This window comes from Ambystoma mexicanum, chromosome 4q (genome assembly GCF_040938575.1).
Source record: "Ambystoma mexicanum isolate Mex_15411 chromosome 4q, UKY_AmexF1_1, whole genome shotgun sequence".
Lineage (NCBI taxonomy): Eukaryota > Metazoa > Chordata > Amphibia > Caudata > Ambystomatidae > Ambystoma > Ambystoma mexicanum.
In genome coordinates this window covers 886679092-886823270 of record NC_090928.1, presented here as the reverse complement: position 1 = coordinate 886823270, position 144179 = coordinate 886679092, and the positions used below count along the sequence as shown (strand labels likewise).

Sequence of the window (144179 nt, the reverse complement as noted above, 5' to 3'; positions counted from 1 at the left end):
ATGGTGGCCTGGCTCCCAAAATGGCCAGACCACGAGGCTCCTTTGTCCTGTCCGCTGACTGTCTTGCTCCCTTCACCTTCCTCAGGTCGTGCCGACCCGGGGCCTTCCTTATTTGGGCATGTACTTTCCCGCGAAACACGGATGCTTTCGCGGGCTTCTACATGTCTTGTGTGTGCCTCCAGGATGTGGGCTGGGGTGTCTGGTCCCAATACACATCCTGGGTGCCAGAGAGTCTAGGGTGGTGTGAATGCCTGGGACCACCGTGGTCCGTGATTGGTCCACGTATGGTGTGAGTGTTGATGAGCGGATCTCCCATTGGGTCCCCTCCGTTTTGGCGCAAAGGGAACCGTGGATAAGAGGGGGCTGGAAACACCACTACCATGTCGATCTCCTGAGTTCTCACGAACGAAGGAATACAGGAGCCAAGTATCTTGCAACCAAGAGGCTGGACCGAGGAATCGCTGGTGACCCGCTGAAGGACTTCTCCTCTGCACTGCTGTCGCCTTGTGAAACCCTTTTCACCTTTGATCGAACCAGAAGGCCTGTACTGGTACTTCGACCCTTGGAATAGCGGGAACAGCTATTCTCGGCATCTTCACCATCTCCTGCCAGTAAGCCTTCGGAAGCGTCTCTGGGCCATCCAGCTGACTGACCAGCTTACACGGGAGTCTTGCTCTGTAACCGCCGCCAGGTTGTGTAGTATTTCGAGTCCTTGTCACTCTCACACGCTTCGTACACTTGGCGTTCCCAGGTCGGAAGTGAGTAGTGTACATTTGGATCAGATACACACGGCCGCTCCGTTGCCCTGCTGTGGTGACAAAACTGTGCGGGTTTCTTCGATTGGGATGTCTTTTTACTCAACACGACGACGAGGCGTTCCCTGCTCTTCTGAACCTGCCAGCTGCTGAAACTGACGCGGAGAAGCCTGGGTCTGCTTGCATCGGGGACCGGTGAGTAGTTTAGCTAGCATCTGGTCGCCCTCCTGCAGGAGCCCATTGCTTTTCCCCGCTGTGTAAAACAGCACCCTTTTGCCGTACTCGCGCTCTGCTTCTGCCCACTGTGGAGGCTGCGCTTGAGTCACGGAACTTGTTCTTCTTCTGTAAGCACTAAACTGAACTGCCCGACTTCCTTCGAAGAGCTTCTCCTTTTGCCCGTTGGCACCAGCGCGTGCAGGTACTTTGAGCACAAGGCTCCACTCTTCGCAGGGCTCGGACTTCCATCTAGTTAGGTGCCTCTGAAGGCGAACTGAGTCTAAAGCATTGTATCGCACTGCCTGTTTTCCTTCCCTTGCAGGTGGACTACACATTTCGTGCATATAACGCTTGCGACTGTCGTATTTGTATATATATTGTGTTGATATGGTATGTGTTGGTTTAATATTGTGATATTGTGATTTTCTCGCTACGGTCATTGTTTTAAAGGCCTTAAAATAAATGTGTATATATTTTTTATATAACACCTGTTTGGAGTAGTTTGTAAGTGATCTTGCTTTGGGTGCTCATTGCGGGCTTTCAGTCACCCTCACCCCTCTTGAGACCTAGTCTTGACCGCCGCGATCGCTACCTTGATTGGTCTGGCTCGTCCAGAATATTGTGCGGTACCCCGGGCCCATTGCGTCTCTGCTCCCGGTCTCCGGATCGTCCTCCTTGGCCCGTCTCCAGGTTTTCTTTCTCCTAGGACGACAAAGGAAGAGCGGCAATACCTACTCATAGACGTTTTTCCACCACTGTTGAGATAGTGGGGCAGCATATGCATTTCATCATAACGAAACATTACATTCTTATTTTGAAAAAGAACAGTATAACTAAGAGACAGTTTCATGCAAATCACAATATTTTAGAGACTAGATGTGGTATGTTTTATGGTTGGAACTGAATTAGTCTGAGACAGTACCCGCTAGGATTCCAGAGGATTCCTCCAGTTGTTGCAGAGTGTGCCTGGGATGGCAACATTTCAACTGGTTTATGTGGACCCACTTGTCTTCCCCCGCTGCCAAAGGACCTTTGGGGATGTGGATTTTGTAGGCCACAGGGGAGATCTTGTCGATGATCTCAAAGGGTCCCTTCCATGTAGGCAAAAATTTCCGCTGTTTTGCCTAGTGTCTTTGGAAATTGTATAGATAGACCCGGTCCCCCACCTGATATTCCTTCCTGGAAGTCTTCAGGTCATAGTGGGTCTTCATGCTATCAGCCGATCTTTCTAGATTCCGCTGAGCGTAAGCAAAAGCATGTTGGAGGTGTTTCCTTAAATTCTCCACATACTCATGAGTAGTGGAGGCATTTATCAGTGTCTGCTCTTGGGTCCTATAGAGCAAATGCTGCGGAAGCACCATCTTGCGCCCAGTCATCAACTCAAATGGTGACATTTTGGTTGCAGATGAAGGGGTAGATCTGATGGCCATTAGGACCAGAGGTAATCGGATATCCCAACTTGGCCCAGAATCTGCCACAAACTTCTTTAATATGCTCACAATGGTTTGGTTATATCTCTCTACTGCCCCAGAAGAAGCTGGCCTGTAAGCAATATGCAACTTCCTTTTGACCCCCAGTATCTCCCACATCTTTGTCATTACTTCACTGGTGAAGTGGCTACCTCTGTCTGACTCAATCCTTTGAGGTAGACCAAAACGGGAAAAGATGTGGTTAATCATCAAGGCAGCTGCCGTTTCTGCCTTGCAATTTGGGGCTGGGAGACATTCCACCCACTTGGTAAACAAGCATGTCACAGTCAACATGTACTTATTCCCCCTAGCAGAGCGAATCACAGGGCCTACAAAGTCGATTTGTAAATCTGACCACGGCAGTGTCATCCCCCGCTTTTGGAGAGGCGCGCGGTGCGTGAGGGATGATGGCTGAAATTGTGCACACACAAGACACCCCTTCAAGTATTGGTCGAGGTCCTGCCCCATGTGTGGCCAGTATGCAACCTCTCTTAAGATTTCCAGTGTTGTGTGAAACCCCCTATGACCGGCGGTGGCCGCATCATGGGCGTGACTTAACATCAGGCTTCGGAATGAGGTAGGAACCACCCACTGATCGTGGGCAGCTTTGGATTTCCTTACCAACAAACCGTCTTGGATCCGGAACATTTTTGGACATTTCATCAACACTCTTAGGTCCTCTTTCCCAATGTAATCGGTATCCGTCAGGGGAAAGTTCTCAGGGTCCTCAAGGTGCTGGTAAAACTTACCAATAATTGGATCCCCCTTCTGAGCGGTAATCAAATCAGCATCAGGGGTCTCCTTACTCCATTGTGCAATTGAAAGGTCGTTGTGAGCATTTGTCTGGGACCTAGTGATAGCAGTGACCTGGATTTCCCCCAACAGGGACTCAATCTCAATTAGATCCCCTTGGATGGCCCCGGTTTTGGCCAGCTGATCAGCTAAGTCATTTCCAGTTTTGTCTGGTCCCTCTACTTTGGAATGACCCTTGATCTTTTTCCAATAGATGGTCATCTCATTCGAGGTGACCAGATCATCAATGTTTTGGATCAACTTCCCATGTTTCAAGGGTTTGTTGTTAGCACATAACATGCCTCTGGTTTTCCAATTAACCAGGTGCTCCACGAACCCGTTCCGTACATAATCCGAATCTGTGATTATGACCAGTTCGTGGAGTTGATGCTGGACAGCAGTGAGGATGGCCTGATGCACAGCCATCAATTCTGCCACCTGACTACTTCGGGGACCAATTTTGTATCCAGCGGAGGGTTCTGGGGACTCATTCACCCATGCATTCCCTACGCCGGCCACCAGTTCTTTCTCCCCGTTGTTGTCAACATGGTAAGAGCATCCATCCACATACACAGTGGGCATTCCCTCACACTTTTCCTCTTCAAAGGCTTTGTGTGGGTAATTAAGGTATGCCTTCGTGTTGTCCTTGATTTTTAGACTTTCGTCCTCGAGACAGTTTTCTCTGGCACAATCATGCAAGTCAGCCAGACCTTGCGCGAGGGGACTCTTCTTGTTTTGGCCATATCTGACCTCCACAGGAAAGCCTTGCATTGACAGAATCCAGGAAGTAATTTGGGAATTACTCACATTTCCGGCCCGGATTCTGTCACTTTGGAGATATTGCAGAGGCTGGTGTGGAGTCTCCACTATGATGTGTTCCCCCTGGATAAACGGGCGGTAATTCTTCAATGCCCACACCGTTGCCAGGAGTGCCTTCTCACAATCGTTGAATTTTTCCTCCACAGAGGATAAAGTTTTGCTCGCATAGGAGATTACTTTATTGACCTTGTCATGCTTTTGGTATAATACTGCCGTCAAGCACGTATTAGAGAACCCCGTCTCCAGGAAAAACTCCTTGTTTCTGGCAGGGTAAGCTAGGCAAGGCGCTTGTGAGAGGCTTCTCTTGAGTTGTTTTACCGCCTCGGCTTGTTCTGGACCCCATTGCCACTTGACCCCCCCCTTCAGGAGATGAATCAGGGGTCTGGTGATCTCTGCGTAGCCCTCAATGAACTTTCTGCTGTAATTAGTCAGTCCAAGGAGGCTCCTTAGTTCCCGCAGAGTTGTGGGGTCTTTCAGTTTCTGAAGTGCTTCCACTTTCTTTTCCTGGGGACAGAGACCCTGAGGAGTAATCTCATGCCCCAAGAAATTAACACGGGTTCTACACCACTGTGCTTTCTGAAAGGAAAGTTTTGCTCCGGCGGCCCTCAACTGGGTCAGAACATAACGGATCTCCGCTATGTGTTCCTCCACAGATGAACTTTTGATGAGGACATCATCTACATAAGCCAGGTTACCCCTCGCACCCAGGTCGGGCATGGCCTTATGTAGGAAAATGTTAAATTCATTGCCGGGGTTGAGGTATCCGAAAGGAGTCCGGGTCCATGTGTACTGCTGGCCCCCAAAGGTAAAAGCCAGTTTGTATTGGTCCTCCCCACTGACAGGCACGGTCCAGTACCCATTGGTCAGGTCTATTGCAGTGAATACCTGTGACCCCTGGATCTGGGCCAGCCCTTGGTCAATGTAGGGAAGAGGCCATCGGGAAGTATGGACCCGTTTGTTGAGCTCCCTGAGGTCGGCGCAGAGTCTCCACTGGCCGTTTGGCTTCAATATTCCCAGCACCGGATTATTGAAGGTGCTGTGGACTGGACGGATTATTCCCCTGGACTCAAGGTTCTTAAATATTTCAGTAAGGGACTCAATTGATGCGAGAGGCAAGCGATATTGCTTCACAAACACAGGAGTCATGCCAGGGTCCGTGGGGATTGTTGTTGTGTGGATGTCAGTGCGACCACAGTCATATGAGTCTACCGCAAAGAGATCTTGGAAATCCAAGAAAACTTGTTTCAACTTTTGCTTTTGTTCCAGAGTCACACAGGCATCAGCTAGGTTGACTCTCTCTTCCACCATCTGCCTGAAGCCTGGAAAGACTTCTGGTTTGGCTAATTCAGCGGCCTCCTCCAGCTGGGTGGAGAAGTCCCTGGTCAGAGTGCTGATTTGGACTGGAGGCTTCAGGTGGGAAAGGCAGCCCTCATGGACCTGGAAAATCACCTCATCCCTCCCGAAGTCACAAGTCACATCTTCCTTACCATAGGGGCAGGAAGTGTACACCAGGAAGTTCCCCCCATGCCGGGTAAAAATCCTGTCTGGTGTTGTATTGTCATCACTGTCACTGTCAAAGCAGTCCTTGGGGATTGGCCCTAACAGTTCATTACCTAAATCTATGGAAAAATGTCGGTCATCAACCGCCATTCCAATAATGGTGCCTGCGGCTAGAGTAATACTCTTTAAGTCGCTGTTATCCACCTCTATTGGAATGGTGTCATGTTCTATGTTGACTAATGGAGTTGGGTTTACCCCCAACCCTTGCTGTTGGAGAGAAGCGTTTAGATGTATGTAAGCATCAGGGTTTTTCAACTCTTGTCCCCTTTTAACTTTCACTTCCAGGGAGAATTGTCGGGTCCTTTCTGGGATGGTGACTTCCTCTTTAACCTGAATTTCAACTGCATAAGGTAGCAATTGAGCTGACCTAAATGCTTTTTCTGGATCATCAAAGCCCATGGGATTATCCGCTAATCGGGACCAAGCTTTGAAGTTTATTAGGTCCAAACTAATGGCAAAGCGATTGAGAATGTCACTGCCTAAGTAAAAGGCGGCAGGGACGTCTCGCACGACCCAACAATTGTGGACTATGCTCTTGTTGCCAATGGAGATTTTGAGCATACACCTGCTTGGCAGGAGATGTTTGGAATTGGGTGCTTCCAGGTCCATTTCCCATTTGTCTATCAGTTTGAATGTGGGAATGGCTGGATCTTTTGGGAGTTGGCGGAACATGGCTTCGCTGATGAAGCTCTTACCGTTGTTCACACACACTCAAGCGAGAACAGAGTCCTTCCCATCATTTAACTGAACAGGGATGAACAACTGCTCTCCAATTTGCTGAATATCAGCCAGGCTCTGATTTCACATCTTTCTGGACTATAGGAGTGGGAGTTTCTGATTGTGGATTAGTATAGAATTTCAGAGTGTTTCCTTCCAGCGTGGAGTACCACTTTAGACTGGAAGGAAGGTTGATTTTCAGAAATAGAGAGGACCCTCCACCACCAGTCTCTTGTCCTACTGCTATTACTGTCACGTCTGGAATCTGGTTATTCTGGAAGTGGAATTCTACTTGGTCAGATTTTTGTTCAACCATGTGGCAGGTGCCGTTTAAACTAACATGGTTGACACTCTGTTTTAATTTTATTGGTCGGCTAGTCTGGGTCCAGAGGACCTTGTTTACGCAATCTATTAGGGGTGACAACCTTCTCAGGAGGTCATTCCCTAGTAAACAAGGGGTGCCCTCTGGAGTGACAACTATGACCGGGTGTTTCAACTTGTGTCGCCCAATTTTAATGTCCAAATCTGCCGTCCCCTCGAGGGGAATTTCCTTCCCGTCAAAGTTCTGGAGTTGCCCAGGAAGAGAGGTGAGAGGAATTTGGTAATTCCCTCCCCTTCCTGCATTCAGTTCGTCAAAGGCCCTTCTGGACAGAAGGGTAGCTTGAGATCCAGTGTCCACCAGTGCCAGAATTGTACCCTGCCCCTGTACTTGTACCGGGGCATAATATCTTCCCTCCTTCTCCTCAAGGGGGCACAGATAATGCACATTTTTGGACAACTGGTGGGCTAGCTTTCTGGTTTTGGACATCGCTAGCGAAGAGATTTGGGCGGAATTCTGTGGAGAGCCTTGGGAATCTGAAAGAAAAATTTGGCAACTGGAGATCAGAGCCATTGTGGGTTCCCCTGGCTCTGGTTCCGGGCCGCCCCCCCCTTTTTGGAGGCAGTCACCAGGATGGGTTTGAACCAGGGGATTTTCTTGCTGTTGGTTCTGGGATGAGATGGTGGGCGGCGGTAGCTCAGTCTCCACATCTCCCCAGTCTGGATTTGCATCCCTAGGGACCCATTTTTCTTTGGGAGGAGTTCCCCCCTCTCTGAAGGAGAAGATCCTTTTCCCAGGATCCTCTGAGGATCCCTCTCCCTCAAATTGGAATATCTGTACCTCCTCCTCAAACTGAGTCTGTTTGGGTCTTTTGTTTCTCCTACCACCCCTCTGCTCCTTAGGAGGCAGACTTTCAGGGGCAAGAGATTTTGTTTCCGGTTCCTGGGTTTCCAGGGGCTGTTTACAAGTGAGGAAGGAAGCTTCCTCCAAGGCTTTACACCCCCCTTCCCTTTGTGCCTCCTCCCTGGGAACCGGTGAGTTATCGGGGTGCTGCCCCGTCATTGTTCTGGGGCACCAGGTCCAGAGTTGGGTGCGTTCTGCACCGGCACACCCATCTGAGGGTTCTGCTGAGCCCTCAGTATGTGACCCAGATCCCGCGCCATGTTTTGAACCTGGCGCTCTAACTGGGAAACCCGCTCAGGCTGATACGGGGCCCTGTTTTCTCCCCTGGGCTGATCCCGGGAAGGGTAGCTGTCCCTTCTCTGGTAATACCCCGGATTGGGAAGATTTGGGTACCCCTCCACACTTGGCCTCCCCTCTCCCGGATTAGGTTGTCTGGGCTCAGGGAATTGGGGAAAGAAGGATGGATGATTTTGGGGTTGGACATTGGGTGGATACCTGGGGAAAAAGTTCTGCCCAGGATTTGGAGAATTTCTGCCCTCCTGTGGGAAGTTGGGAGGGAAGTTCCCTGGGTTAGGTGCTTGGCTGGATCCCCCCCTTTGGGCTGGAGGAGTCCACACATAACCCAGGATGGGTCGATTTCCCTTGTAAAGGGGACTTACATAATCAGGAGAGCGAGGGACCCCATTTGTGGGGCTGCCTCCCTGGCTCCCTGTCTGTGACTGGCCCGAGGACCTTCTGGGCCTAGCATTATTAGGTGCAGGTAGGGTTTTAGGCCCCCCCATCTCCAACTCTAAAACGGGGGTGACCCTTACCTCTGCCACCTTGGCAGCAGCAGGGGTGCTGTTAGTTTTGGGGTTTTTGGGCTGGTTTTTGTTTTCCACCGGTTTCTGCACCTCATAGATCCAGGTAGCCTGTTCAATGACCCAGTCTAAAGATCTTTTCTCGTGAAAATCCCTCACGAGCTGGGTCATTATGTATTTGGGCAAGGCATGAAAAAATGTAATAATGAATTCTCTACTGTCTGTGCGCACCCTTCTGGTGGTCTGCGCAAAAGCACGTTTCAGTTCTTGCACAAATTCTTGTGGGGCCTGATCCTCCCCACATTGCAAATTGTAGGCTGCCTTGCGAGCCTCTTGAGGATTTCTATGAATGGAAAAATGTTTCAAGATGGCCGCCTTATAGGTGGACCATCTTAAATGATTTTGGTCCTCCAGCCCCGCAAAGAAACTGGAGTATTCCGGGGAGAAGGTCCACTTTACATATTGAATACAGCTTTGGCTGTCCTTCAAATGGAAAGTCTCCATCATTTGCTCAAACAACTCTAAGTGCTCCCAAACAGAATACTTAGCGTTCTTATGGTAAGGCGTGATGACGCTCCTGATCGCCTTAATCTGCTTTAAGGGGTCCTTAAGCAAGGCCCTTTTTGCCTTATTGGCCTTTTTGGTTCGGGTAACCCTTGTCCATTCATCCTCTGACTCAGAGGCACTGCTCCCAGAGGTTCCTGTCTGTTCTTCCAGGTTTTCCCGGATTCTGCGAGCCTGGGAATGGCTGGCAGAATGTGGGGACCTGGTCTCCTGTGTCCTGTACCGCTCAGAGGAGTCTTCAGATCCCTCCTTGCTGCCAGGATTTGCTGGGTACCCCCTCCACTGACCTAACTGGGCAGAGGTTTTCAGGATGCCCTTAATGGGCCTACTCTCCTGGGGTTCCCCATTAAACTGTACTGTACTTGGGTGCCCATACCCGGATGCCCACCCCTCCATTCCTGAGTGGTACTGGCCTATGAGCCCCATACTTTTAGCTGGATAGTAATCTGCCATCCCTGTGGCCCTGTGCTCATGTGCGCCAGGGGACATGGGGTTGGTAGAGTCCAGGGACTGGGAGAGAGGAAGGCCCCTGGTGTTAGGGCTCCTGAGGTTATGGTCAGGAGTCTCTCTTTCCCAGCGGACCTCATCTCTATCCGCCCCTGCTCCCTGTTGCAATGCAAGAGCCTGCATTTGTGCTTTCAGTTCCTCAGTCAAGGCCTTACTAGACTCTATCAGTATCTCCTGCATCGCTACCTGTTGTTGGAGCCTATCATTGTGTTGACAGAGGGCCTCATTTTCCCTCTGTGCTTCCTGGTTGGTCCTGGAGAACTGGGCCAGTCTTTGCTGCAGGAGGTTTACCTCCTGAGTCCCATCCCTACTGGCCTGCTCCTTTCTTGCCAGAGCATCTTCCATCTTTCTGGTGTGCTCTACCAAGTTCTGGTTTTCTTTTTGGAGGTCACCCAGCCCCTGGAGGGCCAGGTGATTTTCTTCAATTTCCTTTTTTAAGTGGCAGACTTCCTGGCCTAAAGTGTCTCTTTCCTGACTGAGAGCCTGCATCTGTGCTGCCAGGTCGTCCCTCTGTCGTTGAAAGGCACCAGCTTTTTGGCGCTCCTCATCAAACTCTGCCTGGGTATCCAGGTCTTTCAGAATCAGTTTATTGCTCTCCTCTTTCTCTCTATCTAGCTGGCCTTGCAGGGTGACTACCTGCTCCGCGCATGCCCTGTTGAAATTGATCTGTTGCTCCAACTTTTTCTGGTTCTGCAGTAAGGAGTCCAAACTGTCTTGGTGCTCCTTCTGCAGGGCCAGAAATCTGGTATCCTGGTCTGTCTTTTCCTGTTGTAGGATGCCCATATCCTCTTTTATTTTAATGATATATTGCCTACTATCATTTTCTGACTCCTGGCTCCTCTGCAGCCTCTGCTCAGAAGAGGCCAGATCAGATCGGGCCTTCTCTACTGCCATCTGTTGCCTATTTGCCAGATCTCGGCTTTCAGTGCATTTATCCTGCATGTCTCCCATATATAGGTACAGGTATGCTGCTATCCTGGCAATCTTATTGTGTTCATCTTTGGCTTTAGGAGCCATATATAGTTCACTCAGGGCCACATGTAATGGACCCTGATCTCTCCATAGGTCTGACCCTGTTTCAGTGACCTGTCGTGTGATGGCCTGCAACCAGGCATCCTGGCCCTGTTCAGTCCATTCACCTCTCACAAATAGTTTATGTAAGAGGTGCTCTCTGGCTATTTTCATGTCTACTAAGGTTGTCATTCTAGAGATTGGTCTCTGTCCTGACTTACAGAAGTTTGTATTTTATTTTTGCAAAACAGACCTTTTCCTAAGAGCGTTCCTTTGAGGAGTGCTTTACAGCGTAACACAGCGTGGTGATCCAACCGGATATGTGTATCTGGTCAGCTGGCACGCTGTATTAATCTGCACAAATGGTAGATCTAACCCAAACGTCCGGCACGAGCCCCCACTTTGTAAGAGGATTCAATTCAGCACTACAGCCAAGTCAACGCCTAGCCTAGAATACTGAATGAAAACCCTTATTGATATATCTTTATGTCCAGTTCATGCGTTCTGGATATTTGATAGATTTGAAGTCTCTATGTCTGCTCTCTGAAGGTTGATGGAGGTAAAGTATGGATTTTCCCGCAGAGCGTCCCGCAGCAAATGGATTTGAAGGTCCCTATCTGTCCTGTCTCTCTGCTTTTATGTGTTTTTTTTATGGGTGTGTGTGAGCAGCATCACTAGCCAGCCCCTCTCCACTTATCATTGGCCAAGCTTTCATTTCTCCCCTGATTGGGGGAGCTAAGTTGTGTCAGAGTGATGTCATTTTACAGCCTGCAGAAAGTCCACTCCTCCTGTCAACTTACACATAAATCTAGATTTGAACCAAATACATATTTGCAGAGGTACATATTGTTTTAAAATCATATGCACCCCTGACATATCACAGGAGGTATCCCCTGTTCAAACTCTGCTCTTCCTGGGAGCTTGCATTCAGAAATGGCAATATTTTGCACTTTTTAACTGGTTTGCAATACCGGACATTACCCCAAATTTACACACATGTGCGCAAGGAGTATGGACATTAGTTGATGAAGTGTCAGATTTTTCATATGCACACATTTTGAGTAATATCCTCTTTTCTGCTAAAACTCCCCTGAACATACCACCGGTTCTAAAAACCTCTTAAAATGTGGGCAGAAAAATCACAAGAATTATGGTATCATTTATAAAAATGTTCACATGTCCGCTCTGAGTTATTCATCTTTTTAGAGTTATGTTCTGGCCCCAAAGGGGTGTGGTTTTCCCCCAGCACAAGGTTGAATTTCTGGTTTTTCCAGTTCTGCCAAGCCAGCTTGCTCTCACAGGCAGTGCTCCTCCCCTTTGCTTCAGGAGGAAGCTACTTTTACAGCCCCCGTAATAAAACCTTTGCCTGAGTCAGGACAGGGCTTTGTTCAGAGCTCCTGTATTCTGTGGGGGCTCCCCTTAATTCAATTATCAGAGAGATGGCATATCCTTAGTGTTGCCAGCAAAAGGCAGATAGGCCTGGGAACACAGCTGGGACTCAAGTTTCACTCCTGATGGGGGGTAGTTGCCAGGCAAAATTGGAATCTCTTTAAGCCAGTTTTTAGCTACATGTCATTTCTGTTCCCCAGTTTAAGTCAAGACATTTTTTTACATATGCAGCTAGGATGCTGATTCGAAGTTTAAAACTATGACATTTAAACAATTGCAACCTATGTGACACTCAAAGTAGGTCACTCATTTCTTTTAAACATTTAGATTTGTAGTGTCTTTCAGTCCAAATTTACTTAAACTGCTGAAATCCACAGCTCAGCCAGTCTTGTTATAAACCTTCAAGTCACTTCAGAATATAACTTTACATTGGATCCACCTCTCAGTAAGTCTTTCTTTGGCCTGTTTTGGGTCCATTTATTCAGTTTTACAAAAAAGTAAAATCTGGTGTTGTTTTAAAACGCCGGCTTTTGGATAGTGGTGAGTACTGGTACTGCACCCCTTTTTGGGATTTAAGAAAATGAATTCCCAACAGTTCTAGGTGGCTTTTGGCAATCAGCATTTCCATTCCCAATGGTTTCAGGCTACTGTGTGGGTAGTCCAATGGGGTTTTTAGGCAGTGCCCTTCTGTGCCCATAACATCGGCTAAGCCCTGTGGAGAAAAGGGCTGAGGATTTTTCTCTCTGCTGTTTAGCTGTGGCGAGTGATAGTGGCAATACCGAGCTACTCTACTTTCTCTTCCGCCGACAAAGAGGACAAAGAGGTGCGTGTGCAGGTACCTGTACCTTTAATTACAACAACCAGTAAGGTCACAGGGTACAAAAGGCCGCCTCTTGCGCCCTTGTGGCGCTAAGCCCTGAGGAGAAAAGGGCTGAGGATTTTTCTCTCTGCTGTTTAGCTGTTTGGCGAGTTGGGAGTTGAGGGACAAAGGCACGCAAATCTTCATTAGAGTACTTTTGACAAAGATGTCCTCGCCCAAAACTCGTGCTCAGAAGAAACATGGGGACTCAGCAGCAATTCATCGAAGACAACAAAGCAGTCGGCAAATCCAAGTAAGTAACTATCATTCATGTGTATTAACAAGCGAAGATCCGGAAGACATGGAAACACACACGCATACAAACATGCTTGCAAATTCTGCCGTATTATCAAACTCTGGCATTTTAAATGATGATGTATTTTGCGAAGGAAGCACTTGTAATACACAGACTCAGCGGGGGGGGACAAAAACTCCCTATTCGATTGACTCACCGGAGGAACAAGTGCAAGCTCCGCCCCAATATTCTGCACCTGAACTATACAGCGCTGTGGCAGATCAAGTAGCTCAACCCCCATATGATGTACTGGAGACACGGACAGTAAACAAAGCCAAGAGAGACACAGGAACTCACACTAACTTACCTATGGTGTGTTGTTCCCTGGCGGAGGCCGAATGGGGGGCCGTGTTGTCGATGGCACCGGAGGTGATGATGGGTGCCTCGGCTGATTTGGCCGCGAGTGCAGCGCGGAGCGAGGGGTTGTTGTGCGGAGAGTGGGAGGCTGGAGTGGGGGACCGGCGAACAGTCGATGCGGGCGCCCGTGTCTCGCTGCCTCCGGCAGGTTGCCTGTCTGTCGGCGCCCGGCAGCCTGGCCCGCCCTCGTCTTGGACGGAGGACGGGCCGGCTCTTGGCGGGAGGGGTTGTTCTGGCGGCTCTGGCATGGACGCACTCGCACTCGCGGATGAGGAGAGGATCGGCCCGCCCACTGACTTCTGCGTGGGCTCGCGGGCTTGCGCAACGACGACGGACATGCAAACCACTCAGAAAGCACGGCGAAAACCGTCAGATCCCGTAACAAACGTGCTACAAAAATTAATTACATTAAATAATGCACAAGAAAACGATAGTGTAGCTGACACAGTAACAACCGTAGTCACCCCTAACAATGAAGGGGTTAAATATTCATTAAAACGCGACATTTCGAGATTAGCTTGTGGGGGCGGCTCAAAAGATGAAGGAGCCGTAAACGTTCCATACAAGCGAGCAAAAATGTCGACAACAAGAGAGCGGGTGGATTTCAGCCCGGATTCGCACGGTTTACCACCTCTGTCACAAAAAAGATCAAATAATACAATAAAACGTCAATTGACCATGATTTCTGTACACAAAAAAAAGACTCTGTCGCTGAGTAGTAAAAACTCTGACCGCGACTCAGACAGTGATGAGACCACTGAGTCTTCCTTTATTGAACGACCATTCCCGAAAATTAGAAGAAACAGAACTAATATTGCCAGAAGCCTCAACCATTCGAAAGCACCCACTCACAGCTCCTTAGATAACACCGCTATGACGACCACATGCCTGCAAGAACTAGTTTTATCCTCATTAACCATCTCTCTTGCTCCGTTCATAAAATTGTACGAACATTTACACGAGGCCACCCGAGATTTGACCACGGTAGTGGCACTACTTAATTCAAAAGTAGTGAACATAGAACAAATATGTGGATTAACTAATAAAACACAGCTGGTGGGCGTAGGAAAACTAGACGACCTACATAAGCTTGTGACTAAACAAAGGAATAATGACGCAACTGACAAAAGACTACTCGCTGAAGTAGCCAAGGAAGCATTAGCCATATTCAAAGGGGAAGGAAAACGACCACATTCAGTATTAGGACAAAAGGGACCCCATGATCTATCACAACTGGCAACTGAAGATTCTACGCAAGGAACAGATCACTGTGGTGTCACCGCAAATTCACTGGCCCTTCGTCCAATTATCAAATCTAGCCTAACACAGGCGAACCCTGGAGTATTATCTGAGAAGACACTTGATCAGACTCCACCTGTGAATTCCTCCATGGCTTCTACTACTATATCAAAAAAACTCGGACTACAGCCTATAAGACTCTGTGCCTCAGCAAGTATAGCAACTCCAAGTCCTGAAGTTATTCCAATTATTGAAATTACTGACGTATCCTTCCATACTGCATTCGAACAAGCTAAAAACTCTGCAAATTTAGCTCTGAGAGATTCACAAGTTGAATCAACTTCTACCACACAGCCGCAGCGTGTGGAACCAAACTGGACCGAGCAGGGCCCCATTGAAGACTCAATTCGACCATTATTCTCCATTTTCAACAAAGAAGACGAGACATCATCACAAAAAAGTGTGGGTAAACATCTGACCGGACAACAATTAAAAAAAAAATCCAAAAATCTACCCGTCAAGAGAGGCAACAAACAAAATGGAGCACGCAAATTTTTACGTAACATCAAGGTGGTCCATACGTTAGCCCCGGGAATAATAAAGCAGTCTGTCAAGCAAACTCAAAAACAGGCTCCTGCCAGTCTATCTGACACAGAGTGTCCCTAAGGAATCCAATACAGTAAGCATAGAGAAACAACCCTCAATTGACTTATTAAATATGTCAATTTATGATGACAGTGTATATGAAAACTTGGAATCCAGTGCTGTACTTTGTGAAAAACCATATACTGGTAACGAGCCGAAAACGGAGTGCTTAAAGATAGAAGCATCCGCGATGGGTAGAGCGATTTCCATTGGGAACGACGCCAAAGCGAGTGCTCCTACCATGTCATCCAAGGCTAACGTTGAGTGTCCACCTGGGCGAAACTTCCAAACAAACGACAAGGGAGTCGCCCCACCGAATAAGAGCAAAAATTTTCTGACCATGCAAGACAAACGGCAAGAGCAAAACAGAATTTACCAATTAGAAAAGTGTATTGATCAAGTTAATCTATCCTCGGACCAGAGAAAGAGTCAAGTCGGAGCTCGTAATGAGAGTCGAGTTCCAACGCTCACTACTACCAGAGAGGAACAATAATGATTACATAACAAGATCCATAAACACAACTAAAACAACGAAAGAGATCCTAACATCCAGGGGATCCCATCATCATTCCTCAGTTAGAATACTTGTCGAGCGATTGCAGCCTCATGATAACTTGATTTTAAATCGCAGGAACATCGTAACATTATTACATCACGTCCCGAGATTACGTGCCATCAACTCAGACGACCTGCTCTTAGTCGAATTCCCAGAAGAGTCCCGGAACGACAAAGTGGTGCTTCATATAACCTCTCCCTTGATCGCTTCCTCCATCTTGGAGGAAAACGTGTCTCTTCTTTCTATGGGCTTTGATGTCTATAGGTTGCAAGATGAATCATCTACTGTAGTAACACGTAACCATAGCCCCCAACTCAAGTTTTTAGGACATGTCTGGGACACTCAAAAAGCAACAGAGAGCCTGTCCGAGGCAGCGTCAAACGACTTTGCGGGACGGTTAAAGCCCCCGCATCAGAACTCAAATGATAGTTCAAAAGCAAAAATAACTGATAAAAAGTTTCTGCCTATTGGTAAGAAACACGTCTCATTTGATAACGGTTGCTGTCAAGATGAAAGTGGACCCATAAAACAGTTTTCCATAACAATTCAAGGGTACGGGAAAACAAACGACGAAGCGACAAATCCTCACATTACCTCTCTTCCTTTAGGGGTGGAACAAAACTGGAACTGGGTAGCAGCAACATTGAACATCAATCAACCACAATAATGCCATGCTGAGCCCCCACCCCAGACATGTTCACTTGGATCGTGGAACACACGGGGTTTTAACCATTTGTTCTACAGTGAGTGGTTGGGTGATTTGACAATTGCATGTTTACAAGAAACATGGTTAACTGAAGCTCCTGTAGCGACGGGCTTTCAGATCGCCGTAAACCCTGCTATACAACCTGGCAAGGGGCGCCCAATGGCTGGTCTGCTAACGATGGTAAGGAGTATATCTGGGTTCAGGATTACAAACTCTGTGAATCATTCTCCTTTTATTCAAGAATCAACCTTGACCAGACCAAACTGCGACAAATTAGCACCTGAACAAATGACGATTATTAACGTTTATTGGAACCATGCCAGTGCGGGGAATGACGATTTCATCGACGCAATCTCGACCATCATAGATCGTCTACTTGTGAACCAAAGGAGCTCCAACATAATACTTTGCGGCGACTTGAACATTGATTTCTTTCATGCAAGAAAATCTTCAACAAAAAACCTGGGGTTAAAAATGAAGAAAGAACTAGGCGCTCGAAATTTGCAAATGCTAAATGGTCACACTCAAGGCGACATACCACCAGCGTATACATGGAAAAGTGGTCACGGCTCAATAATCGACTATATATTTGTCTCAGCAGATCTTCACAAACGAGTAACCACTCTAAAAGTGACCTCAAAGGAAATGAGTGACCATGACATGTTAATAATGAAATTTACTACTCAGACGCAACATGTCAAGTCGAAATGGTCACAGAGGATCAAAGTTGGACCAAACAGAGTGAGGTTAAGGCTTGACGCCGAAGAAGTCGTTCATATATTAGACCAATACTGTACAGGAGACCCAACACCTGACTATGCAGGTCTATTAGTAAAATTTCAAACAAACAAAGGTGGGCTAAAACGACCTAGCATAAAACGCCTTCATTGCTTTGATCTTAATGTATTGCAACAAAAACGTTTGATGAGGCGCACTATCCGACTAGCCCGGAACCGCGATAATGCCACACGCGTAACTTTGACCAAAGATGCCAGACAGCGGTACAAAAACTGGATTAAATCTCACAAAAGGTCAATGTTACAAGGTGACTCGGAACGAATGTTAATAAGTCTCGGAAATAAAAACACCAGAGACTTCTGGAACATCATTAACGATTCAGAAGCCTCCCAGTGTGGCATGCAAGCCGCGATGGTGCCTGAGTCAGTATGGATTGCCCACTTCAGCGACTTATACAAAAAGAACTTTGAAATACCTGATCCGTGTGTCACAATCTCAAACAAATGGGATTTGGTATTCAATAAAGATGACATCATAAACATAATTAAGAAAGCCAATAACTCGCGAGCTCCCGGCCCGGACGGCCTTACAAACTTCACAATCAAGCAACAACCAGAGTTGTGGGCCGACTTTTGCATGATATTATTTCAGAGAATAAACGATCAAAAGCAGACACCAAGTTCATGGAAATCAGCAGTAATTGTACCCATTTACAAAAAAGGTGACAGAACCTGCCCAAAAAACTACCGACCAATTGCGTTACTCGACGTATTAGGAAAAATGTATGCAACCGTGTTACAAACAAAGTTAGTGACGTGGGCAAACCAATCTAACCATGCTGATACGCGTCAAACTGGCTTTGTCAAACGTGTGGGATGTTCTTTGAATTTATTGCTATTGAATCTACTGAAGATGGAGGCCATTAGATCCAAAACAGCTGTATACCTCGCATTTATTGATTTTTCCAATGCTTTCGACATGGTAGATCGAGAATTGCTATGGGAAAAACTGAACAAATGGGGGTGCCCAATTGACCTTTTAGACACAATAAAAGACTTACATACCGGCACCACTGTGAGAGTAAGACTGGACCAAACTGGAACATTGTCTGCACCGATCGAAACATTTAAGGGGGTTAAACAGGGTTGCCCCCTGGCGGCAGCTATATTTTCCCTGTTTATTTCTGACATTGGAATTCCAATTGAGGCAGTAAGATCTTTTCCACCGAAGATTCATGGGTCTCCCCTGAATTGGCTTCTGTACGCGGATGACCTCATATTATTGGATCGGACACTGATTGGTCTGCAAAGGAAAATCAACGAAGTACAGCGGTACGTGCTTGAAAATCATCTTCTCATTAACACAAAAAAATGTGAAATTCTAATGTTAAACAATTTGCAGAGTGGTCAGAAAAAAACGCGAAAAAAACCAATCTTGGTTCATAGGAACGGAAAAACTTCAGATATCACTGAGTGTAAAATACCTTGGAATGATCGTCAGTTCCTGTCTTAATGACAATCCTTGGGTAATAGAGACAAAACGTAAATGTAAACAACTAGCAAATCAAGCTCTAGTCCTAAAGAAAAGATTTGGCAGGTTTTCACTCAAAGTGGTACTAAAATTCTATCAACAAAAAGTAATTCCATCCTTAACATATGGAGCAGAAAACGCCTTGGGGTGCTCTTGGAAAATCTGGTCCACGCTCGAGAATATTTTTTGGGTAAAAGTCCTGGGATTACCCAAAGGGACTGCGACAGCATCAATTAGGTACGAACTATCACTGATCTCCATGCACGCACGTGTCTGTTGGAGTTTGTTGTCTCTATATCGGAAAACAAAGGTCGGAGAAGGAATTCCGCAATTTGCCATTTTCAACAATGAAAGCACATCAACTTCAGGAGTATTAGAAATGTGCCTAAAGCGCTGTGAAAGCATAATGTCGGAATACGACATCAAACCAGCCCTGTTAGAAGGAAATCCTGATGCAGCAAAATTAAAACTATGGCGCCTAGACTGGGAGCTGACTTGCTCTGAAAGAGGAGCCTTGAAACTATTGAGCGAAGTGCCACCTGAGGCTTGTGCCTTTAATAACTTGCAAAAATACATTGAATTATTTCCTGATCCGAACGCAAGAAGACTGTACATGTATTTTCGGGCTTAATATGTTCAAAACAAAAGAACGCCTGAGAACATGGATAGTTAACAGGAACATGAATCCAATGTGCCGACTCTGCGATCAAGACCAAGAAACTTTAAAACACTTAGTGCTATTTTGTACAAATCTACGTACAGAAAGAACCCGACTTCTGGGTAATTGGAGCGAGAGTCATCCATCGCTAAATGCTGAGGAGTGGTGGTCTCACATGTTTAGAGGAACGGATCAAAAACTGATACTACCACTGACAACTTTGCTAGCATTAATTGAGAATTGTTTACTGGATTAATGTGGTGGCCCAAAAACCAATGTAGATAACGTGAATGTAATGAAGAGCGATGTATGGTCTCATCCTTTTGTTTTCCTTTTTAAAGGTTTGTAAATAAACCAATAAAAAAAAAAATAAATAACATCGGCAAAAATGGGTGGCAGCCTATTCTTCATGCACTTCCCTGGGCATTTTCTGGGAAGCTCTGGCCATCATGATGTTTTCCATGTCAGTACTGCACAGTTTTGAGGTAGGGCTCGGATGCATGGGTAAATACATCCCACATACCCTGTTCCAAGTAATTAGGTTGGCCTTCTGAACTTCTGCGCCACCAGGACAGAGTTCAGAAATCCGTCTTAACAAAAGCCAGGAAGGTGACATTTCCCTAATAAACCAGCATAACTGAATATATGAAGAAATCATAAGGAACGTAATGAAAAAGGCTGGTTGGGAAACGGCTTGGGGAGTGGAACAGAGAACCCTGGGAAAGAGGGAGAAGACCATCAGAACTTGAAGTCTTAGAGTGGAGAGACCACTCCCTGATGCAGTGTCCCATGTGTTGTGAATTAAGATGTCAAGTGAACCTGATAAAGGGAGACGTAACCCAATAGGAAGAACTCACAAAGCGAACTACGAATATAAGTAAAAGGAAAACGAAAATCGAAGAAAGGTCATATCTCAAGAAAGTAATAGACATAAACTTACCGACAGGAGTATGAGATAATATATTAAGGAGAAATGTTTTAAATAAGCCCTTACAGATAATATAAGACCCATGGACAATCAAAAGGAGCTACAAGAGCTTCTGAAGGAAACGCAAGAGTGTCTCAGAGAAGAGATACATGAGAAACATATTTCTAACCAGCGACCGTTGTCGATTTGATTATTCAAAGAAACCAGAGAGGAGTACCAGACACGTATTTGTACCCACAGACAGTTGTACATTAAGCATACTAGGAAACACGATAAAAAACCCTGTGTAAAAGCCACAAGCAACAAAGAAGGCATAAAGGGAGAAGACCAGGAGATAAAACATTCTTTTGGCCTTCTTTAGTTCTTACTATTAGTGAAAGGGTCAGATATTTAGGTACGGACTGAGGACATTTACTTTGGACTTCCTGACAACAAACCAGCACCTAGAGTTTCTTTAGTCAGGCAGGGAAAACCCCATAGGGATAGGGACAGATAGGCCTTTTCTTTATCATTTTATTAAAAAGAAAGTTAAAACGTCCAAAATGTGTCCAGCCCCTCTTTCCGACCAACCACTGTCTCTATATGGGGTAACAAATGTGCATCGCTTCACAGAGCTTATTGAAAAAGATTCAATAATGTCATTGTATCAGATTTTAATGGGCTGTATCCGTGTCACAGATTGATAGTTCTTGATGCATAATTTCGATGGACCTTCTGTTAGATGGATATGGCTAACATTTCACACAGGAGGATATTTGTTTTGGGTTTTTTTTGTCAATGAAATGTACTAGTTACTGGGATACAAATGTGATCTGTTTGCATTATTATGGAATCTTTATTTCTGAAATAAAGATTTGATAATTATGTATTTATCAAATATACAAGACTTTTCCTGTGCTGTTGTCTTTAACTTAAGTGATAAATGCTATATTTGTTTTAATTTTTGTCATTTTTTTTTAACTGTTTTACAATCCCACAATGAGTGGACCTGGCGTTTTACAACACAAAAGATACATATGAATTTGTATTTTATTTTTCTCTATTGGCATTAAAACATTGTGTTGTGAATGTATTGATTCTATCATCACTAAAATCCTACACTGAATACATTGTTAGCGGTTGCAGATCACACATTTCTAAATTAATCAAAATGTGCCTTTTTGTTACCCGTGAATTCCATCTATATAAGTGCACTTTCGTGTTGTATAATTTGCACAATAGTGTTTTTAGAGTTTTTAGACTTGAACGTGGCAGGTGCATACCATCTTTTCTTCATAGATGGTCATTATGTTTTCATGCGATCACTACTACTGTGGTACATCACGTCCGGTTTATTTGCGGTGCTAGGCAGGCAAGCTATGAACTGTAGGGGACTGTCAGTTCAGCCAGCGTCCCTTTAAATGCATCCGAGTTGGCAGCATGTTCACTCAGTTGCAGTCAAAAGCTAATACTTCTTGACAAATGCCCACGAAAATGCATGGGATGGGAAAAGCCTGCAATAAATTGCATCACAAATGCAAGTGGAAATCTTATGTTAACAATTTTAGCACATGATGTACACTGGTGTCTGCCTGATACTCAGACAGTTGGAACTTGATGCACTTTACTGTTGTCTCCTCTTTCCTACCCCACTGTTAAACTCCATTGTTCTCCTTGTCTCCTGCTGATAGATGCTTGCACACTCCTTAATGTTATCTCCAGTATCTCTTGTCAGGACACTAATCCCTATTCACAGCCTCTTTTCCCTCTCTGCTTAATGCGCATTGCAACCGTTATGCAAATGTCTGAATTCGTTTGTGAAGTGTGCCTGAGACCTCATGTTCCTAACCCACAACATTGTTTAACATGAAGATGGACAGATGAGGAAAGACTGCAATCCTACCGCTGTTTTCGTTACTTCATGCTGCCCACTGAAAATATTTAAATAGGTTTGTGTGTATTCTGTAACTCAGATGGTCAGGCTTCCCTTCGAATGATCCTTCCTGGTCTTTTGTGGCGATTCTCATTCTTTGCATTCCTTATTGTGAATGCATTCCTCCCATGCCCTAAGCACCAATCCCATTTCTGCTAGAAAAGAGGAACTGAAGGCCAGACCAGGCTTACCCGATTGCTACTGTATTTTTCGACGTGTTTTACATGACTGCATCGCTGCGACACATTTTAAAGAACAATCTTTGTTGAATTAATATAATTCTATCAAATAAAACGCATTAAGTTATGGAATTCTGATATAAACCAGTTTTTATCGAGCAATACCTGATGCCCATAACATTACAAATTGTTTCTATTTATTTGATATACCATCGAATGTGATTCGGCTTGTTCACAATGCAGTCTAGCAGTTTAGAAAACATATTATTTTGGTGTGAGAAGCATCCAGGTTTTCAGGAGGGTAGAACTCAGGAAGCAGTGTCAATCAACTTCTCGTTTCTGCACAGACCCCTGAGAAAGGGAGGGAGCTGAGGAACTGGGAGTGGGACCGAACATCTGCAAAAGGAAAATGTAAAACAGAAAAAAGTAACACTGTGTGCGTGATGTTTGAATGTGAGCATGTGTCTGTGTCTGTGTCTGTGTTTGAGATGTGGATGTGTGAACCACCTGAGCACATGTTTGTATCTGTGAGCGCATGTGTGACAGAATGCTATATGGTGAGGGCGAAATAGCCAGGCCTTTTGTTATTTAAAAACATATTTTTTATATTATTCTGCTTCTAAATGAGAGGTCTTCTAATCAGACCCCCTTTCATAAATGCTTCATGCCAACATTACAGTGCAAACATGTGCCCTTGCTGAGAGGTCTACTGACCACCTTTTCCCCAGCCAGTGGTGCAGGGCATGTTCAAATGTCACGTGGGATACAGTGACAGAAGTGTATTTTAACTTAAACCAAAGTCACAATTACACCAGGGTGCTGACCACTGGTGTCCCTTTGAAGTCAGACATAGAATAGCTGGAGGGATCTATGTGGTTTATTCAAAGTAGAGAACCTTGTGGTAATTTACTTCACTGAAATTACATCATGGATTTCTTTTCTTTTTTCAGTGGGGTGGTGTAAGAGTGCGGATGGGAAAAGACCACTCTTGACGCAGGTTATATTGAACAAGTAACTTTTATTAAACTTAGAGTTCAACCTTACTCTTAAAGGGGTTCGAGCCGCTGTATTCGCCTCTCTTCTCTTCTCGTTTTTTAACAGTCTTTGAATTGGGGAGGTTAGGATTTTGGAATGTCCTTCTGTGGTAATTGACTCTGTTTGCAGTGCATGGGCTTTACTCCTCGGAGGTTACTTCTTCCTCTGACAGTTGGAATTCATCCCTTTCGATCAGAGTGTAAACGTGGCTCTTTTAACTAACTAGGGTCAGCTTCAGATAATAAGAAAGAATAATTGCTCCCCTCAGAGTCTACTGAGGGGAGCAATTATTACTCATCTACTCATTGTCTACTCATTGACATCATGAGCCCTTTTCAAAGTTCCCTTATAAATGTTTTTGCCTTTCTGTATAACAGTCTCTTTTCACAGTTCAGATTGACCCTTTAAACGGTTTGACAACAGCCCTTTACCTCTCTTTGACAACTCGTGGTATCGTCACTCCTCACCTCCTTTAGGCCCTCCGGCTCCTCAGCACGGCCGATGAAATCAGGTCTCGCCTCTCCCTTCTCTCCTTATGTCGTTGGGAGATCGACTATCTCCGGAGTTCCTCGTTTGACCAACGTCTTTGTTGTACTGTCAGCTGCTCGCTGCCAACGCGGATCTCCCCAGTTGGTAAAGCCGTGTCGCTTCAGTCCGCTCCGTGAGAGCCTCCGACGGTGAGGGCCGGAGCACAGGAATGAACGGCGCTCAGCTGGTGTACTGAGCGGCTGGGAGACACAGCTGACTGTCGGGCCGACTTCGTTTCAGGTTCCGACAAAGGCCTCCCGGCGTCGGTTACTTAGCGAACTTAACTTGTAAACTCTAACTCTTTTAAACGTGTTCAATGGAGCTTTCAGCTTAGTACACAGTCTCGTAATTAGTAGGCCCATTCATACGCGGCCACTTCTTCATGCGAGTCTCCTTCGTCCTTGCCGCTTCCAGCTGCCTGCAGAGCCCACCAACCAAAACAAAAAAAACATCAATACAAAAACCAGTATTGTTGTAAGAAAAGCACCCTTTCTTTTCCTTTCTTTTCTCAATGGAGCAGAGTCCTGACTTTCCCTGGAAGACCCTCCCATCACGACATCTTCTCCTTCTGACATCACAATCCCCTCAGCTTTCCTGCCTTTCTGGATGACTTGCACCATCATTTAGTTGGCTCTGATAAATGCTCTGATCCGCACCTTTCCCTCTAAAACTGTCACAGGTGGTCCCCCTAATCCCTCAACCACCCTCTACCCACTCCCTCTCCTACACCCTATAACCCAACATCCCTTTTCTTACCAGCACAAGGTAACTTCAATGAAGTAAAGCACAATTACATTATTTACGTCAATGACACAACAGTCTCATAGAGGAGAAAGGAGGGCTGAGAGAGGGGCTCCATCATCTTGGTTTCTGCTGGCCTCTCTACAACTTCCTACCGCCAATTTATTTCAGTACAAGCTACTCTAGGTATGATGTTGTCGAGAGACAGATGAATAATACATCATTTATAACGTCAGTCCCTCCCCCCCAGCCTCTATACCATAGAAACAAGAGGAGTACATCATTTATGGCCCTTTCCCTGCCTAAATACCAGAAGCATGAGAGACGCTATTCACTCGGACAACCCTACCGACCTTATCCTGGAACTATCGAAGAAGAGATGAATCTGCACACTCAAGATTAACTGAACATGGTGTAACTAAAGATGACGAGAACAAGTGACCTCACTACCAAGCTGATACCTGTAGACACGCAACAGATATGCACTTAGCATGAAGGCACACAGACACTAGGTCAAAACTTGAATTTAGACATGAAGGATTTTATCCGCATTCAATAGACACCAGAAACATGTCATAATGTATAGGTTGAAACACAAGATGAATGATACACATAAATAGCTTAGTTAACATAGAAATGCAATGGTAACGAGTGGCCATATTCGATAAAATGGATGGCAAAACCATGTTGGAGTGAATGGAAAACTCAGATGCCTCAAAGCTGTAGGGAGATTCAATGTGCTGAATTAGCTGACATACAAACCCTTGCAGCCCAGACAGTGACTAGGCGGCATCCTTCTAAGGTTACTTGAGAAAAGGGAGGTCTGGATCACTCTAAAGAAGAGCAGAAGATAAATAATTCCATGCACAAGACATATTTCTCTTAAATTAAGTAAAGAACAAACAACCTTTGAGTGCCAGGTGCCAGCTAAATGAAAGCTTATTAGCACGCTGGTGGAGGGAGCCAGCCAATCAGGTTTTTAGGAACGCGGGCTAAAACCAGCAATCTCAACCCGCATTCCATGCCGCCTGATGGCCGGTCACCCCGCCGTCCATCTTTGTTTGTTTTTCCCCACCTTCCCACCCCCCACTTACCTTATTTCTGTGGCAGCAATTGCCATTAAACGAAGGGACACACTTTTCTTTTTAGCACCCTGTGTTACCTCTTTGGCAACCTGGGGAGCTAATAGCCTTAATCTCCCGTTCTAAGTGCTGGAATGGGGGTAACGACCCAGAGCACTCGTTATCCACCCTCGCTTTGCTCTGGCCGATAACCTGGGCTTCAGGGCCATTACCGCCCTGTTCCAGCCCTTGGAACAGGGAATGATGCCATAATATTGCTTGAGGAGTAGCTCAACTGAGTCTCTAGAGGCTATAGAAGACAATGACACTTGTGCTAATATGAGCTAAAATCCTGATAAAAGTTGAGCAGAATAATTCAAAATGTGGTCTCCTCACACGTGACTCATAATTAGAGAACAGTGTCCATTCATTAGCGCCAGAAACAGATATGCATCTCTTTTAAATCCCCAAATGTTCTCAGGACAAGGGGTGCCAAGCAAGGCTAAGTTCACAGCTAGTAGTCCTAGCTTGAGGCCTAGGAAATCTGGCATGGTGTCTTATTCAGTGAAAAAGCAGCTCCTTGATGTCGCTCCCCCTACCACTATTTTGGCTCATGTGCTGATGACCTTCCAAGTGTTCACGGTTGGTGAGGCCAATGCCAACCAACCAGCGCCCTCAAGTGATGGCGTCTTGCAACTGTTGCAGTAGCCAATAGTTTGTCATTACAATGTCTTTTTTACCTGTATCATTTTAGGGGTGGTCTGAGGTGGGGCCATTAGATAAAGCCGACCAATGAAGAAACTAACACCTACACATACTATATGTAGACAAATTCCCTAACACATCCCAAAGCCCTGAAGGTTTTTGTAACCAAGATTGCAGTGTGACATCAATTGTGAGGTTTTTTTCTACTTTTAACCTGTTGTCATGCTTGAGAAAGATGAGCGTGGAGACAGCTGGTGTTTATTGATGTCCCTGTATTATACTGATTATTAATAGAACAGTCCTCTGTCAATTACCTTCACTTTTCTGTTATTGGCTGCAGGATTTCCCAGCCTCTCTGTTCCGCTTAGGACTGGGGATTTCCACCCATGCATAGTGAGAAGCAAATGGCACTTATTAAAATAGCCTGTATTGGACCCCTTGCAGGAGGCTTGTTTGGGTCAATCCCCTGTGACACTTTGCCTTTATAAGGAAGGAGTTGGAACCCCTCCTTCTTTGATTCTTCTTTGGATCCTCAAGATAAGAAGAATTCGCTGGACCTCTGTTGGGAATACAGTCTAAGTCCTCTGCCAGAAAGATGAAGACAGAAGGCTTAAAAGACAGAGACAAACTCTGCCCCTTAACTACCTCTGAGGAACATTGGGAGAGACATTGACCAGGGCCTCTTTCTTGGTTCTTTCTTGGCTGTTGCATTGGTAACAGGATCATGTTCACTGGAAGTGAAGGGACCCCCTGTAGGTGCCAGACAAATTCCAGGACTGAAAGTACAGAACTGGTAATTTGTCCTGTCCCTGGAAACCCTGGATTGGGCCTCCCTGGAACCCATATGTCCAGAAGCAGCTTGGGCCCTGTTTCATCACTTTGAGATGTCTGAGTGCTTGATTGAACGTGCTTGAAGCACTGTGTGTTGCCAGAGGGCGTATAATAATGTTTTGGGAACTCGAACTGCTTGCTTTAGTTCGTACCATTCAGATGTCGGCTTGACCCATTGCTAGGGACCGCATCGATCCACCCAATCACCAGCGTGACTCCGTGGGGGGAACTGATTAGAGCGCCGACTCAACCTACTGGAAGCCATCAAACTCTCCCCGTCTTGCATGACGACTCGACAAAGAAGAAGCATTGTTTTGCCCCCGACTCAACTGCTGTCCCAAACCATTAGAAGGCATCAACTCAACTGTTTCTAATGCCGACTCAACTCAATGGGTCCCTGTATATCAAACTGACTTGAAGCTGTCTCCCCAGTGGGATAACACAACTCTAAATGTCTCGACATTGGCTCGCCTGCAGCAAGAGCCTCAATATGCCCAGCTTAAACACTCGTAGATGAGATATAAGGTATTTTGAAGATGCCCTGTCTCCAGAGTCCATTTTAAAGGACCATAGTGAATTTTAAATCCCGCCTCTTGACCTTTCAAAGACATACCCTTGAACAATTGACATTTATACTAAGTCTCCTGTTTGAAAACCCCTTCTTATCAATCTAAAGTGCCCTTTCACGTCAAACTTCTTCATTCTCAGCTTGTTAAGATTTATTTTTAATTAAAGTCCCTATTTTTAAAGAACCTTCTTTGGACATGTTTCTATTTTGGACCCATCGTAGTAATGGTGTTTGGGTTGCTAAGATTATCAGCTCATACCCCATCTGAAGATATAGCCTGCCCTTGACACAGGTTACCCAAAGAGGTGAAGGAGTTATACTGTCGGGCTGTACCCATTTCACCTTTCTGACTGGGATCACTCCTGGTTTAGTGGTAGTGTGGGGCTGAGTAGGTGGTTCTGCCATTTCCCATCCTTGCACTCCTGCAGAGCAGTATTTATTTTGTCAGTTTTTTTATTTACATTTTACAAATGTATATTGTTACAAAGACACACAAATCATTGATAAATAATAAGCATTGGCCTTGTCAGCTGAGTCCCCTCCCCTTTAAAGAAAATAAAGTAAATAAACGAGCGATGGAAACCTGAATTAACATCTTACACATTTAAGTCCAAAAACCTGCCCCATATCTCATCAAACATTAGTTAGTTCTGACTACGCAAGATCACTTTTTCTATTATGGACATCCTATACATTACCTTAATACATTCTGACCCCATTCTTTTAAAATCAACTTCTTGGTAGCCATAGCTGCTCTAAAAAGAATCTGCGTTTTCTTCATAAGTCATTTCAGCAATAAAGCTATCTTCCCCCAGGATCATAGTTTCAAAGTCAAAAAGTCTAAACCCAAGACTTTATTTATCACTTTTGTCACCTCACTCCATAAAAGCCTGTACCTTATTGCATTCCTAGATCATGTGTTTCAAGCTACCTATCCCATGTGTGCAATCCCAACATGCCCTCAATTTGATCAACCCTCTCAAACATTTTCTCAGGGATCCAAAAAACCCTGCTTAGTAATTTGATCTATCTTTCAGAACAGTTTAGGGACATTAGTGGTATATTCCAACATAGTTCCTTCCATCTTTCTTCATCCATACCAGATACCAGGGATCGAGACCATGTTTCAATAAGAGTATTATTTCATTTTTTCAATATAATATTGTAATACTGTTGTAGGACCTCATTTTTGCCCTCAATTCTTTTACATACAGTAACACAAAACCATCAAAGCTCAACTGACATATTGGAGAAAAATCTATAACCTAAAACAGTGTCTTGGTTGTTACATATATACAGTCATAGGAAACCATTTGGAGCCGAGTGAGGCTCCTACTATATACAGTGCACACAAAGCAGAGTGTGTAAAGTTAGACATTTCATCTGTGTATACAAAATAAATCAATCAGTGAAGCGTCATAAAAAGTGTTGGTGAATGATGTACTCCCTTTTGTCCAGGCCGGAAGTCTGTCTGAACCGGTCTTCCTAATATTAGTCTGGAGCGGGGATAAGTAATGGATCAGGGTGGCCAGATCTATATACTGCACAATTGGTCTAAGGTCACACACTGACCATTTAAATGAGTAGGCAGCCTATACTTTTGAATTACGTCCCTGCATCCAGAGAGTCATACCTTTAGATTTGATGTGACTGATAGTGAAGCCAGAATCTTTGTCTGCGCAAGAGAGGACTCAGTCTGTTAAAGAACTCGAATATTGTTGGCGTATACCGCTATTTTATGTACAACGTCTTTGCATCACATCCATTCAATTGATGCATTCTCACAAGCTGCTTCTGGGGCAAAGGTTCCATTGATATTGTGAAGATCAGAGGTGAAACAGGGCCGCTCTGACAGGTTCTTGTAGAGATCTTTTTTGTTTTAGTAAAGGTGGTGTTCATGGTATTTAGCTTTATTTCAGTATTGGGAATTTGCACGTTTGCCAATATGTTTATTCTAAACATAGAAAAATCCATAGTTCTCTAATAGATTCTTAATAAATGCCCAATTAATGGTATCAAATGTCTTGTTGCCATTCAAGGCTTGCAAGGTAAACCTATGGCTTGATTGAGTTATCCAGTTCACCAAGATTATAAGCAGTAAGATATGGTCCTGGTGCTCCGATTGACCATAAAAAACTAGTTTGCTAGGGTTAGACTTGCGACGGATAGACCCATGGCGAAAACGTTGACAAAAATCTTGCCATTAGTGTTAGTTTTGAGGAGAGCTATTGGTTTACATGAGATGCAGTTGGAAGGTTTCAAAATGAGTCTACGTTAACACATGAGTTGAATCATTTGGTTAGTTGAGGGACCAAGGTGTTCTGAAATTCTTTATATAACTGATTTGTCAACCTATGTGTCCTTAGGACTTTTTACTTTATGACTTGTCCAACTTCTGCAGGTGAAATGAGGGACTGTAGATCCTCCTATTCAGGCTGGGTAACTTTTCAGAAAGTCACTGAACTTAGAAACGTCTGTTGGACATCTGGGTTTTGTGGGAGCATATTCATGAAGCATTGTTAGATTCTGCTATGATTTTGATTTTCTTTTCTTCATCCTAACATCTGCATCCCTTCCCATCTGAAAGACAGGCCATTTAACTGCATGTTTTAAGTTGTGGTAATTTCACTGCTAGGCGATCACTGGCTTTATTAACCTTGGCGTACCCTTGTTTTGGATGTAATAACGATTGGCTGTTTCATCTGCTAAGTGTGCTTCTAGCTAGGTCTTAGCACATTTGAGCACTTTTACGTGCTCCTACAACTACATAATCTAGTTGACATGTTTCCACCTCCTCTTCCATTTGCCGTCTTGCTACTTTCCTAGTTCTAAGAAATGCGGTCGGAAAACATCCCTCTTTCGCCACACCTAATCCAGCCACACCATCTCCCCTGCCAGTGCCTGCCTATCCTTTTCTCATATCCTGCCCTTCTGTTTCACCGCCCATTTTCTGAACCTTTGAACCTTGGACAGTGCTCCGAGACACCTTGGGTAGGTCCAGCGGTGGACAAAAGTGCATATAAAATAAATGTAGCTGTCCTACTCATTCTTCTCCCCCTTAGCCACCGCCTTTACTGCATGTCATATCGTTTTCATGTCTATGTCCCCAGTGTAGTTTTTTAAAAAAAATAGTTAGCCAAAGAGTCGTGTATATATGGACCCTGATAAAACGGTCACGTAATATTCAGTAATTTATTCTCTGTGATCTGTGGGGCCCAGAAGCTGGAGTTCATTTTGGGAATTGAAGAGTAACTGTAAATGATCCGAAAAATACCCCTGGCCTATCTCTAAAGAGATTACTTTGGGGATTGAAGAAGTAGAGCTCAACAACATATCCAGCATGGCATATACTCTGACAATATTAATAAAATGTGTAGTCTCTTTGTAGTGTCTTTCCTCTTGGTGGAAAAATGTCCACACCTTGACAATTAAGAACTCTCTAGCCACCTCATGTAGGTTTCTGGAAGGTTGGAAGTGTTTTTATCAAGCTTAGAGGTTATAATATAGATAGTAACCTCCCACCTCTAAATTGTCTTTATAAATAAGCCCATTGAAGTGGAAAGTGTTTAAAGACATAATGTTGTACCGCATTCAGACAATACATTGATAATAGTGTAAGCCATTGTCCGTGCAGCTCACCCTTCAACATTTGATATTCACCTCCTGGGTCATTTATTATGCCCATCTTTATAAAAGGATATCCCTTTTGTAATAAGATTGCTATTCCCTCCCTTACTCATAGAGCCAGCAGAGGCAAAGTACTTTAATGGGAGGTTTCTGTTTGCAAACCTACGCTCATACTTTGGGAGAACATGGGTATATTGTATTTATTCTATTTTGGACTCTATTCCACATAACCTGCACATTATAAATGTACATGTGGCAGGGGAAGGCCCTGCAAATTCAGTGTTGAGATTTGGGATACAGTCAGCTAGTTACTCATAAGAGAGTATCCTGAGGTCTGAACCCTAGCTTTGCCCATTGCCCTGGGATCCCCCAACCAGCCCTCCTCCTTGTCCATCAGAAATTAGGCACAAATCACAAAATCTTTACAATGGGAAATTAGCATAATATTTAACATTTTCGAAAATTAAATCATGAGTGGAATTATAATGACTATGTTGATACCGTGTCTGCCTGGGGTGACCTAAGCCTTTGTAACCCAGGAGCCTCCAACTCTCTCCTCAGCCCTAACAGCCCTGTCTTTTGTCTGCGTGCTCCCAAGAGATTCAGACTGATCCAAACCAATTTTGAAACTGCATGGGCAACCTGAACCTGATAAACATAAGACCCTAGTCACTTTAAATGGTGTATCTAAGTGATTTCATTATTAAAAGAGCATTAGAGCTGGAAGCTCCTGAGACAATTAAGAAGGAACACCCACTGTTCATGAAACTTTGGAATCCTTTCAAAGGTTTCTCTCACAGTTTTAATTAGGGGGCCACTTCTGCATTTTATTTTCAGCACCACGGCCTGATCCGTGTCTAGGCATTTTGCAACCTCTTGGCTTCTGGGTAGAAGAACTTTGACCTTCTTCTGGAGATTTTCCAGACTTGTCGTTCACAATTTCAGTAGCATCCTCTTCCCTTGTTATGACATGTGATTGACAGTTGTATGTGAAAAGGAGCTTTCTCAGGTGGCCTCATCTATATTTGAATTTGTGTGCCAGTAACTCACTCTCCATAAGCTTTTCTTTTTTTGCAAGTGTAGATTGTGTAAGATCTTTGAGGAAAGAAAAGGGTACCAACCCTGAATTGGATAACTACCAATTTCTTTGCCACTGCTTACTACTTTTGTTGGTAGATGTGCACTCAATGATTCATAGACCCAGTGTGTATCATTTAAAACTATCTGGCTCTGAAAAAGGCCTGTCAAAAACCTTTCGAGAGCTTCATCTCAAATGGGTTATTGGGGCGTCCCTTATTTGGATGTTTCTGTGGGGAGACCAGATCTCTGAGTCTGCTTGCTTTGTTGAGACAGCTTCCAGTTGGGCCTCTAGAGAGTTTGTTCTCTCTGAAAATACTGCCTGTTCATGTGTCCGGTCACATATGGTGAATTCCACCGCATCCAAACGCTTTCCTAGGTCAGCAGTGTAATTGCAGAGTTTGTTAGCACCACTTTTAATCTCTGGTTTTAGTGCTAAGAGCATTTACTGCAGATCATTTTTCGTGGCCAGTGCGTCCATCCGTACTGGAGCTTCAGGCATTGTGTGCACCTGTGCCACTGTCTGCAGCAGATGTTTCTTTGCTTGCTCTTGTGCTTGCATTAGACCTTTAATACCAATTGAGGCTGGTCATGTAGTGTATAAGGGGAATTCTCCCACAGAGCCCCATTTAACAATAGAGTTTAGGATGGTGAGATTGCAGTACCTGATGTATTTTAGTCCTTTACAGTGTCATAAGCACCTTTTAAAATGTGCTGTTCTACGTAAGGACTCTTACTGTAAATACTCATCCCTCATGACCTTCTGATAATGACCAAGCTGATTTGTGCAACTATAAAACTGGTGTAGAATTAGTTATTTTTTTTACATGCCTCGAAAAATCTTTAGAATCTGGTCAGCCCTGCAGGTGGAGTAACTGTTTTCCTTCTCAACCCATGAGCTGGATGGCATAACATTCTTATCATGAAAAAAACGTAGTGACACATGAAGAAACATTACCTGCACCATGTTCCCATATGTGCCTGTAAGAATGAATTTGGTCCTACTAGATGGGGAGTGTGTTCTGGCTGGACTGGCCCGAGAGGGTGAGCACACTGTAAAACGACGAATAAGGGTCACTGTGAATGCTCCCATCACAGTATGGTTGAGACTGAGAAGGAAGGACTGAGAAGGAAGATATCTACGAAGAGAGAGTTGAAGGTATTGCGGCCCCATGCCCCAGAAGGCCTTGTGGACAATGCAGCAGGTTTTGATCTTAATCCTTGCAGCCACTGGGAGCCAGTGCAGAGATTTCAGTCCTGGAGAGATACGACCCCTGGGCTTGAGGCGAAGGACAATTCTCACAGTCCTGTTTTGGATGAGTTGCAGAGGGCGGAGAGTAGAGGCAGGCAGATTTAGAAAGAGGCGGTTGCAATAGTCCACCTAGAGAGAACCAGAGCTCTGGAGACAGTGAGCTTTCTGGGAGGAAGGAGAGGAAAGGAAGAATATCTCTAAGGAGGTGCAGCTGGTAGTGTGACTTCTTAGAGACGTCTGAGATGTGAGGAGAGAAGGAGAGTGTGGAGTCGAAGATCACCCTGTGGTTTTTAGCCTCACAAGTGGGAGCAGTAAGAGAGGCCGGACAGAGAGTGACAGGAAAGGAGGGAGCAGGTGTGCCGATGAGGAGAATCTCTGCCTTACTGGCATTAAGGCAGAGATCATTGGCGGCACATCACTCCTGGATAATAGACGGACAGTTGGAAATGAGAGAAGGAGAAGAGGTGGCAGAAGGGAGCCTGAAAGTGAGCGGAGTGTCATCCGCATAGCACTGAAAGTTGGGGAAGAGAGCAGCAATGCAGTGGGCAATAAGTGCCAGGTATTGAGGTTAGACCCCTGGTTAACACCACAGGTAGAGAGAGAGATAGAGGAGAGGAAGGACACAAGTTGGACCTGGGAGGGTACATCGGAGAGGAAGAGGAATCGGATCGGAGACGAACGGGGTCAGCCAAGCCAGGTTATCACAGAGACGGTTGAGCAGGATGGCATGGTTGACTGTGTCAAAGGCAGAATAGAGATCAAATAAGATGAGGACACAGGGGGTATTGGAATCAAGGTACGAGAGCAGGTCTTCATGGATGTTCAGGAGAGCAGTTTCCGTGCTTCTGGCAGCTCTGAAGCCGGACTGATGGTCATGGAGACAACCAACAGATTCAGTGTGAAGATTAAGCTGGGAGATGACCAGCTTTTCCAGGAGTGATATAGATTGGTGTGATGCTGGAAATGCATCGGAGGGACAGGGCCTCCGTATCCTTGTCCGTTACTGCTTTTTATCGTGTGTTCTGTCGTGTTTTCCGCACAGGAGTTCATGTGGGACTCCTGGCAGTGCAGCTCTCTACTTTGGTTTTTGTGAACAGACCCATGGGATACCCTTATGGCACCCATGGGTAGGGTTGCAACTCTGTGCCCCTAGTGTATGTTTTTGGGCACCTGTGTGTGACCCACAGAGCAGGGTATGGGCTGGTGGCAGCTCTGTGCTGGATTGACTGGTGCCCTGAGCGTCCTCCATTTTGGGATGCCCAGGCCCTGTCATTGGAATCGGTAGATACCTGATGGAAACAGAATGGCCCCCATGGCCTCTTGTCTTCCATTGCCGTTACCTTGATCTTCCCCAAGTCCCGGGAAGCCCTGACTCTGTCCCTTCCCCCTGACTGGCTGTTGGGTGGAAGTTCCTTATATGGTAGTGTGGAGAAGTGCTGACCAGACTGGCGGGAGCCTTCTAAATGACCGTATGTTGTGGGTACACCTATGGGTGGGACCTGGGTGAATGCAGTGTGTGCCGAATACGCATTCTATGTTGTGGGTGTCTAGTATCTGTTGGTTGACACAATGACTGAGACAGCCCTGCCCGAAACCGGTATGAATGCAGTGTGGAGTGTTAAATGGCTTGGTACTTGTCCCAAAACACATAACTTGTTGCAAGTGTCTGGAGAGAAGTGAATGGCCTGAATGCACCGTGTGCCTGATTGGCTGCCTGCCTGCCTGAATGCCATTACTCGTGATTGGATGCTTGAGTATGACCCAGCGGAATGAATGGGAGATCAACAGTATATCTGGGGACCTTTCACTGCTAGGAGTCGTGTTCAGAAGCTGAAGTCCACTACGACGAGTAACTGGAGTAACTGAAGCTTGACCTTGAAGCCCTGCTGGACGAGAAGAATTGCTGTTGCTCTCCTTCACAAACTGAAAGCTGTTGTGCCTCCAAGGACTGACCCAGAGAGGACCTGGTAAGGTGCCCTCTTCCCGAGCTACGAGGGACCATGGTGCAACAGCTGATCTTTGCCAAAGCTCCCTGGTAGATAGGCCTTCGACAGGCTGTCGACCCGATACAGGGACTGCTGCGGAATCACAAAGTGAAGCGCCCGGACTGTTGTCCGCCACTGTCGACGACCGTCGTCGCCGACTGGAGCCGCCGTGCTCCTATTTGCTTACTTCATTGATCCAAGGACGCTCTCGTCCACATCGTCGCCGCTGTATCCTGCTGGAGAAGGCCTGACCGTCGGCACGCCGAGGAGCCTCCGCTGGTGGGTTTCCCGCCACCCAAAGACCACAGAGACGCCGACGACTCGACGCCCTTGCTGGCCACAGTTCTTCAAACTCTTTGCAGTCCAGAATTACCGACACCGAGGTGCCCCGCACGCCTCTTCTTGCAGGACGTTTACGCTTCCCCGTCAACGAGCACCACTAGGAACGATGTGGCCACTTTAACGTCGTAACTCGACCTGTTCTCTGTAGGACGTTCGACAACCCGTGACTCCTGCCTTTAAGTGAGGGCACAAGGAGGGCTGTCGATTTCCCGACGAGGAACGCTACAACGCCAAGGTACTTTGGGGTTGTAGAACTATTGGAAAGTCTAGTGGGAACTACATCTTTGCTTTATAGGTTGCCCAGGTGGGGGGATCTCCACACAGAACTGTGTCTAGTGGTACAGGGCCAGTATTCTGCCAATGGTTCAACCACCTTGCTTTCCTTCATCTCTCTACTGCTGGTTTCTCTTTATTTTGATCTGGGTGTCATTCTGACCGTATGCACTTTAATGAGATCTGATAATGTTTGTGGTACCACTTTAGAACTGTACATATTTACCATTGTTTTTTTTTATAAAGTATTTTATTGTTTTTTAACATAATAAAGTAATCACAATAAAGCAACAAGCAAACAAATCAACTTAAAGACTGTCATGGTCATTCTGAATCAATGGAGGTAGCATCAGAAGTCGAACGGCTTCCTCAAAACGTGCAGTAGTATGTAATACAGTTACATATGCTAATAGAAAACAAACAAAACAAAACACCCAGTGCACATCCCACAGGCTGTGGGAGGGGTTCTCAGGTCGCTCCTTCTTCCCATCTGTCCCATATTTTCAAGGCTTTGTTGGGACAGCCTCGTGCTGAATAAATCCTATGCTCCATCATAGCGCATCTGTCCATATCTAATTTCCATTGGTCCAATGTTGGGGAGTCAGGGGCTCCCCATTTCTGCGCTATGTTGCGCTTGATCAGTCCCATCGCTGTATGTAGGAGTAATATCTCCCACTTATTAGCTTCCATCTCGCCAGGCACACCCAGGAGCAGAGTCCTTGGGTCCAGTGGCAGGGTTCGGTTCAGAACTCGAGAGAGTTCCCTACAACATGCGTTCCAAAAAGTCTGTATCCGGGGACATGTCCACAAGATATGAATGAAGGTTCCCTCCTCCTCCCCACATCGCAAACAGTTCGGGTTTGGGGCCCGGTTCCAGCCATATGGGCGCGTTCTAGGATAATAAACCCGGTGCAGTATTTTCAACTGCACAAGTCGAAGCCTAGAGGAAATAGCGATTTCTCGGGGGTGCATGAGGACTTGTATCCAGTCCTCTGGATCTATCTCTCCCACATCCGCTTCCCATTTCGCCTTCAGCTCGTTCAGTTCAGGGGTGGCAAAGGAGGACATGGCATTATAGAGGATGGAAGTGCATTTGGTGGGAATGTACGCAGGGAGAATGTTATGCTCTATAGGGGTATAGTCTGGCAGTTGTGTAGCATCTGTTAGGTAGGGACTTAGGGCATGGGCCAGGCGTATGTAATGGTATCGTTCCGTATGTGGAATCTGGAATTGCAATTGTAGGTCGTCAAATGAGGTCAGTCTTCCCTGCGTGAGTACATTCCCAACCCTAATAATCCCCGCCCTAACCCATTTGGGCCACGGCTCAAACTTCTGAGTCGCAGCGAGATTATAGTTTTGCCAGAGGGGTTGTGCAGTAGTAACTTTGTTTCCCCACCCAATGAATCTGTGTGCTTGTCTCCACACCGTAATCATGTGTGTTTTAGTTGTGGGTGGGGGGTTTCTCGGGAGGGGTTGATAAAGGAGGGCCAGCGGGTCGGTGTTCTGCATGGTGGCTATCTCAGCACGTATGTGGGGCAAGTCTCGGTTTCCGTGGAGAAGATCATTAACCACTACCAGCTGTGTTGCCCAGTAGTACGTTTGTAGACGGGGAACTCCTATTCCTCCCTCCCAGATCGATCTCTGAAGTGTGGATAACGCAATTCGTGGTTGGCCTCCCCCCCATATGAGATCTCTAAGAAGTGTCTCCACCTGGTGAAACTCCAAATCAGGGATTCTAAGTGGGGCATTCTGGAGAACGTAAAGGAATCTGGGAAGGGATATCATTTTAAAGAGTGCCGCTCTTCCCATAAGTGTCAGGGGGAGGAGTTTCCAGTGTCGGACATCAATAATAAAGCGGTCCGTGATCGGTCGGAGATTGTGTTCTATATAACTTGTTAAGTCCCCAGATATCCATATTCCCAGGTATCGAAAGCCCTGTCGTTCCACCCGATACGGGCACTCCTGGGGAATTGCTTGGTCTCCACCCTTTACCGGAAAGAAGACTGATTTCTCCCAGTTGATTCTAAGTCCGCTAAGTTCCCCAAAGCGGATAAGCAGTTGTGTTACAATGGGGGAAGACCTTGGTGGGTCACCCAGATATACGAGGAGGTCGTCTGCGTACAGGGACGTACGATCCTCGTGTCCCTCCGGCCATCCGAATCCTTTCCAGGCGGTGTTTTGGCGAAGCCAAAGAGCCAGTGGCTCGATAGCAAGGGCGAATAGAAGAGGGGACAGTGGGCATCCCTGTCGTGTACCCCGACCCATGGGGAAAGACCTGGAGGACCAGCCGTTTACTTTCACTTCAGCTTTGATATTAGTATAAAGTAACTGCACCCATCCCAGAAAGGCCTCTCCGAATCCCATACGGCGCATGACCTCCCAGAGGCAGTCCCAACGAATGGAATCAAACGCCTTTTCAAAATCGACTGCCAACAGGGCCAAGGGTTCGTCTATGATCGGGGATCTTTCCAGCGCTAGATGGAGGCGGCGTAGATTCATCCGAGTCGATTTGCACGGCATAAATCCACATTGATCCGGGTGGATCAGGGTGGATGCAACTAACTGTAAGCGATTCGCTAGTAACTTAGCGAGGATCTTGGCCTCACCGTTGATCAGTGATATAGGCCTATAGGAGGCACATTCATGTGGAGGTTTGCCAGGCTTGGGAATGACTACAATAGTCGCCTTGCAAAGATCTGGTGGAAGAGTCCCCTGATCCCGGGCAGCAAGGAACAATCTGTGTAGAGGAGCCGCCATTTTATCTGCTCCTAGCTTTTGCCAAGTTTCGATAGGGAATCCATTTGGGCCCGGGGCCTTCCCTGATTGGAGCTGAGACAGCGCCTCCGAAATCTCAGCCTCCGATAAGGCAGAGTCCAGTTGGTCTCTCTGTTGTCCCGAGAGAGTCGGTAACGTTACCGCATCTAGGAGGGAGGGGTCTAGTGCTGAGGTCGGGGCTCGGTACAGGTCCGCGTAAAACTCTGCGAAGGCCTCGGCGATCCCAGAGTCTGAATGGTAGCTGTCGCCCTGTGGCGTAACTATTTCCCGGACATGGCGTTGTCCTTCGTCCCTCCTCTGTAGCCAGGCGAGCAGTTTACCTGCCTTGTCACCTAGTTCGTACACCCTCGCTCTAGCCTGCCAATGGGCCTGCTTAGCGTCATCCATCGCTCTGTTCCGAAGGCACTCTTGGGCACGCTGGAGGGATCGATGGGTCTCGGGCGTAGGGTCAGAGACATGCTTAGTCTCCCAGTTACCCACTTCCTCTTCGGCTTTTAGTATTTCCCGAAGCCGGGTGTTTCTTTTATGTGTCGTCCAGGAGAGAATCTCACCCCTGAGCACTGTTTTATATGCCTCCCATAGTATCACGGGGTTATCCACCGACTCTTCGTTAATTTCAAAGTATTCGGCAGACACCTCTTCTAGGCGAGCTATCAGCTCCGGAGACCCCAGGTAGTAGTAGTTAAGTCTCCACGTTCTAGGGGGGAGGGGGCCCTGCATACACAGTTCAACTGAGAGAGGTGAGTGGTCCGAGATACCCCGGGGGAGTAGAGCTGCGGACATTGCCCTGTGAAGGTCGGTATGCGGCAAAAAAAGGTAATCCAGTCTGGACATGGAGCCGTGAGCGCCGGAGTGGAAGGAATACTCCCTGGCATTCGGGTGTAACTCCCTCCATACATCTCGGAGCCCAAGAGCAGATGTAAAATTAGCCAATCTAGTGGGAGTGTTTGGGTTGCGATTTCGGAGATGGGAACGGTCAACGCCATCATTCATGGTGTCATTGAAGTCTCCCCCCAGAATGAGCATATCAGGGTGGTGTTTCCCTATAAGGGTAGTGAGGTCGTCCAGTAACTCCTGTCCCAGCCCAGGTGGAGAGTAGATTGAGGCGATAGCCACCGTCTGACCCCAGATCGTTCCCATGACGAACACATATCGGCCCCTCCGATCCCTTTCAACCATTTGCTGGACAAATGGGATGCGTTTGTGTATCAGAACGAGGGTGCCCCTGGAGCCCATTGTATACCCCGCCTGAAAGGCAAGTTGGTAGTTAGTCCTCTGAAAAAAGGCACAGTTTGATCCCGCCAGGTGGGTTTCTGTCAGAAGGGCCACATCAGGGGAGTGTCTGTTTAGAAATCGCCTGAGAAGACGCCTTTTGATTCCCGACCCCATCCCATTCACGTTCCAAATAAGGAATTTCAGAGATTTAGTGTGTCGTATGGGTGTCCAGTTAGTCTGTGCGGAGGATACTTAGTGCACATGGTAGAACTATCAAGGGTGTAGCAATCAGTGAAAGAAGGCGACATGGTGTCTGCCTGTGTCAAAAGAGCGGGGGTGTTCCGTAAAATAGTACAGAGCACCTTCTGCCAGAGATAATGGTTCGCATGACCTACGAACACATGACAGTCTTGAAATAACAAACAAAACTTTGAACATTCCCAACTCCCCCCCACCCTATACTCCACCCCAACACGAAGTACCTGTCGCCCCAACATAGCTGAGCCTTCAATTAAGGTATCAGCTCAAAAGCCAGACCCTTGGACAGGGTCTAGATAAACAAGAAAGAGAAAAAGAAAAAAGGGGGAGGGGGGGGGAAATGGAAGGGAGAGGAAAAGAACTTAGCTAGGGGGGGGGTGAGAGCCTCCTCCAGAGTTCCCTCCCTTGCGCCAATGTCAACATCTTCCATGGTGGACTGTTTATGCGTGGGGCTCAGGAGTGCGAAAAGTGCACGCTCCCATGTCAGAGCATATCTCCTAGGCCCCGGGAGTAAGGGGCAATGCTCCGTTTAATGTTCTTCTTGATCCGCCATTGGCTCCAGGATTTCCTGTCCTTCCCGTACTGGGTTTCTCCTCGGGGAGGCTCGCCTAGGCCCCGGCCGGGGTCTCCCTCTCGGTCTCCTTGGCCTTGCTGTCCAGTCGCCTTCTACGTGGGCCTCCGCCCATTTCCATGCCTCTTGCGGGTCACTGAAGTAAACAGTGGTTCCTTTATGATAAATCTTTAGTTGGGCCGGGAAGAGCAGGCCGTATTTCACATTCAGTTGAGCCAGTTGTCTCTTGAGTGGTTCGAATGATTGTCGTGCCCGCTGCACTTCTCGGGTATAGTCCGGGAAAAAGGCGATTCGGGAGCCGTTATGGGTAATCGACCCTTGTGATCGTGACAGTTGCAGGAGGGCATCCCTATCTCGATAGTTGAGTAGGCGGGCGATAATGGTACGTGGCGGAGCACCCGGGGGTGGTTTGCCCGGCGGCACCCTATGAGCCCTCTCCACTGAGAAAAACTTTGAAAAGGATGTAGCCTCGAAGATATCCACGAGCCACTGCTCCCGGAATAGTTCCATGCACTGTCCCTCTTTCCCCTCCGGCAGGCCCAGGATGCGAACGTTGTTACGGCGGGATCTCCCTTCTCCATCTTCCACCCTCGATTCAAGGGTTTTAAGGCGGTTTAAGGCCTGGGACAGTTGATTATTGATCCCGCCAATGTTGTCCTCCACTTCAGAGATGCGGTGTTCCGCCTCTCCTGTTCTGGAAGTTAGTTTCTGCAGGTCGTGGCGCAGGAAGGAAACATCTGCCGCCATACTGTCTATTTTGGTCTCCATAGAGGATCGGGAATTAGCAATGGCCGCCATTACATCCTGTAGGGAAAGAGGGCCGTCTCCCGTGGGGGAGTTCAGTCGTGTTGCTGGGCCCGCCGGGGCCGGGGTAGTAGTAGCGACAGCAAATTGGTCCATACTGCTCTGTGTGGATGGTTTTTTCTGCCTGTCTTTCCCCATGGCTCCGAAGACCGTGGAGCGACGGGCACAGTGGATCAAGTGATATTATTTATACCCAGTTGAACCCACTCCGATGTGTGGTGTTGCAGGCCCGCAGCGGATCAGATGGAGAGCCGCGGGTCCCCCAGAGCGTCCTCCAACAGGCTAATAAATATTCTGGGTGGTGGGGACTCGGCGTCCCATATTGGGGTTTCACGGGGCCTCCGTCGTATCTCACAGTCCCTCACTAGGTGGTGGTCCCCTTATGCCCCCTACGCCCGGTTCCGTTTTCTGTGTGGAGCGGGGGGGGGACCCACCTACCTCCAGCGCGGTCCAGCCAAGCCGCTGCTGTCCTCCACCTCTCGGGTCTGTCCAGGCGTCCTCCGGGTGCCAGCCGTTCAAATGGTGTCCGCCTCGTATGCCGTTTCCCACCACAGTCATGCAAAGGAGCTCTGCCCTCAGGCCCCGGCGGCCATCTTGATCTCGCAGTTCGGACGGCGCCACCGGCGTTCAGCAAATTGTAGATTTAGCCCGTTGGGTGGACCGTTAGGTGCCCAGATTTCAGTCGATCCTAGCCCACAGCTTCACGGGCACAATCGCGGCGTTGATATCGCCCGAAATCCCCAGGAATCAGGATAAAAGTACAGGATTGTATCGGCGCTCACGGGAGCTCACTCGGCTCACGTCCGCATCGTTTGCGCGCTAGCCACGCCCCCCTCCATATTTACCATTGTTGATTTTCGGAGTACAAAGTTAGTTATTGTGATATTGTATATAACATTGAATATTAATTATATAAAGACTGTGTTTTAACCGATACAGTGTGCGGACATTCCTTTGTGGGTGTTTGGGGACTACACTGTACTTAAGAACCAGCCCGCATCACCTCCTGAGAAGCTAGGCCTTGATTGCTCGGCCATAGCTCCCAAATAGAGAATCTTGGCTGGGTCCTCTGTGCCTCTCCTCTACCATATAGAGAGCAGAAGTACCAACACCCCCCACCGGCGTCTTTACAATTGGGCAATAGTTAGCCCGGCAGGAGGTGTCGGCTGAGGGTTTCATAAGAAGAGGGTGCCCAAGGGAGTACTTCGGGGGGGGGGAAGGGATGACTCCAGTGGCGAAGGAGTGGTTGCTGAAGACAGCCAGAGCAGGAGCCAGGGTGTTCTTGATGGTTTTGCAGACTTTAAAGAGTTCGGCCGAGTTGTTGGGTGCTGCAGAGAGTGAGCCTGTATTGCCTTTGGAGCAGGCGGCAGGCCAGTTTGTCAGAGGATGTACTGGAAGCACGCCATTTCTTCTCAGCCACCCTGCACTTGTGTTTAAGGTTGACGAGGTCTGAGTCGTACCAGGAATTGCCATTGGCTTTGGACTTTGACGAGCAAGAACATCAAGAGTATCGGATATTTTTTTTATTATTAAATGTATTTTATTACAATCTTTTCCATTATACCTTATGTCAGATTAGTCATTTACATCATTAAAATATATGAAACATAATACATCTCTGATCTCTATTAATCATGTCTGTTATTATTCCTTTGACACGTGTGGCGATTATGGCTTTCCAGAATTGAATAATTCTGAAGGTAAGTACTTTATCATCACCACTTAGAATTAGTGCCCATCGCTGTCAGCGTCAATTTAAACTCTTGCCTGTGAGAGCATGTCTCTGAACAGATGTCTTTTCCCTTCAAGGGCTGTGCATACCATAAAATGTGATGGATTGACTCTATTCGGCCCTTTTGTAGGCAGAATCTACAGAAAATCATCACCTCCGGTAACTGTTTTGTTCTGCCCAAAAGTTCACGGGTTGAGAGCAGATTGTGCTGGAAGTCGTAGAAAGATATCCCTCATTGATCTTTCCGGATATGTTTGTAAATATTGAGGTAATTGATTATGTGATTATTACTAGATATTAGTTCCTATTTTCTTTACAAATCCAGTTTGGCTTGGATCCAATCTTCCAGCTGCTTTTGCCCAATCAGTTAGTTTTCGTAATAGAAGGGATGCAAACACCTTGCCTAATGGATCCAAAAGCGCAATGGCCCGATAGTTCAAGGGCAGCTTTCTATCACCTCGTTTGAAAATTGGTATTAGAATAGATGTTTTCCATGTAGTCGGTATGATCTTGTTTTTATCAATGATTGCAAATATTTGTATGCACAAATCTGCCCATAATTCAAGATTCTGTCTGAGCATTTCGTTACTTGGCCCATCAGGGCCAGAGGCACAAGAAGGATTTAGATGTTTGATGTGCATGAGACTATCTTCAGGATCCCAATAGATATTCCAATTCTGGATCTTGCTCGATGGTTGATATTTCCAGTGGTCCCTTATTTTCTTATATAGAGTCGAGAAATAAGTCAACCATTCTACCTCAGGGACATAGTAGAGTATTAATCTCTCATTTTGTTGGTAGTTTTCGTTCCGCAGGTTCCATACATTTCCACTATTTTGGTTTTGAAGTGCTATGAGCATGTTTTCAGCGTCCTTCTGTATTATAGTAGCCTTTATCATTTTGTGCCAGTTTTTGTATTGTTGTTTTAGTTGTTTCACAATTTTTACATAATTTTCCTGGCCAGACTTTATGGTTTTCCTTATATTCTTTTGTAGCTCTGTTTTTTTCGTTGCTATTTGACCATTATATGTATGAAGGTGTTTCTTATCCTCAGTTTGCTTCTTCTTAGTTGTTATCATAAACGGTCTCAACAACCATCCATATTCCAATTTCTCAGTATCGAGTTGTGATGAAAGCTGAAATGAATTTGTTAAACTGGCTACTTGCGCTTCGGGAATTCTTAGTCGGTTTGTACCAGTATTCAATTCCAATATAGGTATAGGGGATTTGTTCATTGCGGGAATAGGGACCATCCATTCAATTATGAGTATCGGATATAGCAGTGTGGAGCATGGAAAGGTCTGTGTCGGTGTGTGAGTCAGCCGAAGGGTGATGGGGGGGGGGGGAAAGTGGCGGCGAAAGAAAGCCTCAACTGACACATTTGCTGTAACAAGAGCAGTTACAACAGTGGGGCTCTTCTGCAGGACCCAGTCTTCATTATTCATGTAGGATTTGCTGCTCCAAAGTCTTGTCAGGTGTGGTACTCACTGCATAAGCATGATGCTGTGGGGTGCCATCTCTTGCATGCAGCCTGGAGACAAGTCCACATACATTGTTATCAACCCAAACACCCCTTTTCAGACCATTTTTAGTAATGTAGTACTTTCTGGAAAATGTAGTCTTGGTTCAGTTCATGTCAACTATTTGGACCAACACACTTGATTATAATTTTTCAACAATAGCATAGACATGCAAACGTGGTATCTTGTTTAAAGCGGGTTGTCTAGCTACCCTAATATCAGAAGAATTCTGCTTCAGGGTGCTATTTGAAGCAGTGCAGACTGGACCGCAGAGAAAGCTTCGTTGATGCATTTTATCCCGCAGCACAGCAGGTCACGCTTTTACAGGAACCTGTCTGGCACGATGCTGCCCGAACTCTCGTGGATTATTTTGCACTCTATAAGTAACGCATTCAGTCCTATTTGTCATCAACATTCTGGGACTTGCAGTCTTAATTATCCCATTGTAAATACAACACTAAGTCCCACAATGCATGATAAAAAACAGCACAGTATGAGTTAATGAAGCGAAGGCTTGGAACAACGTGTAAGCTCTTTGCAGCCAGGAAGAGACATGCTTCTGTGAAACCTGTTCTGTGGTGGAGAACAGGCTGCATGCAAATGATGCTGTAGGGCCCTGTCTGGTAAATTGCATCAAGAACTGCAGGTACATGCTGCTGCCAGGACCCATGGTGTGCTGCTGAAAGGTCTTCCAGCTATACACATCTGTTTTGCTTTTGCTTGGCCACGTGAGGGAAACACTAGTTTCCCTGCCCCCCTAGCAAAACAAGTTATTGGACTCAGTCAAGAAATCACACATAAACAAATCGTTATAATAAAACAAATGGCTTGTTACAGACCCTGTATTCACACAATATATGTATATATGAACTTTGCATACATAAACAAACATACACTTTGATATATAGAAATATAGGACTTCACCGTTAGTAAAGAAGCAGAAGACACCTTCATCTTGGCCACTACAACACTGCTTAGTCCCTCAGCAGGTAGGTGAAGGGATCACTTGTGCTAACAGAGTCTGTGGCGGAGCGTCCTCCCTCTCAGCGGGACTGCATCACCTGGGGGTCCAAATTCAAACTAACTTCACCACGCAATGCCCTCTCCTTCATGGGGTCATATCCCGCCCTTCTCAGTTGTTTCTGCCCTAGGCCGAAGAGCAGATCACAAGTTGAAGGGTCAGAGGGTGGAAAAAAACAGTCACAAGTGGAAAAACCCAGTGCCCCCTCCTCGCATTCATTCCCAGAACCGCTCATCATGCACCTGCAGGACGCTCCGACTCCCTCCCCGTATTCGTCCTTCAGTGGACAATACAATAACTACTCTCCACAGTAACTCCACTCAGCAATAATATTTATGTAGCTATGTGACCTTGCTCTGCTTTCACTACTGAAATGCTTGTTTATTTTCTGAGGCCCGCAGAGATGCAGCCTTTAATACTGTATTGCGAGATGAGCGTCCAAAATGGCTGTGCACAGAAGCCATGTTGTTCTAGCTCGCATTTCGCACAAGCATTACACCGTCCTAGTAAACCAGCATAGCACCCTCCCCTCATCACACACCAGATGGCAGGTAGCCCAGGGACAAACTTGCCGTCACTATTGTTATTCTTCGTGCTCCTGCTCTTCACAGCCCACCTCCTGCTGGACTCCCACTTTGCACTAATTTTGTTTTCTGATGCAGCAAGTATTTTCTAAATGGCAGGCACCAATCAGAGGGCCTACAAATCCTCACCAGACATCTTAGCAGGAGTACATTAGCACTACCAGAACTACTCACTGCCCTTCAATTTCCATCAGTTGCATAGCAAACAAGCATCCCAGAAGGGGCACTTGCCCTCAAGGTCGAGTTATATGAAAATGGCATTAGACTCTCCTTAAAAGTACTCGACTATGCTAATTGTCGAGTAGATTTTGTGAGGCTTGATTTATAGATAGATATGAGCTCATACTCCATTCTTCCTCTCCACCTTTTGGTATCAAAGCCTTTTACTGTATGATAGATGGATGGTATGGTGCAAGAAGTGGATTCATCAGTCTAGGCAGGAGTAATTGAATCTTGAGAAAGCTGAGGGTGGTGCAGGGCTCAATTTCAGTAGTGTTTTTTTTTTTTTAATTTGGGGATTGGAGTGTTTTCAGTTGTGCTGCCCAAACATCTGCCAGCACCTTAATCCGTACTGTGAATTGGAAGCTCACAGGCTGCACCGGAATGTTGCAGAAGAAGAGGAGGCTCTCCGTTTGCCTCCACAAAGCTCATGCAGTACCCAGTGACAAGTCCCCAGAATATTTAACGGGAAGCTGAAGATGGAGCTACATGCTGCTTCCCTTTTTATGGGCTGTCTCACCTTCCTCCAAGGACTGCTCCGTCGACTGTTGATTCCCCAAACTCGGGTGTGATCATATGGCTGGAGTGCAGAAAGGCCGAAGGAGCTTAATTGGGTAATTGATTTCGTAGAGCCCAGAGCTTTGAGTTAAGAGGGGTGCCAGAGCATCACTTCCAACCTGCTGGAGTACTCTCAGCCAGAGAGGTCAATGATATGGAAAGCTGAAGATGGTGCCATTTTGTGGATGAGCAATGGGTTCGATCTCTGTTAATGTGGACCTGTGGTGGCAACGCTTTGGGCGCTCTGAATTTCACTTTGGCTCAAGCATTGCGGGAACTGTGGGATTTTATTTACTGGCGGTGTATTGATGCAGATTGGTGCCGTTTGGACAGCGGTGGGAGGTTACCAGGCCCATAGAACTCACTGGAGACCGATATCTATGCCTCTCCGCTCGGCCACGCCCCCAGTAGCTTTTTCTTTTTTTTTTTTAAGTGAAATAGTATTCGTTTTTCTAGTAAGTCTACTTCTGGTTCTTGGTTGATATTGATAGACCAGAATGCTGGGTAAAGCCACTCATCATGAAGAAGATGCTTAGGTGGTATTAGCATACTTGATCGTGGCCCAATTGACCTTTTCCGAACTGACCAAATTTCTTTGTTTGAATTCTTTAGGAATTTCGGTCTATTTCAATTAAATATATATGTCTCGCAGGGTAAGGGAATAGGTTAAGGTGGGTGGAGGAAGGGGTGCAGAAGGTCTCCTTCCTTGTATTTTTCGAAACAAAAAAACCTAACCGGTTTAGGTATGTGAACATTGTAACTCTGTGTCCCCTCTCAAGCAATACTATTTTTGGTTCATAAACATTTGCCTTGTGATACTTGCTAACCTCCGTAGACATTAGGAACTGACAAAAAAAATAACTTGACACAACAATGCAGACAATACTCCTGTTTAACAAAATGTGTAATTCGATATGTCTCAAATAATTACTTAAACATAATTATGTTTTTGCATTTTGATTTCCGGGCAAGCTTTGAACTATAACCGTATTTTCTATTGAAGGTTTTGCACCGCACTAATGTCTTTGAAAATGCAATTAACTATAAAGAATCATAAAAAAATAAATGAGCTTGTCCTAGAATTCATTAGGCATGTTTACACGACACAGCACACTCTCCTTGAAACGATTCCCGCATGCCCTCAGATTGATGATCTCACACTGTGTAAAAACGGTGCAGCTGCAGGTTTGATGTGTCCTTTTGTAGTTGTTCATAATATCCTCTGCTAAATTATATGGTCAATTATTAAAGCAGATTGTGTATTTGCGAAAGATATGCATAATTGATTTGCTTTGCTTCAATATCAGCGTAAACATGTTTCAGGCATGAATTCTTCTGGTAAACATAAATCAGCGCACTGTAAAATAAAAATGGGCAATCTTCTCTTCCAAGGAAAGAAGCATTTCTAGCTGTAATGTTTGTATAATCATTTTTTGCAGGCCGCTAAATTGGGCTCAATAAAAGGCCATGGTTATCATACGAAACCCTTTTTTCACAGAATTTGCTCTGCTAGGGTATTGCTGCAGACTCTCCTCTGTACTTTGGTTCTTAACATGGCATCATTGTGAATTCCATCCACCTTGTCATGGACTTTGGACGCCTCACACTTTCAGAGTTGCTGATGTTTGCAGCATCTCCCCTGATTTGTTTGTTTTCCTAATAACAAACTCACAAACATACTTTTTGTTTTGAGTCCACGTATCACCCTTAGAGATTGAAATATCTTGTGCATTAAAGTATGTGTCTCTCCTCTGATACAAGCGAGTAGTTGAACCTTTCATTGCCATCAAGCTTAAAACCCCAGAGAGGGTGATTGATGTATGCCATAATGGTCTGCTTGTAGCTTTGCCGAGTCAGTGTTCCTTTAGATCGTCTGTCTTGGTAACAGTCACCACTAAAGACTGAGATTAAGTTAGACATTTGAAAAGGAGATAAGACTAGGGGCCACCTACCAGCTAGTGTTGCCCTCCGATACATAATGGGGAATAGTGGAACTGCTGCGCTTCTATTTACTCTTTACCTCTGAGTGTATTGGATGAATAAACCTAGATCAGGTAGAGAGGGCAACTAGGGTGTTCAAGACTTTATGTATACTATAAGAGCCTTTGTTTCCCAACTTCTAGCACTCCACTAGTTTTGATCACGATCTTCACTCTCTAGCCCAGAACAGCATGTCATGCATTTCTCATATCATGTAGATTTTACAGAGTCACCACCAATTAGGTGTTTGAGTGAATGTACACTATAAATGTCAACTCACTTAAGCTCCAATTCCTCTATCCCTGCATTTCACGCAGCCCCATTAATCTTTATTTTCTTCAGCCAATGAAAGATAAAATTAGGAAGGCAGAAATAAGGAAGTATGGGCTAGTTCTAAAGTGGAAGAACACTGATTTTGATTTACTTCTAATTAAACCATCTAATTTAAAATTGGCTTGGGGGTCTTGTAAGGCCAGTAATCTAAAGATAATAATGCACATTGCCCAATTGCTTTTGTGTATGATATAGTTTCCGCGCTGCAGTGATTTGACGGCCCATTACTAAATGTAATGAACAGCTACTTTTAAACAGAAGAAATGCAAGTTGACAGGTTGGCAACGAAATTTCAGCTAGTGGCATAATTTTTGTCGTATTTAATGTTCAGGGTAGATTTCAATTCATTTTGAAGAGTGCGTAGCCTGGACGTTAGATCTAACGTTTCTTGGCTAGTCTCCCTTTGATATTGCTGAACTGTATACAGTTTTAAAAGATTGGCTCCAGCATCCAATCTATTATAAAAAGTAATCTGTCTCTGCACCTTGCAACACACCTGATGCAGGCCTAAACGCATGTGTGTTGATTTGCGCACATGTTTGAGCGGTTCTATGTAATTTTGCTGAGTGTTTTTCATCGAATTTCTTGTTTTTTAACGGTTTATTTTCCCACAAATATATGTGTTGGAGACCCTCCACATACACCCACCCTTAGTCCCCCTACATTAGTTATTAACCCAAACCCACCCACCACATATATGTTCGGCAAAATGTGTTAAAAAGAACTCGATGAAATATGCCGCAATTAAATCTGCTCCCATTCCAGTTCGAGCTTTTGCTGGTAATGATGAGCCTGGTAGAGTTAAATTGCGTAGAAAAGGAGTATTAACAGTTGCATTCGAAAACCTTTAGGCTGTATGACAATACTACTTATATGCTTGTCACCTTGCTGTGAGCTGGTTATCTGATTGCATTATGACAATTGAAGATTACTAGGCTGTTTTGAATCTCAGAATACTAATGATAAAGGGGAGCATTCTGATGCCATTATCAGCTCGAAGACTGGAGGTATGGGTAGGAAATTGGGGAACATCTGGCTACAATGAAATGGATAATTCAGCACTACTCCTGTGGGATAACATGCTATTCTTTTCTTTTGTTCTCTCTCCTTGGTTGGTATGAGATGGCTCGTTTTGGTAATTTGTTAAATATATTTTTTTAAACCATCTTCAAAGTTCTGCCTCAAAACCGATTGAATTAGAATGAAGAATGCCAATGTTCAACTAAATTCACTCCCCAGAGAAAAGACATGGTAAACATCATGGACAAACCGTGACAATGCATGACTATGTATGGATAAACTTCAGATAACCATAGTTTGCCAATGACAGTTAAAACATGAACCCTCAGGCCGCAGAACAGAATTACTGCTAGACATGTGTAATGGTTAATGGAAAGCCTGAAAATGAACCTGGATCCTGTACTTCCTCTCCTCTTCTTATGCCACTTCTTGTTTCAGAGATTGAAGGTAGTTCCCAAAATGAAAGTCACCCCAAGTATGAACAATGCTTACTAAAATATGGAGTTAGTATTTGGTTGGCACATCGGTGGAAGATAAAATATTAATAGTAAGGGGCAAAATAATATTTATTTATGAGAATTATTTTTCCCCTCTGATTTCTAAAGAAGCATAAGGAGCGCAAAACATTTCTAGGTTTTAAACTGATTGTAACTCATACCTATTGTAATGCATGTTATGATTGTGCCATAAATTAACCAGGATTAACCAGATTAAGTGCTTCCATGCAAAGAACACAATTCTTATCTGTGGTTGCGTACCTAGGGTGGGTTTTTCCGGGGGTGGTCCTACATCCCCTGATGTAGTCCTTCTCTATTAAGTATTGGTCTGTAGGGTCAGTACCAGATTCCAGGTTAGGTTCCAGTTGCCAAATACAAGACTTTCTTTTGATGATGGGAGTGGATCGAAACCTTTGAAGGTGAGCTTCTTCGGGAGCAAGGTTTCTGGTCCAGCAGAGACGAGAGAGTATCAACTATAAAGGTCCTACTTTTCTCACTGCCACACCTTACTCTGATACCTCCTACCTAGGGATCCACCCCTGCAAATGGGACCACCCGGGCTGCTTGAGGTCCCTCCTTAACCTCAAGCACTTCCCATCTCTTCTCATCCCTCATCCTTAACCACACACCTCTCATTATCCTTTCCGATTCTTTCATCCTTCATTCTTACCCTTTTATTTGCTTTCATCATCTTTCTGAACTCCTCTCACCTTCTCCTTGCCCCCCTTCTTACTCTGTTGTTGCTCACTCTGATGTTCAGTTCTTTCTTAATTCCCTTCAAACCTGTTTCCTCCCCGCCTCTAATAATCTTTCAACCTCCTCCTTTCTAAACTGAGGTTTCCCAGCCTCCTCCCTTAATACCTCTTCTGACTTCTAACTTTTTACCCTTTCCTCCAAGTTCTCAACCATCAGTTCTAACAATCCCCCGTCAAACACTGCCTTGAATTTTGTATCCCATTATTGTCGGCTGTGACTTCATCCCCATTATTTCCCTAGTGGTCCATTACTGCATAAAAGTCACCTCCACTCTTAATTTCTCTTGCTTCCATATCCTGATATTCTTCTACCTCCTTCAATATACTTTTATATTGGGACCTAGAGATGCTTGTCAGATTGGGCTTTACACACTGTCGCATAGTACAGCCTTCTTTCAGAATATCCATACAGATGGCTATCTTTCGAGTGCCTTACCATCTCAGTTGCTTCTGCATGAAAACATATTAATAGTGAGTTATCTGAATTTACTATTTTCCAGTAGTGCATAAGTCACTGGAGTAGTTTAATAGATGTCACCTAGCAAATAATCAGTTTTCTAAAGAGAAATTCTACAGGGAGGCAAGCCGAGAAAAATTCATTATAGACTTGATGCAAAAGAGCTCCAATTTACGCACCTCTTTCTCTCTCTTCCACCACATACTTCAACCCCATACATGTGTTTTGGTTATTATTTTAGACGTTTAAATGGTGATTAAAGCAGACAGAAAAGCCAGCATGCTGTGTTGAAAATAGTTGTAGTGTTCCTTTCTGTTGACGTGTCTCCATTTCTGTTTTTTCCAAATGTGAGTCCCACTTAAGGGGTTGATTATAGGTGACTTTGATATCGTTATATTTATTAACTCGCTCAACAGTCCATTCGAGTCCATAAGTGTTTAAGTATAGCCCTCCTCCTTCCTGGAATGAGCGCCATCCACTTTGTTTTTGCTGTACTAATAATGAGATGATATGCTTTGGCATAATTTGATAACTGATTTGACAGTACTTGCAGTCACCTGGGAGTAATGTTTAGCAGCAATACATTATCAGTGAAGCCGAGCCATGTGATCTGTGTAGTGCCAAGTCTGGGCAGGTGAGATTGTTCAGAGGCAAGGTGGAGGGACAAATCGGCCATATACAGTTTAAAAAAGAGAAGGGCCCAGATGTACTCCAGTTTCAACCCGCTGAACGTTGGTAGAGCGTCAATCAAGGTGTCCTTAGCATCAAGCCTAACCTTTATTTCACAGGTCTAGAAGTTTATCAATCGCTGAAAATGTGTGAGACCATGCTTGTAAACCCAGATATAATTTGCCCCTGTGGAAAAGTGAACCATTATGGTCCTTTTAAATGAAGTAACACATCATACGATAGAGGGGATGTAGAATAACTCTTACACCAAATAATAAGCCCGACTCAGGAAGTTGACAAAATGTCTCTATCGACTGTTTTATTTTCATGGAGTTACAATGGACATCAATGGATGTCACACAGCATGATCTCAATGCATTTCATAAAAAAACATTACTTTTGTAGAAAAAACATATCATAAATTATGTCACACTATGGGAACATGACGTCACATTAAGGGGAACATCTAATTATACTTTCTATACTGGGCGGGATTGTGATTGGGTCTCTACACTCAGATGGACAACTTATGCCCACCCCTAGTGCAAGTCATCTTCAAAAGTTATTAGATACACGATACATCATTGGCTCTCAAACTATAAGGCCCTTTGTTATATGGACTTCTACAATTGGTTGGCATGCGTGTACTCTTCCAGAATCTTTGATTCACTAGCAGCACGTAAGGTGGTGCTCCAGGCGTTAGTGGGTGGACTTGACCGTGTCTCCCCACCCACTTAGCCCCATATCTTTCAACACCCATGCCTTCTGCCATTCAGATTGTCTTTGAACTCAGCCTTGTATTGGCTTTTCTTCTCTGGGAATATAAGGGAGTGTGAGCATGTTCTCATCAAAGTTCAGGTCTGATTGCCCACTTCTATTTCCATCCTGGACTCACGTGACAGGAGACCCTGAATCACCCCATATTATAGCATTTAATTGTCTTGAATAAAGAAACTTGCCACTCATGGTGTTCTTTCTTTGCAACTTCACAAGGGATGCCTCGGCGTCTCACATTCACTGTTCTTCAAGGACTGAAAAGCAGTTTTGGCTGCTTCAGCCTTTGACACCAGGCCAACAGTCTTCTTTGGTCCACCTTCAAACTTTCGGCTTATTTCTTTGCTGGGACACACGCATATCTATCCATCCTCCTGTCTCCATGGGTTTGAGCTTACTAAATACGTTACACCGATGTCCAGATTCTATAAAATGGCGGCACCGCCTGCAGTCTATTTACTACGTATAGCCAGCGTTCCGATTACTTAGTCTACTTGCGTTGTTGCATCTGTACAGTTATAAAACGACTTGCATTTTCTGCAGTGCTTCTTCACACGTGCAATCTTCAATCCGCATATGGAAGTCCTCTAGATTCTTTACTTTGCCATCAGATTCTATAAGGTCTATACATTATTTTCTTCGACCACTCTTCTCAATGTGTCACGCTCCCTTCCTGTGACATCACCAGCCTTTTTTCCTCTTATTTTCATACTCCTTCGGCAATCTCTTCCAGGAGATTGTCAGTTCGCCAAGGCTACATCAGATAGGGTTTTCACAGTGGATACCTGACCTCGAAGACTCTCCTCAGAATAGTCGCAGTCACTGGTGTTGTTCATGTCACAATTTCTGGTTCCCAACACATAGGTAGCATGGGGGTATGATTTTCTGTCGAGGCATTCCGCTCTTCCTCTACAAAGCCCAGGGAATTAACAAATATTTGACATAGCTTGTAAATCTAGGCTCTTCTAAAACCAGGCTCATCTAAAATATGTTAATTACCCTCTGGGATATAATACATCTTGGGAGATGTATCTACATTCTAAGGGAGTAATTGTACACTGTTTTTGTTTGCCTTTGAAAGGCCCAGGACAGGTAGGGAAATCAACATCTCAATGCAAGTTCACTGGGTAAGCTTTTTCTTTCAGTCTGTCCTCTGCTCCCAAATACCTCTCAGGGTTCTGTCCTGGGAAAGGCTGCTGTGTTCAGCTTCCTCTAGAAAAGGCCTTAAGGAGATCATCATCAGCTAGACCCAGGTGGAACCCCAATTACCTTTTCTCCTGTCGGATAAGCTCTCTTCCTTTGCTTCTATCTCCAGAAAAAAACCTCCTCCTATGGGTTTGTCTTTGACTACCCAACAAACACCGCACACGCAGCATCAACCTTTAATGGGTTCCTTTCTGTTCACTCATTCACACCTTCTAGAGTCCTCCTCTTTGCTTTGATTGGCACAATGTAGTTTACCATGTCATAAGAAGATTGTTTAGCCCTCCCTGGTGAGTTAGCCCTTCCCTTAGGAATTTTTTATCAAATTGGATTGAAATATGTATTTTCCTTATAGTTTCTTGTATGGGCCTTTGCAATTAATAAGACCTATATGTTCAGAATCCAAGCAAATTCTTAATCCTGAGACCTCCTCTGTGTTTGATGCTGCATGCATAAGTTATTAAAATATGTGAATATATTACTAATTCTTACATTTTAATGTATCCCTCCTATATGGATGTGATTGGGGCTGCTGTGCTGAATTGAAATTGAACGAAGGGTTCCAAACTTGGAGACAATAATATAGGATTTATTTTTCACTTTAAATACATTTCCTTGGTGCATACGTTACTGTATAACTCAGTTTGAATTAGGTTGCTAGGGTATAAGTAGCAACAAAGACATCTGGTTTCTTCAACAACAAAACCCCCTTTTTAATGGACTTCTTAATAGACAGATATACATTTTACAAGAGGACTTAATGCTCAGCCAGGTCAAAGGTTGGGTATTTTGTAGACATCTGTCCCTTTTGAAGTTTCTATTACTGGCTCAATGGACCTCTGAACATTTTAACCTTGCTCTCCTCTTAAAAGTCCACAAAATTGAGTTCAATCCAATATGAGGCTACATTTAGCTCTTTTTTTCTTTGTTCTTCAAGACAAGACAATTATCCTTGGTACATATAGTGTGTCTATTAATCTCTTTTAATGGCTAAGTCAATGAATAATAATGTGGCCTGTTTTACAGAAAGTGGACACATACTATTTAAGTTTAACCACAGTTAAAACTAAGGTGACAATTTTGATGGAACCATGTTAAAAGGAAAAATGATATTTGTGTACATTTTAATGGCAATGTATTAAAGTTTGGGACATCACCAAATTTAACTCAATCTATCAGATACATTGTATATCATCAGGTTTCTACATTTGTGTAGTCTTCGTGCAACATGGCTGCTTAAATACAGAACTCTTTTTGCATTAGCTTATTTTATTGTTTTGAAAGTTAACACAAATTCTTGTCTTGTTGAAGATTGGTAAAGTCATTCAAGATGTAAATTGTTTCATGAAGTTTTATATTTGGTCAAATAATGTCTACATTGCTGATGGCAACCCTCCCCCAATATAGCTGTCTCCATATGACACACCTGCTCCTAAACTAGGTAATTATCCTTCTAACATGCAACTAGCACCTCTAGCCTCCTTCCCCTTCAATTGACCTCGCATTTGCCAATCTCCGCCACACACCTACCTTCAGCTACTTCTTGAACACCCTCACACGTTTAGATGGAGTAGGCTGGCTTTAATAGTCTGGTCTTTCCCCCCATGTGTGGTGTTTAAGGACATGGATATGACATGTATAGTGGAGGCTAGGCCGGCCTATTATTGGGCCTAATGGGCTCAGGGGTTTGGCCTGAGGTTATATTAAGTCCTACCACCATCTTGGATTTAAAAATGGTCCTGGACATGTGAGTGATCTCCTTCTCTCCCCTTTGGAGACTTAATGACATGGGCTGCTTTGAAGTGTCCCCTTTATGCATTCCCATTATGTAAACTACAGCTCATGGAACCAGTTGGTAAGCAAGTGAAATGGTTTGTAAATATTAGCCTGTGTCACATCCAGACAGAATTCTGAATATTAGCTTATGTCACATCTAGACAGAATCATGCATATTAGCTTACATCTAGACAGAATTGTGAATATCAGCCATTTGTCACTTCTAGGTGAACTGTGTTAGTTAGCCATTTGTCATCTCGGGGCGAACTGTGTTGCTTAGCCATCGCTCACATCTGGGTGAACTATTACTAACAAAACCTTTGCATGCATCTCTCACATACTGCACTAAAGATGACCAGATCTCGTCAGCACAGCACACCGCACATACTGTACAACACCGCAACAAGACATAGCACACATAACCTTGCACAGCACCACACGACGACTACCTCTGAATCGTGCACCCAGTCTCGGTGAACGGTGCATCCAAGCTGAATCTGCCAACAGCACATCACAGCTCCCTTGCTCTTTTTCCCCACTCCTCCCGCTAACCGTACCCTCTCCCCTCCTTATATTTTTTTCTCACATATCCGCCAGAGTGCTGAGAGACCACGAAAGTGCCACTTGTGCGCGGTATATAAACCTTTAACAATAACATTAACATTTATTTTCATAGAAAACATTTGTCGCAGGAAAGTGGCAACAATGTATTTCCTCATGGGAGATGAATGTAACACACGCATGTTTCTTTTCAATCAATTTCTGATGTGCAATTTGTATAAGTGGGTTCCCACAGCATGCGCTGGTCCTGCTCACTCATTCAAATGATTCTTTCGGCTGCAGTACCAAAAAAAGAAATGTATTCAAAACTTGCTGGTAAATTCAGCTGCAGCTCCATTTCCTTTTTTGAGTGTGGCTACTGAGCTGCTCTCCCAAGAGTACCAATACTATAGTTCTTACAGGGTTTTTAGCTGACTCCAGGTGTCATTGGGGTGTGGGAGTACACTTTTGACTGCCTCTTGCCTTAGTCTGTGGACTCAGTAGTGTCCGTCTACAAGGGTCAGCAGGGGACATTGTCGCAACATGCACTCTTGGACCATATTTACATTCATCATAAAAATGACAGTCACATGGTAGCAGTCGGCCCGGACAGAGAAAAGGATTTTGACTAGGTAAACTGGCTTTTAGTCTATAGATCCTTGTAGGCCTTCAAACACCAAGAGTCATCCCGAATGAGATTAGGTCCCTCTCCTGTGGAGCCAAACCTAGGGTTTTGATGAATGCTACAATTTCTGAAGTATTTCAGCTGTAGAGGAACCAGCTAGTCTGTCACCTATTCCCTACCTCATATCACAGGTATCGCTGTGAGAGAGCAGGAGCATAGGGTCCTAGTTTACTTGAATGTTCTTCGGCTCTATGACCCCCCTATCGAATCTCTTGAACATATCCTCTACCTGATGCAGAACAACAGTGGGATCTCTGTATACAAACTCAATCTCACAAAGACAGAAGCTATGCATATTCCCAGAGTTGTAGTTAAGGAGGTGTTAGTGATTGGATTGCCAAGTGGAAAAGCAAAGGTATCAAATACCTGGGTATACAAATACTGTCAGACGTTGAGAAGCTAATGCACACCAACCTCAGAACAATCTCTGACAAGGATATGGAGGCTGCAATTTGCTCGTCTACCCACAACTTCAACTCTAAATTTCACCATTTGAGACCTCAGGCTTTAAGCTCTTAAACAGGTCTCTTCCTAGGCTCTTCCACAGGCTTTCAAACAAACCAGGCCTCATCCTAGAACTTGTGTGTCCAAGGTTTTCATACAGGTCTCTTCCAGACCTCTTGCTCCTCTCCTTTCACCCTTCGGGTTGCTAGTGGTGGGTTAGTGTAGCCGCCCGTCAGCACTTCCTTATGCTCTTTCAGTTTTTCTTTGAACTCCAAGTGGAGATCTGACTAGTCTGAACTTCAACTACAGCTTCCCCTTTCATAAAGGGTCCTTGGGCATGCCTTTGTCCACGTGAATATGTACGTTCTTTCCCTATTCTCCTATCTTGTCTACGCTTCCTTTGCTTCAGGGAAATGGCATTGACCCTCTCTGTGTCCCTTGGGATTGCTTCATCGAATGCTCTTCTCTTTCTCATTTTATAGTTCTGGCTGCTGGACTCCCTTTCTGTAATCTCATATGCTATTCCCTTCAGTCGCTGTGCCTGTTTATTTTGATTGGCCATTGAAAGTGTTCCATTTTATTGCCAGTTTATTGCCTTTTCTCTGAGATTGGTTACCTGGGCTTTACCACTGGATTGCTCTACATCAGCTCCTGCAAATAATTAAATGCTGATACTGCATTCTATGCCATCTTAGAATATCTTGGGGCTCTATGTGTGTGGCTGCATGGTTTTTCTCTCTGACTGCTCCAAAGAGTGCTCGTCAGAGACCTTATCTCCCTGCTCTCTCTCCAGGTAACATTCAACGCTTACCCAGGAATGTTCTGTGCATGCCACAGATTCACGGTTTCTTCTCTTGTTTCTCCCCTGCTCTTGCTGCATGACTGACTATTACAGTGGGGTCACATTATGGAGGGTATAATATGGTGTTTCATTTTTTCAGATTTCTTTTCCTCCTGTTGACCATTATAAGATATAGATGCTTGCCCAATTACTAGGTTCACACAGAGATAAATGTTTTCTGAGACTCACTCTTTCCTGTTGGGGACTGGGTGCTATCGCATCTCATGGAAGGTAGTGGACTTATCGGAACACGCCTTGCTGCGTTCACTGTCGGGGTGGCACAGAGAGTAACGGCTGGACCAACTCTGTCGCTAGGGGACTGCTACTCGCACATGCCAGTTTAGGGAGTTCCAGGACCACCTACAGCATGTATTCCCAATGGCAGAGAGCCAGAAAACACAGTTAAAAGCCTGGCTCACAAAGTATGGTGGACTTCCGATCTACTCACCAGCACTCTACTATCCAGATGTTTAAACTATCTGGCATTTTATTTTCCAGAATGCTCCTAATAAGGGCTTTGACAGGTATCAGTTAATAGAGCATTCAGAATAATAAAGTGCAGTATAGCAAAGCTTATACTGTTTTGGGACTGATCGGACTGATTGGACCACTTGTAGAATTAACCTCAAAACAATGAAGATTGCCCATGCTGACAGCGCTAGGTAGTCTTAATTCTATTGAAGACAAAGGAGGCGAGCATTATGCTTTTCCATCCTCATTACTGCTTAACAGCTTTTCAAATGTAAACATTTCTTTCTTTTTTAATTTGTTTTTTTTTAAACTTAACACTTTTTGAGTTTCCCAGATTTCTGGGCTTAAAACACAAAAGGGGTAAAGTTTCAATCCATGTCCTAAAAAGTGTTTCTTGAAAAAACTACAAATCCCCACAATCCTTGGGTCTCAGGTAGTCCTGGTGTTCCCTTTCACCCCATCCGACTCTGGCACCATCTATAAAAGCCCCTCCTTGACAGTACAATTCCTCTTCTTTGGCAGTGCACACCATTTTAACTAAAACGCCAACAGTCAACATAACCAACTGGAGAACTTGAACCTCTGCTGAAACGTCGCATTGAGTCGCTGACGACAGAACATTTTTACTCTAGATTTTCATTCTGAAGCCTCTCCTTTACTGCACTCAGGCTGCTTTCTGCTCATCTCCTGAAACAAATGGAGAGGTCATCAAAAGGGAGGGTCAAACCATAGTAGGTCTTCCATACAGGTTAGATATCCTGACTCATACAAGTACTTATGGTGCGATATAATTCTCGCCTCCTTTGTCTTAAATAGAATTAAGATTACCTAGCGCTCTAAGCATGGGCAATCTTCATTCTATGACAAGACAGAAGGTGAGCATTATGCTTGTTCAAAACTGTCAATCACAGCAGTCGCTGTCTGCGAAATGTGGTTTAAAATAAAACGTCTTAAAAGTCAACTCATTAGACCAATCCGCAGATCTCATAATATCTTGTAAAGGTACCCCGCGGAAAACGCTCTGGATGCCATCGCGCCCCTCACTGAATGCGCACCAAATTGCAACAAATCAATACCGGCCCAATGCATTACTTCCCTGACCCACCTTACAGTAGTGGCTGTTGCTACTGTGTGAAATGAATTCCTGCACGCAATCAGAAGCTGAGTAACTTCTATAGGTCTTATCGCTGCTTTAGCTACCTCATATGCTTTAATACATTGCGCAATGCGCAGCTTGGCATTATTCTGCATTATTCGGGAAGTATGGATAGGAAATAATCGTCCTATGTACCACGTTAAAGGCTGCTCTTTCCAGATAGAAAACGTTCCTATCTATTTCTAGCGATTTTACATCCGAGACTCTCCTACAAGCCACTAGACATAAAAGCATTGCTAGCTTCCCTGATAATTGCGACCTCGAAAGGGCCTCATTGTCCGGCCAGGACAAGAACAGTTGAAAGATCATGCGCACTTCCTAGAGCACCGAGTACTTCGGATCCGGGGGCTTCCGCATTTTCACTCCTCTTAACAGGTGCAGCACTGCTGGGTGTTCCCCCACTGGCCAACCCTCAATTCTGTTGTGTCCTACCGAGATAGCTGATCTATAGACTCCAATCGTTCTATACGCACATCCTTCCCCAAACCTCTCTGCCAGGAAGTTCAATACGTGCACTAAAGAGGCTGAAACGGGATGAACGATGACTCCTGTGCAGCAGCTGGCCCAATGCCTCCACGCGGCACCATAGCTCCTGCCGGTGGAAGGCACCCAGGAATCTCTAATACAGTCAGCAACGAGCTGCGAAATGCTTAGCAGCTGCCATCGTTGCCTGAAACCCTGCAAGCCATCAGGCGCAGAGTGCCCTGCACTACCAGAGGGTGACTCTGACTGCTCAGGTCCTGAAGCATGTCGTTCCTGAGGGGAAACCCTCTGGGGTAATCCGTAGAAAGTTCAATTGCTACTGGAAACCACGGCTGGACTTCCATATTGGGATTACGAGCACTAACTCCGCCTTCTCTCTGCGCACCTTCACCAATACTCTTGTCAGCATGACGAACGGGGGGGGGGAACGCGTAGTGGATTGCTTCTGTCCACTGTCGCAGAAACTTGCCTGTCCCCGCTGATTCCGGATCTATCCTCCAGCTGAAGAACTTGGGGATTTGTGCGTTGCATCTGGACGCGAATAGATCAATATCAATGGGCCCCCATAAGTGTTGAATCTGAGTGAAGATGCTTGGGTGTAGCTTCCAGTCGCTGGAATCTACTAAATATTGCGAGTTCCAGTCCGCTACTGAGTTAAGCGCTTCTGGTAAGTATTCCACTGATACTGATATCTGTTGTTGCAGACAGTGATGCCAAAACCCTTTCGCTAACTCTGCTAACATTTTGGAGGAAGTCCCCCCTAGTTTGTTTATGTAGCGAACGGCCGAGATGTTGTCCATCTTGAGGAGGACACAACAGTTGGCTCGGCCTCTAGTGAAAGCTCGTACCGTGAACGACCCCGCCAAAAGCTCTAGACAGTTTATGTGGAGCCAGAGCTCTTCTTCGGACCATTTTCCACCGGTCTCTAAATCCCTGCATCAAGCTCTCCAGCCTGCTCTGCTCACGACTGACTCTATCACAAGGTCCGGGTTATCGCCAAACATCGCTCGGCCATTCCAGGATTGTATGTTCTGGAGCCACCAAGGCAGTTAGGTTATCTGATGATAACCTAAGCCCCCCTGAGGTGCCTGATCTTTAGTCTCTGAAGAGCCCTGTAGTGTAGTGGACCTGGGAAAATCACTTGGATTGAGGCTGCGAGGAGACCCATTATCCGTGCCAGATTGCGAAGCGAGATAACCCTTTTTGCTATCACTGTCCTCGGTTCCTTTTTTATGGCTTTATCTTTCGTGCTGGCAGCTCCAGAGAGGCTTTCCTGGTGTCTATAACGAAACCTAAGAACTCTATCCTCTGTGTGGGTCGCAGATCCGACTTCTCCGCATTTACTATGAAGCCGAGGGAAGATATCAGGGTGCATAGCCATGTGGCCTGATCCCGCAAGACGCTGGCACTGTGCCCGAGTATGAGGATATCATCTAGATAAACTATTAACCTGATGACTCTCTCTCGGATGGCTGCTGCCACTGGGCACATAATCTTCGTAAAAGCCCACGGGGCGGACGTGAGGCCGAAAGGGAGATAAGTGAACCTCCAGATCTCTGTACCCCATAGAAATCCCCCCCCCCATAGAAATCTGAGATATTTCCGATGCTATATCGCTATCGGAAAGGTAAGAGAGGCATCTTTCAAGTCTAAGCAGACTAGATAGTCCCCTCCATCTTGAAGTGTCTGTACATAATTAATTCATTCAGACTTTTCAAGTTTATCACTTGCCTGACCTTCTATCCCCTGTGCGCCAGGAACATGTTGCTGATGAAACCTGGGTCCCTTGCTGTTCCCGCTCTATTGCCCCTTTTATTACTAGCTTGCATAATTTGCAGAAGAGCAGCTGCTGCTTGTCGTGGGGCATGAACATGGGCGTCGGCTGCCTCGCTTGCGACGGGTAGCCTACAAACTATAGTCGCATGCCTGATATTGCTTGCAGAACCCATGCATCGTTGGATGATTCGCGCCATGCATACAAATACAACATCGTCCTTCCTCCCACTCTAGGGGCTGTGTGCGGAAGGGTACTCACTATCTGGTGCACTTTGCTGTCTGTATGCGCCCCTCCCTCTGCGATTTCTGGGGATCGGGCTCTGGCCGGGAAAAAGGTGTCTTGCTGGCGGCTTTCTCAGTATTGCGCCCTGTGTCCCTGGGGCCTCCTCTGTGAGCTAAAGGGACGGACGCCCTGCACCTTTGCCATCCGATCCCGGTGCAAACCCACCCGGGAAATATCCTCCTAATGGAACTTTGTACCTTTTCCAAGGCGGAGTATGTCCCGACGAACTGCGCCATTTCCTTGGCGAAGGCGTCTCCAAATGACAGGCCCTTAGCATCTCCGTCTGCCTCATATGAGGCTAGATCGCTCAGTTTATCATTTTCAAGAGAACTCCTCTTCTCCTTTCCTCTGACAATGCGCCATTAGCGTTTCCTAACAGGCAGACGGCCCGTTGCGCCCAGCTTCCTAGGACTAGAGGGTCCACTGGTGTACCTGTATCCACGGCCCTTTCGGCCAGGTCCATTATTTTCGCAAGCAGACCTGCAATGTCCAAGAGTTTGTCTTGACATCCCCGCCATGCCTGGTCCACCCCTTTTCTTACGTCTTTTGACGATTTGGTGATAAACGTCACCATCTTGGGATTTACATCAGAGGTGTCCGAGACCTTGCCCGGCAATTCCGATCTAGGGACCTCCGCCCCCATCCTGGACCTTACTTCCCTGTCCAACGGCTTTCTCATGTGTTGAGTCATATATTGTGCCACCATTGGCAGCGGCACCCAATCTGTGGACCTGGGGTGCCTTATAGAATCCGGATCAAACATGTCCGTCACACCCTCTTCCTCTTCTGGAGGTTGCTCGAGGATCCTTAGCTTCTGAGGAGTTTCCTCTTATTCCCCTGTATTGTACACCTCTTGGGCTGGTCGAGAGCCTGGCACTGTCTACCTTTTCAGAAAAGCGTCTTTCAACCTGGAGACTGGGTCGACCGGGCTCTTGGGGTCTATTATCTTCCCCTTCAATGTGGCTCGGGGCGTCAAAGAGTCAGTTCTCTTCCGAGCCTTTTTACTGCCCTAATTCCCAACCCCTGACTTGTGGTGTCCAGCTGAGGTACCTTCACCTGGGCTGAGTGCCCTCTTCCTGGACATCTCTTGCTCTGCTTTCTGTTTGTTGAGCATTGCTACCAGGTGGTCTAACCTTTGTGCCAGAGGTAACACTCCTTCAGCCACAGCCTGTGACGAGGAGTCACCCAGGATGTTTTTAAAACTATGTGAGAGGTCCTGTTCCACTTCAGCGGCCTCCTCCACCCACTCCTCTGAGCTCCACTCAGGGGATCCTGGACTCTCTGGGCTCTCCACAGTGTGCCGTAATACAACACTCGCCCTCACGAGCTATCAGTTTCCCTCAACTTATTAAAATTAGCCCACGAGGTGTCTGCACGTTTAAACTTTCGTTTTCTATTTATTTTTTATAATTTTTTCTAAATGTGCCCGTATTGTGCTTTGTACTCTCCTGAATGCGCTGCGCTGACTGGGATAACAAACACCTCCTCGAAGTGAATTTGTATCCCTTGGCGCGGTGCTTGCTCAGAATTTTCTCTCAGAAGCGCTCCCGCGGGGCCCTAGTGCCCGGCGGGAGCATTGTGATTTTTCTGAGCCTCTGAGGAGACTCCGGTGTAATACCTGGCAGCAGGGCTGGCTGCCTAGCACTGTTGCGATCGCCCGTGGCTTCGGCCCGACCTCTTGCTTTCTCGCAGTCGTAGGCGAAATGAAATGCGAAAACGCCATCCGACCCAGGGCACGGATTACACAGGCTTGGACCAACTACAACTATGCGTCCTCTCTGCTCAATGCGCGCATGAACTGATGCAGAAATATATGCGCTTACAGTCTTACAATCTTAATTACGTGGCTATAACCATATACATAGTTATCAGCGCGCTTACTTATCTTAGAGAAGCAGCAACAAAGAAAGCGGAATTGGACTGTCAAGGAGGGGATTTTATAGATGGGGTGATTGGGCACACCAGGACTACCTGAGACCCAAGAATTGTGGGGATTGGTCGTTTTTTCAAGAAACAGTTTTTAGGACATGGATTGAAACTTTACCCCTTTTGTGTTTTAAGCCCAGAAGTCTGGCAAACTCAAAAAGTGTTGTTAAGTTTAAACACCATTTTCTTTTTAAATGTTTAAATTTGAAAAACTGTTAATCAGTAATAAAGAAGGAAAAGCATAATGCTCGCCTCCTGTCTTGTCATAGAATTACTTAAAAAAAGTCACATTTTGCAATATGACCTGAATGTCCTTACACGTTAACTTATTGTTGGATGAAACTAAAACATCTGGCTTAATTATTTAGCTGTAAGAATATAATTTGCAGTTATGGTATAATCAGTTAGTAATAGCTTTGTCCAACTATCCTTACAGTAAAAGAAACCATTGATCAGTTCATTGGTTGATGGGTTCTACAGACCTGCTTGAATTGCAAGGATGGAATCAAATTATCCCAGCCGCATCGTTTTGATTTTTGTGTTTTGGTTAACAGAATGTTTTATACGATTGTTATACGTTAGAGAATCTTATACTTATAACGGCTCTAATTTAGAGACTGTAAAACTGTTCTCCTTGCTAGCCAGGATGGCCTGAAATGTTGCACACTGCTTCAACATCAAAGATCCATTCAGATTGTTACTGTTTGGGCTTACTGTACCTGCTGTAGAACGTTAATTGACTACATCTATTTGCAACCCAAGTAAAAGATGGCCTCCTTTAGGATTTGAAATACCAGGGGCCCTCCTGATTGTTCTGTTACTTAAGAGCAATCATTGGCACTCTGTAGGTGGACTAGAATCTGGCCAACTCATGAGTCCACAACTTCACCTTTCTGACAAATACCAGGGCTTTTCTCAGTATCGTCTCACTGTTTCAGTTCCAATTCTCCTCTTAGTAAGTGTGGAGGCTCAGTCCCTGGGTTCCCTACTACTGGTCAGGGCGTTTTTCTTTCTGGCTTTTTTGTCATTGTGTCCTCTTTCTTGCTACCCCGATCTTTCACTCTACATTTTTGCCAGATTCCATACATTCCTCTATTTCCTGCTGGCTAGATACAAAGACTCAATTAGTTAAATTACAGGACCATTGAGTAACATTAATGCGGAATCTGATTGGCTCCAAATTTCGCTGACCTGTGCCATCGGTCTCTGACTGCTAGATTGTTGTCTCGCAAATAATTGCAGCATTACTCCCTACAAGCTTGTGTGTCCCCATTAAATTATTAGCTCAAGTTTGTCAAGGCAGAACCCCTACCCTCCCAATCATGTACAGAAAGGCAGTTAATTACCCCTGTATTACACCCTTCATCGGCAGGTGGGTTGGCTCTGCTTCAACTTCTGAAGTGTTTGGCCCCAATTTCTGACAGCAGCTACAAGCTATGTGAGGTGCCACGATTGCAGTTCATTACCCAGGCTACCTCCATATAGATGCCCATCTGTAGAAACCCGCAGACACCACATGCTCAAATTATGTACCTGTATTTCATCTTAATCCTTGCCTCAAGTTATTTCAACAGAAATTGGATAATGACAATAATCACAATTTGATCTTTGTGACAATATGATTTAAACATTCCTACAAACTTTACTTTATTTTCCCGCAGGAACATGCTGTAATGATCAAAATAAAAACAAACATTCTGACCATATATTTTTGCTTGCAATAGAGAAGTATTCTGAGAGCAGGAATATCTTATGTGACAAATCATCAAAACAGGTGACTCAAAAGATGCATTTTCGTCTTCTGTTCATGTTAAGAAGGTTTTTGGAATAATCACTTATAGGGAGTATGGGTTTATCTACAACTAAAAAGGGTGTTCATGTAACAATTTAAGCAATGGGTGTTGGGATGGGAAAAACTATAAAGGTCTGAGTTCTATCTATAATATGAATACTGGTGTACCTCATTCACTCTGTTGAACACGGTCTCAGTAATGTAGTGCCCAACACTTCTTTTCCACAGTCCCATGGATGTATTGCCCAACCGCTTCTTGTTGCTAAAACATTTCATAAATACAGAGTACCGAACACTAGTTCCATGGTCTACCTGATACTCAGAACATTTATGAGCCAGGAGTATCTGATGTCTAAAGCTTTAGCGATGGGATGGTCTGATTTTCAGCAGTGGTGAAGGGTGCCTGAGTAGCTGTTGAAAGAGGCTTCACATACTTCTGTGGGCTGTGCAGGGAGACCTGGGATAGGGAGATGACACGGTGGCACATGTCTTAACCAGGACTCAAGCTTACCTTTTGAGGTGCCCCCTTTTTCTGTATTTTGACCAGATTGGAACCTGGGAGTATACAATATTAGTTCTGCCAGCAGCTTTCTCTCTGCTAATGTGAACACAATTTAAAGGGGCTCTGCTGCCATTGACTGGGGAGATTATCATTTCGCTGAAGCTTTTGTGATTTCAGCACGAATATCAGATGTGCTGTCTGTGGTTCTCGTAAATCTACTTTGTATGCTATTGCTATGATAATAGCAGGTAGAAGATGGAGCAATGGAAAGGAATCCTAGGAGCACTTCTGCCAACTAGAATCAAAGAATAAGGGTGGACCGTCCTAGGTGATATTTCTGGAGAGTTGGATTTTACTATGAGGGAATCAAGCCTTTCTTAAAATCCTCAAATATTATTTACAACATGACGGTTGAGATGAATAGTATTAAAAAGCATTGCATTATGTTTCAATCACACTAGACATGTTAATGGGGCGGAGGTTTGCACCTGAGCCAGAGATAACTTCTATGGATCAGAGAGTCACTACAGTGTAACACAGAGGGGTGTTGATTTGGATAAGGAACTCCATGCCTTTTACAGTTGACAACAAAATTTACATTGGAGGGGGAAGATATGTTGGAGTATCGGGTAGATTAGCTGGTAGGAGGACCCTGCTTCTGTGTAACTATGCCCCTAACATTGATGAGTCTGGATAGTTTGAAAAAGAGATACTTGCTAAACATGGGGATGCTTGAGAGATTTGGTTGGGAGAGTTTAATTGTGTGTGGGACAAAGGTTTTGACACTTATAGCCACACTTCACAGGCAATGGGTTTAGCATCGAAGACAACGCTGAAGGGTATCACTGAGCGCTGACTGACTGAAGTTTGGAGATCCCATCATGGGTTAGATAGCTATTTCTCTTTTATTCTGGAGCTCGTAGAACATTCCATAAGAATGATTGTGTTTACTGGTGAGGAAGAATTAAATACATTTGTTGTTCAGAATAACTTGATAAAAGCACTCTAGGATCATTCTGTTGGCATCAGAGTGACAAGACAGGACTCTCCGCTCGTAGCCAGATGAAATTGTCTTCTGGATTTTCAGAAAGGATGAATTCTCATTTTCTTCACTTAAACCCCCCAAAGATGAAGTACTTTACTTTCCTGCTCTCTTTCTGATACTACTTTCATCAGCTCTCCTTTCCTTCCTGCCCTCCTATATACCTATCTCATCCTCTGCCAGAAATCCAAGTGTCTTGTTTGACTGTACTCTTTTTTTCTCAACCCACATCTCACATATGACACGTAACAGTCTTTTTCAACTGAACAATATTCCCAGTGCTTTCTCTTTTCTGTCCTTCTGCCATCACATTTTGGCATATCTTTGCTGTGCTGCCAGTGAGACGTGGGTCTTTCCCGCACTGCATTTGCAGCACTGCAAAGTGTATGTGCATGAGACGGGGGCGGGGAAGGATTTTGTAGGGGGCGGGTTGAAACCGTGTAGGTGATGGGTCAGGGTTGTGTAGTGGTGGGGGTGCACAGAGTGTGTGGCGGAAAATGAAAAAGCGGAGCAGTGCTCAAGATGAAGGCAAGTGCCGGGTGTGGCCGTAGGTGTGGGAGCTTGAGGTGGAAATGTTGTGCTTAGTGACGCAAACGCAGATTAGGTGACAACCATGAGTAAGGGTATGTGTAGAACTCTAGTGTTGGCTGGATGTTCAGCACTTGTAGGGTTGATTTGAACTGCCTCACAACTCCGATGGGGGCAGCTATACAGCTCTGGTGGCAAGAAACAATTCAATTCTACAATGAATTTCTTCCTGAGCTATTGATTTGGAGTTGTCTGCTCTCTATGGGCACTAAAAAGCAGCCTGAACATACCCAAAGGATCATAGTACAGGGTAATGTGGGTAAATGATATGTGGTGTATGGATTCACAACATACCCAGCGTTTTGGTGTTTTAATCCTACAAGTGCGCCTGACCATTTCAGATATTGCCTGATTAGCTGCGGGAGTGAGGAGACCATGGTCTGATTTTCTGCAAATGTCCATGAAACATAATATAAATGCAGTACTTAAAGCACTGAAGGATGTGGGTAAATGCACAACAGAAATAAATACAGCTGGGTTATTGGGCAGAGTGCTCACCTTCGGCAGGATCGCGTATAAATGGAAAAATGACCTCAGGGAATTGACAGATGATGAATGGGCCAGAGCAATGACCCAGACCAGACGAGTGTCAGAGAACGTCCAGTTTAAATGGGTGAACTTTGGGGTGTGTGGCTGACTGCAGAGGCATGAAGACGCTTCTTCCGTGAGCTACAGCCCCCAGACTAGTATTCACTGTGGTGGCCCGAGAGATGGTGTGAATTTGAGACCCCTGCACACGAACAAAAGCTTTACCACCCAGGGCATGCTGTAGTGTGCTTACCGTGGCTCCTCCTGTAATTCGGCAACTCGATGGATCACTTCCCGACCTGGTGACCCCAAGATGGCGGCCGGCAGCGTGTTCGTATGGGGCAGCCCACCTGAGCCACTCACTGTAGCGTGAGAGGCCTCCCATGTGGGGCAGGAAGATCAGAGCCGCATGACAGCTGGAGCGAGATTGTGCACCGGTGAGCGGAGAGCTCCTCCGCGGGCTGGACAACATCCGAGAGGCCCGCATGGGCCACAGCTGCCTTTGCCAGTAAGGGAAGAGGCCGTAGAGGTTACCTGCACACTGGCATAAGGCAAGGAGGATCGCGTCGAAGTGAGGAGGTCAGAGCGAGCCCCCTGAAGACCAAAACTCCGCTCCTGCAGTGGGAGGTGGGTGTGCATGGCTGAAGGGCTGTATGAGCACTTAGTGGCAGTGCAGGCTGGGCGTGGGTCGCGTGGGTCTGAACCCCCTGGAAGGGCTGGATAGTTAGCCCTGACGCCGCACACAGGCTGCATTTATCAGCAAGTGAGGAGCTGAGGCAGCTGTGGGGAGAAGTAGGTTGGAGAGCAGAACTGTTGCAGTGATACCACTCACGCCTGGATCTACCACAAGTGGGGGGTCCAGGCTCTGGCTTTTGCGAGAGTAAGACTCAGGAGCCTGGAGGCAGCAGGTATTGGAGTGAGTGCAATTGCAGTATTCGAAGGAAGAAGCAAGAGGTGGGCCTTTTTCTCCTTTTACCGAGCTCTGAGCCTGAGGCGGTTAGAGCAGAGGAGCGGTTGGAACTATGGCTAAAATCCCAGCAAAGCAAAGGGGTCCTCTGTAGGTGAGATCAATGCTATCATGCAGATCCAGGAGTGGACTAGACAGAATCAGGTGCAGGCTCAAATCCATGCCCCGCATAGCCAACATTCATAAGGGGAGGATGTCCCAATGATGAGATCAGACCTGCAAGTGTTGGCAGAAATAAAAAGAGAGAGTAAGGACAGCGCAGCTTCCTTGAACAATTCGATTGTATAGCTGATAAACATGTCAGGTTGGCAGAGAAACAATTTTGGGAAGGTGGAGACAACCCTCTATGACTATGGACATGAGCAGGCGGAACTGGCAGTGAGTTTGTCCTGACGAGACAGGAGGATGCTAAAAACTGGTCCAGGCGTACTAATATCTGCCTTCTGGGCCTCCCGAAGCATGTGGCAGATGGTGATTTGGAGGAAATTGATGTAGTGTTATTTCGTAGCATTTTGGGGTGCCCGGAAGAACAACAATTGGTGTTGGACCGCACTTACCGTTTTCACTCAACTTTCTAACTGTCAAGAAATGTGCAGCGAGATGTGGTTACACGCGTCCACCTCTTCCAAACCAAAGAAACCTCTTCCCTCTGTTCTCCCCTCCCTTGCCTCGTCGCGCCTTAAAACACTTGTGTATAGGCGCGTTATAAATGCCATATCATATCAAGGAAAGATCATCAAAGGCAGCAAGATCACTGGGCAAGGTCCTGTTCAGAGATGCCTCTGTTCAACTGTTCCAGGATTTAGCCCTGGCCACCCTACAGAAGAGGAAGAGCCTGGCTACATGAAAAAAAGGTGCGCTATAGATGGGCCTTCCGATGGAGAGTGCAGTTTGAATTTCAGGGGAAAGCATACAGCATCATAGAGGAAGAAGTAGCAAACTTGCCAGAGTTGGGAGATGCAGGTCACAGAAGGGACCTTTCCCCGCAGACGGAGCAGGACCTAAGGTCTGGAAGAGGAGTTGGAAGGGAGGGATGGCATCAGGGACGGCCTTGCCCTAAAGGCAGAGGCCAAGTGGAAAGAGAGAGCCCCAAAAAATTACCGGACTGGCCGGGCCACACAGTGGTCAACCTGGGGACATTCTCAGAGGGATGGGGGTTGAGCGGTGGAGGTGGCTGGCCTTACAGTGGTTTGGGGTAGGTATTATTAAGGGATATTTGGAAATTGTGAAGTATGTAGGGGCCTGTATTTTGCTGGGGATGTGGGTCATGTGGGGGGCGGGGAGGAGGGGAGTCCAATCAGGGTTGTGGAGTGGCCTCATTTTCTTTTTGTTTCCTTTTTTTCCTTCCATGGAGCCGGGAGGAGGATACCGGCAGGGTACTCGAAAGTAACCCCTTGGTGGTTGGTCAATGACCATACTTGGTGGATGGCGAGGGTGGCAATGGGTGGTTGGGTTCCGTTTGTTGGGGCTTGTTTGGGGGTGCGTCTGACCATGTTGATTGTTGGGGTTTGGCAGTGCTGGGAGGAGGTTCAAGGAGGAGTGAGTTCACAGTTCTCGTGTATTGGCTTTATGTTGGGTTACAGGGACTATGTAATGATGGTGGATGATCTGGGTTTGGTGTCCCTGAATGTGTGGGGCCTCCATTCTCCCAGAAGAGGCACTCTATAATTAGGAGACTGGTTGACCTAAAGGCCTCAGTTGCGTTTCTTCAGGAAAGGTGAGGCATTGGATATCCAACAGAGCAGTCAAGGCCGCTGGATCCAGAGATCCGGGCGGTTCCAAACTCACAATGTTAGACAGGGAGTGGGGGAATATAAAGGGATTTCCAGACTATATGGCCTGCTGGATGGGGCCTCCTCAGAAGAAAGGTTACCGTATATGGAGAGGTGGGGCAGGGAGCTGGAGATCACCCCCTCGGAGGCAGAGTGGGAGCAGATTTGGGAAAGGTTGCATACCTCCTTGAGATGTACCTCACACAAGGAGTTTGCTTGTAAGTTTTGCTTTCAGTGGTACTTGGCACCCCAACAGATACATAGAATAACTGGAGTTTCAATGACTCTTTGCTGGAGGTGCTGTGGGGGACTGGGGGACTTAGGCCATATGTGGTGGACATGCCCAAGGGCACAAGGGTTCTGGAAGGAAATATATAGGTTCATATTAGGCAAACCACAGGGGTCACACTGCCGATGGATCCAGTGGTGGTGGTGTTGGGAGCCATAGCGAAAGACTGTTATGCAGCAAGAGCGATCCAATGCAGTCTTCCTGACCCATCACCTAACGGCAGCGAGAATGGTTCTGGCTCACTGCTGGAAGTCTTCGGAGGGTCCTATAGAAGCATTGTGGTGGGTCAAGATGTGGGTTATTTTAGCTATGGAGAAAATGTGGGCCTTGGCAAATGGCTGCTATCAGGAATTATTGGGGATATGGATGGCCTTTTTTTTTTTTAACCAGAAGGTGAAGGATCGAGAGCATATGTTTTTTTGGCCCTGGCTACTGTAAAATGTATCCATTTTGTGAGTGGGGGGGGGTCTTAATACTTGATGGGTGAACTGCGGTGCATGTGAGATTGGGGGGATGGGGTGCAAGTGCATGTTATGAGGCCATGGGAGAACTGTAAACTGTTACGTCACCATGTTGGAGGGCAAATTGTTTCTTAGGTTTTAAAACATTTTTCAGGAGTCAGGTGTCGGTTTCTAAGGGGGAACAGGCAAGCTACACACATGTTTTTTGTGGATGGTACTTCCAGCAACGTCTGTATAAGTCTTATTCATGTCATTGACTCCTGAAGATAAATAAAGCGTTTGAAAAAGAAATTGGGGAACTTAAAGAGCTTGCAGTAGAGAAGAGGCAGAAGTGACATGTGTCAAAGCCCTACTGGGGCAGAATGGTGGGTAAGTTAAACAAATTAAATTACAATTGCAAGCCTCCATCAAGCTGTGCTTATGTAGCTCGAGTCCGAGGATGAAGAAAGACAATGGGTAATTACGTTTTTTGGCCTCGGGTCTTGTAATAGCTAAGAGATGGTTAGCACTAGCTTTGAAGAAGCCAGAAGGTCTGCAATATGGTGGATCGGTCAATGGTATAAAAAAATGACTGCAGCAGAAAAGTATATCGATGCTGATCTGAATGGAGATCATGCTGTGTACTATATGGCATGGGAGTCTGGATGTTCTACGTTTCCTTTCTGACCTTTGGCCACCATGAATTCTCTGTCTTAATCACAAATTTAATTTGAGTAAAAGTGCTAATAGAATGATTTAGATTTCTGAAATGTGGAGGTTACATACTAGGGTGAGTGATAAATATGGATAGTCCCAGATATTCCATTGTAACAATGATTGCAAGCCACACTCTAGGTACTATTCGTATTACGATAATGTGCATCTTTTTTGTCGTAACACTGTCTTAATGTGCAAGGATGGGGAGGGAATGTCTTGTATAGTACATATATTGTATATCATGTCCACAGCGGAATTCCCTTATTACTGTCTTAGTTGTTAGAATTCTGTTTTTAAAAAAAGGCAATAAAGACAATTATAAAAATGTGTCCCTATCATAGTACCATGCTTGTTTCAAAGAAGGGCACAAGAGACGTGGTGGATAGTCTCCTGCTTGTAATTTAATTTTCAAATAATTTGCGTGTGCTAAATAATGTTCAATAAGTGAACTATTTTTCTTTAACTTAAGGAATTGAAAAAAGTATATGGTTCCTCTGGCTACACAGCAGGTGGGGTGTCTCCCATAGTGAAGAACAGAATTAGGATCTGCATCCTTCTTGAATAGCACAGTCACTAATTTACAATCTCTTTTGAAATATGCTTAAATTCAGGAAGGGCAATTTTGTTTGACTATGAAGCATTGCAAACTGTTCATTTCTTTCAAGATTGAGTGATACATCGAACGCTTAAGGTTTTTTAACTGTGCCCTTCCAAATAACTAGAAATATCATTGATATATCAATTACCTATTCTAATATTGTTGGTGCATGGATTGGTCTCCTCAATGTATTTTTTTCAAAGGCGCCCATACAAATATTTGCCGAACTTGGGGCAAAGATGCATCTATGGCTGTTCCTTTTATCTGGGCATACAATTTGCCTTCACATGAGGAATAATGACATTGTATGCGATTGTTCCAAAACCACATAAGGTAATGGCCTTGATGCCAATTCTATTCTACGGAAACATTTGCCCAGTCATGCAGAATGTTGGTATAATGATCACACATCCAAAGTGACCAATCATCCGTTTTCATACTCAAAATACATGCCCTTGATCAAATTGATAACCTGTTTAGTATTGAATAGGAAGGAAGGTACAAATGTATCTTCTATTTGGTAAATAGACAACATATTTTTACAGTGGCTCTACTACAGAGTCACACCCAAGGTTATAGGTCATCCTAGTGGAATAATAGAATTCTTATGGCATTTAGGTAGAGCATTTAACTACCAACAGCATGGATTTGGTGCATTTAGAAGTCACACTCCTGTTTTCATTTATACCCTTTTTCTGGCCCTAAATTGGTAATTTTACGGAACACTTCATAGACTGAAATCTGGCTGATATGTTCCCTAACTCAGGCATGGCCTTTTAATATCTGGCATACACAATTGGGTGTGTGCCTAACTCCCACTACAATGGTTAAACATCTAATAATCATGGTGGATACAGAAAATGTCTTATTGTCCCCGACATTGGAAATGTCTAAATAATACTTTCTCAGTATGAAAATATAGAGACATATATTCATCCTGCTAACGTTAACCTGCACAACTCAAGCAATCCTGACATTAGTAATGTAAGACCTGGGCATTGCTAACAGTGTCTACCTGGGGACACCAAAATACCTATTACAACGCCTGCAGAGGAATCCACTTGTATGTTGTTCAGGCTGAGGAAAACAGATCACATAGCACCCAAACACAACGCCCTGCACTGACTCCATGCAGCTGCAAGAGTGGATTTCAAATCATTATGCATTATACAGAGGGCAATTACTCAAATGGGACCAGGTTTCCTAATGCTCTAAGTGGTACTAGTCAACTGTCCGATATGCTTCGAAAGTGCACATCTTTTAGTTCTCCCTAAATTTCGAAAAGTAAGAAAGAATTGGAGGGTGGGGAACGGGGAGCTTTATTTGCCATAGCAAAGTTTTGGACTGCCAATCCAATTTCATTGAAAATACTTACTGACCTCTTTGATAACAGGAAAAAAAATGTAAAACCTAGATGAATACTCAATCTGCCAGTGCCAATCGGTCAGATCACTGAGTCCTTTCCATGTACTTATTAGCTAACTTCTAGCACCTGCACAAGGTAATAGTACGCTCTTCAAATTTCGGATAATATAAAATGTTTAGAATGCAATAAGACTGCTTTTCTATATAAAAGTCATGCTTGCTTCAGTTGTATGATAACCTACTAACAAGAAACCGATGTTGATTTGAAAAATAGATACTTATCCTATGTCTCAGCCTACTAGATTTGTCATGCTTGAAAGATATCATGGCTTGTGTTACAAAATATTTTGCTAACAAAAACCGAGTGATTTAGGAGATACAAGTTAGTAGAGTTAACCATTGCCCCTTTCATGTAAAAAAAATATTCTCCAATACACTTCATTCTTCATGTATGCTTGTCTCAATTCATTTGTCTGCTTAAATTCAATGAACTGTGTTGTCCTCCACTTAATGTTTTTGTCCTGCACTTATGTATTTTTCAGTCTCCCAAGCCAATAATGTCTACAAACCTATCAAGCATTATAAATTCTTCTTTTGACTCTTGAATTGCAATGTGGTGCTTGTTCCTGTTATACGAAGCAAGTGACTATTGTTTCTATGTAGATTACAAAATACTATTGCAATCGCAAATAACCAAGGAATAACTAGCCCACAAACCGGAGGTGCTTTTTTAGTAGATGGCATGTGCAAAATTGTGGCGTTTCCTCCCACTAAACATGCACAGGATGTGGTTCCAACCCAGAAATCTATGAAACCATAAACAATGATGCGTGACAGAGAGAACTGTGCCTTGCAAGACTCTGTTGGGCCCCATTAAAACTGAGAATCTGTTTTCAATGAATAATGATCAGTATTTCAAACCCCATGTTCTTTAATACAGCGAAGTAGTGATGGCTACATCTTTCTATATGTCATGCCCGTGTCACTTTGCCTGCAAAACAACTTGTTTACAGGAAACCATGGCGACTGCCGAGGCAGCTATTACATCGCCGCCATTTCCCCAACTACAATTCCCGGCATCCTCGGCCCAGGTAAGGTCACGTGACTTTCACGTGACGCTTTTTCGTATTCTTGGTATGCCGCGTAGAGTACCTATAAGTACGATGGAGGTGCGAGACTCTCGTGCTCCTTAACTGTTGTCTTGTAGCACGTTGAGTCGCATCTCGTATCTTGTCTTGTTCATCTGGTATTTTTGAACCCGGAACGCATTCCTGATTACGCTGACGGATTACCCTTACCCGATTCTGACGTCTGGCTCCTTCCTGAATTGCTTACCCGGTTACTGAACCCCACTCTTTCCTTTTTGACCTTGTCTCTGCTCAGTGCTTCTTGGATTGTTTACCTCTTTCCGTTTCTGACGCCGCAGGCTGGTATACTCCAATGTTTTCTGTTTTGTAGAATACGGCCACCGCATATTGTTTCCTGGAACCATAGTACTCCTTCCTTTTTTCTTTTAGTGACTTTGGGATGCTCTGCTACTGATCACTTCTTATCACAACAACAAAGGACTTCAATTGGGATGCTACGCTGCACAGGGGGATTTCTTTAGGACACATCTAGCGGATTGTTCTTTCTTGGGACGCTACGCTGCACAGGGGGACTTCTTTTGGACACAGCTAGTGGATTGTTCTTTCTTGGGACGCTCTGCTGCAAAGGAGGATTTTTTGGGGACTCATTTGGTGTGGATTGCACCATCTTCTGGACATTAGTTGCACCCTCGTTCTGTTCGGGTTAGCCGTACGGAACTTTTCTGTTTGGAACATTGGAACTTGTTCACTGGACGCTAACACCTGTTTGCAGCACTTCAGTAGGTCTATTGCTTATTCATCATACACCGCAGGTAAGAGTGGGAGAAAGAGGGCGGTGCGGCGGGGTTGCTTGCTGTTGTGATATACATGCAGTGAACCTGTGATCTTTGTTTGTTTCCTTCCTTAGCTCTGTTGCAGCTCCTGACTTTTTACTCAAGCCCCTGGCCTGTCAGGTATTTTATTATCCTGCAAGCCGTGCTCTTGGGGAAAAGGTTTACTGTCTACGGTCTACTGTTCAACTGACACGTTATTGCAAGGATGAACAGCCTGCTAGTGGGGAGACTAACCTCCATTGGACCACGACACTATAGTCAAAAACAAGAACACAAAAGATTGGTTACCCCTTTCTATGCTGACCGAAAATTAGATTGGTGGTGTTTTTACACACTCTTTATGTTTGCATAAAAGAGGTTGCTGAATTTCAGCCTAAGATTGAACAACTCATCATGAGACCACATACTGTCGTTTAAAAAACAGATTTATTTATTCATCACAGAAAGATTTTTAATAATCACATAACATTTCTTAAAACAAAACCACATATATATGCATCTTGTCAAATACTCAACATGCATATACCCTTTGTTATTAAAAAACAGTTCAGAAACAGGACTCCGGAATTCAGAACACTCACAAAGAATTGACAGAGAGCATGCGCAAATATAGAATCGGGAATGTTGCTGGTTAGATATCAGCTCGGATTGCTGAGCTGTATAACGGGGAGGACCCCACAATGTAGACAGTGCAGTTCACATATTCGAACCAAAAAGGCAGTGAGATGAAGGGAGGAGGAGGAAAGACATCAAGAGGAGTGGTGAGAAAACAGGCAGAATAGAAGGAAAGATAATGGCGGGCAATCAAGAGGAAGTGGTGAGAGAACAGTAGGAGGAAAAGGAAAGATGTCAAGCAAGGTGGTGCGACAGAAGGGGAGACATCAGGAGTGGATGAAAGTTACTAGGAGGAGGTGGTGAGACAACAGGTGGTGGTGAACAGGAGGGAGTGGTAACCTATCTAGAGGAGGAGTTAGTAAGACCACAGTGTGCAGAGTGTGACTAATCGAGAGCATTTGTCCCTTCTCCCCAACGGGGAGCCACCACCTTTGAGGCTAAGGAGGACAAAGACTCACTTTTGAGAGGAAGTCCTTATATACAGAACAATATCTGCCTACATGGGAATGGGATAAAAATACTTCTGTTTTGAATACTTGTGCTTTGACTCCACCAAGTAGTAACATTTCCTCAATCTCTTTGGTTTCAGGTAATGTTGGATCTCGCCTGAATTCCACAGCCAAAAAGGAAGGACACACCAATTTGGGTTTTGTGGACTGACTTAAAACCAAGAGGATCTTGAATCGAGAGGAGAGATACTTATGCAGGGGGAGAGCAGCTGACATAGTCCTTAAGGGGCAGAGGGTTGTGGAGCCGCAAAGCCAGTGGCAGCCTGAGAGCAAGACAATGACTGAGGAGAATGCCGGAAGCCTGGTGTAATGGGCAGTGTAGCAACTGCTGCTGGGACAGAGTCACAGAGATCATCCAGCTTGGCGGTGTGACCAAGAGGAAGCTGCGGTGGGCTCGGTGCCCGCTAAATAACGCGGAGACCAGTCAAACCTGGAGGAAAGAAAACTCCCATCTGCCGACGTGTGCGGAGGCTACTGAGTTCAACAGACACCGAGAGCGAGTCAGCGATAGACCCAAGAAAGTATTGAATGAGTGAAGGTGAATCTGCCATATTCCAACTCCAAGCCCTGTGAACCAGCCCATCTCAAGAGAAGGTATCTGGGTGGTTCAGAAAAGGGAGAGGCAACTGGAACTGAATGAACTGTATGAAACAAGCTATAATACCAGTTTTGGGAACCTGAAAAACACAAAGTATCGACTGTGGGAGAAGCCTGCAAAAGTTGTTTCATAAAAAGATTGGAGAGAGGCGACAGCGCACCAGGAGAGATACTGAAAAGAGACATTGAAGAAGCAAATGAAAGTTGTCTGATAAGATTGAAGAGGTTGGCAATGCCTTATGATAAACATTGAGAAGAATGCTGATGACAGGAATCTAAGAAACCCGAAGTATAGGTGTTGGGAAGAGAACCCGAGAGTTGTCCGACATAAAGATTGGAGTGGACCAACAGTGCTCTATCAGAGACACTGAGAAACCAATTGAACTAAATGTGAATACCAGTTACGGGAGCCTGAGAAACCTGCAGTACAAGCCTTTGGAGAGGTTAGAGGAATTGGTGCATCAATCGGATGAAAAGGGCCAAGAACGCCCTTTCAGAGATTGAGAGAAACTTGAAGAATCTAAAGGATATAAAATAAAATAGAGAAGATTAAAGACCATAGTCAAACGGGGTAGGTGACGGATACAGGAAGATTCCAAGACCCTGGGTAGATCAAATCTACAGATCTATATCAACAGCTACAGAAGCTTGTAAGTGCTGGAAATGCATCGGAGGGACAGGGCCACCGTATCCTTGTCCTTTACTGCTTTTTATCGTGTGTTCTGTTGTGTTTTCTGCGCAGGAGTTCATGTGGGACTCCTGGCGGTGCAGCTCTTTCTTTTGGTTTGGCGAACGGACCCGTGGGATATCCTTATGGCACCCATGGGTGGGGGTACAACCCTGTGCCCCTAGTGTATGTTTTTGGGCACCTGTGGGTGGCCCGCAGAGCAGGGTATGGGCTGGTGGCAGCTCCATGCTGAATTTGACAGGTGCATGGAGTGTCCTCCATTTTGTGATACCCCGGCCCTGCCATTGGGATCAGTTGATTCCTGATGGAAAACAAGATGGCCCCGGTGGCCTCTTGCTTTCTATTACCCATTACCTTGTTTTCCCAAAGTCCTGGGAAGCCCTGACTCTGTCCCTTCCCCCTCACTGGCTGTTGGGTGGAAATGCCATATATGGTGGCGTTGTGAAGGCCCGGCCAGACTAGCTGGAGCCTTCCCGGTGATGTATGTTGTGAGTACCTCCTGTGGGTGGGACCCGGGTGAATAGAGTGTGTGACGAATATGCATTCTGTGTTGTGGATGTCTAGTATCTGGTGGTTGACACAATGACTGAGACAGCCCTGCCCGAAACCGGTATGAATGCAGCTTGGAGTGTTGAATGGCTCGGTACTTGTCCCAATACATATAACTTGTTGTGAGTGTCTGGAGAGAAGTGAAAGGCCCGAATACCTTGTGTGCCTGATTGGCTGCCTGCCTGCATGAATGCCTTTTGTCGTGATTGGATGCTTGAGGGTGACCCAGCGGAATGAATGGGAGATCAACAGTATATCTGGGGACCTCTCACTGCTAGGAATCGTGTTCAGAAGCTGAAGTCCACTACGATGAGTAACTGGAGTAACTGACGCTTGACCTTGAAGCCCTGCTGGATGAGAAGAATTGCTGTTGCTCTTCTTCGCAATCTGAAAGCTGCTGTGTTTCCAAGGACTGACCCAGAGAGGACCTGGTAAGGCGCCCTCTTCCCGAGCTACGAGGGACCATCGTGCACAGCTGATCTTTGCCAACGCTCCCTGGTAGACAGACCTTCGACAGGCTGCCGACCCGAGACGGGGACTTCTGCGGAACTCCAAGGAGAAGCATTCGGACTGTTGTTCGCCACTGTCGACGACCGCTGTGGCCGACTAGAGCCGCCATGCTCCCGTTTGCCTAAGAACTTCCATTGATCATCGGACGCTCTCGTCTGCATCGTCACCCGCTTGTCTCCTGCTGGAGAAGGCCTGACCGTCGACGCGCCGAGGAGCATCCACCAGTGGGTTTCCCGCCACCTAAAGACCACAGAGACGCCGACGACTCGACGCCCTTTCTGGGCCACAATTCTTCATCTCTTTGCGGTCCAGAACTATCGTCACCGAGGTGCCCCGCACGCCTCTTCCTGGCAGGACGCCAACGCTCCGTCGTCGACGAGCACTGCTAGGAACGAAGCTGCCACTTCACTGCCGTAGTTCAACCTGTTCACTGTCGGACGTTCGACGACCCGTGACTCCCGCCTTAAAGGGAGGGCACTCATGAAGGGCCGTCGATTCCCCGGCACTGAACGCCAAGTTCCCCGACACCTCTCGACGATCTGTGGCTCCCGCCTGAAAGGGAGGCACTCAAGAAGAATCGGTTGACGCAGCGTCAGAGAACCCTATTCCACCAGGTACATTGGGGGGGGTAAAACCTTAATAAGAGGAAGTAAGACTATTGAACATATGGACTGGGCTTGTGATATATATCTTTATTTACAGGTTGCCCAGGTGGGGGGGATCTCCACACAGAACTGTGTCTAGGGTACGGGGCCAGTATTCTGCCTACGGTTTCAACCATCTTGTGTTCCTTCCTATCTCTATTGCTGGTTTCCTCGTTATTAATCTGTGTGACATTTTAACCGTACAGTTGATGCACTTTAATGAGATTTGATAACATTGGTGGTACCACTTTAGAATTGTATATATTTATCATTATTGACTTCCGAGAACAAAGTGCGTTATTGTGATCGTGTACATACCTTTGAATATTATATAAAGACTGTGTTTTCAGTAATACAGTATGTGGACATTCCTTTTTGGGGGTTCGGGGACTACACTGTACTTAAGAACCAGCCTGCATCACCACCTGAGAAGCTAGGCCTTGATTGCTCGACTACATTACCAATAATAGAGAATCTTGGCTGGGGTCCTCTGTGCCTCTCCTCTACCATATAGAGAGCGGAAGTAGAGACACCCGCTACCCGTCTTTACATTAAGTGACAGATAAAGAAACTTGAGGTGCTTTCTCTATTGACTTTAGAACATTTGTCTGAACTAACAAGAACTTTGTTTTCGTGGAATAACCCTGAGACAAAGCCCAGAGAAAAGTTGCCAGAAGCTGAACTTTCTGGTGGTGTTCAGTTGTTAGTTATAGTGGTAGGACTAGTAAGGGTTTGTACGGAGGACATTTTCTTTGGACTTTTGACGAACAAGTGCACTGTTTGGCTAGGAAGGGGATATCCACTTTCGCAATAGGGAAAGCTAGGCATTTTTCCATTATTGTTCAATAAAATCCTTAAACTGTCTTCTGTGCGTCAGATTCCTTCTTCTGGTTCGTCATATGGTGTCAGAAGTCGGATGGCTGATAACCCGATAGAAAGTCAGACCCATCTGTTGATCATATGGCCAAACCCATTGGCAAACCTCGACCCATAGGCCAGTTAGGTGTAAAACCGTCTTTAGGATTAACCCCCATCTCATGGTGTATGCCAACCTTATCATGAGGGAGAAGATATTGGCGCTTCCTTTATTAATTTTCAAAGATTAGTCACACCATTTAATTTGGATGAAAATCCAAGGTCTGCTATCTGGCCCCTCTGTTAAAGGGAGAAATACAGGTTTTGTATCAAAATATTAATCCGTAGGGAACAAGCTCCTTTGCAGACATCAAGAGGGCCCTGCTGGAGTGAGTAGGACAGACGGAGACCTTTTATCGGCTCAAATTCTGTAATATCCAACTACTTCCAAATGAGAGCCCCTTAGAATTAGGCAATTAGGTGCAGAATGTTCTCACCCATTGGCTCGGAAGAAAGACCCTACTGGAGATCTTAGAGGCCATTGCCTTAGAACTATTTGTGGATGCTCTATCCCCAAACCTACAGTGAAGTATTTTACATCAACCTCAACCTTCCCTCGAGACTGCTGTTCACATTACCCATGCCTACTCTGAAGCCACCAAGTATTTCAAAACCAGAGTCCCTCTTACGGAGAGATTTAGTAAACACGAGAGGGGTTCTCCTAGGGAAACCATAATAAAAGAGTAACCTAGTAGGAAACCCTGATCTCTTCCCTCAGTAAAACTCAAACTGGCTACTCGAGAAGAGGTAGAATGAACAAAGCAACCTTTTTCCATTCTACCCACCTGTTTCTCCACTGGGGAGAAGGGTCACTTTGCCAGAGCCTGTCCTAAAAACATCCCGGATTAACCTATGTAGGTATGATGGGTGGCAGCAGAACAGTGGAGAGAGGAAAAAGAGGAGTTTGAAGACGATCCCGACAAGGCAGAAGTCTATTGTGTGAATCAATCCTTCCAGAGTCAAGAAGATGTCCAAGTCAATGTCATTTGGGCCAAAGCCCTTATTGACTCTGGGAGTAACACTACAGGATTGTTGTACTTAATATATCCCAAAGACCTAAAGGGAGAGGGGGCCATTATTTTCTGGCAGTAGACAAACATGAATTAATCCTGGGGTTTTCACAGGGACAATTCATATCTGGATTTGGGAATGGTGTACAGTGTGATTCACAGATGTACAGGAATTGGTAGAGATTTTGATGTTTGAAAACCATAGTTTACATCAAAAGAGAAATCTTGACTAACGTTTTGTTCTCCTTTAGTTTATCCTCTTTATTCCAAAGAATATAATGTAAATCTGAATAAGCAAGGTCATGTTTACAAATAACATTGTGTTGAAAAGAACGTATTGCCTTAACTGAACTCCTAATGCGTATTAAAATGAAGTGTTTCTTTTCTATCTCAAATGTATACTCTACTACTTGTGTGATGCTTTAGATTAATCGAGATATTGTGCTCTCCAAAATAAAAGCTTCTATCTTAAACCCAAACCTGTAGATAAAGTAACCAAAAATAACCTATGTTATGCTGTTTGGCTTTTTTTCTGCGCGAATCACCAACGCAGTTGTCCTGAAGCTCCGAGTCCTTGTCTGTGGTTGAGCGAATTGTGAGCCCCCACTTCAGGGTGTTAAACCAAACAGTAGTCTGAGGGATGAGAGGAAAAGGGACAGTCACAAGAGGTAAAAAGAGTGAGGTGGGGAGAATGGGCGAACAAAATATGACATACCAAGGTGTTAGAGTATACTTGTGTATGTTCTAGTTAGAAATTAACCTTTTAGAGTAGAATCAGCCCTAGAATAAGAAAGCCATATGCAAATCCAAGGCTGTTCTCTGATGTCTGCACTTGTCGATGGTGTCAGAGAAAATTAAGTGAAATTTATATTGCAAGTTATTAAAACGTTGTGCTTGCATTGAAATGTGATGCCAGCAAGTGGTGATGAATTGAATGTTTATATTGGAAAAGATTGAATATTTTGTCTAGAAGAGTTATTCAGACTTGCATTTATACCAATGGAGGTTTGTGCACACTGTATATGTAAAATATTAGTGAGATAATATCAGGCAGGTTGTATTTTTTTTTCTTTCTTTCTGTAGACAAGCTGCCTATATTTGTGCGGAATATTGTGGGTGACTTCAACATTTAAAGTGAGGGGACTACCTTTAATTTCGATGTATTGTTTTACATCATCAAACAGAATATTCAGATTTTAAACAGCCGGTTTATGGTACTAAATTGTTGCGATTTTCGTGGTGGCGGTGTTAGAGAACGGGACGTTTCTTTGTTAAACGAATCTTCAAAACTGAGGTGTTGCATAGATAGTCATTACACTGCACGACTGTGTCCGTCTGTTCTCCAAGTGCCTTGTAGCCAGGCTTGGACTGGCCTATCAGGTAACAGGGCAGTGCCCAAACCAAAAACTCAAAATGCTAGTGTAGGCCAGTTTTTTGGGTCAAAGTGGGCCGATTTGATGAGTTACTTCACTCTGTGGCTAGTAGTTTTGACCAGTGTTACTGAATACATATTCTTTCGAATGAACAATTTGCATCACATTTCATCAAAAACCTCCCTCTTGGGTACTGCTCAAACCGTCTGTCACAAAAGGTATGAATTGCCATTTACATCTGTGGGCCACTTTTTCATTGGCGAGACCATTTTATGTCCCAGTCCGACCCTGCTGGTAGCGTATGTTTGAGAGAATTGGGAATAGATCCAGTTCCTGGAATCCTGACGTATGTTTGTATGCCTAGTAGATTCTTTGCCAACAACCTTCACTATTAGTGTTCTAGTTACAGATGTAAAGGAACTGATGTAATAAACGAATGAATGAAATACACAGAACTGTTCCGAGGTGTTGGATAAAGAGAAAGAAAGATAGCATACCGTTTTAGGTGAACTCTACTTTAAGGATGAATTTACAAAAAATAACAGCCTATGAGGCTTTTCTTTTGCCAGGTTTAATGTCGCTAGCATGCTAAAATTTTCAAAAATATAATTGATGGTTTACTGCAAAATATTGTAATCAAAATCCAACTGCCCTTCAAGGTTACAGGAAGTTTATCTTTAAATGCACATTAAATGCCTTTCTGACTTCTGCTCCTGTTAGAATTGTATTTGAGATGCAGCCTGCTATGAAGCACTCCTGGATGGGAAAACTAATCCAGCACAGGAAGATAATGATTGTCTGAAGTGGCTTAAATGGCTTGTAATGCTGTAAAACGCTGCAGTGGACAGTTTGCCAAACCAGTCACCGCGTATTGCTGTCCTGCTGCACAAGATTTTCCAGGCATTCTTTAAAGCATGTGCTGCAATCACAGATTAGCCCTTACAATGATGAGCAGGACGCTCTTCCATTCTCCCCAGAGAAAATACAGTGCCTCTCCGTAGGTCAATTAGCAGGATCACTGGAGCAGAACACTTGTCAGTGCCATAACATTTATTCGACTGGTTTTCTTTATCTGACACTGCCTCAAAGCGTGAAGGTTCAGACGCTGAAATGAAAGTGCCACATAATGCATTATATAAACTTGATGACAATATTTTTATTGAACAGCAGGCAGTGAAAAATATATACAAAATAGGTGACAGCCACCCTTCTTATCTGATTTTATTTTAAGGGGAGCGGCTTTAGCTACTTTGTAGAGTTACTGGTTGACATTTAAACAGACTATCGTGCCCAATAATGCGAACAAAAATTGTACGTTTATACATTCCTTCATCCCAAAATTAGTTCACACAAGTGATCACAGTTTAAGTGCTATATCTGAATGTCGCTTGAAATATGTAATCTAGAGAGTTTCCCTTTGAAAGTGAACACTAAGGTGATCTATCTGCAGTTAAGAGATGACCCTGAAAGGGAGATGGCCCCCTAAGAGGATCTCGCTTAAAGGATGTGGCAAAAATGTTAGACAGGACTAATGTGAAATGCTACTCAGAAATTTTTGGAATGCATGGCACAGCCTCCCGACTAGGGAATGCTGCACTGCAGGCGTGCTCTGTCTGCCATGTGGGAGAGGGTGGGTTGGTAGAGGGTAGGTGTTCAGGGGAGGATCGTGATCCGGGTTTGGTACTCAACGTGCTGGACAGGTAGTATCTTCCCCACCACCACGTTTTCTCCCATATCTTTTGACAGATCCAACCACAGTTTTGCAAAGATAACAGTAATGCATGGCAACTGAGTAGGCTGGCTTTTTTAACCTGTGGTGGTTCGCCACACGATACATCAGTTGGCCACCTGACCAGTGTCTGAGTTGTGGAACTGATGGCGTCAAGTAGAGACCACAACAAATGGTATCACTACAGAGTTCATGGGAGCCTTGGTAGAACAGATATATACAAATGTAGGGGGTCTGAATCATCAGGGAAACCCTCCCCAGGCAATGCTAGCTGGTGGCTGACCCTATAGGCACTGATTGCAGGCAGGTTATTGCTATGTTCCTTCGCCAGAAAGTGTTCCTTCTTGATCAGTGCAATAATGAGGTTGCAGCATTCTTTCACCACGCCAGTATACATTAATTTTTAATCCAATTTGAGCTTTTGTTTTTGAGACCGAGACGACTAACGCTAGAACCCCGGCCTTTGCAAGCATTCGTCTTTACCCCTGCTCAATTCCGTGCACATATGTACAGTAACTCTAAAACTAGTACATTTTTGTAATCTATACTTCCTTGCATCTAGAAATTCATGCAACCATAAAGAGGCATTTTCGCCTGAAAGTTCCTCTTCAGCTCAGGCAGTAATAATATTGTTACTTTTATTTCCAACATGGTCGCAATACAGGTAATTTCTGACTGCCATACTAAATAGATGAACATTCGTGGGAGCGTTGAACTTTGTGCTGCAAAGGGTTATGAAGAGGCTGACAAGTTTGCATCTTTGCACAGTTGCAGACAGGCAGTGCCTCTGCACTGCATTAATTACAGCCAGTTTGTGTTAATGAAAACACATGGAATTCATTTTTTATTAACCTCACCAGTGATGGGGCCTTGGATTTTGTTTTAGGCCCTTTAATCTCTTCCACTCAATTTCACTGTGGTCCATGTATGCGGAAACAGGTCTGATAATACCTGGCAGGGGAGCACAAGCTCATGTAAAGCAGTACATTTTTATATAGTGCTGGGTGCAGTCTCACTCTATCAGAGTGCCTTCAACCTTTACTGATTTGGGAACTGGAGCAGGGGAACAAACAGGATGATAAAGGACAGGAAGCTAGGAGTGAATCCGTGGTCACCTGGCTACAAAGTATGCAGTTTACACCACATCTCTTTTTGACTCAGGTGATAATTTCACACAGTGCTCTGTGGCTTTGTGCAAGGCTCACTGGTGCCTGCTGCTCTTTTTGTTTAATTTAAAATACCTATGAGTTTAGTGCATTGTTGCTCTGATGGAAGTAGTCCAAATGTCACCCATTCATCAAATATATTCTGAACTATTGCAGACGCTAAGCGCATCTTGGCTGAAATGCTTTTTGCATCTGTATATATGAGATAGCACAGTCTGATATGGAACTTAATATAGTAGTTCCCATGAAATTGGAGCTGGCTTACCTGTTTTCATTATAAGATGTTTAGTTCATCTAATAGCACCCTTCCATCTATCCAAATGCTCACAAGCATCCACACTAGTTCTGCTATCTACCGAGCCACAAAATCGCATCCATTTATACACAATCAAATCTATACACCCCCACACATCCATTCTTCTAACCACGCCATTTTCTACCCAATGAATCACACTCCTACATTCATCTAATTACACCAAATTCACACAATATAATCCATGCATCAGTTTACACATTCACACTAACCCATCCAATCACATACACTCATCCTTTAGCCGCTCTCCACAGATACACTCATGCATTCAAAAGATCAGACATCCACATAATGACATCCATCCACAAAATCGCACACATCCATTCTTTCATACTTCTATCTAGCCACAAACTAGCACTTTTACATATAAACAAAGCCACAGCTGTTAGTGTTGTTAATGCTTGTTTTATGTTCAAAGTATGTGCCTGTTTTTAGGAAGCAAACATGGCTGGCATGCTGCTTATGTCGATGGCTATAACACAAATGGGCACATTGAAGGCCCGTGTTTCACTATACTAGTACGACAAATATCCATATTAACAAATATTGTAAAAGGCAGGGCTTTTCATGTGTAATATTTACTGTCTGGAGTTATTTGCGATGTATGAAGAAGCTACGACTATTGAATGGAACATCCAAAGGTGATGTTTAAGTGTATGAAAGCATTTTAGTTTGTATACCTGCTAATTTCACTTCTTGCTCCTCACTCTGTCCAAAATCTAGATAGATTCTTTGTGTTTTCTTGATCTTGCTCTTTATTTTGTATTACTTTAGGAATTTTCTCCTGCAAAATAAAACCCTATGAGCTGCACAAAACGTGAGGTTACTATACAAATTGAATTTCTGAAGCATCTTAAAAGTCTATCATGAGGTTTTTATACTGTGCCAATCACCACCATGGTGGTCTTATGGCGCTGGTACCTTGTCCGATATAATGGCGTTTTGTACACCCAACCGGGGTAAACCAGACCAAAACTTATTGTAGAACCAGAGGAAATAAGCCAGCAGAGGAAGGAGAGCAGGAGTAAGCAGCTCTACAGATAAGCAGTGTATTGGCTACTTTAGCTCCCTAAAAATAGGCAACAGACACGTAGAACCTTGTGCCCGTGCTTTCACCCACGCTGCTCCATAGATATGTTTGGACCAGTATTGCATGTTCCACCACTGGAAGAAATTACTATTATTACTGTCTGATCGGAAGACGTAAACCTATGTCTTTTAATGTGCATGAATAACTCCTCAAAAAAATCATGTTACTCCCAACTTTAAAAAATAGGAAGTGAAATACTCCCACTTCCAAATCTTATCTGGAGCACTGCACACAATGGTGGACAGATTTGCTACAAAAAATGGAGAGTGGGGAAAAGGTAATGTAGATGGGTAAGAGAGGTGCATCTATAATTGGCGTTGCATCTGAGAGTGTACTGGTCAAGAATAGGGAAAATCAATAATTCTCGAGGTAACAAGTATTTTCCCGTGATGGCAGTTCCAATTATCCTGCAAGAAATAGTGGAAGCATAGCTCTGTGATGGCCCTCTGAAGTGCTCAAGCAATCCTTGAGGTCTGGAGGCCTGAATTTGTCAGCATGCATTGTTTATGGTCTATTATTTGTATTTGATATAATTCCAGGTGCACCTTCGCCATTCTCAATTAAGGAATGTATTATAAATATAATGAGCTGTGAAACCCTCAGTAGTTACCAACTCGCTAGAGCTATGCCAACCACCCTATGTCTCTACCCCAAATGGCTTTTCTTGGCTTATGTTTTATTTGTCTATGTGGCCTTCCCTTCTGGTTAAATTTACTTTGGCTATTACCGTCCAATTTGCCCCAAAGGTGATACGTGATTTAAAAGGGCCGGTGGAGGGAGAGTAGTTGAATAAGGCCATCAGATGTGCAAAGACCCCAAAGGAGATTAGGTTTACACTGGTTCCCACGCCCATGTGACAGGAAGACAATGCATAATACATTTCCTGACCCATTTGATTGGCAAGACTCCAGTTTTTGCTTTTCCTGTGCAGAGTTGATCACGTTTAGACTATCAGAGATGGAATAGTTCATTTTAATTGCTGATACTTGAGGAGGCAACGAGCTAAGGCTCACAAGTAGGGAGTGTGGCAGACTGGTTAAATTGGGAGACGTATGTATGGAATGTGAACATCACTATTTTTCTCCAAAATGTGCACCTCTTATTTCTTGATTTCATCTCATCTCCCAGTGAAAATGTACATGAACTCTACAATAAATAGGGGTGAGCTGCTTCTTATAGGTGATGCGTAAATGTTGAGAAAGATTTACCCTCTTGCATAAGGGCTAACATATTCTCACTCCAAGTTCACCTGTTGCAAAATTCCAGTTGGCTCAATTAAAAGCCTTTTTGGCATATTATTGAGAAGCCTCTATTAAATCTTATTGATTTTTCAATTAACTGTATTGTATTTTGTAAACGGACATTTTTGACAACCTGGAATAAAAACTGCCTGATCAGGGTGAATTAGAGCCATAACCAGCTCTTTCTGGCATTTAGGGGAGTATATTCAAGAAGATGGCGGTATCCAAATTCAGGATTACTATTGTCTTTAAGGATTGGTACTTCTCAACATGTTTTCACAGGTCTAGGAAAAGACTGACAATTATTTTATCCACAGAAATGCATATGTTTACAATTTAAGGAAGGAATTAAGGAAAGGCATTGCCCATATTACATGCAGTGATTCTAGTTTGGTAATGGGCAAATCCAGCTGTTTTCCCTTTCATGAAGTTAACTTCTATTTAAATAAGTGCATAGTCGTGCTTACCTAGTGTCTTTCTTGTATATTGTGCTCCTGAACTCTCTAAATTCTTAGTTTGTCTCCTTCACATAATGTTGCTCCTTCTGTACCATCATTTCAATGCATGTATGCTTAATTTCTTGTGGGCGTTAAGATATGGACCTGGAGGCTATCCAACATGTTTCCTTTGAAGCAGTAAGTGCTGCACAGGTGTGGCAACATACCCGTAGCCTTATTAGATGGCAATGTGTTAAGGTGGCCCGTAACTGATCTCTTTTTTTCTGAATGTCATAATAGTTTGTTTGTACCTGTGCACCAATTAAGAAAGATTCCTAAGCAGATTATCTTTCTGGTCCTCTTCATTTTTGTTGACAGCACAAGCAGTCTCCCCCTAATCACTGCCTTACACACACACATATATATATATATATATATATATATCACAATTATTACTCACAAAGGTATTGTGATGAATCCCCAGATGTTGTCACTTCTCCCCTAGGGGGAGCCCCTTCCCATGAGACCAGGGAGGTGAGGCCACTACCCGATAGTCCCCCTGGTGGGGGTGGTACTCGGCAGGTGGCTCTCATGGGGATGGAAACCCCCCCTATGGTACTAGTGACGTCCTGGGGAGAACATGGTGTATGTGTGTATGTATATATATATATATATATATTGCAAAAAAGGGGAAAAAAAAGAGTCCTTCTTTTCCCCAAGGGGGATGGCACTCCGAACAGTAAGATACTCGCCAGAGTAAAGCTTCGTCCTTGATTAAAAGACAATGAGTTTGTCTTTTTCAAAATCCAGTTTTATTGCGGCATCAGCCAAAATAGAAAAAAAGACACGGTACAACGCGTTTCACAGCCTGCTTGCTGCTTGTTCACGTACAAGTGAGTGCTCAAAGACATTGTGTATATATTCCCACTGATTCCCAACTCTATGGTCCACAACTCTATGGTTCAACAAACTGTGGTGCTCCCTTTTCAGTGTTTGTTACTGCCCGTACTTAGTACCTTGCGGTTAGTAAACGTGGTTGCCATTTTGTAACGGCTATTGCCAATACTTTTTTATATACTAAACTGCTAATATACCATTGCCAAGACAGATGAAAACATGATGTAACTCCTAAATGCCTCTGCTAAAATAGCAGTAGTTTTATTGCAATCAAGTGGTATATCGTACTTAATGGACAAGACAATTATCTAAACTTATTGCAATAAAGTGCATAGTGCTGATAGATTGTAAAAGGGTCACAAAGTGCATAAGGTTTATAGCAAGTCAATCAGTGCAAAGTGCTTTGTTACGCATGGCCATTTTAAAGAGCAGTTTTTTATATACAAAGAAAATCTAGCTCAGAATAGATTCGTAAAGTGCTTAGTGCAAATGTAATCTCACTAATAATAGATCAATAAAGTGCATAGTGCTGGTATTATCTATAATCAAAAATAACACCACAGAATCAAATTTTTGAATAAAAAAACGACATATGTGTAAAAACACCATTAATAGAACATTCAATATAACCACAGACAGGCACTATTCAAAAAATGTTAAAAATCTATTATGAGATATAAAAGATGAAATAAAATAAAACCCTCATACAAGCAAACTTGATTCTCAGCAGTGCTTATAGATACGTAGACTATCAGATAAAATTTTACTGAAGTCCATGCATATTAATAGCCCAAATTATTTACACAGGACAATGGGTATGATGCAAAAGATAGTAATTCTAAATAGGCCAGGTTCTCAGGTTCCTAAGTATATATACAATTCTTCGTCAAGATTATGACCTTTAGGTTTTTTAGATTCAATATCTATCTAGTCTCCATTTGCCGTAGTGCTAGTTCTCTGTTTCCCCCACAGGGATTTGCTCGGACATGGTGTAAGCCAAAAAATCTTAAGCTGTCCAATTTACTTTCATGTGTATCTTTAAAGTGGACTGCCATAGGATAGGAGGGGTCACAGTTTTTTATTGCTCTCATATGTTGTAAGATTCGAAGTTTTAATTTACCGATGGTACTGCCAATATACCAGCGGTTGCACGAGCATAGGAGAGCATAGACCACAAATTCAGTGTTGCATGTAATATGGCTGCCCAATTCCACAAGATGTTTGGTAATAGGATGTATGTAGTTTGTTTTATTTTGGGCAAATTTACATGCCTTGCATTTCGAGCATTTAAAAAAACCATTGATGTTTTTGTGGAGCCACGTGGGGGTATTTTGACTTTCGTTAGCAGGCCACAGAAAACTGCTCACCAGTGAGTCTTTGATGGATGTAGATTTTCTAAAGGTTATATTGACTTTTTCCTTTAGGATTGGTGCTAGGGCTTCATCAGATTGTAAAACATGCCAATGTCGATGTAATATTTTTCTTATTCTGACATTTGGGACACATGCCGATGTTATAAGTCTTATTGCATCATCTTGTTCTTCATCTGCTGTTGATTTATTCATTAAGAGTAGAGTTTTACGATTTAGGTTGCGGGCTTTGATATAGGCTCTCTCTAGGACTGCTTTGGGATATCTTTGTGTTAGGAAATTCGCTGCTGTTTTTTTACATTCTTTATCAAAGCTTTCAACTGTGCTGCAATTTCGTCTTATTCTCACAAATTCACCATATGGAATACTCCACTTCAGAGATGTAGGATGGTTACTTGTGGCAAATAATGGCATATTCGAACTCGTGGGCTTACAATATAGTTTGGTTATAATTTCTTGTTGATTGGTCTTGACTAAGACATCCAGGAAAATTATTTCTTGCCGACTGTGGGTTTCAGTGAATTGTAAGTTTAAATTATTGACATTAAGTATGCTTACAAATTCAAGCCAGTCCTTTTCTTCACCTTTCCAAAGGATAAAAAGGTCATCCATAAACCTGAGCCATAAAATCACTATCGGTAAATCGGTGGTTGCATTCTGCCCAAACATAAAACTTCTCCCACCATCCCATTGTCAGGTTGGCGTAAAATGGAGCGAAACATGTGCCCATAGCTGTCCCTCTCAGCTGGTTGTAGTATTTGTTGTCAAAAAGGAACACATTATTGGTGAGGCACATTCCAATAATTTCTATTATCATTTCTCCATGGGCACAGTAATTTAGAGACCTACTATCAAGAAAATACTTACACGCTTTCATACCGTCCTTGTGTCGGATGGACGTGTACAATGATACAACGTCCAGTGTGGCAAACATATATTCTTCTTCCCACATTGTACCTTCAATCTTACTGAGGAAATCTTTGGTATCCCGAAGGTATGACGGTAGCGTGAGTACAAGTGGTAGTAGAGTCTGGTCCACATATTTGGAGATATTCTCGAGGGAGGCTCCATTGAGAGTGACAATGGGTCGACCTGGGGGGCGAGTTAGATGTTTATGGACTTTTGGAAGAAAGTATATCGTAGGTATATTAGGAAACTTGTTATAAAGGAACTTGCAGTTATCTTCGTCAAGTATATCCACATCGGACCATTTCTTAAGAAGAACATCAACTTTTGCTTTTATTTCTTCTGTAGGGTTAATTTCCAATTGCTCATAGCAATGAACATCTTGCAGTTGTCTGTATGCTTCTTTTAGATACTCTGTCCGATTTTGTATAACCACATTTGTGCCTTTGTCTGAGGCTTTAATGACAATGCTTTTTTCATTTTGTAGATCTTTAAGAATTTGTCTTTCTTTTGGTGAAAAATTAGATTTGATTTTAATTTTGTGTAATCTTGCTTTCTGGAGATCATGGATCACTAAATCTTGAAAGGCTTCAATTTTTCCCCCAGGTTGAAATTGGGGATTGAACCTTGATTTGGCTTTGAGTTTGCTGTTTATTGGCCAATCTGTGCTTATATTGAGCATTTCCAAAGAGATCTCAGATGACACTTGCTCCACATTTGCTAAGGATTCCAATTCCGCCAAGTTAAGTAAGGTATCTAAATCCTCAATAGCGACAGATGTTTTACCTTGTGGAGTTATTTTCATTTTTTCTTTAGGCGGATTCAGAAGAAAGAATTTTTTTAATCTAATTTTACGCATAAACTTAAAGAAGTCAATTCTTGTTTCCGCATAGTCATAAGAAAAGGTTGGGCAAAAGTTAAATCCATACTGTAGGACTTTAATTTGGTCCTGACTGACTACATAATCGGACAAATTGATAATGCTGTTGTCCATACTTTTGGTATTTATTTCGCTTGCTTGTTGCCGGAGCGTGTTCTCGAGTTGTCCTCGGACTCTGAGCTGCTTATTCCTTTGTCCCCTCCTGGTTTTCTTTTTCCTCCACGTCCTGATGGTTTTCCTCGTACTTTGCCTGTGTGTTTCTTTGGGTTGTTTCTGCCGTCTAAACCCAGCATCCTCATTTCGTCTAAAAAATTAATTTTCTTAGAGACGTTTTCGGTTTCACTGGTCGATGCCTCGGATTCTGATGTAGTGGCTATCTCACTGGATATGGGGGTTGTTATAGGTTCGTTGCTCTCAGCATTTTTGTTGGACAGATGTTTTCTCAAATGGTCGAATCGACGAGCAAAAGTGTATACTCTTCCCTTTTCATAGTCTTCTTTATCGCGAAGGAATTTCCTTTGTTTCCGTTGTTTGATGTCTTCTTCGTAAAGTTTAAGGCCCTCTTCAATATTGGATTTCAGTTTAGTGCCCTTTTTGCTTACAGGAATTAAGGAGAGTTGCTCGGTGATTTCTTCCATTTTTTCCAATGTTTTTTCTCTGTCTTTTTTAGCATATTTAATAAGAATATTGAGAAACTGTCCTGAGCATATATTCTTGGAATCACCCCATACTCTCAACATTTCAGGATCTTGTTCGTCAAAGGACAGTGAGATCAGAATTCTAAGACCGCATGGTATTCGCCCCACATCCAGATAATTTTGGAGTGAGTGTTCTTCCCACCACTTACTGACTTCTTTTTTCTGTAATTTTTCCAAAGTTTTAAGTAGACTGATTTCATTTCTTTCCCCCATGCTGGGTTGAACTGTGTTTTTAGTTGGTATACTTGCATGCAGAGTTTCACAAAACAATGATAGTGCCTGTTCACGACATGTTTTTTCTCTGTCTGACTGTGATGCCATTTTATAGTTTCTTCAAGAAATATACTGGATAGAATTGTCTTTATATGAGAAGTGTTGGCCTGAGAGACAGCCTGCAAACAAGGCCTGACGAGATTCTGGCGTAAGTATTCACTGTCCAAACCACATCAGCTAGGTGTGTGGGTAAACTACAGATGCACGTACAGACTAAAAATGCACAAGAAAATTGGGAGCAATCAAAGAAACCTACCGGAGCGTTTGGATTCCGCGTCCATCCTCCGATGTAGGCGAAAAACGTTTGCAAACGGCGGTGACTCAGAAGGCTACAACCAGATCATTTGCATATTCTGATGTAAGTCCGGATCTGGAGCGGCAGCAAGGCAGTCCGCGAAATGACTGTACTCCTCACGCTTCTTCGTTGAGGTGGGTGCTCATCCAGCGTCCGTCACGCGACGCGAAATGTATTGCAAAAAAGGGGAAAAAAAAAAAGAGTCCTTCTTTTCCCCAAGGGGGATGGCACTCCGAACAGTAAGATACTCGCCAGAGTAAAGCTTCGTCCTTGATTAAAAGACAATGAGTTTTTCTTTTTCCAAATCCAGTTTTATTGCGGCATCAGCCAAAATAGAAAAAAAGACACGGTACAACGCGTTTCACAGCCTGCTTGCTGCTTGTTCACGTACAAGTGAGTGCTCAAAGACATTGTGTATATATTCCCTATGGTTCACAACTCTATGGTTCACAACTCTATGGTTCACAACTCTATGGTTCAACAAACTGTGGTGGTCCCTTTTCAGTTTTTGTTACTGCCCGTACTTAGTACATTGCGGTTAGTAAACAGGGTTGCCATTTTGTAACGGCTATTGCCAATACTTTTTTATATACTAAACTGCTAATATACCATTGCCAAGACAGATGAAAACATGATGTAACTCCTAAATGCCTCTGCTAAAATAGCAGTAGTTTTATTGCAATCAAGTGGCATATCGTCCTTAATGGACAAGACAATTAAGAAAGATTCCTAAGCAGATTATCTTTCTGGTCCTCTTCATTTTTGTTGACAGCACAAGCAGTCTCCCCCTAATCACTGCCTTACATATATATATATATATCACAATTATTAGTCACAAAGGTTTGTGATGAATCCCCAGATGTTGTCACTTCTCCCCTAGGGGGAGCCCCTTCCCATGAGACCAGGGAGGTGAGGCCAGTACCCGATAGTCCCCCTGGTGGGGGTGGTACACATGGGGATGGAAACCCCCCTATGGTACTAGTGACGTCCTGGGGAGAACATGGTGTGTATATATATATATATATATATATATATATATATATATATACATATATATACACATACACACACACTCCTTCCTTACCTTCCTCTAATCAAGTATTCTCTCCTATGTATTTTTGTAAGATCAGTGAAGACCCCATTATTGTGTCAAGGAAGAGTAGGCTTGACTCCAGTGACTGCCCATTTCAATATACTCAAGAGGAGGAGGTGCCGCCGAGCCAGCATGAATCAGAATTGGTTTGAAAGTTGTAGCTTTCAAATGCGCAGTGGCTTAAAGATGGCAGAAGGACTGACACAATCATCAGACCCTCCTTGGAGGCACCACAAGCAAAGCACCTGTACTGCAAACGGAGAAGCTGAAGTTGCTGACCGGGATGCATTGTGAGGAACTACAGCGTCCCTCTCTGGTCGGCTGTGCACCGGCAGACCGGGAACAGAGGACGAAGAAAGCCTAGGCGGGAGAACTTGCCAAACCACGCGGACGTGCAGAGTCTTGCAGGCTGGCTCCAGTGAAGTGCTGCAAAGCCGTGGGAGGCAGCGTGAGGACCGAAGAACTAGAGTGGAAGCCGTTGAAAGCCTTGGGGGAAGACAAGAACTAGCAAAAGAGGACCGTGAACAGCTGTTGAAGGTATGGGGGCTGCCTTGGCCCACAGAGGGAGCATAAGAAACAATTTTAATAGGGTCTGGGACCCAGAACTAAAATATAAGAACGTTTGGGCAAAGCACTTTACCTGACAGGATAGTGAACCGGTTATAGTAGAAGTCGAACAGAGTGAAAGAGACCAGGTCGGGAAACCGGAAGGTTAACAAGGAGAAATTCCTCAACTGTGCATCTCCTTTGTGGCAGTACCTGGCAGGGAAGTGTACCAGGTCTGCCTGCCTGAACCACTGGAGAGGCTCACAACAAACAGAAAGCCTGAGAAAGAACAGGGGATGGGAGACATTCTCAGACCTTCTTGAATGGCAATAAAGAGCCTGATATAGGCCTGGGGAAAGGAGTCATCCCCCAACATCTGTGAAGTGTGAGAAAGGCCTGAGAGAGATCAGGGGAAGAAAGCCATATCCCCTCTGGTGTTGTGAACTGTGAAACTAAGTATAAGCAATCCAGGTGAAGGGAGTCATTCCCCTGGCTCGGCAAAAGCATTGTGAACAAGATACCTGGCGAAGAGAGGCATTCTCCAGGAACCCAATAGTGAGGAAAGCTATGGCCAATAAGGAATGATGTTTGAGTTGGAACCTTTGAGTTTGAAATGGGGACTTTACAGCACCTCAAGCTGGAATGTTGTTATATCCTGGAAAGGAACTGAGACCCGGAGAAGGGGGTCATTCTCTCAGGCACAGTTCCACCCACCAATTGGAACTATAATCTAATGTCCAGAAGAAGGGAGCCATTCTTCTGGACCAGGAACACTCAATATCTCTTTAGTTTTAATCGAGTAAAGGATAGAAGTAGGCATTTTGACACACAAACTTGGACTCTTTTTCATTCACTTGGATATTCTGACAGATTCCTTAGCTCCTTATTGCAGGCAGGTTTCTTCTTTATTTTTGAACAAAATAAGTCTGTGCCAACAATTTTGCCACCTGTGCATCAGTCCCCTCCTTCTACACCCTTACAGTATCTATTGACTCAGTGTCAACATATTCAGAGACAGCCTTCCCAACATCTTCCTTTAAAATGGGGTATTGTAATAGTTTGTGAGAGTCTGAGCTGTCTAGCATTCCGTTTGTTCACGAAACACATGAGCCAGACTCTGATGACTGATAACCTGTTGCCAACCATTGAATAATCTAGCCTGCTGTGTTTTTTTTGACTTAAAAGAAAGATTTAATGTTTTCTGCATCAGGGTTTATTGTTCAACAGGCAGCTAAAACACCAATTCCTCCATGTTGTACGTCAGATGTTTAAATACCATCATAGGGAACCTGCGTTGGCCTAACTGGCCTCTCTAATTCGTTGTTCTTGACGGTTTTGCAATCCCCAACTTCCCATAAGACAATGTACCCAAGTATGAATTGCACGATTGCCAGAATAAGGTTGAGATGGAAAGCTTCTCGTGATGCATTCAGGACATAGATTGGATGCATGGTAATGTTTATCACCCCAATTTTCCCTTGACAGGTCTTGTTCATTTTTGTCAGTAAAGTTCTACAAGTGGACAGTCTCTAATTAGTAACATCACCACTTCTGCTTTTTTGTCCCTTAATGAAACAAAACATTGATTTGGAAGTTCCATATCTTTGCTACACTTGATGTTTGTGGAATAAATGCTTCTACTGGAGAGGTTTTCTGCTCCCAAATTATATATGTAGCTCAAAATGGTAGCTTAAAATGTGACTGTGATTATTGGGTAAGTTTGTGCGTTACACATTTAATGTTACTAAGGTGGTAGCAATGTTTAAGGTCAAGTACAGGATCTTATTAGCTGGAGCAGCCTAATGCTGCATTTTAAAGGCAAGTATAGGCCTTGGCTTTGACAAAACCATTGTCGTTCTCCATGCATCTACTGAGATGGATTCTTCTTCTCCAAGAACCATCGCTACATTAAAATTCCCTCCAGTTCCCCCCAACTTCCCCAAAGGAAAATATCGCACCCTTATAAACTTATCAACAAAGAAGTCAGTCTCCGCACACGTTCCTCATGACTACCCCCATCTGACCAGCGTAAAAAAGATGACAATAGTTACATTAGTGTTGAAACCACTGAGATCTTACCCCTGTTGTAGGTGGCAAAACATGATTCAGCTATATACTATTTCAATGTTCTATCTACACCCACAAACTTAATTTCCATAGTGCAAACCAAAAGCGGTGTGGAGAATACACATACCCTAATTGTTATGAAAAATGTGGAGCTATGTGATTGCTTTCATTTCTTTTATGATTTGCTTTACAAGGAAGATATTTTTCCATCTGAATTGGATTAGACTATCTATTTCAAAGACTTGAGATTCCTATCCTAACACCGGAAAACAAGTGCTTGTTGGATGGCCAGGTACAGGAAAGGGAAGTTATAACAGCTATTGGTCAACTGAACCTTGGTAAATTGCCTGGTCTGGATGGCTTAACCATAGAACTTTACGGCTCAACTGTCTCCCTTCCTGTGCGACTTGTATTACAGTGCAGTACCTTGTGTCCCACCATGAGGAATGCATTGGTTACATTGATTCCTAAACCGAGCAGAGACCACACTAAGTGTGGGAATTATCACCCTATCTTATTTCTAAATGTGGATGCCACGTTGCTCACTAAAGTTATGGCTGATAGACTGGATGGATGGATAGATGGGTGGAGGATATAATACATAGATCGCAAACCACATTTATGAGGCAGAGATTTGGCTATGATAATTTAAGAACAGTCATTGACATAGGAAGGCTTTGCGATGGTGCTCCTCCTGAAACAGTGCTGATATTTTGGGATGCATTCGATAGAGTTAACTGGGTGTTCTTGGAATATACTTTGTTGAATATAGGTTTCGGCCAAACCTTTCTGCAAGTGATACGCATGCATGTGGAAGTGGCAGCTACAGTGTGGGTAAACTGTGTGTTGTCGTACAAATTTCCCCTGACAAGAGGGACTAGGCAGGGGTGCCCACTGTCACTGTTCCTCTTTACTATTGCGTTGGAACCCCTTTCAGTGTACTTTACACAAGAACAGAGATTTCATGGAATATTTGTACTTGGTGGAGAATTTAAGTATTCTCTTACACAGACGATATGACCATAATTTTGTCTTACCAGGTTGGCAGATTATATGCCATAAGATTAACTGGGACAACACTGAAGTGTTTTCCCTTTCAACTTCTTGTTGTAGAAGTGATTTTGACGCATTGAACTGCAAATGGTCTGACAGCAATGTGAGATACTTAGCAATTTATGTTGTGCGAGATCAGAAAAAGATAGTGTAGTTCAATGTGAACAAATTAATTGAGACAATCTCAGGGGATGTCGGGAAATGGGAGAAATTGCAACTGAATACCTGTGTGAGGGTAAATGCCATCAAAATTACTCTCCTACCCAAAGTATTGTATGTAGTCCAATCACTCCAGCTGAAAATTGAAAAAAAATATCTTTTGGAGATTGACAGGATTTTCTAAAACTTTCTTTGGGGTGCTAATAAGTACCTACAAATTCTGCGATCCATGATGGTGCGTAGTGTTAAGGACGGTGGTTTTGGATATCCAGAACTTTTTAACTACCATATGGGCTTTCTGCCTAAAAAATATGCGTATTATTTTGCATCTGAAGAGTGCTCCAGATGTAGGCAACGGAAATTAATTGTGAAATTTCAATGGATCATTGGGATTACTTAATGAAAACAGAGTTTAAGGTGAAACTAGATTTGAAACTACGACTCATACAACAAAAGATATTACGATGCCTGTACTGGTGAAATCATATGCTTGGTTTGCTGGACAATAATGTTTGTTGGGGTTGTGGAAAAGAGACGGGCACATTACTCCATGCATTATGGGACTGTGCCAGAGTTTGAGGGTTTTGGAAAGAAGTATTGGATAGGTTAGATATGATATTGACTATATCCTTCTTGGGACACCTGAAGTGGGAGAATGGGACAAAAGAATCCCACCAATCCCCTCACGCCCCTGGCCTAGAGGATCGCGGCCCAGACACCCGCCATGAGAGGAGTTTGCCTATCTACCAGACGACCAAATACCCTGGTACAGGAACATACGGATGTGCCCACCAGCCTGCCCTGCCCATGCCGATACCTGCGGCATGGATGAACTCGACTGAACCATTCAACAGTAAATAAGCACATCGTTAGAGATGCCATGACGACCTAGCCAACGGTCAGAACACCCGTGCAAACATGCACAGTGGACACTCCCACACCAATTCACACGTAGAACATATTCAGTGCTATGACGTAGGTGACGGACACACCCACTGACGCGCATCTTTATTATTTTCCACATAGGTTTTTCAAAATGCAGAAACGCAAGACGCACAACGAACTCATCTAAAATGCTTGCTGACGCTTCTCCTAACCCATGCATTGCAATGAGAAATATAACGAAGACTTGATACAGGGGATAAAGCAATATGATACCATAACCTAAAGCGCCGTGCATCAAACATCCCCACCTATGCACCAGGCCCAAGTAGGCCGCAAGCAAGAGCCTCCATGAACATTGAATGAGCAAGAGTACAATTGCTGACCCTGCAGAATGAGCCCGGCGAGAACAGACAGCCAAGGGAACAATGTTGCAAACTCGCATACCACAAGCCGAAGCCAAGGTCACACCTGCAAACTAAGCCAGACACACAGTGGAAAGTGCAATATTAAATGTGCAGAATTCTGCCTCAACCACGGTCTCTCCTCACGTGACCAAGCCGAACCTGACAGGGTGCCAGACCCAGGAGGAAGGAGGCGCCTGGATCCCACGTTTTGAGACACAGGCAGCAACAGTGAAGCGACTCAATGGACATCTGCGGCGGTGGGAGTAGTCTGCCCTCCAGCATATGAACAAATCCTCGCATTGTCTGCACATACCCATAGTTATACATTGTTGCAAATGACAGGTGCACCGCGAGCTGGGAACAACGATGGTCCCAGACTGGGGGGGCTCGCGAGTGGACCAATCAGAACATGGGGCACTTATCACTGACGCCATTAACATTAGCCAATCCTCAGGGGTCTTCATGTAACAATTTTCATGTATCTAATGGAAGGGACAACCCAAGTATACCACCTGACTGACCCTCAACCACTAACAGCGCTCTCTATACGTATGCTATACTAACCCTACCACTCGAGGAACCAATCCAGAGTGGCGATAGGTTTTTTGCTAACTTTCCCAGGTGACGCAAGTAGCGCGTCATACTAAGGTAAAAAGGGCCTGCGAGCCCCACGAATTTGGAGAGAGAGCCAGGACGGACGCGTACGATCCTTGACCCATCCCTGCCGTTGTTTAATAAACAGCAGAACCACCTTGCTTCTTGCGTGTGCCTCATACTCATTTTTGGGATACGCGGGAGGAGTTGGGGCCTCCCTGCCCGGGGGTCCGTGGACGGCCCAGCAGACCCCGGCAGAATTTCCCCCCCGACAAGTTGGAGGCACTGCTGAGATCTGTTTAAGATCTGGTTTTATTTTATTTTTCCGAGTGCCCTCGTTACGAGGAGGCCCGGCGGCGCGGCCCCCTCTGCCCCCTTTTGAGGACTACAGGACCATCGCGGAACTGCGAGAAGACCGGACAGCGCAATCCGGATATTGGCCTTTGGGAGCCGGTTGAGAAGTATCCCGCCCGCGGTTGGCGAGTGTCCAGACGTGGTCCAGACGAGGGGAGGTGGCGAGCCGCTTGGAGGGGTGCACGCAGTCGAGCGGCCCCGCATCAAGAGAACTTGGTGAGTATGCCACGCCCAACAAGCAATGTGAAGTTGTGAGGGAGGGGGGAGGTGTTACACAGGTGAGCGGCGAAGGTTTGATAAATTAGTGTTGACGGTGAAGTGAATGGTAGCTGGACAAGTGCGAGAGCAGTCCGCTACGTTACGGAAGAGGAGGGGGCGGAGCACGAAAACATCACGTGCGGCCGCTTGTAGACACTGATTGGCCTAGGTCGCGACCACCTGTAAGAAGGTGTATGTGCGGTTTCCTACAATTTGGTGATTATTGATCAATGAGTAGATGAGGATCCCTATTGATCGAGCAGAAAACTCGATAGATAGATGATGTTTCCCTGTAGGCGGTAGCTAACTGGTTGCCTAATACGGAAGATAATTGGCTGGTTAAGCCCTCCTGTCGAGGGGCGTATCAGACGCGAGGCGACGCAGTGTGCGCAGTCTGATTATATTGTTGATTACCTTGTTACAGGCGTGACAAGAGGACAGCTGTGGGGTTAACGGGGGTAGATTCCAAGCGTATTTTGAACTTTTAAAAACATGTAAAGAACTTACCAGTAGTTGTGGAAGAGATCGGTGACGTCACCAGTAAGGCTTTCATAGGATATCTCGAACACAAGGCACTTTTCGGAGAGTGGCGGGGAAGAGAATAATGGTAAGGGAGTGGAGACGGAGATAAACGGTAACGAGTAGATCGGGGCAAGGTGAAAAGGGGGACGTGGCTGCGCACGGAGAACGCCGGCCACGACAAGTGAAGAAAGAGGAGGAGGGGTAAAACAAAAATGGGACGGCTGTATAAGAACGTCGCACAGGGCACGCAGCCGCAGGGGGCTACGTGCGCCTCAGCCGTAGGGGTCCTTAAAGGTGTTCGGTAAAGGAAGAAAAGAAAGAAAAGAATATACAAATGCAAATGCTATATTTTACTATTTTTCCTTAGCGGACAATCGCAATTCCCCAAAATTACGGGGCCAGGTAAGGATCTGAGATTGTATAGCGTACACTGTTAGCAAGATAACCGCTAACAAATAGGGGTAGGATAACAAGTGAAGTGCTACCATGTCATACGGGACAGGATCGGGAGGGTGGGGGAACACCCTCAATACCCCGCTCCAGCATATATGTAAAACACTGTCACCCCATAGGGAGAAACTGATCAAATACAGCATAGAATGGACACAGGGGACGGACAACAAAATGACGACACCATGGCCGCCTAATGGCAGTTTCGATCCATATACCCAACATTCACTATTAACCCATCTGCATAACACATACAAGGGGAAGAAGTTGACACACCACGTGGAGGTGTTTAACTTATGGAGGATGTTCCAAGGGTCCCGACCAGGACCAAACGAAATGTTCACTATGGGGGAAACAACTGAAGTGAAGAAGATTAAGGAGGAAGGAGAGAATGGGGAAAAAGAGAGTGAAGGCACACAGAACACGGGGAACGGACAAGAGGGAGGAGAAAAGAGTAACAACTCAAACCAAAAGGAAATAAAAAAGGAACAGAGCGACGATATGCCCCTAGCGAAGGTAGTGAAAACGGAGGGAGGGGGGGTTATATCCTTTAAGAGAACTAGGAGAAATAGTAAGAGAACAATTCAGGGCGGCTGAGGGGTACTCGAACCCGGCATACAGCCCACCACCATATACAGCTACAGGTGGCCACACGGGAAGGGAGCGGACTAGTACGACGGGATCAGCTCATAGGAAGATGCCCGCAGGGGAGGGGAGGACTGGCGAAGAGCAGATCGCGGAAATAGGACATGATGAGTGGGTAGCTGCGTAGGTACTATTAAAATTACGAGGTTCATTAACAGGAGAAGAGAAGGAGGTAGTAAGGAAAATGGACGAGGATAATTCCAGAAAGAGTGAAATGAAAGGGGAAGAGGGGAAAAGAAAGGAGGAAGAGCTGTTATGACAAGAGGAAGAGATTTTGGAGGAACGATTAGCAGAATTAAGGGATGAGCAGAATGCACTGATCAAGCAGCTCGAGAGAGAGGAAAGAGAGAGAGCACGGGAAAGGAAAGAAAGTAAGAATGAGTTGGAAAAAATGAGGGAACGAACTGAGGAGCAAAAGAGAGAAGCCGAAAGGGTAAAGGCAGTAGCAGAAAGGGTATGAAGAGCAGCACTGCGTGACAGGAAAAGAGAGGAAGAGAAAGAAAAAGAAATGGAAATATGGAAGAGGAGATTACTATCAGAAAGGAAATACAAAGAAGGGAGGATGATAGAGAGTATATTAGAACGGGAAAGAGCGAGATGGGAAAGGAAGAGAGAAGAAGAAAGGATATTGGAAAAGATGAGTAGTGAAATAATGGAGGAATTGAAGAAGAAAAGAGGAAATTGGTAGAGAAATAGCGGAGAAAAATGAAGGGGAAAGAGAAGATAGGAGAGGGGAGAGTCAAGTAAGGAGGTATGTACACAGAGACACAGAAGTAGCAACAACATCAGCACAAAGGGGAGCAATTGGTAAAGAAGAAACGGGAGGAACGGATCTAATAGACTTAAAAACAGCAACGATTAGGGGGAAAAGGACAGATTGGGGGTTGCCATTCCTGGATGGCTTTTGTAGTGAGGAAGAAGAAGAAATGGAGAAGGAAGGAATAAATAGTGAAAGGGAAAGCCTAGATAAATTATACATCACCCGGACAAATAGAGAATCACCATGGGCCTGCAGGAGAAAGGAAGACCTGGAGGGAAGTGAGGGGGAAGAGCAAGGAATGGGGGGAAGGGAAGACACGTGCAGCTACACCCTCATCATCCCGTCCAACATGCTCCACCACCCCACACTCATTACGTGCAACATGCCCACCTACACCCGCCCCCCACGAACCAACACCCTACGCAGGCAGGCTTAGAGACCTCCCTGGACGCAGGCAGGGAGAACGAATACACACGCCCACATTACATCTGGAAGAGAGCAGGCTTCCCCGGGGTCACAATAACAAACACATTGCACGATGGGGCACCATTCGCAAACTGCAGACATGCATTATGGCAAGCGCTGAGGGTACAGTACCCGGACACATCAGACATAGGAGCAATTACATCACGCAAGATGCGTGAGAACGAAGATCATGTTGATTATATCCAGGAAATTCAAGAGAAGTGGCGTATGGAAACTAGAGAACAATGGGACAAAACACCAGCAATATTCTATCATATACTAATACAAGGGCTCCCAGAAGCAGTGCAGAAACAACTGAAGAAGGTAGTGGGAATGGAAGCAAAAGCATGCCCAGAAATACAACTGACGATAGTACATCATTGTAGGACATGGCAAGAAAAGATGAAACAAAAGGAAGAGGATAGAAAAGCGGAAGAGGCTAAATTGGTACAGAAACAACTTACTGAATACACGATGGAAGGTGCTCTAATAACTACACCTGCAACAATGACTCAAAACCCCACACAAGTAGTGGCTGCACAAGATCCCTCCCAAATACAACCATCACAGATTGTAGCACAACAGCTGCCCCCACCCCTACCATACACGACTAACATGGGAGGAGGATACTCAACGCCAGGAGCCGGATATTATAATTATAACGGGGGAAGGGGAGGAATGATGAGGGGGAGGGGATACGGCTATAACACACAACAGCAAGGGGGAGGATTGAGAAATTTCTACCCCACCGGGCAACCAGTATACCAGGACAATTCAGGGAGCTTTCCATGGCAGAACAGGGAATCACCGGTATGTTGGATTCGCGGATTACTAGGGCACCTGTCACGCACATGTAGAATGAGACCAGGCACACCAGCATGGGGAGAACAGGGACAACAAGGGCCTACAAGGGAACAGCAGGGCATCCAACAACAGCAGGCACTGCAACCGGGAAATGTGCAGCAACAACTAGTGACACAACAACAGCCACAGACATATTCACTACCACAACAACAGGTAGCGATAACACAACAACATCAAGTGCAGCAAATACAGCAACCTGCCCAAATTCAAGACCATAAAATAGCATCTACCAATACACAACTACAGCAAACACAACTGGGAAAGGTGACGGTCCTGGGACACAACCCTTACACAGGAAGTGGTCAATCATTATACCCACAATAGGACAGCCCACAGATGGCTTTGGTGTGTCCCATCCTGTCGGTAACACCTAATAGTGCGGAGGAACCACGCATAGAGGTAACGATAGGTGACAAAAAATTGTCATTCCTTGTTGACACCGGGGCGACCCGGTCTTGCATAAGGGAAGGTACATTTAAGATGTCAGGTGAGGCCATGAACACCCAAGGATTCTCTGGGGCTAGGGGGTTGGTTCCCTTTACTGATAACATTCCCTTATCGATAGGGGATTATGACATGTCGTCCCGCTTTTATATTCTAGGGACTCGCCAGTAAACATAACTTGGGAGAGACATAATGAGCAGATTGAATATGACGATCTCCTTTACGGAGGACGGCATAATTTGCTCCACTCCTGGAATAAACATGCTCACTGCATGGCAAATTATGCAAGCATACTGTGGACAGACAGTGATTAGGGCTGAGCCAGTAGATGGGGAACTGTTCCAGTACGGAACAGACATGGCATTCGCATGGATGCCTGGAATAGAAGGAAAGATCTGGAGGAGGCCAACAGCCTATTTGTTTAGACCAGAAACACCAGCCAATGAACCAGAAGGAAAGGTGATTTCAGTGAGCATGGAGAGCATTATAGCAACTGCTGATTATATCACAGTACATGCCCAAGACAGGGAAGGAAGAGCATGGAGGGCAGTGATAGCCCTAGCTGAGGGATGCAGGCTCACCCAGGTGTCAGACGAGGAGCTCTTTTCAGAAGAAAAGGAAGAAGGTGAAATGGTATTTATGATGAGTGTAGAAATATGGCTAAGAGTGACATACAAACAAGTGGCACAGAAAATTGCAATGGCACTTGAAGCACCAACATCCACCCCAGTTCCCTTCTTTGAAGAGGATATGGCAAAAGTCCCAACATCATTATGGACTACTAGTGCCTATGACGTGGGGTGCATAAAGAGTATAGGGGGAGTAAGAATAAAATTGAAAAAGGTGCAATACTCCCTAGAGTGAAGCAATACCCACTATCAAAAGAGGCAGATGAGGGCATATATGAAACAATAACGGCCCTTATAAATAATGGCACCATATTGGTACCATCAGAATCACCATGTAACACAGCCGTATATCCAGTGCGCAAAGCTAAAGGAGGGTCTTGGCGCTTCATCCAGGACCTCAGGCCCTTGAACAACATAGTGGAAGCAGAATACCCCATAGCAGCAAACCCGGCCACAATATTGTGTGGCATTCCAGCAGAGGCATCACGATTCACAGTGATTGACCTCAAAAATGCCTTTTTTCAATACCCCTGCATCCAGACTCACAAGATCTAACAAGCTTCACGTACAGAAACACAAAATGGAAACACACCAGATTGCCACAAGGGTACTGCGAGTCGCCCTCAATTTTCAACAGAGTAATATAAATGGACTTGGGAAACATTGAATTGGAAAGCACAGTGTTGCAGTATGTTGACAATATAATAATTTGCAGCACAAGCGAAAAACAATGCAGAGAGGACTCATTGAAGATGCTGACAATATTGGCTGAAAAGGGTTACAAGGTAGACAAAGAAAAGTTACAGTACTGTCAGGAACAGGTACTATACATTGGTCAGCTCAAATCCCAATACGGAAGAAAGATTGCACCACAAAGAGCACAGGCCATATCAAAAACGCTGTTGCCACAAACAGTGAGGGAATTGCAGCAGTTCCTGGGACTGTGCAACTACTGTAGAGCATGGGTATTTGATTACAGCTCATACATAGGACCCCTACTTGAGGCATTAAAAGAAGCTAACAAAGGGGAGAAAAAATTGGGGTGGGCAATGGAAATGAAAGAGGCCTTTGAGGAACTGAAAGATGCAATATCAACTGCTCCGGTACTGGCCACCCCAGATTATGAACGACAATTCTTTATATTTTCACATTGCGACTCAGCAGTAATGAAAGCAGTGTTGGCTCAGAAAACAAGCATGGGTTACAAACCAGTAGCATTTTACAGCGGTCACTTGGATCCTGTAATGTTAGGACATTTCCCTTGCGAACAAGGCCTCGCGGCAGCTGCCTTCGCGGTAGAGAAAGCATCATCAATTACAATGGGGTGCCCAACCACACTATTTGTGGAGCCTGCACTATTTGCAATATTGAACAAGCCTAAGTCCACACTAACCACGGAGAGGGCGTCAGGTTATGAGATCATCTTATCTAGACCAGAATTAGCAATTGTTAGATGCAGCACAGTTAATCCTGCAAGGTTTATAGCAGAAGTAATTGAGGAAGGCGACTATGCACATGATTGTACGCAGACTACCGAAATGTACTCATGTACTAGAAAAGTTGAAGAGGACACGCTAAATGGAGGAGAGCTCTTGTTCATTGATGGGTCATCAACAATAGACCAAAGTGATGGGATAAGGAGAACTGGGGCAGCAGTGGTAAAAATGACAGAGGAATTGGCGTGTGTGGCGGTGAAATGCGTACAATTACCACAACATTACTCTGCTCAAGCAGCAGAATTGGTTGCACTGATCTTGGCGTTGAAGGAAAGCTTTGACAAAAGAGTGACTATATATTCTGACAGCGCATATGTCACGTCTACTGTCCACTCAGGATTGTCCAAATGGAGGAGAAGAGGGTTTAGGAGAGCTGACTGCACCCCAGTGCAACATGCTCTCTTATTAGCTGAATTAATTGAAGTAATAAATGACCCCCAAGAATTAGCTTTGGTCAAATGTACCGCACACACTAATGGAGAAGATCATGTCTCAAAAGGAAATGCAGCAGCAGACGCACATGCAAAGTATGCTGAATATTTTGGTGAGAAATGGAACCCCCCAGAGTCAGAGAGAGGGAGAGGGTGGGGGATAGCTAAAGAGATGTTGATAAGAGAAGGGTACACCCATCTCCCAGCCACACAGATAATGGAGTTACAAGCGGCTGCACCAATGGCAGAAAAAGAAATATGGGTAAAAAGAGGATGTACAATGTCGCCAACTGACGCACTATGGCGCCAGGGTAACACTGGAAAGATGGTAATGCCATTGGCACTATTGAACACCGCCCTGAGCCAACTCCACCATCCAGCCCACACAGGCAAGGAAGTTATTGCAGCACGAATTAGGGAAGATTGGTTCTGTCCCGAGTTAAATTCCCATGTGACAAATTTTATCAGCAATGGTCTCACATGTCAGCAGTTTACGGCCGGTCACATGCTGAAAGTGATAAAAGGTACTATACCCCGGCCAGAGGGACCCTTCCTGCACATCCATATTGACTATGTTGATATGATCAACGTATGTCAAGGAAATAGGTATATGATTGTGGTGGTATGCCCATTCTCCAGGTGGATTGAGGCAGGACCCTGCTCACATCCAGATGCATTTAGAGCAGCCAAATTTGTAGCGACGGAGGTTTTCCCCAGGTGGGGAGTGTGCGAGGTACTGCGGTCGGATAATGGCCCGCATTTCGCTAATGAAATGTTCCAGCACATCACATCCTTACTGAACATCAAGCATAAATTTGCATGTGCATATCACCCACAGGCCAACGGTGTATGCGAACGCCTGAATGGCCTACTGAAGGAGGCAATTGCAAAGATACAGCAAACAACAAAGAAGAGTTGGTTGTATTGCCTTCCACTAGCTCTATTTGAGCTGAGGAATAGACCAGGCTCCGACCACCACCTCACTCCTCATGAGGTGGTGACCGGACGTCAAATGCGCATTCCTCTAACGCCAACATCAAGGGCATTCACAGACTATGAAAACACTTCAACTGTTCTTGGTGATAAAATGTACCAATATGTGTCTTCTTTGATTACTAGTGTAGTGTTTGTGTCTCAACAGCTCGAGCGCACGCGGGGCTGGTCTAAGAGTTACCAGCAAGAAGACGAGGACCAAGGATCGGAAAAGGAAAAACTGTGCAAACATGCTAAAGGTGACCACGTGCTACTCCGCAATTTCAATAGAAAGTGGAACAGCCCACGCTTCACTGGTCCCCACCTTGTAGAGGAGGTATCTACGAGAGCAGTAAAGTTGCAGGATAAGCGTGCTTGGAATCGCCTACACGACGTAAAGATCTGCAAACTCCAGACCCGCCCTAGCGTCACTGACAGGGCCATTGGAAGAACAGCGACAGCGTCACCCACGGAGGAAGAGACTTCTACCAGAGCTGACGACCTAAGTGTCTCCATACCCTGCCACCCCCCAGATTCCCCAGAAACAACTACTGAAATAGAAACTGGTAATTCCCATACCGCCCACCCCATGGTCACACGATCAAAGAGTAAAGAGACTTCCGTCAGTTGAACCCCAAATCCCCTGCCCATCGACCTCCTACCCACTACAGTAACCACCCAATTGAAGGACATTGTCTTGCACATATACACATGTAAACACTTGAATGTTCTCTTTTTCTTTCTCGCATTGCAGGTACAGCGTATTATTGTATTGCTAAGAAAACAGATAACTAATAAAGTTCATTGCCCAGGAGTAGATGCTACCCTCAGACGATAACTACCCTGAAGCCCTATCACACCAATTTGTCTATCACATAAAAAGGCCAAAGTACCTAAAAAGAAGGAGGGTACGTGTCTACTACACAGCATTTATCTTGGCCATAGAACAATCAATGCCCCATCTTCACCAACACTTGCCTACCCTAAGAGACAGATCGCTTAGATTGGCGTGGGAACAGCTCTTCGCCTGGGCACTGAACGACTACTTGATAGGGAGAGCTTGAAAACAACAACTAACACTAATAACAAGCATATCAAGAATTTCCAGGCGGGCAACTTTAACGTCGCAAGAATAAGCTGCCGGACTGCAGCAAGGTAAGAGCAAAATGCCGGTGAGACTAGCTTCTGTAATAAAGATGATAGGGATTTTGATGATCACTGGGTTTTTGGCTGCCTCTGTATGGCAGAAAAGTTATGCTATCAATATTTTGGCTGTACCCAAACCTAATGTACCCCCACCCACGGCTGCAACAGGCGTTACGTCAGGTGGTACTAGCAAGCCTCCACATAAGGGAAATAGAGTTAAACGCAGCACATACTCAGATAATAAAGGTATTGATAATTACATAACAGATTCAGCACACATCTCGAACAACATGTGGTACCAACACATGACCCAAATAGGTAAGCAGACAACAGAAGACAGATGCTACGTCTGCTCATTGATCCCATACGCCATGAGCGCTTCTCGAACATTCGTTGCCACGGAAATAGATGAAAAGACAGCACGATGTATAATATACCTGGCACTGTTCCAAACGAAAGGGAGATTTCAAGGGACGGTGGTGAAACTGGTTTGGAAGACGCGAGACACATATCCATACGAAAACAACTTCCTCAAGACTTATTTGAGTTACCACAAAAGCAGTTTGCATGCTGAAGCATTCAGATACATGACAAGTGGTCCTGAAAAGGGAGAAACAAAGAAAGTAACACTACAATACCTAACATGTGTCTGGTACGCCACTGAAGTTCCTGGTAAACAAGGATGTTGGGAAAGACCATTGGTAACAATAACAAGGAAGGTGTACATGGACAACAAATGGGACATAGGAGTGATTGGCAGCAACATGGTAACAAGAGAAAATATTACAACTATTGATGAACACAATAACAGATGTTGGACGATTTGGGGCAAGTACGTACCCATGCTGACGTGGATGGAGAAGGATGAAGACCCAATAAGCATACTGCCGCTGTCTGCACCTAAGATATGCTACCAACATAGAGGAGAAATGGACGTGGGATACAACACCAACTGTGCAAGCGTGATAGTTACCTGAGGGGGGAGCAGGAACAGCAGTATTAATGGACCATTACTGGGCCTGCGGAAACAAGGCATACCACACACTGCCCCTCGCTGTGGAATGGTATATGCACAATGGTACACGTTAATGTACCATCACTAGTGGTGCCCCAGAACCATGTGAACATGGCGAACTTCCCTAAAATGGATGAAGGAAACAAGAGGAAGAAGAGATCTGTAAAACCTCAGAAGGGGTCAGAGAATGAAAACAACAACAACAACAATGTCCTGAATAGAAAGAAGAGACAAGGAGAACCTCTGACAGGAAATTACCTATGGGGAAGGTCGGAAACAGCACTCACTTCAATCCCACCAGAACACAGACTATTCAGCAGAGCAGCAATGTTCTTCTCGTCAATATTACATCCGGGACTACAAGCTTACGCAAACGCAAAATGGCTCCAGATAACTCGATGGGAGCTAATGATGACAATTAATTCTACAGTAAATGGATTTAACGCAATAAAAGAGGAACTGCGAGCAGTGAGGATGGTAGCACTACAGAACAGATATGTATTAGATCTCCTTACAGCAATGGAAGGAGGAGTTTGCGCAAAGATAGGACAATCATGCTGCACATTTATTCCTGCTAATGATGCTGACAATGGTACACTGACAGACGCAGTATCACAACTGGCCCAGATGCACTCCAAAATGATGGAAGAAAGTAAAGGAGTGAAGAAGGATGACAGCTGGTTTTCAATGTTATGGTCATGGATGCCATCTTGGCTGTCGGACGGACTGAAGATTATAGTTGGATGCATAATACTGGCTGGAGCTGCACTGATCATAATAAGATTTTGGAAGGCCCGGAAGGCACGCACTAGAGACGAAATGATCGAAATGGTTGGTATGCACCCCTTGATGCCGACAGATGATGGCCAGCACACGGGCACAATAATACAAGAAAGAGAAAAACTGCGCAAACAGATCATCACCAACCACCTGGACCCACCATCTGTGAAGCTCGAAAACCCAAGAAACCCAAGGAGCTACATAGGGAAATGGGTATACTGCACACCTGGAGGAACCTGTGTATATATGTATTGGTCATTTGAAGACCATGTCAACCACTATGGACACTTGGGAGGAGTAACTAAAATATGGAGAGTAAGAGGAGATGAGGAAAAAGATATGTTTGTGGTCGACAAGTCGACCAGAGGGGGGACTGAAGTGGGAGAATGGGACAAAAGAATCCCACCAATCCCCTCACGCCCCTGGCCTAGAGGATCGCGGCCCAGACACCCGCCACGAGAGGAGTTTGCCTATCTACCAGACGACCAAATACCCTGGTACAGGAACATACGGATGTGCCCACCAGCCTGCCCTGCCCATGCCGACACCTGCGGCATGGATGAACTTGACTGAACCATTCAACAGTAAATAAGCACATCGTTAGAGATGCCATGACGACCTAGCCAACGGTCAGAACACCCATGCAAACATGCACACTGGACACTCCCACACCAATCCACACGAAGAACATATTCAGTGCTGTGACGTAGGTGACGGACACACCCACTGACGCGCATCTTTATTATTTTCCACATAGGTTTTTCAAAATGCAGAAATGCAAGGCGCACAACGAACTCATCTAAAATGCTTGCTGACGCTTCTCCTAACCCATGCATTGCAATGAGAAATATAACGAAGACATGATACTGGGGATAAAGCAATATGATACCATAACCTAAAGCGCCGTGCATCAAACATCCCCACCTATGCACCAGGCCCAAGTAGGCCGCAAGCAAGAGCCTCCATGAACATTGAATGAGCAAGAGTACAATTGCTGACCCTGCAGAATGAGCCCGGCGAGAACAGACGGCCAAGGGAACAATGTTGCAAACTCGCATACCACAAGCCGAAGCCAAGGTCACACCTGCAAACTAAGCCAGACACACAGTGGAAAATGCAATATTAAATGTGCAGAATTCTGCCTCAACCACGGTCTCTCCTCACGTGACCAAGCCGAACCTGACAGGGTGCCAGACCCAGGAGGAAGGAGGCGCCTGGATCCCACGTTTTGAGACACAGGCAGCAACAATGAAGCGACTCAATGGACATCTGCGGCGGTGGGAGTAGTCTGCCCTCCAGCATATGAACAAATCCTCGCATTGTCTGCACATACCCATAGTTATACATTGTTGCAAATGACAGGTGCACCGCGAGCTGGGAACAACGATGGTCCCAGACTGGGGGGCTCGCGAGTGGACCAATCAGAACATGGGGCACTTATCACTGACGCCATTAACATTAGCCAATCCTCAGGGGTCTTCATGTAACAATTTTCATGTATCTAATAGAAGGGACAACCCAAGTATTCCACCTGACTGACCCTCAACCACTAACAACGCTCTCTATACGTATGCTATACTAACCATACCACTCGAGGAACCAATCCAGAGTGGCGATAGGTTTTTTGCTAACTTTCCCAGGTGACGCAAGTACCGCGTCATACTGAGGTAAAAAGGGCCTGCGAGCCCCACGAATTTGGAGAGAGAGTCAGGACGGACGCGTACGATCCTTGACCCATCCCTGCCGTTGTTTAATAAACAGCAGAACCACCTTGCTTCTTGCGTGTGCCTCATACTCATTTTTGGGATACGCGGGAGGAGTTGGGGCCTCCCTGCCCGGGGGTCCGCGGACGGCACAGCAGACCCCGGCAGAATTTCCCCCCCGACACACCTATTCAAGTTCTTTTGTTGTCAGAGAAAGACAGACGCAAGACTGCTTGTAATCATAGACTGCTTATTGATAGGGCCTTAGTAGTGGCAGAAAGATCGAACCCGATGGTTTGGAAGACTGGGAAAAGCCACAAATAGAAGAAGAATTGCTTGTCTTTCTAAAAGTTTAATTTTCTTGAAACAAGACCGAGAAGACCTGTACTTTGAGTTATGGGCAGTATTTAATGATTTATATGGTTAAGTCCGATGTTTCATTCTGTAAAGTGTGTGCATTTGGAAGAGGGCATGTTTGAGTTTTGTGTGTGTGTTTTTATTTCTTCTGTTATTTACATAACCACAATGTGGGACTGTTTTTCTAATTACTAACTGTGCCAATGTTATGTCATGATATACTGCCTGATTATTTTCCGGAACAACGGTTTTGATTGTTTTGAAAACAATGTTATGCATGTATATTTGGTTCTTGACCGCCTCAAACAAATCAACATGACCGCCTCAGCCACTGCCTACAACGGTAAACTTATCAGGGCCTGCAGACCACTGATCTCCCCTAGCAACTGTCTCATCCTAGCCAGAGCACTCATTCAATCTAAACTGGATTACTGTAATAGCCTCTATGTAGGTGCCAACAAAACAGTAATCAATAAATTGCAAGTTTTACAAAATAACGCACTCCGTGCCGCCCTCAATATTCCTAGAAGGGAACACATCTCCGCCACCAGAACTGCCTGCAAATGGTTGTCCATCCAACAGAAAATTGATTTGAAAACCATATGCCTTACTTACAAAGCCCTCAATCATCTTGCCCCACCCTACCTCTCGAACAAATTTACACTAAGACAGAACACTAGAACCACCAGATCGTCCAACTCATTACAATTAACAGTTCCCAAATACTCCCTCAAAAGAGCTGGAGGATCCAGCTTCCCAACCTTGGCATCACAACTCTGGAATTCCATCCCACTGGATATTAAATCCACACCTACTTTCCAACCCTTCAGAACCAAGGTCATTTCCTGGTTAACCAACAAATAACTGTCCTACCACATATGTATGCACTCCGAATGTCCAATCTTATGTATATTGTTTGAATACTATTATCTATGCCCTATCAATACTGTACTATTGTCTTTTACCTGTAACCTGATGTTCAAAGCGCATATATACCTCCGGGTCAAGAGCGCTATATAAATAAATAAACAAACAAACAAACTCCCACTTGAGAGAATTGGTTTTACCTTGTTACTGCCCTCACAATTCTCCAATATTGCTAATCTCTCAAAACATGGCTCTTTCAACAACACCTGACCAAGGACTATTTCCAGTGGATGTACATATCGATGTGCAGACCTCACAGTACTGAGCTACTGTTAAAAGATGCCAGCCCAAATGCCGGCTACCCACACTCTACAGCGCTACGTTGCTCTCGAGGTAGGTCCGTGCTTTAATCAATTAAATAAATAAAAAAGAATTGGAAATGCTAAAAATAAAAACATTTTTAAAAAAGAGTTTGAACACATGCCAAAGAGTTTTACTAGGGGCTCAACATAAAGCCCAAAGCAGCAGACAAGCAAGTGCAATGCATGCCAAATATTTGCCACTCATGTTTTGATTCAGGTAGATGAAAAGGTAGGTTTGCAGTTCTTTCCTTTATGCCTGACTGAATATTTCCTGCTCCAGCTCATCAGACACTATTTTTGATAAACTTGGTTTCATGTCACTGTGGGTCCCTTTGAAGGGGCTCATTCATTAGGAGATGAACAATGCAGAATTTGATGCGTCGACTAGGATGGTGGCATGAAGGTTCTTTTTACCACCTGTAAATGCAAAGCTAAATGTGATAGCATGCTGATATATCAACATTGCTTTCATGATGTGCATCTTCGCTGGCTTCATGCCTTTTCTCTTTAAGAACCTAGATTCAAAGATATTTTGACATACTATACAGTGTGGCCATCAAGGCTAAGTGCCCAGACCCCATTGGTGTAGTCAGCATTGTTTTTTTTCTCTCAGCCTCTTGTTTTACAGGAAATGGAGACCCATGTGTGTGGAGGCAATGCAATGGACTTTGTGAGTGTATTGCTCCCTCCAAGACTGCTCCGAAGAGATTGTTGACATACTCATACATTTCTTTCCCTTTGACTCTCTGTGCCGACTCTTTATCATCATACTCTCCCCACAGAAGCTAATTTTCAGGTGCTGTGTCACCTGCTCTTTTAGATTTGAAATCAGCTATGTGGTCATCACTTATGCTGTGTTAACCATATCGCTAAGGCTCTTCATATCTCCTGTGGTAAGTCAGAATCAGGACTCTGTACCGAATCATACTCTAAACCTAGGTGCTTTCCCTATCTTCCAAAAGAAAACAACAAAAACAACAAATAAAGATTTTGTAATACTATTACTCTGGAAGGAATGGCTTCTGACTTCTAAGCCCAACCCTGCTCCTTTTTATTAAAGGCCTCTTTTTTTTCTCTTTCGCTCTCCTTCGCCTGCCTCCCACTCTACTGGAGCCACTGCTTACCTGAGTCTCTCGAGTGGTGTTCCTTGGGAGGTCTGTTGAGTCTTGCTGCATCTCTTCTGACAGGCTTCGTGTCTGTCTCCCAGGGTTTGACTCTCTCGCCCTGTCCACCTGGTTGGCACAGTGTTGCTTATGATTATTTTCTGCTGGGCTCCGCGTCGCTCTTTGGAGACTCTACCTTCTTGTTCCCGCAGGTTGGTTGGGCAGAGTCGCTTATGTGGCATCTCCACTGGGCTCAGTGCTGTCCTATCAAGAGATTCTTCCATTGTCGCAGCTTGGTTGGGGCAGAGTTTCTTATGCAGCTTCTCCGATGGGCTTAGTGATGTCCTACCAAGACACTCTCTCGTTCTCACAGTTGAATTGGTGCAAAGTAGCTTATGCGGCTTCTCCGCTGGGCTCTGTGCCACTTCTCCGCTGGGCTCTGTGCCACCCTTCCGAGATTCTTTTGTTCTCGGCCTCGTCGGGATGCTCCTGCTGGTCGTCAGCTGTATCTCGCTGCACTTACCTGGTGCACGTCACGGTCCTGCCCACCAACCCTGACATTTTCTTTCTCTCTCTGGCCACACCACCTTTGGCGCTATTAATCTCTGCAGGGCCTGCTCGGCTGGTTCACTCATCTTTCCATAGTCTTCCCAGGAGTTTGTGCATACTATGATGAATCCTGCAGAATCCTCATAGAATCCCTGCCTAAAGTCTCCTCCCAGGTAGCCAGGGGAAGGCAGATGCTTCCTGATCCTAACTCTGGGGGTGGTAGCAGCCGGGTGGATTACCTGGGATGAGAAGGCCCCCAAGAGAACAGGAGAGTTCTGCTAGGAGAGACACGGTACTCATCCTTGAAGAATGAGATAGCCATGATGCGGGAATACCAAATGGCTTGTTGTCAGAGTCAGACTACCTTTCTTAAAAGTATCAAAAATGTCGATCATAAAAGCCATTATGGTTAGGATAATAATCAGAACATCAATACCCTCCCTTCTGAGAAATATGATCTTTCCTTTGATTTATTCTTTATTGTTTTCATTTGTATAAGTGCACAAAGCCTGGGGGCATCTATACGCTGGTTGCAGACATTGGGTACATTTTCATAAGGTTAATTGAAGAGATGGGACTTTAGGCGTTTGCGGAAATTGAGATAGGCAGGCTGAGAGCATACAGGGGTATATTGTTCTGGAGGTTGGCTGCCATGGTAGGGAAGCTGGAGCCACAGGCTCTTTCGCGTCTGAATCTAGGTTTGACCAGACAGTGGCTCCGGGTGGATCTTAGAGGTCTGGATGATGTATGAGGAGTAATTGTCTGGGTTAGGTAAAGTAATATATTTAAAACCCTCCCCTAGAGGTTTGTTTTACAAACGCACTGTGTTAAGTAAAATTAAAACTGAAATATGTGATAAAAAGAAGAATCGGAATGTTGGGAACTTCAGGTCCTATAATGCCATAGGTACTGTGACGAGCAAGAGGAGCTCAGAGACACAACACTGCAATACGCAGTCTAGTGTTCTGAACAATTTTCACCTGAGCAGGAATTTTGACCATTTAAATTCCCCTCGGGTGCAGATGCGTAGGAGTGGCCTTAGTAGTAGAAGAAGTTATCCGTGGCTGTGTATTCAGCAGGGGCAGAACGAAGACGCTGGGACCACCGCTGCGGTTAATGGTGCTGAGAGAGTCATGAGCCTGAGAAGCCCAAGTTGCAGAGTTCGCGCAGCGGGAAGTGCTGCTGTTGCAGGTTACCCCGTGGGAGAGAGGCGCTGTCCATACTTTGCGTCTGCTCCCAGTGTCTGGCGAGCACTGGGACATGAGGGGAGTAACGAGGACTCCTGCTCAGGAAGACGCGAGTCACGGACCGCATTCTCTGAAGCTCCTAAACCAAAGATCAGGGCAGAAGCGGCAACGGAAGCGAGCGACCCAGACGTGCAGGGAAAACCCAGTGAGTTATCCTATGACAGGTGACCCTGGGGCGCTCCGTTGTAAACCGCTAACTGCTTGTCCATTCTTTGGATACCGAACTAATGAAAAGAATTGTTTATGGTCTAAAGATTATGTGAATAGGAAATGAAAGGAGAAAGTGCTGAATTATCAGTACCCAAACAACAGAAGAATTATATTTCAGAAAGGCTGTGATTACCATTGCCTACGGACAGAGGGGGCAGTATTAAAACCCCAATATAACCACCATTAGCAAAGCAGGGACAATATCAAACCAGAACTGTAACCAGCATTGCCAAAGTAAAGAGGGGGCAATCTATAAGACAGATGACAATCAGCATTGCCTAAGCTAAATAAGGGTGATTGGAAGAAAGGGGGAAATGGGTTTCTTGGAGAGAAAATCTTGAATAAATGACATTATCAACAATTACCCGGTGTGATGGTGAAAGCTCAAAGATGGCAGGTGAAGAGTGGAAAGGGGGAGAGGAATAATAACCTGCAGTATATGTGGCCAATTCAACACTGGAACAAACCACATCAATGGGTGTTGCATCCTTATGGAAGAAGTTGTGAATCTTATTGTTGAAGGTCAAAAGACTGATGTTTTGAAGTAACCCACACTACAGAGTACTCCTAGTAGAGTTAGGAGATTCATCTTGGCAGGAGAGTACACCAGGAAAGGGATTTTTAGTGGTAGTCCTCGCAGGTAGTGAGCCAGGAAGAAGACATTGAAGTACTCCATTGTGGTAAGATTTAGTATTAGTTTCATTGGCAGGGAATTTGTTTAGGGGAAGCAAGGTGTTTATTACACCCTTTTAAGTTAATAAAATGGCCTCTCATGGAAAACATTTATCAAGTTGTCCGCCTCGCATTTCTGACCCCTCAATACCTAGGGTCAGAAGCCAAGTTAGCCATTAGTAAAGGGTGTACATGGTCATTGCAAAATCCAAACCCCTACATGCCCTACAAAGGTGTTAATGCCTGGGGTTGGGGGGATAGTGACTTATAATCCTGTTGGAGTCTCTATCCCCTAAGGGGGAGTCACCTACAGAGGGATACCACTTACCCTGCCCCCTGAAGGGTGTTAAGCATAGCAAGCTTACCTCCCTTGTGGTTCCCTTCCCCTGGATTTCTCTTCCTTTGTTTACTCATTTAACAATATCAGTTCCTTAGGGGTTCTCTTGATCAAACATACAAACCACTTGGCTTTCTCTCTTTTGTTTTGTCAGGATACCTGGTGTAGTCTCCTACCAGGTTTCCACTCCTCCTCCTGTAGAAAACACAACTTATTTGCTAATCCTGATTTGCTTTTCTCAGGATCTCTTTTTCTTTATGTATTCCTTAAACAATGTTCAATCTGTATTTTCCTGGTGTACGTTTCCTACCAGGGCTTCCCTTCATGCACACAAACTTGCAATTGTCTGGCATACTCTCCTACCACGGTTTTCTTGGATACACTGTCTTGCAATTACCTGGTATCCTCTCATGCCAGGGCGTCCTTAAATGCACTCACACTTGCCTGGTATACTCTTTTGCCAAGGCTTTCTTAGGTGCACTCACTTGCAATTGCCTATTAGACTCTCTTGCCAGTGCTTTCTTAGGCGGGCTGTGCACACCTCTCCAAGGTAAATATTCTCTTGTTTCTGCTTCTTCTATCAGTATATGTGCCTGGTATTCTATCCTGCCAGGCCTTCTTTCATCTGTGCATTGTATGCACTCTTAATCGTGAAAACTCTGCATCTTCCCCACGTTCTCTCTTGGTACAAAATACTAATTTGCTTTCTCTCTCTTTTGTATACTTTGTTTATTTGGTTCTGGCACTATCGCCAATACACCCTGGCATCCCCGCTTCCTCTGGGTGGACTCGCCGGGTTTGGCTGGCGTATTCTTTCACGCGATCAGCCAGTAGTGCCAGGTTCAGCAGCTCCTCTTAGGTTGCCGTATTCGCTTCCTGGCTGTTCAGCATCCTGCAGTCCCTTGTGTCTTCAGGCTCTGGTGCGGCGAATGCTGCTCCAAAAACACCCATGGATGTCCGTAAACCATCTGTAGGCTTCTGGCATTCCTGTGTTCTCCGCCGGGCTCTTCTACTACGTGACTTTAAGCTTGAATAAAGCGAAGACTGCTTCAAAACACCTGTGAACACCAGCGAGCCCTCGGTTGGCTCCTGGTGTTCCCGCAGCGTGTCACATTTCAGTCCTGGAACCAGTCTGCTCCACGGCTCCCTCTGCAGTTTTCTCTCTCCAGCAACTCTCAGCCCTGGCCAGCTGTTCCACTGGTTTAAATCTCCTGGGCACAGGTATTCGCTCGCAAATACTAGAGCGCAAACTGTGTTCCTGTCTTTCCTTGATCTGCCTTCTTCCATTCGTCTTCCTCGTCACAGTTCTTTGGTGGTTGTGGGAATGGCTGTCCATGCTAGAATTCTTTTAAGTAAAGTCAGGAAAGTCTAGGTAATTGTTTTCTAAGGGTAAGTCAGTTGTAGATGATTTACATCTAGAAGCTGAGAAGGTGGTTTCCTTCATTGGATGAGGGGAGGTGTTACAGTAAGCCATTAAGGCTTTAGGCAGGGGTGGGGTATCCTCAAAAGAGGATGAGGATACCAACTCTCATCTGATGGTGTCATATTCTACCGGAGGTTGTCTCCCACCCCCCCTCATAAAGCCACCCAAGGGTCAGGATCAAGTGGCAGCTGCCGTGCCCAGGCCACATGAGGAGAGGTCACTACCGGGAAAGACGTTCTGACACCATCAGATTCATCACAGAGGTTTTTGTACCTTAGGAGAGGTGTACCGACGGGTAAGTTATGATTCTAGCCCTTTATTTGAAATGGATCAGAGCAATGCATTGGTGAGCTATTATTTTGCTGGCTAAACCATGAATCATGATCTTTCTTTATTTGCTAAAACATCTCATCTTTTGGCCAACTCCGCCTGTGGCAGTGGCAACACCATCGCAAGATGGACACTTGCTTACACAAAGGAGGTATTGCTAAGAATCTCCAAGGCACATGCAGATGTGTTATGCTAGGTTCCCCCAGGGAATGACATGTAATTTGCATTCTTTGAACAAACAACTTGAAAAGGAGACAAAAGGTTGTGCAGGGAAATAAGTACACAGTATTCACACATAGGAATACACATATAACCAAAAGAAATTATAAAGGCTTCAGAAGATGATACTGTTTTTATTAATTTTTCAATTAATTACTGTATAAAAGAAGCATGCATGGCAAATGTAGGTTCTTATAAAACGGAGCACTTTCACAGTAACTGCATTTCTTCATCTTTTACTTATTACTCGCTACGATACCGGTTTTCGAAAATTCTGTCGCTCAACACACAATGCACTTCATGCCCTGATGGGAGACCCTTTGTCTCATCAAATTACCTATGATTAATTTTTTTTATTTTTTCCTGTCTCCGATATACACAAAGAGAAATTACCTGAACCTCTCCACTAGACTGAAACCGTGCTGCCTATGCTCGGGGAGCTGTCCAAGCCATTACAAGTTGTAATATTGGAATGTTTTAAAGCTCATCTGCATTTTTGGGGTCTTCACTCACACAGCACTGGATTAGCAAGTCTATCCCCTCCTCCATGGTTCCCCTCTCACAGGCTCTGGTGACGCAAAAAACCTTGGTGTATTCTTTGACTCCTCTCTCCTTACATTGCGGACCTTGCCAAGAAGGCGCACTATCAGCTGCACCTCCTCAGGGGCATTATTCCTTCGCCCACCATCCCCCAGAATCTCAATGTCTCCAGAGCGTTGGTCTTCTCTAAGCTGGACTACTGCAACAGCCTCTTCCTCAATTTTCCTTTATCCTCCCTTCTCCCTGTTCAACTAATCCAGAATAGGACTGCAAGGCTTATCGTTGGCTCCAAGCCCAGGGACTGCATCTATTTATCCCTATACTCTACTGGCTCCCGTTGCTGCCAATATCAAGTTCAAGTCCCTCTGCTTCATCCACAAGACTTTCTGGGGCCTGGGACCCCGCTACATCCAACTCTCCCTTCCTAAATACCTCTCTGCTAGAGCCCTTCGGTCTTCTAGCTCCAACTCTGCAGATCAGGTGCTTCACTAAGCAGAGAGTGGGGGGTAGATCTCGGACCTCCGCAGGAGCCTCCCCCTGGAACAGTCTCTATCAGGCTTGCGCTGGATCTCCTTAAATTCTAGATGCTCGTCAAGACTATCCTTTTCTCTTCTTCCTTCCCTCTCCCCCTCCCTTGCGAACACCCTCTGCCTTAGTATCTGGCTGCCTGGTGCCCTCTGAGTTCTACAGGACTCCTGCCCCCCCCTGCCCAGTCCACCACCCCTCCTTGCACTCAGCATTTGGACCCTATCCCCCTGCACCACATGCAATCTCTTGCACTTGCCCTCCTGCCCTCCCCTCAGCACTTGCCTAGCCCTTCTGGCTTCTCCCCCCTCCTTCACCCCCCATTTTCTCTTGCACTCTTTACCCTGGACTTCCCCTCCCACCCTAACACTTCACTTTGTGCTGAGCTCCCCCCCTCCCTTCGCACTTCTTGTTATTGCACTTGCACTGTTGGGTGTCCTGACCCACGTTTGGACTATTATGCTGCAACACTTGGTGCTGTGGGCTTAGGAAATCCAAGAGGGCGGAAAAGCCCACATTTGTGCCAGAATCCTGGAGAACCGCGCAGTCTCTGCGCACAACAAAATGGTCGCCTGACCTGCCACCCACCAGTGTGAGCGTGAGGGGCCAGAAGCGCCATGAGCGAAATCAGTGCTAAGGAATATGGTGCTGTTCAAAATCTGTTGTTATTAATGTCAAAAATAGGTGCAATACTGGTGCTCACCACTACCAGAAAGCCGGCGGTTTAAAACCACCAGACACTTGTGTAAAACTGAACAAATGAACCAAACCAGGCCAAAAAAAGACTTACTAAGAGGTGGATACAATGTAAAACTATATTCTGAAATGACTTGAAGGAAGTAATTGTCTAATGTATGTATTGAAAATAGCTGGGGATGTCAGCCGCTTAAGTGAATTTGGGTTTAAAGCCACTAAAATCGAAATGTTTAGAATAAATGAGTGACCTACTTTTGAGTGTCACATGGGTTGCAATTGTTTAAATGTCATAGTTTTGAAATTAGCTGCATGTGTAAAAATTGGAAGTTTGGTTTGAATGTAGAAAACTGGGAACCAAAGTGACATTTAGCTGAAACCTGGCTTAAAGAGATTGAATTCTGCCTGACAACTACCCCCGACAGGAGTTGAAACTTGATCAGCAGCTGTGTTCCCAGGCCTGGTTGCATTCTGCTGCCCCTGCCAAAAGGAGATGACACCTCTCTGATTGAATTAGGGGAGTGGCACCTGGGGACTGCAGGAAACTGAACAAAGCACTGTCTTGGGCTCAGGCAAATGTTATATTGGGGGGGGGGTCGTATAATAGCTTCCTCTTGGGAAAAGTGGGAGGAGAAGTGCCTCTGTGAGCAAGCTGAGCTTGGGGGAAGTGGAGAAACCAGAAATTCCACCATGTGCTTTGGAAAACCACACCTCTTTGGTGCCAGAACATAATTTTAAAAAGATGGATAATTCCTAGTGCGGACTTGTAAAAATTATAGAAATAATATCATCATTCTTGTGATTTTTCTGTGCACATTTTAAGAGGTGTCAGGACTCTGTGGTATGTTCTGGGGAGTAGTAGCGCAAAATAAGGTTGTTACTCCAAATGTATGCATGTTAAAAATCTGACACTTTATCATCTGAAAATCCATATCCCTTGTGCACATTTGTGTAAAATCTGGAAAAGTTTAGAGGTCGTTATCTGGATGAAAAGGGCAGAATTCTGTCAAAAGTGGACACGACATCTTACAAAGACAGGGATCGGATGTTTGGTGCTACAGAAAATATGTTAACTGGACATATAATATTAGAAAAATGGTACATAGATAAATGGGTATTTGGATCAGAAATAGATTTGTGTGCAATTTGACAAGGGGAGGATCCTCTGACCATAAACCTACCTCATCACTCCGACTCACTGTTCCCTTCTCAAATCAGGTCAAAGAGAAATCGTTGACCTATCAAATCGTGAGTGGGTTGGGCAAAGAAAGTTAGCATCCACACCCATTTTCAAAAGACATAAAAAGAGCCACTGGAAGCCAGACAGGGACATTCACTTTCCACTTTCTTGCGGGACGCTTTGCCGGGAGACTCCAGACTTCAAATCCATCAATCTCCAGAGAGACCAGAGATCCAGAGAGACCAGATCGCTGTGCAGTGCTGAGAGCTGACCCAGATCGCTGTGCGCAGAACCAGTACCCAGTGGCGAGAGAACCGCAGCCAATCCTGACCCGATCCGTGACAAAGTCGCATTCCTGTCCAAAATATAGTGCGAGTACTCAGCCAGAAGCCAGAAAATAATCTAATTCAAACTATTTAACCTATTGAGAACTGCATCATAGAAATTGTGTCCCTCCTGTTGATTCAAAGCTGCAAAACTGTCATCTGTCATTCTGAGCTTTACTTTTATTTTTGAAAATCTACCTTCACAAAATCGTCCGTATCTCTTGAACCGTTTGTGATAGAAGCGAGATTTAACTTTTATTTTAAAGCTGAGATTCTACGCTTTCCAACAACCTCTAAACTGACTTGCTACTTACTACTTATAGTTCCTTCGTAATTGCGCTCGACGCACGCGACTAAATTGCAGCGATTTGACATTTTGCTTCATTTCAGCCACGTGTAAAAATATTTGTCTTTTGCTTCCATTACGGAATTCCGTTTTCAACCTGGTAACCAGCCCTGAATCATTGATAGGGCTGGCCTGAACTGATTTAAAGTATCTCTCACTCACCCTGAACCTCTAGAGGGAATTAAAATCATTTTAGCATATTTTTCCCTTCTTTGCATACCACCTTTAAAGTACTTTGCCTATGTTTAAAATCATCCCTGTTTCTCTAAGCTTGCTAGGGGGGAACTGAATTCGTATTGTACTGTGATTGTATTCCTGAAGACTGTGTGTGTTACTTCCACCTCCTTACATTGCATAGAGGGGGGGGGGCCGAATTGCCAAAAGGGGAAAAGTGATTATATTATGTTTTGCTGAAATCATATCAAGTTTATTCCTGTGTTGCTTCTTTTCCACCTTGCATTTCCTTGTACCATATAAAGCATTCTCAGCTACCTTATCCTCTATACTACGCCTAAGTAATTAAACCAGTGTGCTAGTATAACATCATCCAGTGTTGATCACTGTCATATGTCTAAGTGTGATATCAAATATTAATTTATTATAAAAGTGTGATAATTATCTTGTTTAATTTTTCAAATAAACCCTTTTAATTTGCAAAACAAACCTACTTCTTGGCTCAGTGGGGTCTGGGGGATTCTAAGAGAGGGGCGTTATACAAGGGTTCATCATCCAGGTTATAACTTGTCATAAAAATATATAAATAAGGGCTTCCCTTGAGCAATCCCAGACAAGGCACTGAGTGGGAATGCTTGATTGGAGTCATTAAAAGCACAATCTGATTGTCACAAGGCCTAGTAGGACCGTTTTTGTTATCTTTCTCCCTTGTCCTCCCCTCTGGTGCCTTGTGGTGCCTTGAAACACCATTTGTTGTATAGGCTCCTTACAAATACACAATAAATAAATAAATAAATAGATAAATATTACATGGCCCTCCTAATGAGGAGCAGTCGAAAGAGCTGGGTTTGAATACTATCTCCACTAATGTTTTTTTGGAACGTCCCCGTTTTTCTATTTTATTTATTACAGAACTACAGAATGAAATAAGCAGATTGGTGTCATAGGCAATGCAGGATGCAACTTATCTGGCGGCTTGTATGGCTGAAGGGAAAAGTCGAGCGATGACTAATGATTCCCGCTCTGCCTTAATTACAACATTTTGAACCCCATTAGCATGCAGCACTGATTTTATTTCATTTACATCACCAAAACCATCCACTACATTCTCTTGTTTTCCCTGTTTATTCACTTATCCTATTTTTTGTGTTTTGTGTTGATGCTTTTTTAAAGTAAAAGCGCAATCCGCAAACAATACAAAGGAGAAAAGACATCAACTACACTTCTTACCTCTATTATGGTGTAAGAGGTACTATAGTTCACTGGTAGGGTGAAGGCACCCATCTGTTGCAGAGATGTTATAATCCCGCAGAGTGTCCGGTGCCACCTTTTTTCCATTTGCAAGGTGCCCTAGCTAAGTGCATGGTGGCATATTGAGATGTGTTAAAATGTGTGCTGCACTTAACCGATTAAGCTGCCCTCCCATTTCTCCTCTCCCCTCCTCTGCCCTTTCACACCTGACAGCAAGTGGAGGCCATGTAAAAAGGTAACCGGTGCGCTAAGAGGCAATTTTAAGCACTCTGACAGAGGTTGACCTCTCCACCAAAACAGCCACCGAAACCTAACATTTAAGGGTACTGTAAGAAATGAAAAAATCTGGCCCAAACTGTTGCATAAATCTTAATAAAGATGCAATGCTTTGATTTCTATTTTTCCCAAAAGCCAAAATGGTGTTGGCTGTCAAGCAGGTGAGGCCATGTGCCATTTAGTAGCTGATGGGATTATTTCAAATCATCCCCGGGCATCTTCAATCATGGAGAGATTATCTGCAGCAGTATGTCGGTGCATATAACCTCTTGGCCAACTGAGCTGTGATGCTAAACGCAGCTCTATGCGGAAATACATTACTATTCGTTGTGACTAGTAATTGTATTCTGTTTTTCAATAGTTCTTGTATTTTAATTGCTTGAAAACATAAAAACATAAGCACCAAAATAAATGTTATTAAAGGCCAATTAAAAAGGCATTGGCGGGGGTGAGAGTCGAACCCAGCTCTGCTGGCTCCCTGTCACCAGAAGCAAACACTCCCATCACTTCACCACCACCAGCATCATGATGCAGAAGCCTTGAGAAGTGTAGGAGACCATTAACCCACCTGCATATGTCACATGGCATGCTGCTGCAGTGATAAGCGCATTGGTGCTCCAGTCATGTCTGTTTCTATGTAAATTGTTGCAAAAACAACAAAACTAAAGCATTGGCAAATCTAGTTTTGGCTTTTGTATAGGGTTCTGCATACTAAAACTTCTGTGATGTTTTGGACTCCAACTCTTGTGATCCCTTGTCACTGACAATGCTGGCTGGGGCTGATGGAAGTTGTAGTCCAAAACATATATAGAGGCCAAAGGCTGCAGATTCTGTAGTGTATCAATGTGTACGTTCTGCTAGATCACTTTAAGAGGGCCAAAAAAGTAATTAGTGCTATTCGATGTGTTTGCGGGGAGGAAGGGGTTTGCCAGGCAGGGGCCTGCGGCCAAAACCCTCCCAAACTGCTGCAAAAACTGTAAGCAGAAGGAAGGATTCTGCATAAATGGTCGCTCTGCCCTTTTTGTTTAGGCTGTTTAATTTTTGCAACCCCTGCAAAATAAACATTTTTTGAAGTTCAAAATCACAGTGACGTCTGCAACTTACAGCACTGATGGATCTCGAAAATCAAACTGGTGCAACGGCAATACTGGGGAACCTGAATGAGCTCTCGAATGATCCGCCTTTAGAAGGTGAAGGAGTCTTTGGGGAAAGACTTTGTGATGGAACTCGAAAATAGGAGGGTCTATCCCTACTCTGTGGGGGACTGGGGTATGTTTAGCTAAATGCAAAAAACAAGTGTTTCGACAGGAAACACCATGTGGTTACTTGACAGTGGATTAAGTCACTGTGTGTGTCTCAAGGAAAGGCAATACATTGTGTTTATTTTTTACACATTATATAAGTCCTTATATTTGTTCTCTATTGGGTTAGAGCAAAAACACACTACACTGGAGCCTAACTATTGTGTTTTAACTTCACATTTATTAAGGAAAGTATCAAATATGTAAAAAAGCATAACATAAATAAATGCACATAGCAAGAAAAACAGACAGTATGCCGATGGCATGTATCATCTAGAAAACATATACTGACATCCAAGTTAGATATTTGAACAACGGTATATGAACAAAATTGTCATCACATCTTATGAGCTGAACGTTAACCATAACCATGTGCAAGTCTAGCATGAATCATTGTTAGTTCATTGAAGTTGCAGAGAACACACAAACACTTGTCCATTAAAACTTAAAACAAAGTAATTCTATAGGATTATGGTTTTTTGGGGGTACTCTGTGAAGGACAACCAAGGTGATTGTGTGTCTAGAGTCTAAGGTAGGTTAGGTACATTTCAGTTGTCCTTGATTTTAAAGGCCAATATCTGTGAAAAATATTCTTCCATATATGGCAAACTAAAATGTAATACAATAAGCCACATTTAGCACAATCTAAATTAAGCAAATATGTAATAAAACACATCCAACATCTTCACCACATCCAAACTCCTTCCTCCTGTCTCCATTTCTGTTCTGCCTTTCATGGGGTGGTGGAGATGAGGGTTGGGCTCACTCTCCCATGCTCCCAATTCACCCACATTTTGCAATTTGTTTCTCGTGTACATTTCTGCCATTTGTCTATGTAGTGAATAAAGCAATGCTATCCAAAATGAGAACCATAGCAAGTTGGACAGAGCTATTCATTTAAAGATGTATACAGCAAGATACCCATGTTTTCCTATTTAAAAATGGCTGCAGTGAGTGTTATTACCATCACTAAATGTTTCCTGCTTGGTAACACTGAGCAGAGCTAAATTCTGCTATGCAGTGGAGATAAATCTCCGAAATGGAGCAACCATGCCCATCTTGTCTCGTGGTTATCAACTTTTAATGTTGTATTGTACATGCACTGGAATAACTCATGGCAGTTGCTCTAAAAAACAATGGTACTTATCTATAATTGATCAAAACTTCATAGCTGTATTCTTGGCTGCTGCTACTCCTAACTTTAAACTCAGACCAGCTGTAACTACAGATGCCAGCTGAAAGCAGCTGTGCCAAACAATAATTAGCTTGTTGATTAGAAACCATTGGCAACTGCAATGTCTTTACATTACTTATGGGGGGGCGGATTTACATGGGTCCTGTGTGAATGCGCAGCTTTGCTTTAAAAGCAGTCAGATGTGGAGAGAAGAAACAATTCAAGGATACAGTAGGATTCTGGTATGCGTCGGGATTACAGTAGACTAGAGGCAAAACGTGTATACCCCCCCCATCAGCAGTGCTGTAAGTAATAACACACAAGAACAACAGGCCACTTTTTGGTGGTTTCTCGATAGGTCAATAAAAGGTTTTTTTGTTATAATATATATGAGTATTGACAATATCTCGTCCACTAAATTATTTACTTGGCATACAAGTACCACCATTTTGAAATAGGCTGCATGGTTTGGATATTACACCCAATCTCATACAGTAAACGAAACAGAACCGTTGTAGCCCATGATCATTTGAATGAATGATAAGTTTTTGAACTTTAAAGTTTAGCTATGTCCGCTAAATATATATAAGAAACTTGGTTTACTTTATTTCACATGTTACCTCATCAGTACAGGTGCCGACACGCGACATGTATTTTGTAAAGGTAATAAAAAACAATGAGTATCATGATTAACAAGTATGGTGCCAACATGAATTCACATTAGTGGTGTGCACATTATTTTGATGTGTTCTGACAGGCGCTAACAGCACCCCCGACAAAACTTCTATTCCTGCTTCTCCCCATACTACTTCTAGTAATTTTTACCACACACCTCCACCCCATTGGGCGCATTGTTGGTACTGGGATTCTCTTTAACTTTTCGTGGATACTATTACCGCCCCCTTCTGTTGATCTTCCTGTCTTTGCTTCTTTTGAGTACCATTTTTCTTCTTTTTCAAACTCTTTTCTTGTCTCATTTCTTATTATTTAACGACCTCCCGGTTAATCTCCTGATTTCACTGATCCATTTTGATTCCCTTCTTTCTCTTCTTCTTCGCTCCCCCTTGCCTTCTTTCTTGTTGGGGACTTTAATCTCCCTCTTATTAATTCTAGTCACTCTTTGTGTCTATCACTCATCGGTTGCTATCAGTTAAATCTTCTTCCCTGGCACTATTTCTGCTCACCCCCTCTACTCCTCGGATCATCTACTCTCGCTTTCTCTCTCTTCCCCTTCCTCCCTCACAACCCCTACCTTCACTTGTCATAATCTCTGCTCTTTTAATTTCACCTCACTTCATTCTCTACTTTATTTATTTTTATTTTATTGTTTTTTTATAATGCGCTTAAAACTGAGTTGGGTTTCTAAGTGCGGATCTGGGATTCAAACCTCTGTTGCTCTGTGTGGTCTTGCTTCAAAGACCAGCACGTTGCCCCTGTGCTATCCTCCGTTCACACTTTACCATTTACCCTTCTGTCCCCTGTAGTGCCTCCTTCTCTCCTGACGATGCTGCAAGCACTCTTCTCTCCACTCCCTTGTCTACTCTAGGTTCCACCTATGCTGCTAGGCCTTTCTCTCCAACTCGCAAACCTCCTCAACCTTTGCTTACTCCTGCCCCTCACCTCCTTCCCCGGCAACCTTCACAAAGCCAAACGACACTGGAAAAAGTCTCATTCTCTCTGTGATCTACCACACTGTCTTCTCTATAATCCTTCTATGATCTTGCTTTACTCAATGTTAAAAATCCTATTTCTATGAACATACGTTTTTTTTCTCTAGCTCCCACCATCCTCGTCATCTCTTCCAGCTTCTTCACACAATTCTCTCTCCCAACCACATGATCCTTACCTCTTTTTATCTCTCTCATCTTGTGACTGCAAACTATTTCTCTTCTAAAGTAGCTACTCTTTGCTCTTCCTTTTCTACCACTTCTCCTCCTTGCCCACCTCGTTACTCACTTGCTTCCTCCTCTTCTCTTTCTGACCTTGACATTTTTGCCATTCTTACTCATGCCCATCCTACTGCTTTACCTTCTGACCCTCTTCCTTCTACCCTTATTTCCGAAATGTACCCTCATCTTCTTTCTTATCTTACCTCTCTTATCAACTCCTCCCTCAATAATTCCTGTTTTCCTTCTCTCTTCAAACATGCGCTCAACCTCCCCATCTTGAAAAAACATCTCACAATTAATCAGTTCCCGCTAACTTTTGTCTAATTTCTCTTTTTTCCATTTCTAAACTTTGTGAGCGTTCTGTCTATTCTCAGGTTTCTGCCTATCTCAATCTTCACTCTCTTCTGCCTCCTCTTCAGTCAGGATTCCGACCTTCCCATTCAACAGAGACTGCCCTCTATCGTGTCTTCAATTACAGCTCATCACTCTAAATGTTCTTCTGTCTTTACCCTTCTTGAACTCTCTGCAGTGTTTGATACTGTTGATCACTTTCTTCTCATTGCCTCCCTTTCCACTCAGCCTTTTAGGTTCAGTCCTTAAATGGTTTTACTCTTATCTTTGTCAACGCTGTTTCTTGGTAAGCTGGGCTGGCAAACCTCTCACACCCATTCTTCTTTACCGAGTCCCTCAAGTGTCTTTTCTTGCCCCCCTGTTCTTCTCTCTCTACATAGACCTCTTCTCTGGTCTTATTTTTTTCTTTTAATCTTTCTTTTCATCTATATGCCGATGACACCCATGTCTTTTCCTTTTCCTCCTTTACTGACACCTTAGACTTTACTTTTTTAAACTGCCACTCTACAGTTCAAAATTGGATGGATTCACACTTTCTTCACCTCAATCCCTCGAAAACAGAGGTTCTATTCTTTCAGTCCCCTGTGATTCCTCTCACTATTGCCCCCATCCCTTTCTCCTCCCTTCTCTCCCTCTGCTTGCAATCTGGGTGTAAACTTTGACCCTTTTTTTCTCCTTTGCTCTGCATATTTCTTCTACTGCAAGATCCTGTCGCTAAACTCTAACATCGGCCGTGCCTGACCCTTCCTTTCCATGCCACCAAGCTTCTTCTTTCCTCTCTAGTTTTTTCCCGAATTGATTATTGCTCTGCTCTTCTTCTTGGTCTTCCCACATATTCTATGCCTTTGCTCTGTTTTAACTCCTCTGTCTCCTCTATTCTCTGTCTTCTCGGTCTTCCATCACACCATCTGTGCTCTCAATATCAATGAGGCCGAAACATGTCAGAGGATGCTGGTGGTCTCGTGCAGACGGGATGTGACCTAGCAGTTTGGGCTGACTGTCCCGCCCCTTTTGGGTTGGGACCAAGCTTGATTTGCATATGGTCCTTCCCTTTTCTGTAATGGCCTGGCAGGTGAAGAACGATGGTCTAGATTGTTGCCCTGAGTGATGCTAGAGGTCAAGATTAATTCTAAACATTCCAGCCATCATCTCTTGTGTTTTAATGTACTTGCAAGGTGCCATAAAGTTCTAATGTTGGCCCTGCCCAGCCTCACTCCCTGCATTAATCCCACACCACAACCGTTGATAGGTTCCCAGAATACATGGTATCCATTTCCAGGACGGTCTATTGCTGTCCTCATATAACCACAACGGGCTGTGTCCAAGGAGGAAATTAGCCACCTCTGAAGAATCTTTCAATACATAGGGCTAGCAGACTAACAGAAATGCTGATGGAAATGTATGGCAGCAAGCTTAAGGCGAAATAATTTATTTATTTGCATTTTTAAAGCGCTCACACAGCCTGCAGGCATGGAGGCACTGTTAAAAAAAAAATTCTTGTAAGTAATTGTTTTTGTCTTAGTTGTGTATTTATAACACGCTCAAATACCCAGAGGTTTCTAAGCGCGGACCCGGGGATCGAACCTGTGTTGCTTCGTGTCGTCTTGCTGCCAAGGGGACAACGTCGCTGCTGAGCTATACTCCTGGGATAAATAACACATCAATATAGAGTTTACATTTCAAATACATTTTAAATTATTCCTGCTTTAACCTTTAAGGAACTTCTAACACTAACCTAGAAAACAATGTGGTGTTTAAGGGGAGAAAATAGTGTTGTGGGTGCGCCATTGCCTCACTCCCATGGGCAGGACAGAGGGTCGTTGTGGCAGGCAGAGATCTGCATGGACGGGCCCTATTTCCCATGTTTTGAAAGTGTGATTTCAGCATGTCCAGACTCCTGCACAGTACTCTAGATGCGACATTTAATTCTGAGACGATTGCTGTACTGTTTTATAAATCTGTACATTTAATATGCGTTGTGTAATCCAGCATTAAAGGTCAGTAAGAAAGCTCAGCGAGTTAAGTACTCGCTTCATAGATCTGTGTGCACCCTGCAGTTCTGGGTTTGAATTCTAGCCCAGGGACTCAGATCTTCATGCTTCTGAAATGGATACATTCAGTACTAGTGTGATGATTGATAATACCTGTTATTACAGTGCTTAGAAGCGTCAAGAATCCAGCAGAAAGCACTAAGGAAAACATGTTCCTTTTTTAGAAGATTGTGTGACTTACTCTGTGTACTCTTATTGCACTGTGTTCATCTATTCAGTCGTTTTTCTTTCGTTTTGAGTTTGGCAGCACGACCCTTATATAAAAATAAAATCAGTATGAGAACTAGATGTCTGAGCGTTTGATCATCCCCCTGTCCTCCCCACACCAAGTTTAAACCTATGAGTAAATCCCAATTTTTTTACCAACATTTTTATCCGGGATTTTATTGTGGCTGAAGTAAGAATACTCTAAATATGACTGTTTTCTTTGTAGAGGGCATCCCTTAAAAACGGAAAAGCTTTTGAAATCCCACTGAAGCTAATTTAATCAGCACACTTCTTTTAGCTTATAGAGCTGTAAGTGTGTTTTGTTCCTTCTTGTGGCTATTCTGGATATGTTTGCTAAGTGGATCCCACAGTACTAGTATATTTTATACTGGCAAGCCTGATAGCAAGGTACTCAAAGTTCAGGGGGCATTTGTCTCTTTTCTCACAAATTCATTTAAGTACCAGTCTTGCCATGGCTTTAACTGGGGCAGACAACCATACAAATGACTTGAGCTAAAATGGAAATAATGGACTGAGCTGGCTGCCCGGGGTGGTAGTTACACTGCGTGCACATCAATACGCGTCGAGAGTTATTCTATGCTAATGCAAGCCTGATGGATCAGCTTTCGCTTTTAGCCTAGGGGACCATTAGGCACTGGAAGCTAGGTCAAACTGATACTGCGAGAGGCGGGCAGATCCGAACGCTTGCCTGCAAGAGCTGAGGAGCCGCGCATCTCTGTGATCGGAACACGGATTGGCATGCAGAAATGTGACTTTACACATTTACGCAGACCTGGACACATCTCGAACATAATCCCACGTTGGCTTGGATGTTGGTGGTTTTACTGCTTACAGTATACAGACCACAAGACGTGGTTGTATCTCTGCACTTGCTATCCGACTAGTTGCAAACATACTACAATTGAGATGTTCAACTTCATTGGCGACACCGGTACGAATTGACTATTCACACAAATGTGGAGACACCCCCACACTCATTTTGTTATCTAAAAACTGTTCCTTGAAAGCACACGCACATCAATAGAGTGACTAATGTGGCATGCATAGATTGACTATTGTGATGAATTAAACCATCCTCTTTTGTTTTATAGTCCGTGATCCATGCTTTGTTAGCCAAAAGACAGTGCTATAATACGCCAACTCTCACATATTAGCTAGATAACTAAGCTAGGCAGATCCATTTATTTTGTTTCATTTATTTAAAAATCTTTTTAAGCACAAACACTGAACATGTTTATCACTGCACTGTATAATCATTAAACACACAAAATCAATATTAACATGCAATACATTTATCAGAAAAGAAAACTAATCATAAAATATAGAAGCACCTGTAGAAAACGCTACATAATTAAATAAGCAAACCAGAATACCCCTACATGCAATACAGAAGACAAGACAGGGAAGAGAAGCTGCTTCACCAGTAGCGTAGGTGTTTCATTGCATTGTGTATATGACTCGGGAGTAAGTAAGTACTCGGGGCCTTAGATTCTGTAGAGGAGCAGCTGCATGCCTCTGCAGGAAATCCCGTCCCCCTACCTCCTATATGTTGGAAGCCTGAGATTGTGCCGTGCTCGACACCAGCAGTTGTGCCAATACCGCTGCGTATATTCTAAAGAAGGTACCCATTGAGACAACCCTATCGAATGCATCCCTGAAGGGACAATCTGAGGGAGGAACTCCCTGAAGGAATATGAAAAAGAACAAAGAAAGAAGCATGTGACGTCATAAGAGAGTATGAACGACATCTCCGGACACTGGCTGAAGAAAATGTATGGATCCTATAGAAACTGACGAAGTAAGAATCAAGTGAACTTTTAAATATGCCGAAGAAGTGCTGTCGAGAATCAACCGTTCAATAATTGTACAGACGCTGAAACGGAAGGTTATCATATGGCATTTATAACGCGCCTATACACAAGTGTTTCAAGGCGTGACGAGGCAAGGGAGGGGGAACAGAGGGAAGACAGAGACAATGATCTAACTATACCAGGTGAGGGTGAGATCGCGCAAGTGCAGGCGAGGTGGGAGGGGGGAAAAGTGCGGGGGAAGTGGCAGTGCAGTACATAGGATAACAGTAAAATAAATAAATGAAATTAATAAAAAGTGCGGCCAGCTGGTGGTAAGGGTAAGTGCAGACATCAGGTGTCAAGTGCTGGTAGGGGGCTGTAGGGATACAGAAACAGTCCCTGGGTGCAAGGGTTTCCAGGGGTGCAGTGCAGGTGTTCAACTGGCGGGGAGGTGACCTAGGTCCGAGATCTGAGGATAGCCAGGTAAGCAGTGCAGTGTCAGCCAGGAGATGAGCAGGGGAGAGGAGGAGAGAAAGTAGAAGCAAAGAGGACGGTCTTGAGGTGCTTCCGGAACCGGAGATGGTTCTCCTCAAGTTTCAGAGAGGCACGGAGGCTGTTCCAGAGGGAAGCCCCAGCAGAAGAAAGAGATCTAATACCAACTCGTTGCTTGGAGAAGTGACTGACCCCGAGGGAGTTGGAGGCGCATGAGCGAAGAGCTCGACAAGGAAGATATTTAGGAAGAGAGAGTTGAAGGTATTGAGGAAGATTACGTTGAAGTTAAGTCGTCATAGAAGCTGGCTATACGTTTTGAATAGAATGCAGGCGGAGCCGCCATTGTGTATGAGCTGGACATTGGTATCATGAATTTAGTAAACCAGGACCCACGAAGGGGAAAGGGAGAATTATGTTGCAGCAAGAATAAGCTGAAATCGTGGAGCTGCATGGCGAGGCTGTCTGGCCTGAAGTCAAGTTCCAAGTTTAATTCATTTGGAGCATTTAAAACCTGCAAAATGGACCAAATCGTGGTCTCTTGTCACGTGAACAAAGGATGAAAATAGAGTGCGAACTTGGAGTCCTAGAACACGATAGTGAATGCCCACACGCCCATGTATTCTCAGAGACAAGGATACTTTGCGAGGCCAAGTTCAAAGACAACCTTCATGGCAGAAGGCTTGGGTGATGAGAGATGCTGGGCTAATTGGGTCAGGAGGTAGAGTAAAAAACGTCTGAATAGATGAATACAGGAGCACCTGGGTCTTGGCTTACGTGCTGCTAAATGAACCGAATGTTCCAGACATGGCACACGCTTGCCAACCAATTGTAGTGGTCCATATAACGAAGGCCCTTCTAGTTTAAAGACCAATGAGAAATCCTGTATCTAATGGTTTTGAAGATTACATGTTTTAGAGGTAGGCATATATTGCCCACCTGACAGTGGGCAGCCAATCACAATCATAGTTCCTATATAATGTGTACTTAGATGTTCCCATTAAGCCTATCCCGATCCCCAGTAGGTTTTTCATTATTTGCCACGTAGAATGACATAACTTCTGGCGTGTTTTTAGTATAAAGTCTATGTTGTGTGAAAAAGTTGTTGAGAGAAATCGAGCGTATGTCTGATGTTTGTTGCAACTCCCTTTTTTAGATACTTGTTAATAAAACAGTACTTTGCCATCTTCCTGAGTTGGCTCCATTATTTGGACTCCGAGTTATTCTGTGAACCCATCCATTACATGCACGTTCCAAAAGGGAAATACAAAAAATGGACCCAGGTGGTGGGGCTGAAACAGTTTGATATGTAATTACTAAACAATCTTTATATCAAAAAGTATATTTTATTATTTTCAAGGTAACACTTAAGTTATTGTTTACTCCTTAATCATGGACCCATAATTCTACAACCTTCTTCAGGATCAACACAGACTTCAACTCTGGTCTGGTCTAAACAATGTATGGGTGAACAGTGTCTCCTGGCACATATCTACAATAAACAATAACAACACATTAGTTTCTAGCCCCTTATTTACAATGACGCAAATAAATTGTGTGTCTGAGTCAATTGATGACCAAACATGTTGACACTCACCTCCCACGTATGTATAATGGGGGTAGTTTCAACGAAGGAGTTTTTCCGGCAAGCCTTCCAGTACAAAATGTTATGAACAGCCTGCAAGCTAAATACAGAGAACACCTTAAGTTCAATATCCCTATTGTATCTATTTCATGTCAGAGTATAAATAGCTAACATCCCACAATAGATGGTAGATATCCACATACTTAATATTAATGAGGCATTATTCAAAGTGGGGTCTCCTCTTCGACTGGTGCAATGACCAGTTGAAAATTCTAGTTACTCTCAATGGAAGTGCTGGATTGCAGTCCAATCCCAACTAAGGGGAAAACAAAACAATTGCGTGCGTCCGCAAATTCAAAGGTCACAATATAGTTTTCATTTCTACAATGCATTTAAATTCAGCCCCAGAAGGAGCCATACCCTCGGCTTATCCAAATGGGTGTCTTCATCAACTGCACTATGTAGTATGCAGTACATCACGCACGACGTGTTTCTTATGCAGCGTATGGGTACATTTACAGTGTGCTGCAGAGAAAGAAAAATGCGGACGCATTTATATTTTTTTGCGTGACTTTTTTGCGGTCACTCTCAAGAGGTGAAAACAATGATGATGCCTCTCTATAGTCCCTCATGTGCTCCTAACAACTAGGAACCCATGTATCCCCAACGGGGATCCTCAGTCTCAGTATACTGCTTAGGGCAGGTAGTACGCACATGGCCATACTCCTCATCTTGTACGGAAAACACATGCTTTTTTGCGCCCAAATGGCATTTATTCATAATGCACAGCCCACTTGGGGGCTGCTGAAATATGTACTACTACTACTGTGCTTGGTCAAAGATACGTGCCCAGTTCGCATTCACCATCTTTCTATTGCACGTTATTCGCGCACCTGTTTACTCGCGGAAATGACCGCGAGTAAACAAAGTGAACCAAATGCCATGCGGGCGCTTACCTGGCTGCCTTCTGCTCCACTGAACCTTCGTCTTGCACAAAGCAGGCGAAACAACGTCCTACCTGTGCTCAAGGGCCCACTGGTCATCAGTAAAGGTACTCGAGGAATGGAGCTAGAAAGAGGACTACGAAACATGCCTTCCATATTGTGAATGCTGTCACAGTTTGTATTTTGAATTAAAGCGCCACGAGAAATGGTAGGGGCATCTTCAGAAGTGCTCATAGTGACACATGGAAATTCAGAGACTCCCCCATAACCCAGCGTGAAAGTCGATTTCATGATGACACGCAGCCTAATCACAACGGCTAAAAGGTGCATACTGTAATACCAGCAGTGCAAAGAGTGCAATGTGGTCCTCCAAAAGTAGAGGCAGGTCACAAATCGTGTAATGAATAGAGGTGTAGTAATCACCTGATGATTGGATTAACGAGGGCATAAATGGGAGGATACAATACAGCTCAGTATTGCATGCAAGTGAGGAAGCATAGGGTGAGACTCACCCTATAGCCATGTCTGGACATAGAGGACTGAAATGTCCTCCTATTGTGTCTTTATGTAGTGCCCCAACAATGGCATACCAAGGATGGATGCGTAACATACAATATGTCAGCAGGAGTGGCTCTAAGCTGTTGTCAATTTACTCCACTCAATGGAAATGTTTAATCCATATTTGACGGTATCTAGGGAGTTTATCCATCTTTGTTCTAACCTATGCAGCATCGTTGACATATCTCCTCCCCTCATGGGTACTTTGATCTAATGTCATGTTCAGTGTGACCCAGTCTTTTGAAGTGATCCACCAATGGTTTGTTCTCAATTCTATTACGAATACATGATCAATGCTCTGAGATGCGCTGGTGCATTTGGCGGGTGGTCTTCCCTACATAGGGCATATTGCATGGACACATAATTATGTATACACAATTTTTGGTAAGGCAACTAGTTTGTACTTTCATGGTCCACTTCACTTTCTTATATTCGAAATTTGTTCTTGTCTCTGTGTAGCAACATGCCACACGGTTGCCGCATTTGTAGTGTCAGTATAGGGGGTACGCCCCATTGATTTCTTACTGTTTGGTGTACCTCAGTCTCCAAATAAGTATGCACCAATCTTTGTCTTAAGTTTACATTGCGTTTGAAGGCAAATAAGGTTTTTTTCGCCAGAGTTCCTTTCTGTTTTATCAGGTGCCAATTTTTATTTATGATTTTCTTCAGCAGATTACTTATGGGAGAAAATGTGGACACACAAATGAGGTAGTCATTGGTAGGTCTCTCCTGTGGGGCAAGACATATATCCTGATGTGTAATAGCTGCTCTTTTGAAATGTTGTTTCACTCATTTTTTCGTATAGCCTCTGTCAGTCTTTCTTTTAGAGTGGCTGAGTTTTCTTGAAAATCACTTGTATTAGTACAGTTCCTACGAATACGCAGGAACTGGCCATATGGTAGATTCAACTTCAGTCCATCAGGATTGAAGTGGGAAAAGTGTAGAAGGCTGTTCTGGTCTGTTTTCTTCTTGAACAATGTTGTCTCCAATTTGTTGTTATTCCTGCGAATCATCAGATCCAGAAAACTGATCTGTTTATGGTCCCATTCAATAGTGAACTTAATGTTTTGGTCACACATGTTTATCCATTCAAAGAACAGAAGCAGCAACTCGCTCGACCCCCTCCAAATTAGAAAGACATTGTCAATAAAGCGTTTCCAAGTGACTAAACAGTAACTTAATGCCTATTGTTAAAGCTTACTGTTCATACCTAGGAGGTTTTCCTCATCAAAATTGGCCATGTATAAATTCGCCACATCAGGTGGGACTGTTGTGCCCATACTGACCCCTCTCAGTTTTTTATACAATTGTTTCTTGAATAAAAAGAAGTTTTCACTCATCACTAATCTCCCACATTCAAGAATAAATCCAGTGGGTGGCATATGGGGGGTCAGTCGTTTGCCAAGGTAATGTCCTAAAGGGCAATAAGCTCAATTCTATGGGATATGCCATGGGGCTGGGCAAAACGAACTGTAGGTGCAAAAGTCTTCACGCTGTAAGTCCTCTCTTCTGTTCGTTCAACAAAAGAAAATGGTCGCTTCTGTCAGTATCCAGGAACCAAGTCAGTCACAAAAAAAAGAAAAACAAATGATTGATTTGGTTTGCAACATTCCTGTTTTTGCAACATTCCTTCATTTTCTGTACCTCACCATATGCAGTAAAAGAGCAAGTACCACAAAGTGGTGTTTTAGATGCTGCAAAAATTGTGATGAAAAGTAGTTCTGTACATGTATTTCCATGTTGTCATCCTCAACGACCTTGATTCTCCACATGCATAAACACCCACCCTTCCTTATGTCTGACATGCTTGTGTCAAAATATGACATTTTTTTACTCTAGGGGGTAGATCAGTCTTTGGGCCTCATTGCAAGTTTGGCGGTATTCTGGTAATAAATCTGCTGGAATACTGCCAAACGGAATTACTGTTATCGCCACTTGGTCCAGCGGAATTACATACAGGTTGCAAGTGGTGGTATGGCAGTGTTAGTGCTAATTTATGGAGTCGATGGGGATTTCGGACGAATTACCGCCACTGTTAAATTCTGCAGATTTTTGGTGATAAGGCAGCAGAATTATCTCTAGCATTTTGCTGGTGAT

General features: G+C 44.5%; 1 long non-coding RNA gene across 2 annotated transcripts; it reads right to left on the bottom strand.

Moving 5' to 3' along the window:
* Positions 1 to 23493: 23493 nt before the first annotated feature.
* LOC138468060 (uncharacterized) lies at positions 23494 to 141618 on the bottom strand. Of its 2 annotated transcripts, none has more exons than XR_011268193.1 (3): positions 141537 to 141618; positions 140593 to 140680; positions 23494 to 24404 (listed from the first exon to the last, which is right to left on the bottom strand). It is a non-coding gene; the product is annotated as an uncharacterized lncRNA (long non-coding RNA). The 2 variants fall into 2 exon arrangements; XR_011268192.1 differs by lacking the exon at positions 23494 to 24404 and adding an exon at positions 140386 to 140487.
* Between the last annotated feature and the right edge of the window lie 2561 nt (positions 141619 to 144179).